The sequence below is a fragment of the Lissotriton helveticus genome, chromosome 1_1 (assembly GCF_964261635.1).
Source record: "Lissotriton helveticus chromosome 1_1, aLisHel1.1, whole genome shotgun sequence".
In the NCBI taxonomy this organism is placed as follows: domain Eukaryota; kingdom Metazoa; phylum Chordata; class Amphibia; order Caudata; family Salamandridae; genus Lissotriton; species Lissotriton helveticus.
The window spans coordinates 14670811-14814989 of NC_136057.1; the positions used below are offsets into that span (position 1 = coordinate 14670811).

Sequence of the window (144179 nt, forward strand, 5' to 3'; positions counted from 1 at the left end):
ATCAGTTGAGCAGAGTGGCCAAATATGCCATCATGCAGAAGCTGCACGCTTCCCCCCATCCAGAGGAAAAAGTGTCCCTAAGATCCACTGTAGGCATTCCAAGTCCAGGGATTGACTTTGCCAACACTGTGACAAACACCATACATTGTCCTGTTATACAGCACAGGCAAACCCAAAGCGAGCCAGCCGCAACTCAAACTGATTGCGTCACAGCCAGTGAATAATCGTCTCAGAGGCTCCTGCCTCTATGTGCTAGCCCCATCCGGAGATCCACCTTGTAGGAACTGGGGTCACCAGTTCCCCGGGGGGGTGTGGGGTAGCTTGGCGCAAGCAGGTAGTCACCCGAAAGGTTAGGTTTAAAGTGACTATACAGCACACACATCCACTGAGACAGGAAACGCACACAATGACTGGCACCGCACCAGTTAGTTTGATGAAAATCAATAAACTTTATCTAGATCAGAGTTCAGACTTGGCAAGTCATGCAGGGCAATTACTAATCAAGGGAGCAAGGGAAACATTTCATTGTATACAAAAGCATTTCAGGGAACACTGCACTAGGCAGGAGTAAAACAGTTCATGGTAGATCAGGCAACATCTCATTCAGTAAAGCAACCATGACATCATAAAACTGTAGGTATTTAGTTAATCTTTCCTTATGCAGGAACAAGCAGTGCATTACCCCTATTAATCAAGCATAACCATTTCATTAGGTAGAGGTAAAACATTTCCTTGGGCATATGAAACTTGGCTTAGGCGTAGAACACTTCTCTTCAGGCATATAAAACTTGGCTTAGGTATGGAACACTTCTCTCTAGGCATATAAAACTGTGGGCCTTAGGACCAATAAATCAGCCCAATACCAGTGCTACCTTATAAGTGCTGCCTATGGGCAGGTAAGAACAACTAGACCCCCAACGGGGGGTTAAGTCTCTGATAGGCTCAGTTCCAGTTCCAGTACATTAACAGGCCAATTGGGGCCAACGGGCCCAACGACAGTCTTCCCCAGGGGAGGGGTGAACTCGGGCCTCCTCCGGCCTTTCGCCCTCCTCCCCGGGGGTTACCTTGGTCTTTGGGCCACTCCGGGGCCCTTGCGACGGCGTCTCGTGGTGGGGAGGGCTCTCGGTCTTCCCTGAGCCCTCGGGTGATGTGGTGTCCTGTTCCCGGGCCCGTGATGACGTGGGCGATCCGGGAACCAATCAGGTGCGAGGCGCGAAAAGGGGCTCGGCCACAGCGGCCAATTAGCGGACAGTTCTGGTGGGCGCGGCAGCTTCAGCCAATGGCTGCGCGTTGCCGGTTGGGGGCGTGGCCGGGGACGCCGTGTCCCTCGTCACGTGATGCGGGCAAGGCTTCGGCAGCCTAGCGAGGCCTAGTGGGGCCTACCCGGGATTCCGGCGGCCCTCTCCTGACACCGGGGGCCGCCGCGGGGCTTCAAGCAGCAGCCGGGCCCACTCGGGCCCACCTGGCACCTGGGTGAAAGTCACAGCGCTAGCAAGGGCATCACGGTGCTGGGGCCAACAGCGCTTCTCTAGGCACAGTAGGAGGGCGCTGGGTAGGCAGGGCAGGCAGTTCAAGCAGGATAGGCCACTTGACTGTGGCAGATCAGCAAAGAGGACCCAGGTGGAGTCAAGGAGCGCAGGGGGTGACACAGCGCTAATACCTGGTTGATCCTCAGTGGTTCTGGTGGCACAAGAAAGTGGTCTTCTCTGTGCTTGGTGGTTCTAGCGCCCTTGGTAGGTGGTTTCTTGAAGGGGGGTTGAGTTGGCAGTGCGGCCTGCGGGGGCGCGTCACAACGGGCCAATGAGGGCGCGGCGGGGGCGGAGTCAAAGACGCGCCCCGTCACGTGATGCTGGCTTCAGGCTTCGTCGGCCTACTGGGGCCTTGTTCGTCCTTCCGGCGCAGCAGCGGCCCTCTCCTGGCTCCGAGGGCCGCTGGGGTGAGGCGGTGAGGCACAGGGATCTCCGCGAGGGGCGCTGGGGCCGCGGCGGTAAAGACCGGCCTCCAGGCGCCCTGGGGATGATGTGGACAGCGTTGGGCCACGGCGGTGAGTTTACCGGCCAGCGCTTCTCTTCCCACAGTGCTTCACAGGGGGGCTCACACCTGGGGACAGCGGCACTTCGGCTCCAGCAGTCTTGGGCGCTACAGCGTTTCACGGGGCATACATCGCTTCAGAAGCGGTGAGCAGTCCATCGCCAGGGGCGGAAGATAGCACTTGTAAGGGCAATACAGTTCTTGGGGCCACAACGCTTGGTAGAGATAGCGCTTGGGGCAGTCAGCAGGTCGGCAGGTTACAGCGCTTCTCAGGGCACAGTAGGAGAGCGCTGGGTAGGTAGGGCAGGCAGTTCGAACAGGACAGGTCAGTGTTCCAGCCCTAAGAAGGGAGAGCGCTTATCAGGCCGTCCAGGCAGTTAGGCAAGGGGGATGAGGCAGGACAGCACAGAGGCACAAGTGAAGACAGAGGGGGCAGAGATGGCACAGCCCAGTACCTGGTTGATCCCCAGCAGTCCTTGTTAGCACATGTAGGTAGTTTCTGTGCTAGATGGCTCCTGTGCCCTTGATAGGCAGTTTCTTGAAGGGGGGGGGGTTTGAGTTGAAGGCTGCTGACAGGATTCCTCAGCAGGTCACTGCAGGTGGTCCCTGGGTTCCCCTCCCGCCAAGCCAGATCAGTGGGTTAGTTCAGTGTTCCTCATTCAGCTTGGAAGGCAGCACCTAAGCCCTGTCACTCCCAGTGGCATAGGTCCCTGACTAGGCCCTCCCGCCTATGTCTCCTGCGTAGGTTCCCCCAGGTCAGTGATGCCCCAAGTGACTAAAAAGTTTCCCTCCTTTCCTTAAATAGGTCCAGGTCAGGTAACCACACTCTAAGGCAGCAAAAGCAGACCCCTCCCCTGTTCTGGAAGGTTCCAAGAGCTTCCCTACTCTAGCTATGGGAGAAAAAGGCGGGCTGGTGTTGCAACAATGTTTAAGGGTCCCAGCCAGCTCCTGGCAACTAGGGTGCTACTAAAAAGACCACTCTGTCAGTATATCACATGGGCAGTGGGTCCGCCCACTACAGTATATCACATGGGCCAGTGGGTCCGCCCACTACAGTATATCACATGGGCCAGTGGGTCCGCCCACTACAGTATATCACATGGGCCAGTGGGTCAGCCCACTACAGTATATCACATGGGCAGTGGGTCCGCCCACTACAGTATATCACATGGGCCAGTGGGTCAGCCCACTACAGTATATCACATGGGCAGTGGGTCCGCCCACTACAGTATATCACATGGGCCAGTGGGTCCGCCCTCTACAGTATATCACATGGGCAGTGGGTCCGCCCACTACAGTATATCACATGGGCCAGTGGGTCCGCCCACTACAGTATATCACATGGGCCAGTGGGTCAGCCCACTACAGTATATCACATGGGCAGTGGGTCCGCCCACTACAGTATATCACATGGGCCAGTGGGTCAGCCCACTACAGTATATCACATGGGCAGTGGGTCCGCCCACTACAGTATATCACATGGGCAGTGGGTCCGCCCACTACAGTATATCACATGGGCCAGTTGGTCTGTCCACTACTGTATATCACATGGGTAGTGGGTCCTCCCTCTACAGTATATCACATGGGTGGTGGGTCCACCCACTACAGTATATCACATGGGCAGTGGGTCCGCCCACTACAGTATATCACATGGGCAGTGGGTCCGCCCACTACAGTATATCACATGGGCAGTGGGTCCGCCCACTACAGTATATCACATGGGCAGTGTATCCGCCCACTACAGTATATCACATGGGCCAGTGGGTCCGCCCTCTACAGTATATCACATGGGCAGTGGGTCCGCCCACTACAGTATATCACATGGGCAGTGGGTCAGCCCACTACAGTATATCACATGGGCCAGTGGGTCCGCCCTCTACAGTATATCACATGGGCAGCGGGTCCGCCCACTACAGTATATCACATGGGCAGTGGGTCCGCCCACTACAGTATATCACATGGGCAGTGTATCCGCCCACTACAGTATATCACATGGGCCAGTGGGTCCGCCCTCTACAGTATATCACATGGGCAGTGGGTCCGCCCACTACAGTATATCACATGGGCAGTGGGTCAGCCCACTACAGTATATCACATGGGCCAGTGGGTCCGCCCTCTACAGTATATCACATGGGCAGTGGGTCCGCCCACTACAGTATATCACATGGGCCAGTGGGTCAGCCCACTACAGTATATCACATGGGCAGTGGGTCCGCCCACTACAGTATATCACATGGGCCAGTGGGTCAGCCCACTACAGTATATCACATGGGCAGTGGGTCCGCCCACTACAGTATATCACATGGGCAGTGGGTCCGCCCACTACAGTATATCACATGGGCCAGTTGGTCTGTCTACTACTGTATATCACATGGGTAGTGGGTCCTCCCTCTACAGTATATCACATGGGTGGTGGGTCCACCCACTACAGTATATCACATGGGCAGTGGGTCCGCCCACTACAGTATATCACATGGGCAGTGGGTCCGCCCACTACAGTATATCACATGGGCAGTGGGTCCGCCCACTACAGTATATCACATGGGCAGTGTATCCGCCCACTACAGTATATCACATGGGCCAGTGGGTCCGCCCTCTACAGTATATCACATGGGCAGTGGGTCCGCCCACTACAGTATATCACATGGGCAGTGGGTCAGCCCACTACAGTATATCACATGGGCCAGTGGGTCCGCCCTCTACAGTATATCACATGGGCAGTGGGTCCGCCCACTACAGTATATCACATGGGCAGTGGGTCCGCCCACTACAGTATATCACATGGGCAGTGTATCCGCCCACTACAGTATATCACATGGGCCAGTGGGTCCGCCCTCTACAGTATATCACATGGGCAGTGGGTCCGCCCACTACAGTATATCACATGGGCAGTGGGTCAGCCCACTACAGTATATCACATGGGCCAGTGGGTCCGCCCTCTACAGTATATCACATGGGCAGTGGGTCCGCCCACTACAGTATATCACATGGGCAGTGGGTCCGCCCACTACAGTATATCACATGGGCAGTGGGTCCGCCCTCTACAGAATATATCACATAGGCAGTGGGTCCGCCCACTACAGTATATCACATGGGCAGTGGGTCCGCCCACTACAGTATATCACATGGGCAGTGGGTCCGCCCACTACAGTATATTACATGGGCAGTGGGTCCGTACACTACAGTATATCACATGGGCAGTGGGTCCGCCGACTACAGTATATCACATGGGCAGTGGGTCCGTACACTACAGTATATCACACGGGCCAGTGAGTTCGCCCACTACAGTATATCACATGGGCAGTGGGTCTGCCCACTACAGTATATCACATGGGCAGTGGGTCCACCCACTACTGTATATCACATGGGCAGTGGGTCCGCCCACTACAGTATATCACATGGGCAGTGTAGGAAGGGCGATCCCCGAGGGTCAGGTTGTGCTCACCCGACCACACCTGGACCCACCTCTCCCACAGAACTTGCCGAGTCTTGATTGTGAGGTCCTCACCGGGGAGGACTTCGGGTCTAGGATCGTACACACGGAGCTCACACCACACTACGAACAGACACCACACCGGTGGGTTTTAGTAACAAGTTCTTTATATAAGCAAATAGCGAGGTAGCACTCTTATGTACACAGGGGTCAAGGGACCACAAAGTCTTGGAGGATTCGGAAAGGGGGAAGCGGGACAGTCTTTTAGTCTCTGGGACAGTACGCGGCGTACCCTACGCACAGCTCTCAATCCTCGAGCCGGGGGGTACGGGATGATGGTCGTACAGGCTGCTTCACCTCCGTCGAGTCGGCTCGGTCGTGATAGTGCTCTCGATGGTCCGGCCGGACCAGAGTACTCCTCGAGCCACGACGAGGTCAGCAGGACTCGATCTGGAGAAGTTCGTGAAGAGCCGCGACAGCGTCAGCAGGGCTCCGATGGTCTTAGTTCAGCTTGAGCCGCGACAGCGTCAGCAGGGCTCCGATGGTTCAGTTCAGCTTGAGCCGCGACAGCGTCAGCAGGGCTCAGATGGTTCAGTTCAGCTTGAGCCGCGACAGCGTCAGCAGGGCTCGGATGGTTCAGTTCAGCTTGAGCCGCGACAGCGTCAGCAGGGCTCGGATGGTTCAGTTCAGCTTGAGCCGCGACAGTGTCAGCAGGGCTCCGATGGTTCAGTTCAGCTTGAGCCGTGACCGCGTCAGCAGGGCTCCGATGGTTACTAGTTCAGCTCGGGCCGCGACAGCGTCAGCAGGGCTCCGATGTTCAGGATGAGTCTTCTTAGGGTCAGCCGCGATCAGATCAGCAGGGCTTTAGGTCCAAGATACAACTGCCCGCTAGTTGTCGGGCGGGCCCAGTTATAGTCCTTCAGCTCTTTGATCTCCGGACCCTCGCAGGCGGAGGTCTCAAGCCCAGGGGGCTGGTCGTTGGCGAGGTCCGGCGGTGGGCTCTTTGATCCCTTTGAAAGATGGGTCCGGGAATTCCCGGACGCCCAGCGGGTCTGGAGCCCGCCCTCGGGGAGGCCAGAGGGGGGATCGAAATTGGGCCACAGGGGAGGGCCAAAGGTGTGACAGATACCAGCCCCTCAGGGGAGGCCGGAGGTGCCCTCGAAACTCCCTGGCTTATCTCACTCGGGAGCCCTTTACCCCCCAGCCGGGACTGGCGCGCCTTTGGAGGCTGGGTTTCACTGGGGCCGGGGTCCCGCTAGGCCCAGGGAGACAGGGATGTCGGGAAGGGAAGATGGCGTCCGGGCCTTGTGGGGCATGCAATGTTAGGCGCTCGGAGCCGGGAGCGGGACGGGGACATGCGGCCTGGTTGTGGTTTTACGGGGGTTCGAGCTCATCGGGGGTGAGGCGACCAGGCTGCTGGGTGCAGGCTATTCTTGCGGGGACGCTGCGCAGGGGCTCAGGGTGCAGGCCTACGCTCGCAGGGTTCTGAGGGACAGAGACAGGCCACGCCACGAGGCCGGGTCCAACACGCGTCCCCCCCAGCTGAAGGCGGGGAGAACTACCCATCCTCTTGGGGGTTCTCTTCGCTGAGGCGGAAGAATCGGGACAGGCCGTCTGCGTTGGCGTGGTCAACACCAGGCCGGTGCTCAACAGTGAAGTCCATCCCCTGGAGTGAGATGGACCAGGGCAGCAATTTGGGATTCTCCCCTCTCATCTGCATTAGCCACCGGAGGGGTCGGTGGTCGGTCTGGACCCAGAAGTGAGTACCGAACAGGTAGGGCCTCAGCTTCTTCAGGGCCCAAACCACCGCGAAGGCCTCCCGCTCGATGGTGCTCCACCTTTGTTCTCGAGGGAGTAGCCTCCGGCTAATGAATGCTACGGGTTGGTCTAGGCCGCTCTCGTTCACCTGGGACAGGACCGCTCCGATGCCATGCTCGGACGCGTCCGTCTGGACTACAAACTCTCGTGAGTAGTCGGGGGCCTGTAGGATGGGGGCGGTGCACATGGCGTCCTTCAGCGTTTCGAACGCCTCCTGGCAGGCGGAGGTCCAGCTGACTTTCTTCGGCTGGTTCTTGGAGGTTAGCTCCGTGAGGGGGGCTACGATGCTGCCGTATCTCTTGATGAACCGGCGGTAGTACCCCGTGAGCCCTAGAAACGCCCGCACTTCCGTCTGGGTTGTGGGGGCCTCCCAGGCCACGATGGCATCGATCTTGGGCTGGAGGGGGGCTACGAGGCCGCTTCCGACCTGGTGCCCAAGGTAGATTACGGACCCTTGTCCGATCTGGCACTTGCTTGCCTTAATGGTGAGACCTGCCCCCCTCAGGGCGGTCAGCACCGCCCGGAGGTGCCGGAGGTGCTCGGGCCAGTGGGAACTGTACACCGCGATATCGTCCAGATACGCAGCGCTGAACTCTTCCAACCCCGCCAGGACCTGGTTCACCAGCCTCTGGAAGGTGGCGGGGGCGTTCTTCATCCCGAAGGGCATCACCCGGAAATGGTAGTGACCATCCGGGGTGGAAAAAGCGGACCTTTCCTTAGCTCCCTCGGTGAGGGCGATCTGCCAGTATCCACTGGTCAGGTCGAATGTGCTGAGGAAGCGAGCAGCCCCGAGGCGATCGATAAGCTCGTCGGCTCGGGGGATGGGATGAGCATCGGTTTGGGTGACTGCGTTGAGCCCGCGGTAGTCAACGCAGAACCTCAGCTCAGGAACAGCACTGGGGGCGGCTGCCTTTGGAACCAGGACCACGGGGCTAGCCCATGGGCTGTCAGAGGCTTCGACCACCCCGAGGGCCAACATCTTCGATACCTCGGCCTTGATACAGGCCCGGACTCGGTCAGGGACGCGGTAGGCTCTGTGCCGTACCGGAGGGCTGTCCCCGGTGTCCACGTCGTGGACGCACCAGTTGGTGACGCCGGGGGTGAGGGAGAAGAGGTCTGAGAACTGTCCCAACAACTGGCGACAGTCCCCACGCTGCTCTGGAGAGAGGGAGGGGGAGAGATTCACTCCCTCTACGGAGCCATCTTTCTCTTTCGTGGACAGGAGATCGGGGAGAGGCTCCGTTTCTTCTTCTTCCCCATCGTCCGTGGCGAGGAGCAAACTCAACTCGGACCGGGCAAAGTGGGGCTTGAGGCGGTTCACGTGAAGGACCCGCAAGGGGTTCCTGGGGGACTCTACATCGATGAGGTAGGTCACTTGACTCTTGTGTTCGATCACCTTGAAGGGCCCTGTCCACTTGTCTTGCAGGGCACAGGGCTCTACGGGGGCCATCACCCAGACCTGTTGTCCGGGCTGAAACTCGACCAGAGTGGCATTCTGGTCATACCACCGTTTCATTTCTTCTTGACTGGCCTCGAGGTTTGCCTCGGCCAGCTCTTGGAACTTCCTCGTCTGGTTCCGGAGGGCCAAGATGTATCGAAACACATCGGGAGGGGGCTCTGGGGCCGCCGCCTCCCACCCCTCCTTGACCAGGGTGAGGGGTCCCCGGACGGGGTGCCCGTAGAGCAGCTCGAAGGGGCTGAACCCCAGGGACTTCTGGGGGACTTCGCGGTACGCGAAGAGGAGACAGGGGAGGAGGACGTCCCACTTACGTCTCAGGGGCTCTTCGAGACCTATGATCATCCCTTTGAGGGTCCGGTTGAAGCGTTCCACCAGACCGTTCCCCTGGGGGTGATATGGGGTGGTGAATTTGTACGTCACCCCACATTGCTGCCAGAGGGACTTCATGTATTTTGAGATGAAGTTTGTCCCTCGGTCGCTGACGACTTCCCGGGGGAATCCCACCCGGGAGAGGATGGCCATGAGGGCCCGCCCCACCACGGGGGCCGTCACCGTCCGGAGGGGAATGGCTTCGGGGTAGCGGGTGGCATGGTCCACCAGCACTAGGATAAAGCGGTGCCCCAAGGAGGTCTGGGGGTCGAGGGGGCCCATGATGTCGATTCCCACCCTCTCAAAGGGGGTACTGACCACGGGGAAGGGTTGGAGAGGAGCCTTGCGCTTCCCTCCGCTCTTTCCGCTGGACTGACACGTGGGGCAGGACTTGCAGTGGCCTTCTACATCGGAGCGCATGCCCGGCCAATAGAAGTGGGTGACCAGGCGATGGTACGTTTTGTCTTGTCCCAAGTGTCCCGCCAAGGGTACGTCATGGGCCAGGTTCAGGAGAAAGCCGCGGAAGCGTAGGGGGACCACCAGCACTCGGCCGGACCCTAGTTCGGCGGACTTTTGTTCGCTATACAATAGGCCGTTTTCCCAATAGACAAAGTGGGAGCCGGACTGGTCACCGGCGGCCTGGACGGCGGCCTGCTGCCGCGGCCCAACCAAGGAGGGACAGGAGGTCTGCTCTAGGCAGAATTCTTCACGGGACGGTCCCCCTTCCTGGCGCCACTGGGCCAGCTCAGGAAGGTCGTCCAGACTCGGGGTCGACTCGACGCTAGGGCCGAGGGGACCTGCGCCGGAGGGGAAGCTCTCCCCGGGGAACAGTTCAGGGGCTTCGGAGGGTTCAGAGACCTCGGGGTCCGCAGGGGTCGTTGGGGCCGCCTCTAAGGTCGCCCCTGCGGGTGTGATTCTTCGGGCGGTCATCGACCGGGTACTCACACAGGCCCATTCGGGCAGGCCCACCATCTCCAGGTGGGTCCTCTTCTCAACTCGCTGCCATGGGGAGCTCTCTAGGTCGTTGCCGAGCAGGCAGTCCACGGGCATGTCAGAGCGGACTGCCACTCGTAACTCCCCAGAGATGCCCCCCCACTCGAACGGGACTTGAGCTATCCGGCAGGTGCGGACGGAGTTATCGGCTGCGATCACCCTGCAGGAGATGTGGGGGACAATCTGGGCTTCGGTTACTAGATGCCGTTTCACCACAGTGATACTGGCCCCCGTGTCTCGGAGCGCCCCTATGTGATGGCCATTGACAGTCACCTGCTGTCGATACTTCTCGGTATTGTCGGGTAGGGGGGCTCCTGGGACCATCTCTCTATCACCCAGGGATACTAACATCATGGCTGCGGGGTCAGCTCCCCCGAACTCCTCTTCTCCCTCCTCTTCTTCTAGGGCTACTGAGGTGATGTGGCGCGCTGGGGGGCCTGCAGCGGCAGGCTTTTTGAACAACGGGCAGCGGGGGTCATTGGCATAGTGCCCTGGTTGCTGGCAATGGTAGCAGGCTTAGCTGGGGGAAACCCTGCGGGCGCTGTGGGAGGCGAGGTGCCGGGCTGGTTTCTGGGGGGACTACGCGGGGACCCTACCTGGGAACCCCTCTGTCTATTCTGGTTCCCTCCTCCCCTCTGGCGGGAGGACCCCTGTTCATTTCGGCCAGAGTCTCCCCCGGGCCCCCGGGGTACTCTGGTGCTTACCCAGCGATCGGCCTCGACGGCCAGCTTCCGGGGGTCAGCCAACTTGCTGTCCAGGAGGTGCTGCCGGAGTTCCACAAAGCAATTCAGGGACAAATGTTCGTAGGCAATGAGGACGACGAGCCCCTCGAAGGTGGATACTTTGCTGCCCTTGATCCACCCTTCCAGGGCCCGGCTGTAGAAATTGACATATTCTACCCAGGTGGTGCCGGGGATCTTCTTGCAGTCTCGGAAGCGTTGGCGGTACATTTCTGGGGTGAGCCCGTACCTTGTGAGGAGGGCCTCTTTCATGTGGCTGTAGGAGGTCTGTTCGGCAGACGGTAGGTCGAGTAGGGTGTCTCTCCCCTCACTCAGGAATCGACCCCACAGCCCGGCTCCCCAATCTTTCTGCGGAACTCGGTGGGAGGTCATGGCGACCTCGTAGGCCTTGAACCATTGCTGGATGTCATCGTTTTTATAATATTCTTTGACCACGTCCTTGGGGATGTGGACCTTGGGTTCCACCGGGGGAATGGCCTCTCGGGTCGCTGCTGTTTTGCTGCCTTCGTTCCGGGCTTTTAGTTCTATTTCCAATAGGCTGCGCTCGTGCTCCAGCTGGAGCTTCTTTCCGTCATGTTCTCGTTGGAGCTTCTTCTCCTCCAGTTCTCCTTGCAGCCGCAACTGCTCGATGGCTAGCTTTTTCTCGGCCAGCTTGAGTTCTCCCTCCATCTTCAAACGGGCTAGTTCTAGCTCGTGGCTTCGGTTGCGTTCTCGGTCGGCCATCTCTTCTGGAGATAGACCTCTCTCCGTGCTGGGAGTCCGCGTCGGGGACTCTGTTCTTTCTTGCTCTGGAGCGTGGGTTTCGGTCAGAGGGGCTCCCCCCCCATCGGCTTCTGTCGGTGCTGGAGGTTGTGCTCCGGCCTCCACCCAGGCTGTTAGAGCTTGTTGGAAGTCCTCTTTGGTATTTAATCCCGTTGACGGGATACGGAGATCCTTGCAGAATTGCTTGAGCTCACGGTGCGAATAGTCTCCCAGAAGCTCCATCTGGAAGGTGGTCTTGTCGGCTGTGACGCTCATGGCTGCTTCTTCGTTCGGGTAGTGTGTCAGTACTGTACGATCCCTAGACGTAGGTTTTTATCGCGACGCTGCCACCAATGTAGGAAGGGCGATCCCGAGGGTCAGGTTGTGCTCACCCGACCACACCCGGACCCACCTCTCCCACAGAACTTGCCGAGTCTTGATTGTGAGGTCCTCACCGGGGTGGACTTCGGGTCTAGGATCGTACACACGGAGCTCACACCACACTACGAACAGACACCACACCAGTGGGTTTTAGTAACAAGATCTTTATATAAGCAAATAGCGAGGTAGCACTCTTATGTACACAGGGGTCAAGGGACCACAAAGTCTTGGAGGATTCGGAAAGGGGGAAGCGGGACAGTCTTTTAGTCTCTGGGACAGTACGCGGCGTACCCTACGCACAGCTCTCAATCCTCGAGCCGGGGGGTACGGGATGATGGTCGTACGGGCTGCTTCACCTCCGTCGAGTCGGCTCGGTCGTGATAGTGCTCTCGATGGTCCGGCCGGACCAGAGTACTCCTCGAGCCGCGACGAGGTCAGCAGGACTCGATCTGGAGAAGTTCGTGAAGAGCCGCGACAGCTTCAGCAGGGCTCCGATGGTCTTAGTTCAGCTTGAGCCGCGACAGCGTCAGCAGGGCTCCGATGGTTCAGTTCAGCTTGAGCCGCGACAGCGTCAGCAGGGCTCGGACGGTTCAGTTCAGCTTGAGCCGCGACAGCGTCAGCAGGGCTCGGATGGTTCAGTTCAGCTTGAGCCGCGACAGCGTCAGCAGGGCTCGGATGGTTCAGTTCAGCTTGAGCCGCGACAGCGTCAGCAGGGCTCCGATGGTTCAGTTCAGCTTGAGCCGCGACCGCGTCAGCAGGGCTCCGATGGTTACTAGTTCAGCTCGGGCCGCGACAGCGTCAGCAGGGCTCCGATGTTCAGGATGAGTCTTCTTAGGGTCAGCCGCGATCAGATCAGCAGGGCTTTAGGTCCAAGATACAACTGCCCGCTAGTTGTCGGGCGGGCCCAGTTATAGTCCTTCTGCGCTTTGATCTCCGGACCCTCGCAGGCGGAGGTCTCAGGCCCTGGGGGCTGGTCGTTGGCGAGGTCCGGCGGTGGGCTCTTTGATCCCTTTGAAAGATGGGTCCGGGAATTCCCAGACGCCCAGCGGGTCTGGAGCCCGCCCTCGGGGAGGCCAGAGGGGGGATCGAAATTGGGCCACAGGGGAGGGCCAAAGGTGTGACAGATACCAGCCCCTCAGGGGAGGCCGGAGGTGCCCTCGAAACTCCCTGGCTTATCTCACTCGGGAGCCCTTTACCCCCCAGCCGGGACTGGCGCGCCTTTGGAGGCTGGGTTTCACTGGGGCCGGGGTCCCGCTAGGCCCAGGGAGACAGGGATGTCGGGAAGGGAAGATGGCGCCCGGGCCTTGTGGGGCATGCAATGTTAGGCGCTCGGAGCCGGGAGCGGGACGGGGACATGCGGCCTGGTTGTGGTTTTACAGGGGTTCGAGCTCATCGGGGGTGAGGCGACCAGGCTGCTGGGTGCAGGCTATTCTTGCGGGGACGCTGCGCAGGGGCTCAGGGTGCAGGCCTACGCTCGCAGGGTTCTGAGGGACGGAGACGGGCCACACCACGAGGCCGGGTCCAACACGCATTGTATCCGCCCACTACAGTATATCACATGGGCAGTGGCTTTGTACACTACAGTATATTACCTGGGTTGTGGGTCCATACACTACAGTATATCACATGGGCAGTGGGTCCGCTCACTACAGTATATCACATGGGCAGTGGGTCCGCTCACTACAGTATATCACATGGGCAGTGGGTCCGCTCACTACAGTATATCACATGGGCAGTGGGTCCGCCCACTACAGTATATCACATGGGCAGTGGGTCCGTACACTACAGTATATCACATGGGCAGTGGGTCTGCTCACTACAGTATATCACATGGGCAGTGGGTCCGCTCACTACAGTATATCACATGGGCAGTGGGTCCGCTCACTACAGTATGCCGTATATCACATGGGCAGTGGGTCCGCCCATTACAGTATATCACATGGGCAGTGGGTCCGCTCACTACAGTATATCACATGGGCAGTGGGTCCGCCCACTACAGTATATCACATGGGCAGTGGGTCCGCCCACTACAGTATATCACATGGGCAGTGGGTCCGCTCACTACAGTATATCACATGGGCAGTGGGTCCGCCCACTACAGTATATCACATGGGCAGTGGGTCCGCTCACTACAGTATATCACATGGGCAGTGGGTCCGCTCACTACAGTATATCACATGGGCAGTGGGTCCGCTCACTACAGTATATCACATGGGCAGTGGGTCCGCTCACTACAGTATATCACATGGGCAGTGGGTCCGCCCACTACAGTATATCACATGGGCAGTGGGTCCGCTCACTACAGTATATCACATGGGCAGTGGGTCCGCTCACTACAGTATATCACATGGGCAGTGGGTCCACCCTCTACAGTATATCACATGGGCAGTGGGTCCGCCCACTACAGTATATCACATGGGCAGTGGGTCCGCCCACTACAGTATATCACATGGGCAGTGGGTCCGCCCACTACAGTATATCACATGGGCAGTGGGTCCGCCCACTACAGTATATCACATGGGCCAGTGGGTCCGCCCACTACAGTATATCACATGGGCAGTGGGTCCGCTCACTACAGTATATCACATGGGCAGTGGGTCCGCTCACTACAGTATATCACATGGGCAGTGGGTCCACCCTCTACAGTATATCACATGGGCAGTGGGACCACCCTCTACAGTATATCACATGGGCAGTGGGTCCGCCCACTACAGTATATCACATGGGCAGTGGGTCCGCCCACTACAGTATATCACATGGGCAGTGGGTCCGCCCACTACAGTATATCACATGGGCAGTGGGTCCGCCCACTACAGTATATCACATGGGCAGTGGGTCCGCCCACTACAGTATATCACACGGGCAGTGGGTCCGCCCACTACAGTATATCACATGGGCAGTGGGTCCGCCCACTACAGTATATCACATGGGCAGTGGGTCCGCCCACTACAGTATATCACATGGGCCAGTGGGTCCGCCCACTACAGTATATCACATGGGCAGTGGGTCCGCCCACTACAGTATATCACATGGGCAGTGGGTCCGCCCACTACAGTATATCACACGGGCAGTGGGTCCGCCGACTACAGTATATCACACGGGCAGTGGGTCCGTACACTACAGTATATCACACGGGTGGTGGGTTCACCCTCTACAGTATATCACATGGGCAGTGGGTCCGCCCACTACAGTATATCACACGGGCAGCGGGTCCGCCGACTACAGTATATCACACGGGCAGTGGGTCCATACACTACAGTATATCACATGGGTGGTGGGTTCACCCTCTACAGTATATCACATGGGCAGTGGGTCCACCGACTACTGTATATCACATGGGCAGTGGGTCCGCCCACTACAGTATATCACATGGGCAGTGTATCCGCCCACTACAGTATATCACATGGGCAGTGTATCCGCCCACTACAGTATATCACATGGGCAGTGGGTCCGCCCTCTACTGTATATCACATGGGCAGTGGGTCCGCTCACTACAGTATATCACATGGGCAGTGGGTCCGCCCACTACAGTATATCACATGGGCAGTGTATCCGCCCACTACAGTATATCACATGGGCAGTGGGTCCGCCCTCTACTGTATATCACATGGGCAGTGGGTCCGCTCACTACAGTATATCACATGGGCAGTGGGTCCGCCCACTACTGTATATCACATGGGCAGTGGGTCCGCCCTCTACTGTATATCACACGGGCAGTGGGTCCGCCCACTACAGTATATCACATGGGCAGTGGGTCCGCCCACTACAGTATATCACACGGGCAGTGGGTCCGCCGACTACAGTATATCACACGGGCAGTGGGTCCGTACACTACAGTATATCACATGGGTGGTGGGTTCACCCTCTACAGTATATCACATGGGCAGTGGGTCCACCCACTACTGTATATCACATGGGCAGTGGGTCCGCCCACTACAGTATATCACATGGGCAGTGTATCCGCCCACTACAGTATATCACATGGGCAGTGTATCCGCCCACTACAGTATATCACATGGGCAGTGGGTCCGTACACTACAGTATATCACATGGGCAGTGGGTCCGCCCTCTACAGTATATCACATGGGCAGTGGGTTCGCCGACTTAGGCCACTGGATAACTTCACTTTGAGTGACTGCATTTTGCTGTCTCACAAGAAACACATCCGCACACAGGCTAGTTCTCATCACTGCCAGGGTTTTTGCGGTTTGTGTTTTATAATTATTGTAGTGCTGAGTTTGTGTTTAGAGTCTAATGTGAGAGCAGGACGCTTCTGGTGCACTCTTCATCTTCACCAGATCCCATCTCCTGCCATCCCTGCTCTGACTTCCTTTGAGTGTTTTGCTTTTCAGACTGATGCTATTTCATAGTGTACCAGATTTTATTATTGTTGTGCATTGTTATCCTCTTTTTACTTTTTTCTTTCTAGCCTTCTCTTTCTTTCCTACTTTCTTTCTTTCCTTCCTTTTCTTTCTTTCTCTTCCTTCCTTCTTTCTTTCTTTTTTCTCACTTTCTTTCTTTGTTTCCCTTTCTTTCTTTCTTTCCTCTCTTTCCCTCTTTTTTCTTTTGCATTTTCTTTCTTTCTATCTAGATTTCTATGTCTTTCTTTCCTTTGCTTTCTTTGATTCTTCATTCTTTTTTCTCTCTTACTTTCTTTTCTTTCTTTCTCTTTTCTTTCTTTCTTTCATGCTTTCTTTCTTTCTTTCTTTCTTTCTTTCTTTCTTTCTTTCTCTCTTTCTTTCTTACCTTCTTCCCTTGTTTCATTGCTTTCTCCTTTTTTTATTTATTCCCTTCCTTCCCTCTTGCCTTTGTTTCTTGCCAGCGACCCGCCTTACAAGGCGCCCCCCCTCTCTCTAATTGACTATCTGTGTATTATTAAACCTCTCCCTCCAAGTCTCTACCGTTGACCCTGTTTCTCTATCCTGCCTCGTTTTAAGGAAGTTGTTGGACCCGGTAACATTTTCCAACTGTTTCCTGTGACCCTGGTAAAGTTTAACCCATAGTTTAGTCCTGTTTGGCATCAGGTGGGCTTGAGTTAACAAGAAATGGGTAATAAAATCACACGGAGCTGGTTGCTTGCTAGTAAGTGGACCTTGAGGTGTGGCGAGGCGGCAAGCACATACTTGCAAACACGCACACACCTGCGTGGACATTCACCCTGCCCCCCAGTGACCCCCCCGGGGGGGGCTGGTTCAACCGGTCCGGCAGCGCTGAGAGGCCGCCTCCAGGCGCTACCCACGCCCCACACCTGGGCGCCGGGAGGGGGTGTGAGTGGGAGGAGTGTGCGGGGGCTGATGAAGGTGGGCGTCCCGAGCACCTGGGGGCGCTCCCACTCCGCCCACGGCCCCCACCGGCGCAGCGCAGTCCAAAGGCCCAGTGCTGCGCAGCGCTGAGCGCTGGGACTCGAGGCGCTGCAGCGCAGTCAGCAGCAGGGGGACACGCGGCTGCAAGAGGGAGGAGGGGGGAGGGGGCGTGGGAAACTCTCACAGGGGGGGGGTTGAAGACAGGTGAACTCAGGAGGGGCGGAGCTAAGAGGGGGTGGGGTGTGAGGACAGGCGAACTCACACAGGGCAGGGTGTGGGTGCCCTGACAGGAGGGGAGGGGTTTGTATAAATACAAAAAACGGAAAACAAACAGTGAAATAGGAAAGCGAAACACAAGCAGGAGCAGGAGAGGAGACCCGGAAGAGAGGGAGAGAGAGAGAGAGAGGGAGAGAGAGGGGGGGGAGCCCTTAGATGGACTAGAAGAGGAGGGAGGGGTCAGAGAGGGAGGGGGTGAGAGGAGAGAGGGAGGTAGTGTGGGGAGAAGGGTGTAGAGGTGAGAGTACAGTGTGAAGTGCGAAGAATAAGGAAAGTGGGGGGGGGGGTAAAAAGGGCAGTAAAAGTTCTGGTAGAGGGGTGAGTTCGAAGGACCCCATAAAGCTCTCAGGGTCAGGGGTCACTGAGCCAGGGGTCACTGATCCAGGGGTCACTGATCCAGGGGTCACTGAGCCTGGAGTGAGGGGGTGTCCTCTTGTAACAGGCTCCGTGAGGCAGGGGTCGCAGGGACGCTCTTGTAGGCCCCCCCCCTGGATAATGTCCCCCCTCTCGGGGCTCCCCCTGCTCCTCCTCGCTCAGGGGGGGCTGTGTCTACCAAACATTCTGCTGCTTTTTGCTGATGATTTGGGGTACGGCGACCTGGGGTGCTTTGGCCACCCAACCTCAGGGACGCCCAACTTGGACAAGTTGGCCAACGGGGGCCTCCGGTTCACCGACTTCTACTCCAGCTGTCCCGCCTGCAGCCCCTCCAGGTGAGTGCATGTGTCCAGGGCCCCTCCAGGTGAGTGCACGTGTCCGCCCCTCCAGGTGAGTGCACATGTCCGCCCCTCCAGGTGACCGCACGTGTCCCGCCTGCAGCCCCTCCAGGTGAGTGCACGTGTCTGGCCCCTCCAGGTGAGTGCACGTGTCTGCCCCTCCAGGTGACCGCACGTGTCCTGCCTGCAGCCCCTCCAGGTGACCGCACGTGTCCCGCCTGCAGCCCCTCCAGGTGACCGCACGTGTCCCGCCTGCAGCCCCTCCAGGTGAGTGCACGTGTCCGCCCCTCCAGGTGAGTGCACGTGTCCAGCCTGCAGCCCCTCCAGGTGACCGCATGTGTCCCGCCTGCAGCCCCTCCAGGTGAGCGCACGTGTCCGGCCTGCAGCCCCTCCAGGTGAGCGCACGTGTCCCACCTACAGCCCCTCCAGGTGAGTGCACGTGTCCGCCCCTCTAGGTGAGTGCACGTGTCCAGCCTGCAGTCCCTCCAGGTGAGTGCACGTGTCTGGCCCCTCCAGGTGAGTGCACGTGTCCGGCCCCTCCAGGTGAGTGCACGTGTCCAGCCCCTCCAGGTGAGTGCACGTGTCCAGCCCCTCCAGGTGAGTGCACGTGTCCGGCCCCTTCAGGTGTGCGCACGTGTCAAGCCCTCGGCCCATCCAGGTGAGTGCACGTGTCCAGCCCCTCCAGGTGAGTGCACGTGTCCGGCACCTCCAGGTGACTGCACGTGTCCAGCCCCTCCAGGTGAGTGCACGTGTCCGGCACCTCCAGGTGACTGCACGTGTCCAGCCCCTCCAGGTGAGTGCACGTGTCCGGCCCCTCCAGGTGAGTGCACGTGTCCGGCCCCTCCAGGTGAGTGCACGTGTCCAGCCCCTCCAGGTGAGTGCACGTGTCCGGCCCCTCCAAGTGAGTGCACGTGTCCGGCCCCTCCAGGTGAGTGCACGTGTCCAGCCCCTCCAGGTGAGTGCACGTGTCTGCCCCTCCATGTGACCGCACGAGTCCCGCCTACAGCCCCTCCAGGCGGGCACACGTGTCCCGCCTGCAGCCCCTCCAGGCGAGCACACGTGTCCCGCCTACAGCCCCTCCAGGTGAGTGCACGTGTCCCACCTGAAGCCCCTCCAGGCGAGCACACGTGTCCCACCTACAGCCCCTCCAGGTGAGTGCACGTGTCCCGCCTGCAGCCCCTCCAGGCGAGCACACGTGTCCCGCCTGCAGCCCCTCCAGGTGAGTGCACGTGTCCCGCCTGCCGCCCCTCCAGGCGAGCACACGTGTCCCGCCTGCAGCCCCTCCAGGCGAGCACACGTGTCCCACCTACAGCCCCTCCAGGTGAGCGCACGTGTCCGCCCCTCCAGGTGACCGCACATGTCCCACCTGCAGCCCCTCCAGTTGAGCACACGTGTCCTGCCTACAGCCCCTCCAGATGAGCGCACGTGTCCAGCCAGCAGCCCCTCCAGGTGAGCGCACGTGTCCCGCCTGCAGCCCCTCCAGGTGAGCGCACGTTTCCAGCCTGCAGCCCCTCCAGGTGAGTGCACGTGTCCAGCTCACAGCCCTTCCAGGTGAGTGCACATGTCCAGCTCACAGCCCCTCCAGGTGAGCGCACGTGTCCAGCTAACAGCCCTTCCAGGTGAGTGCACGTATCCAGCTCACAGCCCTTCCAGGTGAGTGCACGTGTCCAGCTCACAGCCCTTCCAGGTGAGTGCACGTGTCCAGCTCACAGCCCTTCCAGGTGAGTGCACATGTCCAGCTCACAGCCCTTCCAGGTGAGTGCACATGTCCAGCTCACAGCCCTTCCAGGTGAGTGCACGTGTCCAGCTCACAGCCCTTCCAGGTGAGTGCACGTGTCCAGCTCACAGCCCTTCCAGGTGAGTGCACGTGTCCAGCTCACAGCCCTTACAGGTGAGTGCACGTGTGCGACTCATGACCCCTCCAGGTGAATGCACGTGTGCGACTCATGGCCCCTCTAGGTGACTGCACGTGTCCCGCCTTCAGCCCCTCCAGGTGAGCGCACGTGTCCAACGTGCAGCCCCTCCAGGTGAGTGCACGTGTCCAGCTCACAGCCCTTCCAGGTGAGTGCACGTGTGCGACACATGGCCCATCTAGATGACTGCACGTGTCCCGCCTGCAGCCCCTCCAGGTGAGCGCACGTGTCCAGCTCACAGCCCTTCCAGGCGGGTGCACGTGTCCAGCTGACAGCCCTTCCAGGTGAGTGCACGTATGCAACTCATGGCCCCTCCAGGTGAGTGCACGTGTCCAGCTCACAGCCCTTCCAGGTGAGTGCACGTGTGCAGCCTGCAGCCCCTCCAGGTGAGTGCACGTGTGCAACCTACAGCCCCTCCAGGTGAGTGCACGTGTGCAGCCTGCAGCCCCTCCAGGTGAGTGCACGTGTCTGGCCCACAGCCCCACCAGGTGAGTGCGTGTGTCCAGACCGCAGCCCCTCCATGTGAGTGCGCGTGTCCGGCCCTCAGCCCCTCCAGGTGAGTGCACGTGTCCCGCCTGCAGCCCTTCCAGGTGAGTGAACGTGTGCAGCCCCTCCAGGTGAGTGCACGTGTGCAACCTACAGCCCCTCCAGGTGAGTGCACGTGTGCAGCCTGCAGCCCCTCCAGGTGAGTGCACGTGTCTGGCCCACAGCCCCACCAGGTGAGTGCGTGTGTCCAGACCGCAGCCCCTCCATGTGAGTGCGCGTTTCCGGCCCTCAGCCCCTCCAGATGAGTGCACATGTCCATCTCACAGCCCTTCCAGGTGAGTGCACATGTGCAACTCAGGGACCCTCAAGGTGATTGCACGTGTGCAGCCTGCAGCCCCTCCAGGTGAGTGCACATGTGCAACCTACAGCCCCTCCAGGTGAGTGCACGTGTGCAGCCTGCAGGCCCTCCAGGTGAGTGCACGTGTCTGGCCCACAGCCCCACCAGGTGAGTGCATGTGTCCAGACCACAGCCCCTCCAGGTGAGCGCGCATGTCCGGCCCTCAGCCTCTCCAGGTGAGTGCACATGTCCAGCACTCGGCCCTTAAAGGTGAGTGCACGTTTCCAGCCTGCAGACCCTCAAGATGAGTGCATGAGTCCGGCCAACAACCCACCCAGGTGAGTGCTTGTGTCCAGACTGCATCCCCTCCAGGTGAGCGCACTTGTTGCCCACAGCCCCTCCAGGTGAGTGCACGTGTCCGGCCCACAGCCCCTCCAGGTGAGTGCACATGTCCGGCCCACAGCCCCTCCAGGTGAGCGCACATGTCCAGACTACAGCCACTCCAGGTGAGTGCACGTGTCCAGCCATTGGCCCTTCCAGGTGAGTGCACGTGTCCGGCCCACAGCCCCACCAGGTGAGTGCATGTGTCCAGACCACAGCCCCTCCAGGTGAGCGCGCATGTCCGGCCCTCAGCCTCTCCAGGTGAGTGCACATGTCCAGCACTCGGCCCTTAAAGGTGAGTGCACGTTTCCAGCCTGCAGCCCCTCCAGATGAGTGCATGTGTCCGGCCCACAACCCACCCAGGTGAGTGCTTGTGTCCAGACTGCATCCCCTCCAGGTGAGCGCACTTGTTGCCCACAGCCCCTCCAGGTGAGTGCACGTGTCTGGCCCACAGCCCCTCCAGGTGAGTGCACGTGTCCGGCCCACAGCCCCTCCAGGTGAGCGCACGTGTCCAGACTACAGCCACTCCAGGTGAGTGCACGTGTACAGCCTTCGGCCCTTCCAGGTGAGTGCACGTGTCCAGCCTTCGGCCCTTCCAGGTGAGTGCACGTGTCCGGCCTACGGCCCCTCTTTCTAATTGCACATGCTTAGTGGCCTGCAGCCCTTCCAGGTGAGTGCACGTGTCCAGCCTGCAGCCTCTCCAGGTGAATGCACATGTCCGTCTCTCAGCCCCTCCAGGTGAGTACACGTGTCTAGCTTGCAGCCCCTCCAGGTGAGCGCATGCGTCCAGCCTGCAGCCTCTCTAGGTGAGGTGAGTGCACATCTCCAGCCTGAAGCCTGTCCCTCCAGGTGAGTTGAGTGCACATGTTTAGCCTGCAGCCCCTCCCGGTGAGCGTATCATTCCATCCTGTATCCCCTCAAGGTGAGTGTACATATCTGGCCCACGGCCTCCCTTCAGGTGAGTGCATGTGTCCAGCCTTCAGCCCTTCCAGGTGAGTACACATGTCTAGCCCTAAACACCTTCAGGTGAGTGCACATGTTCAGCCTAAATACAGCACCCCAGAAGAGTGCATGTGTCCGGCCTATGGCCCCTCTTTCTTAATGCATGTGTCCAGTGGCCTGCAGCCCTTCCATGTCAGTGCACATATCCGACCTACAGCTACTGCAGGTGAGTGCACGTGTCCAGACCGCAGCCCCTCCATGTGAGTGCGCGTGTCCGGCCCTCAGCCCCTCCAGATGAGTGCACATGTCCATCTCACAGCCCTTCCAGGTGAGTGCACGTGTGCAACTCAGGGACCCTCAAGGTGATTGCACGTGTGCAGCCTGCAGCCCCTCCAGGTGAGTGCACATGTGCAACCTACAGCCCCTCCAGGTGAGTGCACGTGTGCAGCCTGCAGCCCCTCCAGGTGAGTGCACGTGTCCGGCCCACAGCCCCACCAGGTGAGTGCATGTGTCCAGACCACAGCCCCTCCAGGTGAGCGCGCATGTCCGGCCCTCAGCCTCTCCAGGTGAGTGCACATGTCCAGCACTCGGCCCTTACAGGTGAGTGCACGTTTCCAGCCTGCAGCCCCTCCAGATGAGTGCATGTGTCCGGCCCACAACCCACCCAGGTGAGTGCTTGTGTCCAGACTGCATCCCCTCCAGGTGAGCGCACTTGTTGCCCACAGCCCCTCCAGGTGAGTGCACGTGTCCGGCCCACAGCCCCTCCAGGTGAGTGCACGTGTCCGGCCCACAGCCCCTCCAGGTGAGCGCACGTGTCCAGACTACAGCCACTCCAGGTGAGTGCACGTGTCCAGCCTTCGGCCCTTCCAGGTGAGTGCACGTGTCCGGCCTACGGCCCCTCTTTCTAATTGCACATGCTTAGTGGCCTGCAGCCCTTCCAGGTGAGTGCACCTGTCCAGCCTGCAGCCTCTCCAGGTGAATGCACATGTCCGTCTCTCAGCCCCTCCAGGTGAGTACACGTGTCCAGCCTGCAGCCTCTCTAGGTGAGGTGAGTGCACATCCCCAAGACTGAAGCCTGTCCCTCCAGGTGAGTTGAGTGCACATGTTTAGCCTGCAGCCCCTCCCGGTGAGCGTATCATTCCAGCCTGGATCCCCTCAAGGTGAGTGTACATATCTGGCCCACGGCCTCCCTTCAGGTGAGTGCATGTGTCCAGCCTTCAGCCCTTCCAGGTGAGTACACATGTCTAGCCCTAAACACCTTCAGGTGAGTGCACATGTTCAGCCTGAATACAGCACCCCAGATGAGTGCATGTGTCTGGCCTATGGCCCCTCTTTCTTAATGCATGTGTCCAGTGGCCTGCAGCCCTTCCATGTCAGTGCACATATCCGACCTACAGCTACTGCAGGTGAGTGCACGTGTCGAGCCCCTCCAGGTGAGTGCAGGTGTCCTGCTGCTCCCCCAGGTGTGTGCACTTGTCCAGCCTGCAGCCACCCCAGGATAGATGAGCGCACTTATCAGGCCTACAGTCCATACAGGTGAGTGCACCTGCCTGGCCTATGGCTCCTCCATGTTAGTGCACATCTTTGGCCTACCGGTGAGTGGACTTGTCCAGCCCGCAGCCCCTCCCAGTGAGAGCAGGTGTTCGGCCTAAGGCCTCTCCAGGTGAGCGCACGTGTCCAGCCTTCGGCCCTTCCAGGTGAGTGCACGTGTCCGGCCTACGGCCCCTCCAGGTGAGTTCAAGTGTCTAGGCTGCAGCATCCCAAGTGAGTACATGTGCATAGCATTCAGCCCCTCATGGTGAGTGCACGTGTCCAGCCCACAGCCCCTCCAGGTGAGTGCAAGAATTCCGTTAGTCCAGCCTGCAGCTCCTGTTCATAATAAATCAGAATTTTAATAACCATTTCCTGCTAAAATCAAGCCTGAAAGTAGCCAAACAATAATATGTTATAGTTAAACTTTAACATGGTCACATACAAAAGTTGAAATGTATCTTGCTCAGGACCCCAAAAATCCATACAATGATAGAAGGTAGAGAAACTGAATGAAAGATAGAGGTAGGCAGAGAGAGAGAGGGGTTTAGATGGAGTAATAGGATAGACAGAGGTCAAACTGAGAAAATAAGGGAAAACTCACTTCCCAGAGGATCCTTGAAGGGTGATGGCCACGGGCTATTGCCCACTTTGCACAGTCCTTAAAACATCTCTGGCTAAAAGTATACAAAGAAAAACAAATCAAAACAAGGAAAAGATAACAAACAGAGACAAAGACTCTGAAGAACCGCAGAGATTGATAAATTACAGGTTAAAAGGTGTCTGTGAAATGAGAGAATATAGACAGGTGCAAAGAAATGCAGCCAGTTTCAAACAATATCCTGTACATTTAATCAACTGAAACTTCAGCCCGTACTTGGCCGCAGAGGTGATTGTGAACAATTAAATGAGGAGTTCATCTCTCAGTAGTTTCTTGAAACCTGGATTTGAGGAAATGGTCTGGATATAAGGGGTGCAAAGGAGTTACAAAGTCTAGGGTCACAGCCTGAGAGGGAATTATTTAGCGTGCCAATTTTGTCAAATTTGGGGACTTCAAGGTGAAGGGCAGTGTTCTGAAGTGGACGAGTGCAATCACAGAGCTTCAGTTCGTTGGCAAAGTAATGAGATGGATCGGCGTGTAAAATCTTATGAAGAATGCAGGACAGTTTGTACATGAACCTGCCTTTGTTAGGAAGTCGCATGGATCTGTCTTTGTTTGGAAGTCGCATGGATCATGCCTTTGTTAGGAAGTCGCATGGACCTGTCTTTGTTTGGAAGTCGCATGGATCTGTCTTTGTTAGGAAGTCGCATGGATCTGCCTTCGTTAGGAAGTCGCATGGATCTGCCTTTGTTAGGAAGTCGCATGGATCTGCCTTTGTTAAGATGTGTCATGGATCATGCCTTTGTTAGGAAGTCGCATGGATCTGCCTTCGTTAGGAAGTCGCATGGATCTGTCTTTGTTAGGAAGTCGCATGGATCTGCCTTCGTTAGGAAGTCGCATGGATCTGCCTTTGTTAGGAAGTCGCATGGATCTGCCTTTGTTAAGATGTGTCATGGATCATGCCTTTGTTAGGAAGTCGCATGGATCTGCCTTCGTTAGGAAGTCGCATGGATCTGTCTTTGTTAGGAAGTCGCATGGATCTGCCTTCGTTAGGAAGTCGCATGGATCTGCCTTCGTTAGGAAGTCGCATGGATCTGTCTTTGTTAGGAAGTCGCATGGATCTGCCTTCGTTAGGAAGTCGCATGGATCTGCCTTTGTTAGGAAGTCGCATGGATCTGCCTTTGTTAAGAAGTCGCATGGATCTGCCTTTGTTAAGATGTGTCATGGATCATGCCTTTGTTAGGAAGTCGCATGGATCTGCCTTCGTTAGGAAGTCGCATGGATCTGCCTTTGTTAGGAAGTCGCATGGATCTGCCTTTGTTAAGATGTGTCATGGATCTGCCTTCGTTAGGAAGTCGCATGGATCTGCCTTCGTTAGGAAGTCACATGGATCTGCCTTTGTTAGGAAGTCGCATGGATCTGCCTTTGTTAGGAAGTCGCATGGATCATGCCTTTGTTAGGAAGTCGCATGGATCTGCCTTCGTTAGGAAGTCGCATGGACCTGTCTTTGTTAGGAAGTCGCATGGATCTGTCTTTGTTAGGAAGTCGCATGGATCTGCCATGGTTAGGAAGCCGCATGGATCTGCCTTTGTTAAGATGTGTCATGGATCATGCCTTTGTTAGGAAGTCGCATGGATCTGCATTTCTTAGAAAGTCACATGGATCTGCCTTTGTTAGGAAGTCGCATGGATCTGCCATGGTTAGGAAGCCGCATGGATCTGCCATGGTGAGGAAGCCGCATGGATCTGCCATGGTGAGGAAGCCGCATGGATCTGCCTTTGTTAAGATGTGTCATGGATCTGCCTTCGTTAGGAAGTCGCATGGATCTGCCTTCGTTAGGAAGTCGCATGGATCTGCCTTTGTTAGGAAGTCGCATGGATCTGCCTTTGTTAAGATGTGTCATGGATCTGCCTTCGTTAGGAAGTCGCATGGATCTGTCTTTGTTAGGAAGTCGCATGGATCTGTCTTTGTTAGGAAGTCGCATGGATCTGCCATGGTTAGGAAGCCGCATGGATCTGCCTTTGTTAAGATGTGTCATGGATCATGCCTTTGTTAGGAAGTCGCATGGATCTGCATTTCTTAGAAAGTCGCATGGATCTGCCTTTGTTAGGAAGTCGCATGGATCTGCCATGGTTAGGAAGCCGCATGGATCTGCCATGGTGAGGAAGCCGCATGGATCTGCCATGGTGAGGAAGCCGCATGGATCTGCCTTTGTTAAGATGTGTCATGGATCATGCCTTTGTTTGGAAGTCGCATGGATCTGTCTTTGTTAGGAAGTCGCATGGATCTGCCATGGTTAGGAAGCCACATGGATCTGCCTTTGTTAGGAAGTCGCATGGATCTGCCATGGTTAGGAAGCCGCATGGATCTGTCTTTGTTAGGAAGTCGCATGGATCTGTCTTTGTTAGGAAGTCGCATGAATCTGCCATGGTTAGGAAGCTGCATGGATCTGCCATGGTTACGAAGCCGCATGGATCTGCCATGGTTAGGAAGCCGCATGGATCTGCCTTTGTTAAGATGTGTCATGGATCATGCCTTTGTTAGGAAGTCGCATGGATCTGCCAGGGTTAGGAAGCCGCATTGATCTGCCTTTGTTAAGATGTGTCATGGATCATGCCTTTGTTAGGAAGTCGCATGGATCTGCCAGGGTTAGGAAGCCGCATGGATCTGCCATGGTGAGGAAGCTGCATGGGTCTGCCTTTGTTAGAAAGTTGCATGGATCTGCATTTGTTAGGAAGCTGCATGGATCTGCCATGGTTAGGAAGCCATATGGGTCTGCCTTTGTTAGGAAGTCACATGGATCTGCCTTTGATAAGATGAGTCATGGATCATGCCTTTGTTAGGAAGTGGCATGGATCTGCATTTGTTAGGAGGCTGCATGGATCTGCCACGGTTAGGAAGCCATATGGATCTGCCTTTGTTAGGAAGCCACATTGATCTGCCATGGTTAGGAAGCCGCATGGATCTGCCATGGTTAGGAATCCGCATGGATCTGCCTTTGATAAGATGAGTCATGGATCATGCCTTTGTTAGGAAGTCGCATGGATCTGCATTTGTTAGGAGGCTGCATGGATCTGCCACGGTTAGGAAGCCATATGGATCTGCCTTTGTTAGGAAGCCACATTGATCTGCCATGGTTAGGAAGCCGCATGGATCTGCCATTGTTAGGTAGCTACATACATCTGCCTTTGTTAGGAAGCTGAATACATCTGCTTTTGTTAGGAAGCCAGCCTAGAGATGACAGGTCAGGGAAGATGTGGTAGATGCAACCAGATTGTGAGGCCAGGCTAGCAGCAGCACTCAGAACAGATTTGAAGGGGACTAGATGAGTGTTAGGGATGCCGGGAAGAGTGTCTTTCCCATAATCAAGCCTGGAAAGGATCCACGCTTGGATGTCTCCTTTAAGGTCTTGCTCAGGAAGGAAGAGTTTAATCGCATAAAAGAGTTTTTACTGTAAGTGTTGCCCCTGAGTGATGTGGTGGTGTCCCTGAGTGATGTGGTGGTGTTCCTGAGTGATGTGATGGTGCCCCTGAGTGATTTGGTGGTGTTCCTGAGTGATGTGGTGGTGTTCCGGAGTGATGTGCTGGTGTTCCTGAGTGATGTGGTGGTGTCCCAGAGTGATGTGGTGGTGCCCCTGAGTGTTGTGGTGGTGTTCCTGAGTGATGTGGTGGTGTCCCTGAGTGATGTGGTGGTGTCCCTGAGTGATGTGGTGTTGTCACAGAGTGATGTGGTGGTGCCCCTGAGTGATGTGGTGGTGTCCCCGAGTGATGTGGTGGTGTCTCAGAGTGATGTGGTGGTGTCCCTGAGTGATGTGGTGGTGTTCCTGAGTAATGTGGTGGTGTCCCTGAGTGATGTGTTGGTGTTCCTGAGTGATGTGGCGGTGTTCCTGAGTGATGTGGGGGTGTCTGTGAGTGATGTGGTGGTGTCTGTGAGTGATGTGGTGGTGTCACTGAGTGATGTGGTGGTGTCCCAGAGTGATGTGGTGGTGCCCCTGAGTGATGTGGCAGTGTCCTCGAGTGATGTTGTGGTGTCCCTGAGTGATGTGGTGGTGTTCCAGGGTGATGTGGTGGTGTCCCTGAGTGATGTGGTGGTGCCCCTGAGTGATGTGGGGGTGTCCCCCAGTGATGTGGTGGTGTCCCAGAGTGATGTGGTGGTTCCCCTGAGTGATGTGGTGGTGTCCCTGAGTGATGTGATGATGTTCCTGAGTGATGTGGTGGTGCCCCTGAGTGATGTGATGGTGTCCCTGAGTGAGGTGGTGGTGTCCCTGAGTGATGTGGCGGTGCCCCTGAGTGATGTGGCGGTGTCCCTGAGTGATGTGGTGGTGTTCCTGAGTGATGTGGTGGTGCCCCTGAGTGATGTGGTGGTGTCCCTGAGTGATGTGGTGGTGTCCCTGAGTGATGTGGTGGTGCCCCTGAGCGATGTGGTGGTGTCCCTGAGTGATGTGGTGGTGTCCCTGAGTGATGTGGTGGTGTCCCTGAGTGATGTGGTGGTGCCCCTGAGTGATGTGATGGTGTCCCTGAGTGATGTGGTGGTGTTCCTGAGTGATGTGGTGGTGTGCCTGAGTGATGTGGTGTTGTCACAGAGTGATGTGGTGGTGCCCCTGAGTGATGTGGTGGTGTCCCCGAGTGATGTGGTGGTGTACCTGAGTAATGTGGTGGTGTCCCTGAGTGATGTGGTGGTGTCTGTGGGTGATGTGGTGGTGTCTGTGAGTGATGTTGTGGTGTCCCTGAGTGATGTGGTGGTAACCCTGAGTGATGTGGTGGTGTCCCTGAGTGATGTGGTGGTGTCCCTGAGTGATGTGGTGGTTGTTCCTGAGTGATGTGGTGGTGTCCCAGAGTGATGTGGTGGTGTCCCTGAGTGATGTGGTGGTGTCCCAGAGTGATGTGGTGGTGCCCCTGAGTGATGTTGCGGTGTCCCCGAGTGATGTGGTGGTGTCCCTGAGTGATGTGGTGGTGTCCCAGAGTGATATGGTGGGGCCCCTGACTGATGTGGCGGTGTCCCCGAGTGATGTGGTTGTGTCCCTGAGTGATGTGGTGGTGTCCCAGAGTGATGTGGTGGTGTTCCTGAGTGATGTGGTGGTGTCCCAGAGTGATGTGGTGGTGCCCCCGAGTGATGTGGTGGTGTCCCTGAGTGATGTGGTGGTGTTCCTGAATGATGTGGTGGTGTTCCTGAGTCAATCAATCAGTCAACAAATTTGTATAGCGCGCTACTCACCCGCTAGGGTCTCAAGGCGCTGGGAGGAGGGGGAGTGGCTACTGCTCGAACAGCCAGGTCTTGAGTTGTTTCTTGAAGGAGAGATGGTCCTGGGTCGGCCGTAGGTGGGTGGGGAGGGAGTTCCATGTCTTGGCCGCCAGGTAGGAGAAGGATCTTCCTCCGGCGGTGGTTTTGCGAATTTGTGGGACGTGGCGAGGGCGAGGCTGGCGGATCAGAGCTGGCGGGTGGGTGTGTAGAATGTGAGGCAGCTGTTGAGGTACTTGGCGCCCATGTCGTGGAGAGCCTTGTGTGTGTGGGTGAGGAGTCTGAACGTGATCCTCTTGCTGACGGGGAGCCAGTGCAGGTCTTTCAGATGGGCAGAGATGTTGCTGTGACGGGGGTTGTCCAGAATGAGTCGTGCAGAAGCGTTGTGTATGCGCTGGAGTCTTTTCTGGAGTTTGGCTGTGGTTCCGGCATAGAGGGTGTTCCCATAGTCCAGTTGGCTGGTGACGAGGGCCTGGGTGACCGTCTTCCTGGTTTCGGTGTGGATCCACCGGAAGATCTTTCGGAGCATGCGCAGGGTGTTGAAACAGAATGATGAGACGGCATTGACTTGCTTGGTCATCGTGAGGGAGGAGTCCAGGATGAAGCCCAGGTTGCGTGCATGGTCCGTTGGCTTGGGGGCGGTGCCCAGGGCAGGGGGCCACCAGGAGTCGTCGGAGGCAGAGAGGGATGGTCCCAGGATGAGGACTTCCGTCTTGTCTGAGTTCAGTTTCAGACGGCTGAGCCTCATCCATTCCGCGACGTCTTTCATTCCTTCCTGGAGGCTGGCTCTGGCTGGGTCATTGGAGAGGGAGAGGATCAGCTGGGTGTTGTCAGCGTAGGAGATGATGTTTAGGATGTGTTGGCGTGCGATGGCTGCAAGGGGGCTCATGTAGACGTTGAAGAGGGTGGGGCTGAGCGAGGATCCTTGCGGAACGCCGAAGATGACTTCGATGGCCGCGGATCAGAACGGGGGGAGGCGGACTCTCTGGGTTCTTCGGGCGAGGAACGAGATGATCCATTCCAAGGCCGTTCCTTGGATTCCGGTGTTGCTGAGGCGCTGTATCAGGGTGCGGTGGCATACGGTGTCGAAGGTTGCTGAGAGGTCCAGGAGGATGAGGGCAGCTGTTTCCCCATTGTCGAGCAGGGACCTGATGTCGTCGGTGGCTGCGATGAGGGCGGTCTCGGTGCTGTGGTTTGCTTGGAAACCGGACTGCGAGGGGTCGAGGGATCCGTTTTTCTCGAGGAAGGCGGAGAGTTGTTTGTTGACCGTCTTCTTGATGACTTTGGCAGGAAAAGGGAGGAGTGAGATGGGGCGGAAGTTCTTGAGGTCTGTGGGGTCCGCGGTGGGTTTCTTCAGGAGGGCGCTGAGCTTGGCGTGTTTTCAGCTCTCCGGGAAGGTGGCGGATGCAAAGGAGCTGTTAATGATGTCCCGGAGTTGGGGTGCGATGATGGAGTCGGCTTTGTTGAAGATGTGGTGTGGAAAGGGGTCAGTTGGGGAGCCAGAGTGGATGGTGTTCATCGTGCGGGTGGTGTCTTCGGTGCTGACCGGGGTCCAGGTGCAGATGGTGGTGGTGGGGAGTGCTGATTCGGTGGTTGGGTGCGTGGTCTGTGCGCCGAAGCTGTTGTGTATGTCAGCGATCTTGCAGTGAAAGAACGAGGCAAGTGAGTCGCAGAGGTCTTGCGAGGGTGTGATGTCGTTGTTGCAGGCGCTGGGGTTGGAGAGCTCTTTAATGATGCTGAAGAGTTCCTGAGTTCCTGAGTTCTGAGTGATGTGGTGGTGTCCCCGAGTGAGGTGGATGCCCTTGAGCGCCTGGGACCGAAGGATTCTGTAAGAGCTTCCGGTGCCTTTTTCAACAAGGTTTTTTGGCCTGTTTTCTTCAAGGTTTACCTCTTCCGCAGTTTCAGCCACTTGAATCGGTTGACTTGATTTATTGACACAGAAGTGTTTTTTTCTGATAGCAATCTGTATGTAGTGTAGAGTGGGGGAATTGGGTGATACACTTTAAGTGTCCCCTTTCATTTTTTTTTCCAAATAAAGTGGCGCTTTGTCCCAGTACTTTTTAGGTTGAGCCCAAAGTCAGTGCACAAGCGCTGCTCTGGGGTTGATCTGGGGTAGTTGAGTATGTGAGAGAAGCCACGCCCACTGCCACACCCATCTTTTTCATAGGCTTGTGTCTTTGTTCTTTACTAAATGCTGCCTTCCATTGGTTTATAGGTCTGTTAGTCCCTCCCTATGACGGCCATGTCGTCATTTACATCCTTCCATGGCTACTAGCCCCTGAGAAGTGTGGCTCAGGGGTTAGAGGCAGCAGACCTGGAAGCTGAGATCGGTCCTGGACCAGGGTTCAATTCCCCGCCTCGGCGGGTCTTGGGCTAAAAATTCCACGGACTCGATAATTCTAGCTCCGGTGCCTCCTCGACTCACGGGTTCACACTCTGCGACTCTGGGCAATAGCTTGCTTAATCTCCACAACGGCCCCTCGTGGCGGGATGCCTGACTTTCACCTTGTGGATACCCTGCTATCTCACAGGGGAAAACCAGGAAGGGTTCCCTAAGCAAGCGCCGGGACACCCACTGCGGGTAGCTGTGCGCTATATAAGCTCAACTACATTTACATTTACATTTACTTCCAGTACTATTCTCTACCCGTGCCTTCTTGCCCCTCCTGCAGTCCGTGCCTTCTCGCCCCTAACCAGCACCCCTGTTGTTCGTGACTTTACGCCCCCCAACCTGCCCATTTGTAAATGCGAGTCCTATTGCATTGCAAATGCTTGTTCTGGGAGGTGAGTGGGTTATAGAATGGGGAATATTGTACCAAATGGTGACATTTAAAACATACGGGCTAGTAGGTTTCACCACATACTTGTTGAGTTCACGCCCCTTTTTCAGAGAGGTTTGATTGATCAACCAAAATGAGTGGAAGGAGCGTATTCAGACGGGTCAGACGGGTGTAACCAGAGCCCCGCGGGAGTAAGTGGGCATCACCTGATCCCCCGGATATTGGGGAATCCCTATAGAGGTCTAAGGCTGGACACAGGCACCGGTCCAGAGTCGCCCCTAGCTCCCACCCCACCGGTGACAGGGAGTGGGGGCCCGTGGTTAGGGCTGCGGGCAGAGGGGAGGGTCGTCCGGGTGTTTAATGCCAAGAATGTGTAGGCAGCCAATGTCCTGTTTTTTAACATTGCAGAATTGAATGCAGCTGAGTTGACCCCACCCAACCCCCACCCCCATGCCCCCCCTCTCACCAACTGGCCTTTCCCTGGAAAACCTTTCCACCAATAGAACTGTGGAAACCTGTCAAATTGCTACACTGTTTGACATCTTTAGTTGAGCTATCGACCTTGGAAGGATAGAGGGCTGAGCGGGCCACTCTGGTACAGGGCTCTTCACCTGCGCAGCCGCAGAAGTATCTCGACCCACCGAGCTACCGGCCGAAGAGACGTGCACCAGCCGTGCCAATAGGTGCCACCTTGTGCCCTCCAGACCCCCGGCCCCACGTACAGCGAGGCCTCCATGTTTGTGTCCGCTCTCTGCAGCCACCCTTCCCTTGTGGGTGTGTGTGCACAGGGTGCAGTAGCACCGGGCAGGCCGGCTGCTGAGAAGGCTCGTGCATTCACACACTGCAAGTATCAGACGTGTGTTTGCAGTCCATGTTGGTTTGTGTGTGTAGGGGGCGGGGGTGGCAGAGAAAGGAGCTTGGAAAGACGCAGTTGTAAGCACACACCTTTAGGGTGTGTTTATCAAAAGAAGAAAGTGTTTGCTAAAGGGCGCGGTGTTCTTGGAAACGTAGGCAGGGAGGCGCTTTCTGTTACTCAAGAACGGTGGGATTTTTGTTTTATCCACATGGAGTTTATGCAGTTTGTCAAGTTAAAAATAACACCCACCGAGATACATTTTTCTCTAAAAGCATATTTGCGGGAGACCTCCCCCCCCCACACACACACACACAAAAAAGACTTAGAGCAGGACTTTCACAAACGTTCTCTAACTGGGGGGCATATTAGCAAGAACCTCGTTAAAATTATCGCTGTTTTAGCGACAGGAAACTGCCGCTAAAACGGCGATAATGGGCTTGCTAATGCATTATGTGAAGGACATCTAACCTGGGCTTCTATTGGAATTCTATAACGCATATTAGCAAGCCCATTATCGCCATTTTAGCGGCAGTTTCCTGACGCTAAAACAGCGATCCTTTTAACGAGGTTCTGAGCCAAGTATTGGCTTGCTAATATGCCCCAACAAGTTTTGTTTGTGCTGAAACCTGACTGCCTTTTCAAAGAGCCTTGGAGGGAAGTTTACTGACGTTCACCAACCCAGATGGAAACATCTCTAACAAGCATTGGCTGTGCCAATAGATCTCCCATGTGCGAGAGTTGGAGCTATTGGTGTTGTGAATGTTAATGTGTGTTATTTATGTGGTATGTAGTGTAGTGGATGTATGTATGTGGTACGGAGTAGTATTAGGCGAGTTGTATTGCAATTGTTAGTTGTTGAAATGTGTGGTGTGTAATGGAATTATGCAGATAGTAAATATGTTGCTTTTACTGTATTGGAATTGTGTAGTGAGATTGTGTGTTATGAACTGTGAATATGTGTAGTGGTTGTAGTTTAATTATGTGTTGTGTTTATTTTTGTGGTATTATTTGGTATTTTGTGGTGTATATAGAATGTATGTAGTGTTTTGTGTAATTATGGTGTTTATTTTATTTATGTGGTTTGTTCCAAAAATATTGTATTTTAGAATGTAAGTATAAGCATTTCTAATAGTGTGGTATGGAATTGTGTGGCATTTAGTGAAATGCTGCTGTTTAGAATTGTGTGATGACGAGGAGTGTATTTATGTGTAATGTTGCTGTGTGGTAGTTGATGGTGTTTTAGAATGTAGTGGGAAGAGTATAGTGTTGTATATTGTAGTTGTAATAGTATAGTGTTAGGATTATAATGTGGTGGTGCTGAGTAAGGCTGACGTGGTGCTTAGCAATGCTAAGGTGGTGGTGCTGAGTAATGCCGACGTGGTGGTGCTGATTAATGTTGACGTGGTGTTGAGTAATGCTGATGTGGTGCTAAATAATGCTGATGTGGTGGTGGTGCTGAGTAATGCTGACATGGTGCTGACTAATGCTGACGTGGTGGTGCTGCTGAGTATTACTGACTTGGTGCTGAGTAATGCTGACGTATGTGGTGTTGGTGCTGAGTAATGCTGACATGGTGCTGAATGATGCTGACGTGGTGCTGAGCAATGCTGAGGTGGTGGTGGTGCTGAGAAATGCTGAGGTGGTGGTGCTGAGCAATGCTGACATCGTGGTGGTGCTGAGTAATGCTGATGTTGTGCTGAGCAATGCTGAGGTGGTGGTGCTAAGTAATGCTGATGTGGTGATGGTGCTGAGCAATGCTGAGGTGGTGGTGGTACAGAGCAATGCTGAGGTGCTGGTGCTGAGCAATGCTGAGTTGATGGTGCTGAGTAATGCTGATGTGGTGCTGAGCAATGCTGAGGTGGTAGTGCCGAGTAATGCTAACGATGTGCTGAGTAATGCTGATGTGGTGCTGAGTAATGGTGACCTGGTAGTAGTACTGAATAATGCTGACGTGGTGGTGGTGCTGAGTAATAATAATAATAATAATAATCCACATTTGTATAGCGCACAATCACCCGTTAGGGTCTCTAGGCGCTGGGGGCCGTCGGGAAGATTAAGCAAGCTATTGCCCAGAGTCGCATGGTGCTGGGCTAACCTGCCACCGGACCCGGGGATCGAACCCTGATCCCCAGATTCCAGCGTCAGTCGCCCTGGCCGCGGCGCCACACCTCTCCCCTAAGTAATACCGATGTGGTGATGGTGCTGAGTAATGCTGACGTGGTGCTGAGTAATGCTGATGTGGTGGTGGTGCTGAGTAATGCTGACGTGATGGTGGTGCTGAGCGATGCAGCGGTGGTGGTGCTGAGTAATGCTGAAGTGGTGCTGAGCAATGCTGTTGTGGTGGTGCCGAGTATTGCTGATTTGGTGCTGAACAATGCTGAGGTGGTGGTGGTGCTGAGCAATGCTGAGGTGGTGGTGCTGAGTAATGCTGATGTGGTGCTGAGTAATGCTGACATGGTAGTGGTGCCGAGTAATGCTGACATGGTGGTGGTGCTGAGTAATTCTGACGTGGTGGTGGTGCTGAGTAATGCCGGCGTGGTGGTGGTGCTGAGTAATTCTGACGTGGTGCTGAGTAATGCTGACGTGATGGTGGTGCTGAGTATTGCTGACTTGGTGGTGGTGTTGAGTAATGCTGATGTGGTGGTGCTGAGTAATGCTGAGTTGGTGATGGTGCTGAGCAATGCTGAGGTGGTGGTGCTGAGTAATGCTGATGTGGTGCAGAGTAATGCTGACGTGGTAGTGGTGCTGAGTAATTCTGATGTGGTGCTGAGTAATGCTGACGTGGTGGTGGTGCTGAGTAATGCTGAATTGGTGGAGGTGTTGAGTAATGCTGACGTGGTGCTGAGCAATGCTGAGGTGGTGATGGTGCTGAGTAATGCCGGCGTGGTGGTGGTGCTGAGTAATTCTGACGTGGTGCTGAGTAATGCTGACGTGGTGGTGGTGCTGAGTAATGCTGAATTGGTGGTGGTGTTGAGTAATGCTGACGTGGTGCTGAGCAATGCTGAGGTGGTGCTAAGCAATGCTGAGGTAGTGGTGCTGAGTAATGCTGATGTGGTGCAGAGCAATGCTGAGGTGGTGCTGGTGCTGAGCAATGCTGAGGTGGTGGTGCTGAGTAATGCTGATGTGGTGCTGAGTAATGCTGACGTGGTGGTGGTGCTGAGTAATGCTGACATGGTGGTGGTGCTGAGTAATTCTGACGTAATGCTGAGTAATGCTGATGTGGTGGTGGTGCTGAGTAATGCCGACATGGAGGTGGTGCTGAGTAATTCTGACGTGGTGCTGAGTAATGCTGACGTGGTGGTGGTGCTGTGTAATGTTGACGTGATGGTGGTGCTGAGCAATGCTGACTTGGTGGTGGTGTTGAGTAATGCTGATGTGGTGGTGCTGAGTAATGCTGCTGTGGTGGTGGTGTTGAGTAATGCTGACGTGGTGGTGCTGAGTAATGCTGATGTGGCACTTGTGCTGAATAATGCTGACGTGGTAATGAGTAATGCTGAGGTGGTGCTGAGCAATGCTGAGGCGGTGCTGAGCAATGCTGAGGTGGGAGTGCTGAGTAATGCTGACGTGGTGCTGAGTAATGCTGACGTGGTGCTGAGCAATGCTGAGGGAGTGGTGCTGAGTAATGCTGAGGTGGTGCTGAATAATGCTGAGGTGGTGGTGCTGAGCTGGTTCTTCGTGGTGTTGGCTTGATATGCTTTAGAAGTGCGTGGTTGTTGCTGAGGTGGTGCTTGTGGAGCGCGCCTCTAACAATCTTTAAAACGCCGGATCACTCCTAACTGGCAAGGGTTATTATTTTTTAAAGTGGGGGTATTTAGGTAGCATTTATAACTGTTTACTTTGCATTACATAAACCAGCTAAGCTGGGCTGGGGAAAGGTCAGATTGCACCCGCTCTGTAACCCTGTACCAACAGTGTTTATGTATGTCTGTAAGAAGCTGGGAGCGACCGTTGGGGGGAGAAATGTGAGGTATTTTGCAGATTGCATCTTATTAAGGCTCCAGAGTGGTTAGATGGGCTGGGGAGAGGTCACCTTGCAGCCATGATGTAACCCTGTAACACCGTTTTTTAGGTCTTCCCTGGGCGGTGCATGCTCTGCGAGACATGCTTTGTTCAGGTAGGGCCTTGATGCTCCGCCCATAGTTTTCATTGGCTAGTGTCGTTGGCATTGCAAACTCTGGCTGTTCATTGGTCAATAGGGTTAGTCTCGCATTTGCCAGAGTTTAAGCTATTGGCATTGTAAATGGCAATGCCTTTTATGTATCTGTTTTAAAAAAAAAACACATAAATAAAAGGCTTGTCATTTACAATGCCAAAAGCTCAAACTCTAGTACATGCGAGACCTATTGCATTGCAAATGCTTGTTTAACCAAGGTTCCACCTTCATTTCACTGTTCTCAGGATATTGCATTCCCAGAATTTCTTCCTGAGCCCTCCTCTGTAGAGGAGGAGATGCCTCGCAGTCAGGACTTGCTTAGAGCTTCTTCTGCGTAATTTGATCAGAACGGCTTCGTTACGCAAAGTGGATGCGTTATTGATCACTCTTAGCAGGCAGATTTAGGGCTCTCGACTCTATTCAGTTATTTTATTTATGCATTTATTTAAAAGGTTTTATATAGCGCTGGCTGGCCCCTAGGGAATCAGAGCGCTTTACAAGGTAACATCAAGATGAGCATTATATTACAATCCAGCTGGATTGAGTGCACTGCTATCATGTGTCGTGACTTCGCCCAGTCTCCAGTTCCTTGAGTTCTTGGGGGTGGATCCACTAGAGGGTTGTCAGCCTCTGGGGCGTCCTTCAGGAAAGAGCTGGATCTTCATTCTATTCTCATGGGGTGGAATATTCTAATAGCCTTATAGCCCGCCGCGGAGGGTCGCGGCCATTAAAGGCCCACTCTCCTGTTATACCACCTTCAGCGCGTTCCTACAGCACAGGAGTGTGCCTTTAACGGTGGGTACTCTACTGTCCTAGCCTATAAGGCTGTAGAAGGTCAAAGGACACACACATTTGGGTAGGAGTTGAAAATGACTCTCTTTTTGAAAATAAATCAAATAAGGGAAGCCGGTCTTGGAGAGGATGTTAGGTCATAATCACTCATTTTTGTTTTGCACAGAGTTTATGCAATATAGTGGTAGAAGTTTGTAGGCGTTCACGCGCTCTTGAGCGGATGGTTGTAGTAAACAAGTGTACTCTATGACATTAATACAGGGACCGGGCAAGTGCTAGAACTGTTGGCCAATAAGATTCAACGCGATCTTCGTGGTGTATTGACCGGCTGGTCAGAGCTGCTGTTTGTGGGCAGAGCAGGCACTTTATTATTTTTATGTGTCCCAGTTTTGAGATAAAATCTTGTCAGGGAGTCCAGGGTGGTCTGCACTAAGAAAGACATACTGCTGACCGTTCGTAAGGTGGAATGATTAATGATTGCTCTAATCTTTTAAGTCAACTCCTTAATTGGACATATTGGTTAATTTTCATCCGGGGAATTTGCAACCTTTTTTACACAGATAATTTTTAACATTCTCCTACGTTTTTGGGCCTGACACATAAGGCTAACTTATACTTTTGAGTAATTTAAACTTTTGAGTGTGTTTTCACATTTATTCTTGTTCAGAAAATCAGAGTAGCAATGACTAAACTCCGGCATGACACATACCAACCAGTGGTACTGCAACATCCGCCCATACAAAATATTAGCAATAGGGAATTAAAAGAAAATACATAGAAAAAGATAGTAAGTTAAATTATTTAACATAGTTAAAAAAATTTAGATACATTTAATTTATTATATTTATAAATATATAATATATATTTGTATATATATTATATATATAAAAATAGCACTAAGTGATTGCTTAATTTTAACATTGTTGAATATCTAGCTTGAATTTAAAAATATTGTAAAACTATTTTCTGATTAAATTATAATTGCATTACTTTTAATTAATTGTGTATATCAATTGGAATAATTATTCATGCATAAAATGTTTTCTGTTTAGATGGAAATGATTTTTTTAAATATAACTTCAGAAAAGTATTTTACATAAATTTAATACATATCTATTAAATACAGATGTTTTTCAAATTTATATTGATAGTGCTTAGCATTTTTATTTTGTTGTACAATTTGTACAACCATATACAATTAATGTACTTTCAAATGTGTTATAAAACTATTTTTTAATATTTATTTTGGAGTTAAATAATTGTTTTACATTTTCTCTATACTTTACCATAGGGAGACGCTTAAGTAATTTACACATGTAATTTACTCTTACACTTTTGAGTAGCTTCAGACTTGTATTTTGTGAATAGCCAAAAGTTATAAACGAACTCAAAAGTGTAAAAGTATTTTACACATGTAAATTACTCAAAGCTGTAAGTTACCTTTGTGGATTGCCCTTGCAGTTTGTCAATGAACCCAAGGCCCTTCAGTCTGGTGGAGACTTGTAAATTACACTGTTGGAGTAAATTTAAACATGTTGGGCCCGATTCACAAAAGTAATCTGAGACAAAATCCTAACTTTACGACTTTTGGGATTCATAATAACTTTACTACTACTACTAAATGCCTTTTCTGAATACCAAAAGTCGTAAAGTTAGGATTTTGTCTGATTACTTTTGTGAATCGGTCCCTTTGTGAGTAGCCAAAAAATAGTTACTTTACTAAAAAGTGTAAATTACTTAAAAGTGAAAGTTACGTTTGTGAACCAGGACCTAATTGTTCATTTAATAAAATGGGGTAGAGGACATGCGTCATGTGAGTAGGGTTCTGTGCAGTTTATTGAGTAGCAAAGATTGCTTAACTGTTGTGAATATGAATTTGAGATTATTTGAAGGCAACTGTGAAATGACACTTGTGAAATAACATGTGAAGAGACCAAGCAAATAATGTACCCACAATTCAGGGGTAATGATGTCTCTCTTCTCCTTGCAGGGCAGCGCTGCTCACTGGCCGCTATCAGACCCGCTCCGGGGTCTATCCGAGTGTGTTTGACCCGGGATCCATCGGTGGCCTCCCGCTCAAGGAGATCACCATCGCGGAACTTCTGAAGACACGTGGGTATGCCACCGCCATGGTAGGGAAGTGGCACCTTGGCCTCGGTGCCAACGGGACCTTCTTGCCCATCCACCAAGGCTTCGACCAGTTCCTGGGAGTCCCGTACTCCCATGACCAGGTAGGCAGGAAATTCATATCAGAAGGTTCTGGGGAATGGGGGGGAGAGAGGGATGGAGGAAGAAACAGAAAAACAAGAAACACCTGCATCACACTTTACACACCAGGGCCAGATTTATCAAGATTTGACGCAGCCCAATGCAGCAAGGGAACATGTTGCACTGCGTCAAATGGAGCGGGCAGGAATTCGCCATTTTTACTGACCTATGACACATTCCCGTTTCCTCTCTGCACTGTGGCACTGGTAGCTGCCACGCACTAATGCCCACAGTGCTCAGTGCTGACCCCATTGGCTAGTTTACTTCATGTTATACAGACAGTAGTTAGGTGATAACAGTACCCTGTGCAGACCCCATTGGCTGGTTTATTTCATGTAATACAGACATGGTTGGGTGATAACAGTGCTCTGTGCTGACCCCATTGGCTGGTTTATTTCATGTAATACAGACATGGTTGGGTGATAACAGTGCTCTGTGCAGACCCCATTGGCTGGTTTATTTCATGTAATACAGACATGGTTGGGTGATAACAGTGCTCTGTGCTGACCCCATTGGCTGGTTTATTTCATGTAATACAGACATGGTTGGGTGATAACAGTGCTCTGTGCTGACCCCATTGGCTGGTTTATTTCATGTAATACAGACATGGTTGGGTGATAACAGTGCTCTGTGCTGACCCCATTGGCTGGTTTGCTTCATGCTCTACAGAGAGAGGTTGGGTGATAATAGTGCTCGGTGCAGACTTCATTGATGGGTTTACGTCATCTTCTAAAGTTTGTGGATGGGTATTATCAGTGGTTGGCTAGATTGCTTCATGTTCTACAGACAGGTGTTGGGTGATAAAAGTGCTCTGTGCAGTCCAAATATGTGGGTTTACATCATGTTCTAAAGATAGGGGTTGGATGATAACAGTGCTCTATGAATACCCCATTAGCTAGCTTATTTCATGTTCTAAAGTCAAAGGTTGGGTGGTAACAATGCTCTGTGCAGACCCCAATTTCTGGTTTACTTCATGTTCTACAGACAGGTGTTGGGTGATAACAGTGCTCTGTGGAGACCCCATTGGCTTGTTCATTTCATGTTCTATAGACAGGGGTTGGGTGTTAACAATGCTCTCTCCAGACCCCATTGGCTGGTTCATTTCATGTTCTACAGATTTGGTTTGGGTGAAAGCGGTTCTCTGTGCGGACCCCAGTGGCTGGTTTATTTCATGTCTTGCCGACAAGGGATGATTAATAATTGTGTTCTTTGCAGATCCCATTGGCTGGTTTCTTTCATTTTCTACAGTCAGGGGTTGGGTGATAACAGTTCTCTGTGCAGACCCCATTGGCTGGTTCACTTCATGTTCTATAGACAGGGGTTGGGTGTGAACAATGCTCTCTCCATGCCCCATTGGCTGGATTATTTCATGTAATACAGACAAGGGGTGGGTGATAACAGTGCTCCATGCAGACTCTATTGGCTGCTTTATTTCATGTTCTTCAGATTGGAGTTGGGTAAAAACAGTTCTCTGTGTGGACCCCATTGGCTGGTTTAGTTCAAGTCTTACATACAAGGGTTGGATGATAACAATGCTCTATGCCGACCCCATTGGATGATTTACTTCATGGTCTACAGACAGGTGTCGGGTGTGAACAATGCTCTGTGCAGACCCCCTTGGCTGGTTTATTTCATATAATACAGACAAGAACTATTTGATAACAGTGTTCTGCGCAGATCCCATTTATTCTTCAGACATAGATTGGGTGGTAACAGTGCTCTGCGCAGACCCAATTTGCTGCTGGGTGATAACAGAGCTCTATGAAGACCGTATCCCCTTGCATGCTTCGGATGCCCCACCCCAGGCTGTCCGACGTCATGGTGGGCGTGTGAGGAGGACGGCCAGGGGCCGTCCGAATCCCACCCACTATTCAAATCACCCGCACAGCGTGAAATTGTGCGCCGCATGCAAGGGGCTATTGGCTAGTTTATTTCATGTTCTAAAGACAAGTGGAGTGGAGAAGTGTGGCTCAATGGTTAGAGCGGCAGACCCTGATGCAGTAGTCTGGCCTGGACCAGGGTTCAATTCCCACCTCGGCGGGTCTTGGGCTCAATTTCCCCGGACCTGATCATTCTCGCCTCGGTGCCTATTCTAATCATGGAGTCCCACTCTGCAACTCTGGGCAATAGCTTGCTTAATCTCCACAACGGCCCCAACAGTGCTGGGATGCCTGGCTTTACCTTGGGGGTGCCCAGGAGTGGGCACTTCACAGGGAAAGGCCAGGAAGGGTTCCACAGCAGTATGTGTACAGCGCCTTGAGACCCCTTTGGGGGTGATATGTGCGCTATATAAGCACTACATTTACATTTTACATTTACATTTACAAGGGGCTCTGAGCAGATCCCATTGGCTGTTTTTTGCATGTTCTACAAACAGGGGTTGGGCGATAACAGTTTTCTGTGAAGACCACATTGACTGGTTTGCTTCATGTTCTATACACAAGGGTTGGGTGAAAACAATGCTATGTGCAGACCCCATTGGCCACAGAAAAGGGTTGGATAATAACAGTGTTCTGTGTGGAACCCATTGGCTGTTTTACTTCATATTCTACAGACAGGGGTTGGGTGAAAGCAGTGCTCTGTGCGTACCCCATTGAATGGTTTACTTCATGTCCCTGAGACAAGAGTTGGGTGATAACATAGCTCTGTGCAGACTCTGTTAGCTGATTTACTCAATGTTCTACAGAGAAGAGTTATTGGATAGCAGTGCTCTGTGCAGACCCCCCTTTGTTCCACAGACAATGGTTGGGTGGTATAAGTTCTCTTTTCAGACCCAATTTGCTGGTTAACGTCATGTTCTAAAGATAGGGGTTGGGCAATAACAGTGTTCTATGAAGACCCCAAGGGCTGGATCATTTCATACTATACCTTCAGGGGTTGGATGGTAACAGGCTCTGGTAAGACCCCATTGGCTTGTTTACTTCTTGTTCTACAGACAGGTGTTGGGTGATAACAGTGCTCTGCACAGACCCGATTTGCTGGTTTACATCATGTTCTAAAGATAGGGGTTGGGTGCTAACAGTGTTCTATGAAGCCCCATTGGCGAGTTTATTTAATGTTCTACAGACAACGGGTAGGTGGTAACAGGGTTTTGTGCAGACACCATTGGCTGGTTTAGTTCAAGTCTTACAGACAAGGGTTGGATAATAACAATATTCTGTGCAGACCCCATTGCCTGATTTACTTCCGGTTCTACAGGGGGGGGGGGGGTGAAAACAGTGCTCTGTGCAGACCCCATTGGCTGAAATATTTCATCTAATACAGACCAGAATTATTTGATAACAGTGCTCTGTGCAGACCCCATTTATTCTTTAGACAGGGATTGGATGGTAACCGTTCTCTAGGCAGACCCATTTTATTCTTTACACAGGGATTGGGTGGTAACAGGGCTTTGTGCAGACCCCATTGGCTGGTTCACTTCATGTTCTACAGACAGGTGTTGGGTGGTGACAGTGCTCTGTGCTGATCCCATTGGCTGGTTCATTTCATGGTCTACAGACAGGGGTTGGGTGGTGACAGTGCTCTGTGCAGATCCCATTGGCTGGTTCATTTCATGGTCTACAGACAGGGGTTGGGTGGTGACAGTGCTCTGTGCAGATCCCATTGGCTGGTTCATTTCATGTTCTACAGAGAGGGGTTGGACAGTGCCTAATCCTTAAAGAATGGATGCCAGTGCCTAAAGCACTGCTCAGCTCTCAGCTATTAAATGTCATGCGCCGAAAACCAATGCTGCATAGACTCAAATCCACCTCATGCCACTTGCATCTAAAAGATACTCTTGCCAGTTCTTACTTACTTCCTTCGTGATGGTTTTTCCATCACTCTCTTCCTCTGTCCTTCTCCTTTGTGTGTTTTTCCTTCTTTTGCTCTTAGGAAATGTCTGATGTTTCCCAAGAATTTGTGACCGTGCTCCCCCACTGGCAGCCTCCGGCTCAAAATAAGCAGTGGCAGTGGGTAATAACAGAGCTATGTGGAGACCCCATCAGCTGGTGTCTGATCCTTGGAGTTCAATCACTGATCACACAGCAGCTACTTCCCTTTGCGACTGAGCATGGTGCTGATCCAATGAACCTCATAGTATGAGTGACCATCGAGGCATGTTGAGTGCAGGGCTGGTCCATGACCTGAGCAGCAGACGCTGACAGGAAGATAACAGTCTCAACATTTCTCTCATTGGAGCAGATGATCTTTCGGCCTGCCCACATTCAGTTTTGGTTGGCTGTGGTGAAAGGCGGGATTTTAGTTCCCACTTCCTGCTACGCTCACCCCTCCTTCATTGGATCTACATGTTCTTTGAGGATATTCTTATTCAAACAAGCAAATATATTGATCTTTAAACGCGCCCACATAACCACGTTAATGGGGTTTGAACACGTACTAATATCCTTGTGAAGACCGACACCATAATTGTCATTAGTGGTCGAATACAGTCAAAGGCACATGGTTAAAAGTTTATTTTTATAAGTAATATACAGAAATATCATAATCAGTTTTTATATGAAGTGCCGCACATATCCTAGGGGTACGAAAATATGGATAATGCTCATAATGTGTCAGAAAACACCATATATCATGGGTACGGAAAGATCATTTAAACTGCAGGTCACCCATCTCTCAGTGCCAAAAATTATAGGCAATAACAATACAAAGAGAAATCAACAGATGGTATCAAATCATGTGATCAACTGGAACGCAGAGTTTATATAGTTACTTATATGTTGTCAAACTAGCTGTTAGATAACATCTTCCATGGAATAGCAGGTAATGTTAATGCCTGAACAGGGATGGTGTGTGATGATACCAAGAGGTGATTGTGATCACTGCATGTGTATGGTGTGTGATGATACCAAGAGGTGATTGTGATCACTGCATGTGTATGGTGTGTGATGATACCAAGAGGTGATTGTGATCACTGCATGTGTATGGTGTGTGATGATACCAAGAGGTGATTGTGATCACTGCATGTGTATGGTGTGTGATAATACCAAGAGGTGAATGTGATCACTGCATGTGTATGGTGTGTGATGATACCAAGAGGTGATTGTGATCACTGCATGTGTATGGTGTGTGATGATACCAAGAGGTGATTGTGATCACTGCATGTGTATGGTGTGTGATGATACCAAGAGGTGATTGTGATCACTGCATGTGTATGGTGTGTGATGATACCAAGAGGTGATTGTGATCACTGCATGTGTATGGTGTGTGATGATACCAAGAGGTGATTGTGATCACTGCATGTGTATGGTGTGTGATGATACCAAGAGGTGATTGTGATCACTGCATGTGTATGGTGTGTGATAATACCAAGAGGTGAATGTGATCACTGCATGTGTATGGTGTGTGATAATACCAAGAGGTGAATGTGATCACTGCATGTGTATGGTGTGTGATGATACCAAGAGGTGATTGTGATCACTGCATATGTATGGTGTGTGATGATATCAAGAGGTGATTGTGATCACTGCATGTGTATGGTGTGTGATGATACCAAGAGGTGATTGTGATCACTGCATATGTATGGTGTGTGATGATATCAAGAGGTGAATGTGATCACTGCATGTGCATGGTGTGTGATGGTGCCCACAGAGGTGGTGTAGCACCATTGTCTCTACAAAGATTATGTCTCCAGCCTTGATGAAATTACCCGCAGAAGTAGAGTGTGAAGATAATGATACTTAAATCCCCACAGAGTTAGTGTGTGGTTATAGTGATGTTCAAGTCCTCTCAGAAATGGTGGTTCATGTGGTTATTTGATGTTCAAGTCCCCACAGATATAAGGACAAAGCAAAGGCATAGTAAATCTGGGTCCATAGCTTATGTAAGTTCATAGTTATCTCAAGTCCCCACAGAGACAGTGTGTGATTATAGTGATGTTCAATTCCTCGCAGAGACAGTGTGTGATTATAGTGATGTTCAAGTCCTCACAGAGATAGTGTGTGATTATAGTGATGTTCAAGTACTCACAGAGATAGTGTGTGAATATGGTAATGGTCAAGTCCTCGCAGAGATAGTGTGTTATTATAGTGATGTTCAAGTCCTCGCGGAAATAGTGTGTGATTATAGTGATGTTCAAGTCCTCGCAGAGATAGTGTGTGATTATTTGATGTTCAAGTCCCCACAGATATAAGGACAAAGCAAAGACATAGTAAATCTGGGTCCATAGCTTTTGTGAGTTCATACTTATCTCAAGTCCCCACAAAGATAGTGTCCAGTTAGTGATGTTCATGTCCCCACGGAGACAGTGTGTGATTATATTGTTGTTCAAGTCCCCACAAAGACGGTGTGTGCTTACAGTAATTCTCAAGCATCCACTGAGATAATATATGATTATTGTAAATTTTAAGTCCCCATAGAGATAATGTGTAACAAAAATTGTGTTCACATTTCGACTGAAATAATGTGCAAAGACAATGTTCATCTCCACACACAAATACTGTGCTAAGATCATCTTGTTCAAATACTGCCTGAATGAGTGATAATACACAATGTTCAAGTCTCCAAACAGTTGAAATCTGAGGCTAAGGATGTTAGATAGATTATGTGTGATTATAGGAATGTTCGAGTCCCCATAAAGACAGTGTGCGGTTACAGTAATGCTCAAGTCCCCACAGAAACAGTGTGCAATTATAGTGATGTTCAAGTCTCCACATAGTATGTGATTATAGTGATTGTCAAGCACCCACAGAGGATAATGTGTGGTTAACTTGATTTTTAAATTTCCATCAAGAAAGTGTGTGAAGAAATTGAGTTCAAGTCCCACCTCAAATAATGTAAGAACACAATGTTCAAGTGTCCAAACAGAAAAAATGTGAGTCTCGAGTTGTTCAAGACCACACATAAATTATGTGTGATTACAGGAGTGTTCAATTCCCCATAGAGATAGTGTTTGATTATAGTGGGGACCTTGGTTCAAGTCCCCTCAATGCACTCAAGTAAGTCCCCAGAGCATGACTGTGTGTTCACCCAAGTCCCCTCAAGGATAGTAACACAAACCCACACATGCAGTCTGTGCATGCATTTGTCCTTGCTGCAGGCAATGGATTTGGCAGTTTCTGGGAAGTCAACGATAAACAAACTGCCTACTAGACAATAAAAGAGGCCCCAAACAGCCCACACATTGACTTCAATCTCAGTCTGTACACGTGTGTAATGTGCGTTCTGGCATCTTCTTGAATCTCATCTCTCTGTGTTCTGTCCAAGGGCCCCTGCCAGAACCTCACGTGCTTCCCACCAGACACCAAATGCTTTGGGACCTGTGACCAGGATGTAGTCCTTCTGCCCGTCTTCCAGAACGACAAGGTTATCCAACAGCCGGTGGACTTCACCACACTGGTGCCACGCTACAACGCCTTCTCCAAGCAGTTCATCGTGGACGCCGTCCAGCAGCAGAAGCCTTTCTTCCTCTACTACGCGTCTCATGTGGGTCTTGTGAAGCATCAATATGGCTGATCTGGTCTTTGGAACTATTGACTGGTGTAAGGTACACCTGGTAATCTTATCATTTATCTCTTTCTCCACCCAGCACACCCACTATCCCCAGTTTGCCAGCAAAGAGTACACCGGGCAGTCTCTGCGCGGCCCCTTTGGTGATGCCCTGATGGAGCTTGATGGCTCTGTGGGTGGATTAGTGGCGACCATCCAGCAACTTGGAGTGGAAAACAACACTCTTGTGTTCTTCACATCTGACAATGGGTGAGTCTGGTGTCTGTGGAAAAGCAGTTCACCTTTTGTTCTTCCCTTTTAGTACTGCTCCTGCTTGAACCAACAAAAACTATTTTTGTAATGAGTATAGAGAAGCATTATAACATAGAGGAAGATTAGTCCACCCTAGAGATGAATCAGAAATAACTTTAAATACTGAAAAGATGCGAGAAAAAGAGCAATTTTAGGCTGTTTTTAAATGTGTTTATTAAGAATATGTATTTGTAAAATGATCAATTTAGATGCTAATGGTATGATGACATTTTAGTTCCATTTAATTGTGTTATATTTATTTGTGCCATGTTTGTGCACCTTTTTAGGCCTCCATCAAACAATCTGCTAAACTAGAACTTTGAAAAATTAACAACAGATAAAATTAGAATCTTTATCACAAAACTTTGTGTGAAGTACAGTGGAAAATAGATATAAAACATATTTTTTGACAAAGGTAGGAATGCTAATAAAACAGTTGAATAGTGGTGGCGTTCTTGTGTCTGGTCATTTCTAACCCTGAACTGTACATTACAGATGTTTACAACATGTAGCTACTAAGACACAAAATCAACATCTTTCAGCCTAAATGGGATTTTCTTCTGTGTAAGGTCTTCATCAGGACATAAATGTGCATTCCAATAATGTAGATCATAGGTGTTTGATGGCAAATATCAGAGACAGAAATCTAAAGGCGAACTAAAAGAACTACATTTTAAAACTCCAGTAAATTTCATAGAATTACAATAAAACACATGGTTAGGTCATATGTAATGAAGCAATATTGTGGGTGGTGTAAGAAGGGAGCAGGGAAAGGAAAAAGAAACGTAGCAGAATGCAGAGACTGCTCTGGTCGCAGCTTCGGAAGAGCTTTGATATCTAATGGATAAAGGAGGGGAGGCCACCCTGATCCTGTTGCATCTGTTGACTGCATCTGTCGGCGGCTTTCGATACAGTCAGTCACAACATTTTAACTGACCGACTCTTTGAGCTTGGAATAAAAGGCAGAGCTGGGATCCTTCTCCTTGGATCAATTCATGCTGACTTATGGGGAGCCACAGGGTTCCTCATTGAGCCCTACTCTCTTCAATCTATATGTGACCCCACTGGCCAGGATTATCAAACCTTGTGGTGTCTCAGAAGTATCCTATGCTGATGATACCCAGATTATTGTTTCAATAGCTAGCAACCCAACTGAAACTACAGAGCGTTTTAACAGCTGTATGTCTCAGGTCAATGGGTGGATGAGGTTAAAACTTAACTGTGTAAAAACTGAGGTTTTTATTTTTGGAAACAATACCTCATACGGACATCTAACTGGTGGCCGACTGACCTAGGCACGCTCCCTTCTTCACTGACAAAGGTGAGGAATCTAGGAGTCTTTTTTGACGATAGATTAACCTTCAAAGAGCAGACTAACGCCTCAGTATTGTCAGTGTTCTTTTTCTTAAAAATGATCAGGTAGATCTGCCTGTTTCTTCCTCCAGAACTCCAGAAGACAGTAGTCACAGATCTAGCCCTATCCAAATTGGATCACGGGAATGCCCTATTCCTTAATATCCAAAAATAAAATCCCTGCAGAGATTGCAGATGCTGCAAAATGGAGCAGTACGGCTAATTGGGGGTATTCTCGAATACCAATCTGTGTCTCAACAGCTGGTGAAGCTACATCGGCTCCCAACTTGTAAAAGGATTGAATTGAAAGCTTTATGTATAGCCTTTAAGGCTCTGCACAATATTGGCCCGGGCTACCTGAAAAAATGTTTTCTCTGGTACTCTCCATCCTGATACCTACGACGAGCTAACGCAAAGCTTCTGGGGGTCCCTATGACCAAAAGATCCAGGTGGGGCGGCAAAAGCTTCATTTCAGGAACAGTCAAACTCTGGTACTCTCTTCACTTCACATTAAGAGACACTTCCAATCTTATGTCTTTTAGGAAAGCATGAAAACTCGACTCTTTATAAACTAGTTTTCCGGTATGGATGTAGCATATTGATCTCCTGCCTGAAAGCAGCGCCAAGACGCCTCTGGGCATTCAAGCGCTATTTAAACCATAAATCAAATCATCATGCTCACCATAGAGCATATCTGTGGGCGTATTAGTCTCATAGTTCAATAACAAGACTAATACCAGGAGAAAGGTCCCATGGTGCTTTGGGATATAATGCAACATGAGTCATCTGAAACCCCAAGCACATCTCTCAAGCTGCCCAACTGTGAGTAGGGAGCCGGACATCTTAAGAAGATTCAGAGACATCATAGACAGTTTCCTCATCCCCCTGAATGTGTTCAGATCTTCCTCATCAGGACAGCCTGTGAATTATCCTTCAATTTCTTCAACGTATAACCAAGAAAGCCATTAGATGAGCCTTTGACAAGACAACGCCTTGCCATAGGCTGCTCAGATTCCTAGCTAGGGAACACGTGGATCCACCCAGTCCATTTCATTGCTGATGATTTGTTTCTCTCTTGAACAGGACTTCCTCCCTGATGCATTTAAAGTTGGATGCAATTGTAAAAAACAAATCATTGACCCAAAGTCCTGAAGAATCTTAGGCCCAACAAAGGTCTTCCTGCTCTGAGCATTGATCAATGATAGATTGATCATCTCTGGATTAAAAAAAAAACCACCAACTGGGACATTTCCAGTCTAATTACTGACCTGGGCTCACCATGGAAACATCTGTCCTCAAAGCAGTTGTTGACAATGATCTAATCTCAAAAGAACATCTTCTGGCAGCAGAGTTCTGAGAATCAGAACAGGACTGCTCCACCCTTCAACATCTGCAATTCAATTTTTTTATGTTTGCTTATTTTATTAGCATTTATGTATGTCTATTGACACCACCTCTATATGCTTTGCCACACCATTTGGTTCAAAGTAAAAAAAATAAATCTAAATCATAAGCCTACTTGTAATGCCACTGTCTGAGTTCTTGTTAGGCTTTCCTCGTGTGAACCTTTCCATCTCTTCTGCTTTATGTTACAGACCCGAGACCATGCGCCACTCCCGCGGAGGGAACTCGGGTCTTCTGAAATGTGGAAAAGCCACAACCTATGAAGGCGGCGTCAGAGAGCCCGCCATAGCCTACTGGCCTGGCCGAATCACACAAGGTATGTAAAGTGCTTGATGATGCATGAGTCTGCCCACCATGATGCTGTGATAACCTGGGAACACAGTTCAGTGGATGCAAGCGGGGCTCGGTTGCTGATCATGTATATGCCACACACCACACATGGGCTCTTGCAACTTAAATGGCAATTATTTCTATATGCCAGCTGCTCTACAGCCAACTTCTCTTGATCTTAAAAGGATGTATGGACGTTGCTGGAGTCTTCCCTGTGGCCTGCAGTTGACGCACAGTTCTCTTGACTGATGTCAGGTGGGATCCAGGATGGACTCAGGTTAGTTGACATGATCTGGATAAGGAGGATGTGGCATCCCCTTTGAACTGAGATACTGGGGATGAGGGAGAAATCCCACTTAAAAGGCTGACAGGCACCAACATCTAGTCACCAAGATGCCAGCAAGACCCTATCGCATGGGCTAAGAACATCACAGAAATTGTCATGTTCTGACAGGTAATAAGAAGGAGCATAATTTGGGTTAAACACTTTGGATAAATAAATAAACACATGCAATGGGGGCCTGGCTGACAGTGCCTGTCTCAGACCAGCCCACGGCCCTTCATGAACTCAGCCCCTTCTATAACATGCTTCTGTTATAATTGATCACTGTGGAGCTGCCTGACTATGCCTTAACCTGACTCTACCATGTCATTTAGAATATCATTGTCAGTTTGTGCCACTGCTGGAACTGTAGTTCATACTTGGTTAAAAAAGCAATCTGTTCAACTACAATATCAAATAAATTCTAACCATGTTGTGGTAATGTGTATTATTATATTTCTTTTGTGAATTATTTGTCAGTGGTTTGGGCCTATTGCTTCAGTTTTCTCTGAAGCGTCCTTTAGTGGTTCTTTCCTCTTAGAGTGCTCCATGTAGGATGTTTGTTGTCAAACCAGAAACAGTGAAGGTCCCTTGACTGGAGCATTCCTGGGACAGCTGCGGCTGGAGTTTCTTCCACTTCATCCTCATACATCTTCTTGATGATTACCCCTCTACGTTTGGATTTTTTTGATTACTCTTTGACTGCCACTCATGGAGAGCGCTACCTTGCATATCATAGACAGTCTTTCTTACAGCAAATGAAGATGTCCCCTGCTTCCAGATATTGCTGACCCTCTCAGCTGCCTCAGGCACAGTTGATCATCCCACCCTCATGGGCACCCCAGAGTCTTAAATCGGATTCCCCAGTAATGGCCTTCTCTGGTTCTCCTACTTTTCCAAAAAACACCAGTCTGTTCACATTTCACAAAAGATCCCTATCACAAGTAGAGTTCCTCATTATGTCCCCACTCATCTTTAACCTACACATACGGCCCTTTGATGCTCTGTTCACAGATAACAGCATCAAGGTTCACCAATATGCCGTAGATTCTCAACTATTCTTGAAATTCTCCTCTACTTCAGACATCCAATGCTTCAAACACTGCTTGCACCTTGTGCAGACCTGGATGTACTCTGTCCACCTGAAGCTTAACCAACCGAGGCAGAATGTCTATTATTTGTCAAGAACAACAAAACAAGAAACTGCACAGACCTGCATCAATGACATTTCTGACAGCATCAAACCCCAGCTTTCATCCAAACCCAAGACACTTGGATTCCTCGTGGACACCGACCTTACCCTCATGAACATATTTCTCAAAAAACAAGATGCCCTGGTACCAGTTATCTCTTCTAAAGAAGGTCTGTTTCTTCCTGAAAGCATCTTCAGAACTGCTGTTCAAGCCTTGGTACTCTCACATCTGGATGGAGGTAACATCCTTGTCCATTTTCTGCCAGACTGGACACTGAAACCCCTTAGGCACACCCTACATCACTTCCCATCAAAGGCCTGAAGAAATATAATGACATCACTCCCATCCTGATCGAACTCCATTGGCTGCTCTTGCCGAGCTGCACCATCCTCCAAAGCAGTTGCATCATTTACAAAGTCAATATGAGCAGCACAATTGCTTATCTTTCTGAGAAGCCCACCATCTCTGGTGGTTCTTGGCACACCCTCAGCCTGGACCCCATTAGACTGCAGACTGATAAGTGTAAAAAAGAAGGGAAAAAACAAGGCAGCAGGACTTTTTCATCTATGTACCCAGGATCTGGAACAACATCCCCGTAGGGAAACGGCCTTTACTGCTCAACCGTTACAATGCATGCCATTACATTGCATGTTGCTGCAACAAAAAAGCTGTGCAGCAGTGGGTAGAAGGTGTTGGATTTAACTCCAACACCTTCCCTACTGTTGCTCACACTGGAGTTGGAATAGAAAAGTATTCTATTTCAACTTCCAGCGACCCCCTCGACAGAAAGTCGGGGAAAGGTTGGAGTTGCAACGGCATGCCATGTAATGTCATGCGTTGGAATGTCACATATTCATCCCCATGTCCATCAGCATTGCCCTCACACTGCTCCAATGTAGGAAAGGGTTGAAGACTCACCTCTTGAGAGAAACACAGCCCAGCTTCACCGCCTAGTAATTGTTGCCTTGATGCTCGTCTTTGACACTGTAGAGAGGTCTGCTGCCTTTTGGCTAGGTCCGTGGTATAGAAATACCACATATATACGTCAATAGATGACATGGCTTATATGACATATATACGTCAATAGATGACATGCTTTGGATTCTGGTATGCCTTATATCATGATGGTTGATGGGTGCTCTTTATAAATCTTGTAATAGGACCCCTTTCTTCCTCATCCTAGTACTTACGAGGGGTGAGGTTTCATTTGCGATCTTGGTGATCCAGACTCTTTGCAAAGATCACACGAAGCACGTTAAGGGAAGGTGGGTAAACCCCCTTTGTAAGGGATTGTTTCTAAAGGAGAGTTTTTGTTTGGGCTGTCGGTGGAGGAGAGATGGGCCTCTTGTCATCAAGTAAGGAATGGGACCATAAGGGAGAAAAAGCGGTAATCACTTTTCACAGAGCAAACTCTTTTGTCACTCATTGAATGTGTGCTTCTCTTTGACCAAGTATAGGGCTTTGTTGCATTATGTCTCGGTGTTTGCAATAGAAATACCATGTGCATACACACATGCATACATACACCCATACATTCATGCACACATACATACATGCACCCATACATGTATGAAGTCATAGATACATACATACACCCATACATACATGCATACATACATGCACCCATACATACATGTATACATACATGAATACATACATACATACATGATAGTATACATACATGCATACAACAAAAATCTTAATATATTACCTTCCATCATCATTTTTACTTTCCATGTACTTGGATATATATCGATCTATTACTTTACTCCTAGTGTTATAACAACACATGTGCATCTCTCCAATGCACTACCCTGTGTTTCACCCTATAGCTCTCACAGTATATCCTGTACCTCAACTCTCTGACTCATCCCAAACCACATTCTACTACTATGAGCTCCAAAATTACTCTTTCTGGGCTCTTTCATTCTCTATCCCTCCTTGCCTCACCCCACACCTCAATATTCTACTAGGATCTCCCCAACAACCCTTTCTAAATTCTCCCCTCATGTGTCCCTCCTTAGACTCATCTGAGACCTCATTTCACTACTAGGATCTGCCTACTAATATTATTTCCCAATAAACACTTACTAGACTCTCCCTTCTACTATCCCGCCATCATCCTTTTCAACCCAACTAACAAACTCAGGTGTCCACCACTCAAATTAATTCATGTTTTCCCTATACTAATTCACCACTAATCCTTTTTGGGTTCCACATACTACTTGCCTAAAAGCACTTCAATACCCCGTCAGGGGTAGTAAGCGCTACATAAATACAGTTACATACATTCATGCATGCTTACATACATGCATGGATACATAAATACATACATGCATACATACATTCATGTCTACATAACACACGAGTACATACATGGATACATATATAAATATATATTTATGCATACATGTATACATGTATAAATACATATGCATACATACATGCTTATATGCATACATGCATATACACTTACATGCATACATGCCTACATCCATTTGTACATACATACATACATACATGCACAGACATACACCCATACATACATACTTACATATAAAATGCTAACATACAAATTTCCATTGCCACAGAGAAAGTACACTTGGTGGTGCTTGATTCTTGAACTTCAAAAGCAGGAGAACAGATGTCACAGGACCCAGGCCAGCACCCACTTCCTTGATCCCCAGCCAGATGGGAACTCCCCTAATTTAATTAGGAGAGGGGCAGGAAGGGGAGTGTAGTGAATTGTAAGCCACATCTGTGGATTGGGTTAGCCATGCACACACCCCAAGGGGAGAACTTCTCCATTTTAATTATTTGGAGAACAGTGCATTCTGCGTCAAAAATATACCACACTTTGCAGGAAGTGGTCATAGCCGAGAAGGCAACTTTGCCCATATTGGTTGGGTAGACCCCCCCTTTTGCCAGCCTAGCATGGAGGATAAATAAGGCAGAGCTGCAGGAGCTCCTGAGATCACTGCTTGGAACATCCGAAGAAGTACTGCCCTGCCGGACCCTTGAACTGCAACACAGAAGATTTTGCACTCAAAAGAACTGCACTTGCTGCACTCTACAGTCCCCACAAATGAAGGACGGTGCCTAATTCAAGGAAAAGGAGTGGGCTCCTGAACAGCAACAGGTAGAAAACTGCTGGAAGAAGCCACTTGTAAAAGCCAGTTGCAGAGGACTACTCCAGCTGACCATCTACAAATATATTTTCCTGGACTGACCAGGTGCATTGTGGGAGATTGACTCTCAGACCCCCAGTGGCAATCCAGAATTCGTAATCCTTGGCTGGTGCTCCTGGGAACGTTTTGCAAAGTTTTGGTAAAAAGCATCAGAAGCAGGCTGGCTCAACGTCAAGAGTCAAGCCCGTGTCGTTGACTCTAGAATTGGCCTGACCATGCTGGTTTGTCTTGCTGAAAGCTCCAAAGCTACTCGGCTTCAACACCAAGGACAAAGACTTACTGTGGCTCACTGTTTCTGCGTGCTGCAGCAGGACTCCATCATCGAATCCAACTCAGGATTCAAGGAACTTGAGGGGTTGCCTCTGAGAGAAAAGCTCAAAAAAAGTGACTACGTGCTAAGGTAAAATCATGAAAGGGACCTAGCGCTCCACCTATCTGACCAGATGTCAATTGTAGTAGGCATTAAACTTTGACTTTGTCCCGGCCCAGCTCAACCAGATAGCCGCAAGTGGCGTTTAAAGCTTTTTCATGCTAGTATGCACAATTTTTTATTTAATCTTTAAAAACTAATATCTCTGGTTCCTTACATTACAGTTTTTTTGTTTCGGTGTCATGTTAAAGATACAACTATTCTCTATTTTTATAAATTGCTGTTGATTTTTATTGTGTTGTGTCTTTTACGTATGAACTGTTTGGTGATATTACATGCTTTCCTAAGGTAAGCCTGAATGCTTGTTGCCAAGCTACTAAGGGTGGAGCAAGAATTAATTTATTGAAACCTTGCTGGACCTTGATATTGATTGTGGTATTTTTACTAGCTGAAGGTGAAAAACCCCACTTACTAATAATAAGCCTTCCTATAATGGGCTCTCTTCAATTGAGATTCTGAAAATGGTGTTTGCAGAATGCCAGGGTATGACAAGGCAAACACTAGGATTAGTTGGAATTTTTCCCTTCGGCCAAAGGCCATCTCTTTTGCGCCGGAGAGTGAGTTTGGCAGCATTTTCCAGATCCATAAGTGAGGTAAGAGTACCCCAGATGTGTTAAGACAAAAGCTGTTTCAAACATGAAGGTCTACTAACCTGTGTCCTGAAAGCACATGAGATGGGTCAGGCAACAGAGAAATCCACAAAGGATTGTGGTCCACAGAGGATTTAGATCCATAAAGGGTAGATACCCCCTATGGGACCCACAGTCGGATCATATGGGACCAATCGCTGGTTGGGATCCCTTGGAGGTAAAAACCTACTGGGGTACAGCATTTGTTGGACTGATATCTAAACTCATCCTTGGTGCAAATCCACTATGTCCTACACACTACCTAAAAACAGTCTGTGTACTGCAAACTAGGATTTTATGGACTTACATGGAGAAAGCTGATGAAAGCAAAGATGATTGTCCAACCATATTAAAGCAGTTGGTGTTGGTCATTAATTTAATCAGCCTATTAAAAGAGTTTGTGTCTTCAACAAATGTTTCATTTAAAAAGCAAATGTAAATGGTGACATATATTGAAAAGAACATGTCTTCTTCTCTCTTCTAAGTTATAAACCTCTTTTCTGCTGTCAGGAGTGACCCACGAGCTAGCCAGCACCTTAGACATCCTGCCGACCCTGGCGGCTTTGGCTGGCGTGCCTTTGCCGAGTGTGACTCTGGATGGCTATAGCATGATCGATCTTCTCTTCAGAGGTGGCAAGGTTAGTGCTCAGTCTATGATACTTGATCCTTCTGTGTGGTGGTGATTTGCCGTATGTGTCAGTGCACAGTGTGATTTCTCTCTTGAATCAATACACAGAAAGTTCAGCCAGCATTGATTAGTAGCGCAGGATGCACGGTGGAATACCACGGGGACTAGAATTTGGCTTAAATATAACAGCATCATTCATTACATGCTTATCCAGTCCCCTAATGGGCATCAAAGTATCTCCGTGCCAGCCTCAAACCCCCTTGTGCAAATTTCTGTTCCAGGCCTTAATCAACCTTGAATGCACTCTGTTGAAACTCCCCGAGCACTGAAGGGCATGGCCTTCTATAGAATCACACCACACAGTCATGTGTTAGCCAAGGTGAGAATGGATGAAGGGATGGATGGCTTATAGATAGGGGACTGCATTGTTCATAAATTGATGGATAAATGGATGACTATGCAGGTCGGTTGAAGTGTAAATGGGTGGATGAGTGAATTAGGGCCTGATTAAGACTGTGACGGACGGTTACTCAGTCGCAAACATGACAGATATCCCATCCGCTGTATTACAAGTGCATTATATTCAATGGCACTTATACTACAGTGGGCAGGTTATATATGATTGAGTAACCCGTCTAATGAACTAAAAATCTGGCCTTTAGTCTTTAAATGAGTTGGTGATTAAGTTGGGTGAATGCATGAACAGGTGATAAACTCAGCAGTGACTGAAAGTGGGGATATACCTAGGAGTGAATAAGTGAGGGATGATTACAGCCCTTGAGGAGATATAAAAACGTATCACAAAACAAGACAAAGGCCTTGGGTGTGGGTCGGTGTCTGTTGCTCTGGCAGAATGTCTATTTGAGCTGCACCCAGGAACTTGATTAACTTCAAAGAGTCATCACCTGTCAGAGGCAAATGTGAGCAGATATTGGGCAGGGCCTTTCTTTGGTCCCCCAGCCAGGCAGGCTCCAAACCCAGAGGGAGAGTAGCTTCCCCCAGAACCGGTTTGAAGTGACCTCAGAATAACTACAAGGCCACAAAGTTTTGATTGGAAGCCTACCATCGGCTCCATAGAAGATCAGGTGCCGACACCAAGCCTGCATAGTCCTGATTTCACCTCATGCATGTTTTCTTCACCACTTGTCACTCCTTGTCTCCTTATCTTACCCTTGTAGATTATCTTTCATCATTTTGTTCTTCCTGGCTTTGGAATACTAGGGAGCCAGGTCAGAAGAGAAGGATGTAGTCAACTCTAAGATGACACTGTGGGACATAACACTGCCAGGCTCACTGCCACAAGAACAACCTTCTTTATACATGAGGAATATGGGATGGACACATTGTGACATAAACACAGTTTTCCCCAGAATCTTCTTGTCACCAGAAATAAATGCAATACAGATGTGTGATCATGCTTGCTGTGAATAATTATTGCAATCTTAAGAAAAGTACTGAAAAGTGATGTTTAAATGTGGTCTCTTGCAACATTTTAGAGTAAAAGAAATACAATGTTCTACTATCCAGTTTCCCCAGATGAGATCCGCGGAACGTACGCTGTTCGATATGGGAAATACAAGGCCCACTTTTTTACAAAAGGTGTGTCTCTTGTTCTTTTATGTTTGTATACATTCATGCGTTTGTTTTTATAAATGGTTATTTTGTGTAGAACCTACACTAGACCTTTATAGGCATCAGAGCTCTGTAAAATCAAACCCATTGTGCTGCACATGCAAATCAGCCTACAATGTGATGCACCGATATTGTAGGGGTCAGTATTTAGTGTGCTTCACTATTGGATTCCAATGCTACTCTCGGATCTGGGAGTTCTGAGCTCTATTGTAAACACATCACGTCAAACATAGAACACTCTGTATGAGCAGTATAAGGTAAGGCCTTTTAAGTCATACATACACAGTAGCAGGAGAGTCAACTATTTACTAAGAGTATACGAGTTATAAGTCTGACTCACAGACGGTTTTAGGGAATTACATGATGGCTAATGCCTAGTGCTCAGGTGAAAAAAATCCTACCTTTAAGACTTTTGGTATTCACAGAAGGCATTTAGGAGTCCTAAATTTAGGAGTCCTAACTTCTGTGAATACTGAAATGAGTAAGTGCCTTCTGTGAATACTAAAATGAGTAAGAGCCTTCAGTGAATACCAAAATGTTAGTAAGTTTAGGATTTTGTCTTAAGTTAGTTCTGTGATTCGGGACCTCAGTATTTCATGCTTCATCACCCTCCCTTGGTAGCCACACTCAGCATTCCACGTGTTCTCACACTCATCAGTATCCAAACACACTAGTCAATGCATCATCACACTCCTTCAGTATCTGCACTCAGCATTCCATGCATCATCACACTCCCTCAGTATCCACAGTCAACATTCCATGCATCATCACACTCCCTCAGTATCCACAGTCAACATTCCATGCATCATCACACTCCCTCAGTATCCACAGTCAACATTCCATGCATCATCACACTCCCTCAGTATCCACAGTCAACATTCCATGCATCATCACACTCCCTCAGTATCCACAGTCAACATTCCATGCATCATCACACTCCCTCAGTATCCACAGTCAGCATTCAATGCATCATCACACTCCCTCAGTATCCACAGTCAACATTCCATGCATCATCACACTCCCTCAGTATCCACAGTCAGCATTCAATGCATCATCACACTCCCTCAGTATCCACAGTCAACATTCCATGCATCATCACACTCCCTCAGTATCCACAGTCAACATTCCATGCATCATCACACTCCCTCAGTATCCACAGTCAACATTCCATGCATCATCACACTCCCTCAGTATCCACAGTCAGCATTCCATGCATCATCACACTCCCTCAGTATCTACACTCAGCATTCCATGCATCACACTCCCTCAGTATCCACAGTCAACATTCCATGCATCATCACACTCCCTCAGGGTCTGATTCACAAAGGTCCTACACACTGGCCAGTGGTTCAAGAATATTAACCATTAACAATAGTTCCTAATTAGTACTTCGATCAAGTGGTGAAGGGGGTAGGTAGAGTTTTGTTATCAGAATGGAAATGTCTCCATCGTATTATACTTAACTTCATCTTGAACCTGATAAAATTTCCTTTCATTTTTGGTGCCAAATACGTAACCTAGGTTGAGTCTGAGACCCCAAAATGCTACAGGAGAATTAAGGGTTTGCAAATCTATTACCCCATGTGCATTATAGGGCTGCAGATCTATAGTAAATTGTGGATAGATGCAGTTGGATTGAGTGATATTGATCAAAAAAATCTTTAATCGGTTTCAAAACTGTCACCACTTGCTCCCTGCATTCTCGTGCCCACCACCAGGGGGCTGAATTGTAGGGCTCTCCAGTGTTCTAATAATCTCCCAGACCCTCCCCTTCATGCATATACTGACTTCCAGTGATTTGGATTCTACATGCGCATTGCCATCCATTCCCAATCCATGCCGGGTTTTGTGGAAGCCATCCTGCTCATGTTTGACACTTTTACCTAGAATTCTCTATTCACTGCTTCGGCTCCACCCTTGCAGGCCAAGGATGGGTGGAGGAATTCAGCTCTCCTGTGGCTGGCTGCTCCTAGCCTGCTCACACCTGATGCATGTGATTACTGTGAGCTCTTTTAAGCCCAAGTTCTCTTCAGTCCAGCATTGGTCATTGTAGCTGTTTTCCGGTGGGACTGACCCTTGTTTCCCGAGGTTTTGATATCCTTTTTTTCAGTGTTTCCTTTTCCTTTTTTGTTTTCATTTATTAGAGATAAGGCAGTTACAGTTACAGATCAATACATATCCGGAAAAAAATAATTATATATATATATATATATATATATCTTACCTACTGGCGGTCGCCAGTAGGTATACATAGTTAGGATTTTTTCTCTATGGGTTTTTTGAAAATTCTATGTCTAATAACTTTGGCGTTTGTGGACGGAATTGGCTGAAATTTTCAGGAATATGGCACATTTTGTTTCTGAGCAGCCCTTGAAAATTTGGGGGGGGTTCGTCCAGTGGGGGCCGAGAAAAAAGGGGGGTCCCAAAACGTGTTTTTAACATTGAGTTTTCCATAGGGCGGTTGGCCTCACTTTTAGCCCGAACGGCTGAATGGATTTGCACGAAACTTGGCAAAATTGTAGGGACTGGTAGCCCGATGTGCCTTTTGTAGGTCTCAATATATGTGCTACAGTGGATTTTGAGAAATTAACGTTTAAAAAAAGATATATATCTGTAACAGCGGACCGGGCAGCGCTCTGGTTCGCGGACTTTTCGCGCAACGGAGCTTTGTGAAGCGAAGCTGATTGGTTCTCCGGCGTCTGTCAACATTCCAAACAGTCCGTAGCGGCCGCCATCTTGTCTCTCGGTAGGATCGAGAGACAAGAGGAGGCCGAAGCGAAGGGGCAAATGACCATAAGGGGGCATAGTACATTGTCGCTCACCCCCTAGGTTTGATGTGGAGGTTTTAAAAGGGCCCCGCGGGGCAAAAAAAAATAAAAATAATAATAATCGAACAGCTGAATGGATTTGCACGAAACTTGGCAAAATTGTAGGGACTGGTAGCCCGATGTGCCTTTGCTAGATCTCAATATATGTGCTCCAGTGGATTTTGAGAAATTAACGTTCAAAAAAAGGTATATATCTGTAACAGCGCACCGCTTCGCGTACTTTTCGCGTTACGGAGCTTTGCGAAGCGAAGCTGATTGGCTCTCCGGTGTCTGTAAACATTCCAAACAGTCCGTAGCGGCCGCCATCTTGTCTCTCGGTAGGATCGAACAGCTGAATGGATTTGCACGAAACTTGGCAAAATTGTAGGGACTGGTAGCCCGATGTGCCTTTGCTAGGTCTCAATATATGTGCTTCAGTGCATTTTGAGAAATTAACGTTCAGAAACAAGATATATATCTGTAACAGCGCTCCGCTTCGCGGAGATAAAATTATATGTGTATTACCTAGCTGTTGCTAACACCAGTTAGCGACGGCTAGTAGAAGATAGCGACCATCTTGGGCCCCACTTTGCATGTGAGTGATATTTATCACTAATGACAATCAAAGTGGGCATGCCAAGATGTTAGCGACTGGAAACAGTCGCTAACATCGCTATCTCCTATTATCAACTTTTGGAAATATTCGAGATAAGGGCGAATATCTCTAAAAGCTACCACCTGCCCTGAGCAGTTCTTAGCCATGTTATCCAATGGGAGGTGGATAACATGGCTAAGAGCATTAGCTCGGTAATGCATGAATATCGCTGAGTTTTCAGCGATATTAATGCATTGCGGTCGTTTTTTATCGTATTTCCGATAAACCTTGATAATAGCAAGGTTTATCTGCGATAATTTCTGACGGTAAAAAAATCGTTGCTAAGCATCGTTAGGGATAAATATCGCTTAACTTTGGTAATATGCCCCAACGTCTGTTAACGTTCGATTCGAAGGAAATCAGGAAGTGTTGAAAAACATTGTCTGCGCCATCTTGTCTTTTTTCAAATGCCACACTTTTGTCGTGCACGGCAGCCATTTTAGATGCCTTGACCAGACCCACTCTGTGCACGCTGTCGATCCTTAGCATGGCTCCCCACCCTCGCAAACATCTCCCCCAGGCAGTGGTCACCCCCGCTCTCTGTCTTATGCATGGGTAATAAACCTCCCCCATCTGCGCTGCTGTTCCCTGAGAATCACACCCTGTGCCCGCCCGACACCTCCCTTTCGCCCTATTCACTACCGCACCCTCTGACACTCCTTTTCCTCTGTGTCCGATTGTCCAGGCTGGTCCTAGGGTATCAGCTAGCCCTGCAGATGTAGTTTATGGCCACAGCTGTAAAGAATCACCCCTCTTCAAAGGAGTTATAGTAGATCAAGGCCCACACTCGATGAGATTCGTCACAGCAGAAGCGTTGCTATTATCTGAAAACCATCCTGTATTGTGATTGGGGAGGGGACCGAGCCTGAAGCGGAAGATTCCAGGGATGACTGTTTGTACATCAAAGTTTTTACAATTATGTGTCACATTAAAAATATATAGCACTCCGACAAAGTAGTAAGATTATAAAACTTTAATAATTTATAAATATATACAAGAAAACAAAAATAGTAATAACATATAAACATTTTTAGGGAAAAACAACGAAGTAGCGGTCGGCTGTGCGAATAGTCCCAACGCAGCACAACGTCCAGATTTCCGGCGTGGGGCGTCGCGGGGGGTGGGTCATCAGTAGCAAACTGTTGTGCGAATAGTTCCAAGGCAGCAGAACGCGTTGAAATCTAGATGACACGAAAGTGATGTCTAGTAAGTTGCCACCCAGCAAATAACGGCATGGGGCGTCGCGGGGGGTGGGTCATCAGTAGCAAACTGTTGCGCGAATAGTTCCAAGGCAGCAGAACGATGGCACCAAGGTGATGTCCAGTAAGTTGCCGCACTGGTTTTGGTATCCTACAATGCTGCTCCGAATAACGGCGTGGAGCGCCCCGGGGGAGGCGGCGTGAACGGGCCTCTCCAGGTGGAGTGTCATCTGTTGTAGTGGGGCGCCCCTTTACCGTTTCAGTTGCCATTCCGTCCGTTTTTGGTCCACTGTGTCAAAAGCCGCAATTCAGCTGAGTTGCGCCCACTCTTGCGGTGCAGCGATAGGCGGCTGTCACAGGACTCTCAAAATGGCGGCAGGCTGTTTCCTTTTTGGGCCTGGTCCACTGAAATGGCCCTGGGACACCTTGGAAATCGGACGCTTGTCTGCTAGGTCTTGGACCTCATTCTCGAAAGCGTCCCCTCCGCCTTGAGAATTCATCAAAAGTTTTGGGGGCTCCGACTCCTGCAGGCTTCTGGTGGGGAGCGGCTGCCATGATTGCTCGCGGAATGACCACGACTGAGCTACGAGATGGTGGTGCTTTCATGCTGACGCCAGCTTCAGTCTGAAACATCCAGAAACAAGGAGGGGCTTTCATCGTTTGGGGAAAAAAAAGTTTTCATCCTATGAAAAGTGTTGTTTTTAGGTCACATGATCAAGCCTTCCATCATTAGGAAACCAAAAGTAAAATGAACCAATGAAAAGTTTTATAAACAAGTCACATGACCTGTTATGCGGCATAGGGTGTAAAATTAGGAGAAAATACGTTGGCACGTGAGGCGGCGTCAGTAGCGGACCGATGTGCGAATAGGCCGAAGGCAACACAACGCGCCAAGATCTGGATGGCACCGAGGTGGTGTCCAGCAAGTTGCAGCACTGGTGTGGCCATCCTACAATGCTGAAAGTCGGCGTGGGGCGCCCCGTTGGCCTGTGAGTTTGCGTCAGTAGCGGACCGATGTGCGAATAGGCCGAAGGCAGCACAACGCGCCAAGATCCGGATGGCACCGAGGTGGTGTCTAGTAAGTTGTCGCACTGGTGTGGCCATCCAACAATGCTGAAAGTCGGCGTGGGGCGCCCCGTTGGCCTGTGAGTTTGCGTCAGTAGCGGACCGATGTGCGAATAGGCCGAAGGCAGCACAACGCGCCAAGATCCGGATGGCACCGAGGTGGTGTCTAGTAAGTTGCCGCACTGGTGTGGCCATCCAACAATGCTGAAAGTCGGCGTGGGGCGCCCCGTTGGCCTGTGAGTTTGCGTCAGTAGCGGACCGATGTGCGAATAGGTCGAAGGCAGCACAACGCGCCAAGATCCGGATGGCACCGAGGTGGTGTCTAGTAAGTTGTCGCACTTCTGTGGCCATCCTACAATGTTGAAAGTCGGCGTGGGGCGCCCCGTTGGCCTGTGAGATGGCGTCAGTAGCGGACCGATGTGCGAATGGGGCCAAAGGCAGCGCAACAATATTTTCTGATTTGAAGACACCACAAGGCGCTGAGATGCCAAGATCCGGATGGCACCGAGGTGGTGTCTAGCAAGTTGTGGCACTGGTGTGGCCATCGTACAATGGTAAAAGTCGGCGTGGGGCGCCCTGTTGGCCTGTGAGATGGTGTCAGTAGCGGACTGATGTGTGAATGGGGCCAAAGGCAGCGCAACAATATTTTCTACTATATTTTCGGAGTAGAAGACACCACAAGGCGCTGAGATGCCAAGATCCGGATGGCACCGAGGTGATGTGTAAGTTGCTGACGGATGTGCGAATGGGGCCAAAGGCAGCTCAACAATATTTTCTGAAGAGAATACACCACAAGGCGCTGAGATGCCAAGATCCGGATGGCACCGAGGTGATGTCTAAGTTGCGGACCGATGTGCGAATGGGGCCAAAGGTAGCGTAACAAGATTTTCTGTATGGAAGATACCACTAGGCGTTGAGATGCCAAGATTCGGATGGCACCGAGGTGATGTCTAGGAAGTTGTGCCACTGGTGTGGCCATCGTACAATGGTAAAAGTCGGCGTGGGGCGCCCTATTGGCCTGTGAGATGGTGTCAGTAGCGGACTGATGTGCGAATGGGGCCAAAGGCAGCGCAACAATATTTTCGGACTGACACCACAAGGCGCTGAGATGCCAAGATCCGGATGGCATCGAGGTGATGTCTAAGTTGCGGACTGATGTGCGAATGGGGCCAAAGGCAGCGTAACAATATTTTCTGTATGGAAGATACCACTAGGCGTTGAGATGCCAAGATTCGGATGGCACCGAGGTGATGTCTAGCAAGTTGGTGTGGTCATCCTACAATGCTGAAACTCGGCGTGGGTCACCCCATTAGCCTGTGAGATGGCGTCAGTAGCGGACCGATGTGCGAATAGGCCGAAGGCAGCACAACGCGCCAAGATCCGGATGTCACCGTGGTGGTTTCATAGTTGAGAGGCACTTCATCTGCAGTGGGGCGCCGAGATCCGGATGGCACCGAGGTGATGTCTAGCAAGTTGCTGTACTTGTGTGGTCATCCTACAATGCTGAAACTCGGCGTGGGTCGCCCCATTAGCCTGTGAGATAGCTGTTCTTTGGATTTGGGCCTGGTCCACTAAAATGGCCCTGGGACACCTAAGAACTCGAACGCTCGATTTTTTTTTCCTTTCCTGTACATGCAAAAAAAGGTAAATGCCCGGTATGTTACACGCTTCATCTGCCACGATGAACTCTCCAGAGGAACCGAAAAAATATATAGTTGTGGTAACTATACCATGCATCGTCATATGGAGAGGTGGCACCAATTAATTATAGTGCTGCATAAAAGAGAGATTTGGAGGAGAACCCCTGACCTGCTAGTACATTCATCAAAGAAGTGGCACTGAGAGCTTCAGAGGCAAGGGAAACGGTCCCAAATATTTAGAAGAACTTTGGAAAGATTAAAATGACATGTTTAGATTGTGGTAAATTAATTTCATGTGGGCAGATGAGTGTTACTCTAATAAATACAGCATATGAACATCATCATAGTCGATGGTTGGTAGAGACATTTTGACTATATCCTGGACCTGCCCGTCCTCGCCCAAAATGGCGCCGGAATAAATGGGACTCGTAACTCCTTGTTGTGTACTGGTTGCAGAACCTTGAAATCACGAGATACGTATGCAGTTTTGAAGCACATGGCGGGCGGGGACGAGAATTGATTGAATATTTCGACATCCCTATTGATATTAAGTTCTGATGTGTTATTGATTACTGTACTGTTGAAAATTCGAATTAACGTCACCCATGGTACTTGCCCGCAAATGTATATCTAGATAATTTTATTGTAACTGGCCCTGTCGTATTTTAATTATAAAATGTACGTCCACTGATTCCGTAACTGTTAGACACCTTAGTTTTTGCAACCTAATGGCCCGCCCGTTACGTTCCTCTACAGTGTAAATGTCTATTCATCATATACGATTACAGTTTGCTCCGTGGCAGGCCCACGTGGTTATAGGCTCGTATTTGTATAATGAAATTTTCACAATAAAGGTTTTTAAAAGAAAACATGGTAGTAGTGTATACATTGGTAAAGTTTTTAATAATAGTCACTGTTTTAGAATCATTAAAAGGCAAGTGAAATAAAGCAGACCAATTACATGAAGGGTAAAAGGTATAATACGAAGGAACGCAGTAAAGATAAATGGTCAAGGGCTGTTGTGTTTTCTATTCCTGCAACATAAAGTGATCGATAAGAATCTCATATTCAGGCGTATCGGCGACTAAGACAGCAGGTCGACCCTCTTTTGCTCAACGGCTCCGTCATGGGACGAAGAAACGCTCTTTTTCTCGAAAAAAGAATATATTTTACTTGCAGGACAGTTGTAAAATTTCCGGGAAAGTACATTAGCCTGGAACATTATAACATATATTTAAGAGAAAATAATGTTCGGAAGTAATTAAAAGCGTAATTTTTAGGTGATATGACCAAGGCTTTCATCATTAGAATAAGAAAAGTAAAATGAACCAATGAAAAGTTTTATTAACAAGTCACATGACTTGTTATGCTTACGTTACGCGCTGCGCGCCCCGGATGACTTCCGGATGCGCTAACGCGGCGCGTCATATGACGCATTACGCGACAACGCAGGTCCAGAATATAGTCAAAATGTCTCCACCAACCAGCGGTCGAAACACAACCCCTTTCAGCAGGCTAAATAGTTCTGTTAAATGACAACAGAAAGGACAGGCAACAAGAACCATCAGTCAAAGAGGGGAGGGCTAGTTCTTCTCTACCGGGTTACATTGGGGCGCTACCGGAACTGATCGAATTGGTAGTCTACAGTGTTTCTGGATGTTTCAGACCGAAGCTGGGGTTAGCATGAGAGCAGCACCATTTCGTAGCTCCGTTGTGGCCATTCCGCAACCAATCATGGCAGCCGCTCTTTATCGTTATTTTGGGCGGGGTGGGTGGCGGAGCCGAGCTGTTTTGCAGCCATCATTGTGTGGAGTTCAGTTCATCTCACTAGTTTTGTATTTGTCATGAGGGGTTGTTCCTAATGTTTCTATTTTAGCGAGGTCAAAAAGAGATCCCATTAGTGGCCTACTGATTTTGCTCGATTCCTTTTCTTTTTTTTTACACGATTTTTCGTTATCTGCAAAGACTAAACAGAGTATTGCGACTCTGTGTTTGTTTGTAAATAGAGAATGAACCAAAGAGAACTAATTCTAAAACAGTAAATACTTGGATAACAATCAATCAAATGGAGAGAGAAGCAGGCACGACGGATTACAACGGGGGCAAAGGCCTGCGTTAACTACCTTTCACTATCTGCAAAGAGAGAGTACTCCTAATAGAAATGAGGGGGGGGGGGCACCATTCAAAGCAGATCAGTGTGCATAAACACGAAAATGTTTTCACTTACCACGTACTTGACATTCGACAGCTTATGATATTTGCTATTAAAAAACCATTGAAATTCACTGAAAAAACCATAGGTTATAGACCATATATAGTTAGGAATTAGCATTTACAAAACCTTGAAAATTCACTGAAAAAACCATAGGTTATAGACCATATATAGTTAGGAATTAGCATTTAAAAAACCTTGAAAATTCACTGAAAAAACCATAGGTTATAGACCATATATAGTTAGGAATTAGCATTTACAAAACCTTGAAAATTCACTGAAAAAACCATAGGTTATAGACCATATATAGTTAGGAATTAGCATTTACAAAACCTTGAAAATTCACTGAAAAAACCATAGGTTATAGACCATATATAGTTAGGAATTAGCATTTACAAAACCTTGAAAATTCACTGAAAAAACCATAGGTTATAGACCATATATAGTTAGGAATTAGCATTTACAAAACCTTGAAAATTCACTGAAAAAACCATAGGTTATAGACCATATATAGTTAGGAATTAGCATTTACAAAACCTTGAAAATTCACTGAAAAAACCATAGGTTATAGACCATATATAGTTAGGAATTAGCATTTACAAAACCTTGAAAATTCACTGAAAAAACCATAGGTTATAGACCATATATAGTTAGGAATTAGCATTTACAAAACCTTGAAAATTCACTGAAAAAACCATAGGTTATAGACCATATATAGTTAGGAATTAGCATTTAAAAAACCTTATTTTACTCACACAAAACCATTGAAATTCCATATATAGTTAGTTGCACTAACTATATATCGCGCACCCGCAATCCACTGCTGATCATGTCACATATTACATCATTCATGACATGGTCAGTGACATCACTGATGACATCACTGATGACATCTCAAATGACATCACTGATGACATCACTGATGACATCTCATTTGACATCAATGACCACATCACTGATGATATCATTCATGTGACAATACAATGCATCTCCTCACATTTTAATATAACCTCTGTTTCACCCAGTGTTAAATACAGAGTATAATTTTTGAAACCATTGACACACCAATACTAGTTACTACATACGTACTCACTGATTCCTACGTCTACACACACATTCACTCATTCACCCATACAATCATTCATACATACAATCACTCATCTTTACAACACTATCATATGCACTCATACACCTATACAGACACTCACACTCTGCCACTCATCCATGGAGTTACTCACACACCTAGTCAGTCCTGTAAAGAATCAATCACACTTCCATTTTCTTGTCTATACAGTTAAACATAGAGCACCTTACATTTTCAAACATATAGTAATACATACTTACTTTCTTATACAATCATTGATACAAGTACACATTGATCTGCACAGAGTCACACACCTCCCAGCCAGCCACTAACACACTCAGTCTCCCATACAAATACTTGGACAATCAATCAATAACCCATATAGTTAATCATATAGCTACTGATCAACACATGCAGTAGTTTACAGAACAACAGACATAATGATGCACAAATTAAGACAGTTTAGTCACTAACCCATGCACTCAGTGAGACACATTTAATCACTCACTCATACATTCAGTCATGCACCTACTAAATCCTTCGTCCAGACAGTTATACATCTACTCATTCTTCAATATCTAAAACATATTTAAACTTTACAGAAACACACAGTCACTGGATGATGTCATCAGTGATGTCATTTGAGATGTCATCAGTGATGTCATCAGTGATGTCATTTGAGATGTCATCAGTGATGTCATCAGTGATGTCACTGACCATGTCATGAATGATGTAATATGTGACATGATCAGCAGTGGATTGCGGGTGCGCGATATATAGTTAGTGCAACTAACTATATATGGAATTTCAATGGTTTTGTGTGAGTAAAATAAGGTTTTTTAAATGCTAATTCCTAACTATATATGGTCTATAACTTATGGTTTTTTCAGTGAATATATATATATATATATATATATATATATATATATATATATATATATATAAATACAACTTTCATCATCATATTCAATAATTTAGTTGACATAATTCAAAGATGATACGATACATATTGAAAAATATAAATATAGAAATGCATAGTATGTAGTAAAATTAATCTGAGCTGTACAAAAGTTAATAACATACAATCAAGGTTCCTAAAAAAGACTTCATCCCGGCATGACTCATGAATCTAAATTCCTCCAGATCTTCACCGGTGCCCATATATTCCTACCAAACTCCTGCTTTTTCCTTCCCTTAAATTCATATAGGCAGGCTTCCAGATTGTGAATACCCAGCAGCCTAGACAACCACATCTGAAATGTGGGGGCATTAGATTCTTTCCACCCAGCAGAGATCAGCATTCTGAGTACTGCAACTGCAATAAATAACAATGCTTGTGTGTGTTTTCCAACCTTAAGTTTGGAGTCCGACCCTAAAAGAACCAAGGTGGGGGATAGGTTGATGTTATTACCTAGCAGCCCCCTCAGAAACGTTGTTATCTCACCACAGATTGGGGCCAGACTGGGACAACCATGAAACATATGCACCAAGTCTGCTGGACCTGTGATACATCTTGGGCACTTATCGTCTTCCCTTAACCCCCACCCATACAATTTCGCGGGAGTATAATAAAGGTTAAACACCATCTTATAGTGTTGGGCCCTTAAGTTTGATGCTCGAAATACTTTACTACTTAAGAGTAAGGCCAGGTCTATATCTACGTCCGAGTCCCCCAGCTTATGCGACCAAGCCACCTCAGTTTTTTCCAGGTCGTCTGGGAGCCCGGACGTCAGAAAGTTATAAGCAGTACCAATATTCCTTCCCCCTCTTTTTAAATACTCTATCAGTTGCCTGTCTGGTGTCAACACTAGTTTTGGTCTTATTGCAGATATAGTTTGGGCGACTTGCCAATATAACAACCAGTGATTTCCAGGGATCCCAAACCTCCGCTGTATTTCATTAAAACTGAATATATCCTCTCCCAACATAATATCGCCCACACATCTTATCCCCTGTGCCCTCCAAATTAAACTATTCTCATTCTTGCCAAGATGGGCAAATAAGCTCGATTTCCACAGACTATTGTTAGCATTTGTTTTAGGGATTCCCAGGGTTTTGCATATGGATGTACACGTCTACCAGACCCCTTCAATAATCTTATATCTTGCCCTGCTGTAAAATCACCGATCCACTTCCACTTCTACCCAGCAATAGCTCAAACATGGAAGGAGGATCTTGATTCTCATTAGATCCTACTGCTTGCAGGGGTTCGGATTGAATCAATATGTTCATTTGTGTAAGAAGGCAAGCCAGATGGTAAAATTTTAGGTTCGACAACGACAAACCGCCCCTATCTGCCGGCAGTGATAGATAATTAATAGAGCGTCTGATTTTGCCGTACTGCCACACAAACCTGACAAACGTGGATTCAATTTTCTTGATCATTGTTTCCCCTATAAATAGAGGAATGGCCCTGAAAAGGTATATTATTTTAGGAAACATAGTCATCTTTAGGGCATTCACCCTACCTATCAGGGATAGGTGCAACACATCAATTCTTCTCAGCTCTGTTTCAATTGAGCCCAGCAGTGGAAGATAGTTCTCTTCAACCATCTTCTCGACTGATGAATTAATTTTGACCCCGAGGTATATGGCACACTCTACAAACCTATGATCACTCTTCCTAATATTCTTTGTGCAGATGATCTGGGTTTTCCCCTCATTCAGCTTATACCCAGAACAGCTGCCAAATTCATTGGCCAATTGTACTATTTCCGGCATTGCTTGGTGGGGGTCCACAGTTGTTATTGCCAGATCATCTGCGTAGGCTAACAGTTTAGTGGTGAATCCATTGACCACCACCGGACTTATCTGTCTTGAAGCCAGGATTCTTTGTATAAAGGGGTCTATGTACATAGAAAATAGAATCGGAGAACAGGGGCACCCCTGACGTGTCCCCCGCTTAATTATTATTTTATCAGATTGATGCCCCATAACTGAAACCCTAGCCACCGGATTAAGGTACATGGCTTTAATAGCCCTCAAAAAATTGCTGCCAACCCCTCTGCCTACCAAGATGCCCCAGAGATAGTCCCAGACCACGCGGTCAAAGACTTTCTCCGCGTCGAGGAGGATCATGGCCATCTCCCCCCCGCGGCACCCTGAGCGTCGAACAATGCTGTTGCCCTTCTAATATGGTCCGTGGTGCCCCTCCCTGGCACGAACCCATGCTGCCACGGGGACACGAGCTGGCCAATAATCCCCCCCAACCTACTCACCCACATCTTTGAATATAGCTTTGTGTCTGCGTTTATGAGTGATATCGGGCGGTATGATCCTGGTAATTCCTTGGGTTTCCCCTTTTTATGGAAGATAATGATTTCCGTCTCTTTCCATGATTCTGGTACTCTCCCTGTGTGTAGAATCCCATTAAATAGGTCAAGCAGAATAGGGGCAATCTGTTTTTCTAAACACGCATATACCTCGAGGGGTATCCCATCGGGACCTGTAGCCTTGCCTGCGGCTAGCTCGTTGTGGTAAATCATTCAAATAATCCAAGTTAAAGTTGGTACTGGTTTAATGAAAACAGCACAGTACTCATCACATCAATTCCCAGCAGCATCTGCCAGTACAGGACATTCACATATAAACAATCCTAAATGGAATCTACAGATGTGCATGTGCACAGAACTAAGGAGCATAGATTAAAAGAGAAATATAATAGGTTAACTTAAAAGGGAAATGAAAGAAACATTATACAAAATATAACACATTTTCCCCCTCAAGAAAAATCTTCAGTATAAGGGCATGCATTTGGATACACGTCTGACATTCCAAACCTTTCCATCTTGTGTGACCACACTGTTGCGATTCACTTTAACAACTTTGATGGGTTTACCAAACTTTACTTCACCTTTGGCAATAAAACCAGGTTTTCGAATTCTTACCCAATCACCACATTTGAACTCAGGTGTTTTAACCTTCATACGTACATCATAATCACATTTGCTCTTATGTTGTTTAATTTCAATTTTTTGCCCAACCTTAGAAATATCAGGTGCAGTTTTGTGAGAGTCACAATTCTTTTTGAACCACCAAGGGCATAATTTAGAAATGGGATCTCTGCCTCTTAATAAGCGGAAGGGTGAAATTTCGGTAGTCGAATGAGGTGTGATGCGATATAACCAAAGTCTCTCCCTCAATTTCTCCCTCCATAAATTACCAAAGGTTCGAGCCCAAATAATATCTTGTTTAAGAACCCTGTTGTACCTCTCAACTTGTCCATTCCCTTGAGGTTCGTACAAGGCAGTTGTGATATGTTTGACACCACAATCTTTAAAGAATTCCTGAATTTCAGATGATTTAAATTGTACTCCATTATCTGAAATTATCATTTCAGGAGCACCTTCCCGAGCAAATAATTCTTTTAAAAACAAAATCACACTACTAGTATTAGGATGAGGAATAAGCTTGACCTCAGGCCACTTTGAATGATAGTCGACCACGACAATAGCAAACCTGCACTCTAAGGGTAAAAAATTGAACGGACCAGATATGTCAACACCCAACTTTTGCCATGGATGTTCAGGCCATTTAACCGGAATCAAAGGAGCTGGACTACATTTGCAAGACTTGTCGCTTTCTATGCATTCTGGACATTCCCTCACAAACCTGTCAACAAACTTATCTATACCTGGCCACCAGAAATTGGACCTTATCAATCTCTTCATGGATGACATACCCATATGACATTCATGACTGAGCTTCAAAATAAACTCACGAATCTCCAAAGGAGGTATACATTTTTCAGCTCTAAAAACTAAATCTCCGTCAGTAACTAATTCATCTTTTATATTTAGAAAAGGTAAAAGATCTCCAGATATCTCCCCTTTACTAGGCCATCCTTTATTAATGAAATCTCTCACTTGACAAAGTAAGATATCCTTATCCATACTACTCTTCCACACTTCTTCAGAAATAGTCTTAAAATTTTCTGATACAGACTCTGTAATACTGACTACTACTTCCTCCTCACTAGGTTCATCAACATGGTAACATGGTAACCTGGATAAACAGTCTGCAGTGACATTCAATTTGCCTGGAACGTATTCAATATCAAAACTATACTCTTGGAGACGTGACATGAGTCTGGCTATGCGAGCAGTAGCACTTAATCCCCCTCCAGGAGATAAAATATTCACCAAAGGTTTATGGTCTGTCCTTAACATAAACCTTGCACCCCAGATATAATTACGAAAATGCTCCACAGCCCATACACAACCTAAAAGTTCCTTCTCAATGACAGCATATCCTCTCTCAGTGGTAGTGAGCGTGCGAGATGCAAACGCAACATTCCACTCCTCTTTCCCCGATCGTTGTGATAAAACACACCCTAATCCATAAAGACTAGCATCCACTGTCAAGAGGCATAGCTTGTTCAGACAAAAAGGCCTGAGAGTAGGAGCATTCACCATGTCAGCTTTTATAGATTCAAAAGCATCTTGCTGTCTGCTGCCCCATACAAAGTCTACATTTTTTCTAGCAAGTTCTCTTATGGGTTCCATCTTTGAAGCAAAATCTTTGATAAATTTACTGTAGTACTCACAAAGACCAGAGAAAGACAAGAGTTTGTCCTTACAATCTGGTGCAGGTGCTTTTAAAATCGCATCAACCAATGACTTTTTAGGAGATACTCCATCCTTAGAGATTGTGTGTCCTAAGTATTCTATAGTTTCTTGAAACAATTTACATTTACTGTCTTTGATAGTTAAACCAGAATCACTTAGAATCTTACATACATTTCTTAAATGCACATTGTGAACTGCAACATCTTTAGAGAAAACAAGAATGTCATCTTGAAAGCATTTAACGTAACTCCCCATTTCCTTAAACAAATGAAACATGGATCTTTGGAAAACAGAAGCCGCAGAGGCTAACCCAAAAGGCATGCGTTTAAATTGGTACAACCCTTGAGGGGTAATAAAGGCTGTTAAGTGTCTGGACTCTTTCGTCAATTCTATCTGGTGATATGCCGATCTAAGATCGAGAGTTGAAAAAACTGTGGCACCCTCTAGCATGCTCACCACCTCATTGATATTAGGTAGAGGGTGGCAATCAATCACAATATTAGCATTTAATGCTCTTAAATCTATGCAGAGCCTCAAACTTTTATCCGGTTTGCGAGCAAGAACAACTGGGGAAACCCACTCAGATGATTCAATTTCTTCAATTACACCATTATCCAACATTTCTTTAATAGCATTGCTCAATTCTTCCCTGACATTGAGTGGTACATTTCTAAGTTTCTGTATTATAGGCACAGCTCCTTGTTTGAGTTTGATCCCATGACTGAAACCCTTCAATTTTCCTAACTTCTTAGAAAATACAGTAGGGAATTCACTTGTTAATTTTTCTCTCTTATCGTCACCCTTTATTGTAACAACAGAACCAGTTTCCAAAAATACCCCATCACATAATGAGACTGGATCCCTAGATCGTGGGTTTAACATTATCCCTAACTTCCACTGATCTTTCCATCCGAGTACATCAATACCCTTCTTAGCAACATACAAGTTAATAACAGCGGACCTCCCTTTAAAACTAATGGTAGACTGTAGATATCCAATGAAATCGATGCTGGATTTATTAAAACACAGGGCACTGATATCTGGGGGAATCAGTTTTTTTTCTGATATCCTTGAACCAAATTTCTCATAAAAATAATCTTTCGTAATTATAGTCCAAGGAGAACCAGAATCTGCCATCAATTCTAGATCTACTCCAAGAAAATTCACAAGACACTTTGGTGAATTGAGTACTTCCCCATCAACTACCCCAATGTTCATCAGAGAAACTACCATTCCACAATTCACAATCGCTTCATCACTTTTAGAATGAATGCATTGAACGCAGGCAACATCGGAAGAAGGATGAGGTCTTACATACGAAACCTCATTCCTCTTAAAATGATTGACATTATGATCATTGTTTCCTTTTTTCAAATCCCTACATGCTTTGGAGAAATGACCAATCCTGCCGCACTTGCTGCATTCTTTTCCAATGGCAGGACAGAATTTGAAAGAAGCAACATGGCTATTGCTTCCACATCTGTAGCAAATGATTTGATTTTTTTCAACATTCTTATTGGGATGAAAACTGTTCTTAACATTGCTAATAGCCCCTATCTCGTTACTTGCTTTATCACTCTTTGAACCCTTAGAATTATCTTCAATGGTTTTCATCCATTTATTGGATTGTTCAAACGCTTTTGCTGTAGAAATGCTTTCTTTTAGCGTAGGATTTCCTAAAATCCATAGTTGCTCTTGTGTCTTCTTACACTTAACATTCACTATTATCTGGTCTCTTATCATCTCATCGGTAATTTCTCCATAATTACATGAAACTACTAATGACCTCAAAGCAGTTAGGAAATCATCAAAACTTTCTGAATCCTTTTGCGCCCTAGTATAAAACTTGTATCAATTGAGGGCAATACTGGTCGTGGGCTTGAATCTTGTCTCAACACGTAACATTGCTTCATCAAAATTTCCCAAGTCCCCAGGAACAGGAGGTAAAGTTCTAAAAATAGCTTGTCCCTCTGATCCGAGGCAGTGCAGGAAAATATTCTTTTTCCTTTCATTCCCCATCCTTTCTCCATCTATGGCTTTTAGATAAGTCAAAAATTCCTCTTTCCACCTGTTCCAAGGTATAGGGGGGTCTCCTTTACTCTGAAGAAATTTAGTGGGTGGGTCAAATTGCATGGCTTTGTATAAATATTGATGTACACACTACTTCACTGGTATATAAATACACACAAGCAATGTATAATTGTAATACAATACCTCAATGAATTGTATATAACATTTCACAATTTAAAATAAATTAAAATAAAAGTAAGCAAACTTGTTATAAATTATTCGAATCACCCAGGTGTATATTTTAAATAATGTCACCAGTATTAGCAGATATCGTATTAAATTGCTTTTCTGGCAGAGAAATCCTTTCCGCCGAGAGCTCCGGACTGTTCTCCGTGTTGTTGTGTTACTATGGTAACTTAAAATGGCCGCCCGTCACGCGATGACGCAAATACGTCTTACGCGTGATGATGTCACCCGTTGCAGCTCCGCGCGTTGTAAACAAAGGTTAGCGCGGCTTGTGGTTGACGGAAAGACAGTTCTAACAGCAGACAGGCTGCTCGCGCTGGCTAAATGAACATTCAACTGAACTCCGATTCATTTTCAAAAGATGCCCAGATGTCCAAATTCAGACGAAATTCACCAGATCAACCGGGAAAAAGGTAGAAAATTCCTTTTTTCGAGTATAAATATCACCAGGCAAAGGTACTCGATGCAATGTAGATGGCAGCGGAGCTTGATTTAAAATTCCTTTCAGCAAGTTGATAAACGATGAAAATAGTAAAATGTTCGTATTCAGGATATAAAATAGTAATGTTGACTCTTCATGTTAGCTTGCCCATGTAGCAGGAACATTAAATCCAATATCCAAGAACAAAGATAGTAATAGTTTGTCAAAAATAGAAATAAAAATGAAAGTTGTACCACTCCTGTGCTGTAGTTAGTTGAGTAGTAGGTACTGGTCACCCTCGTCGCCAAATTTGTGGTAAATCATTCAAATAATCCAAGTTAAAGTTGGTACTGGTTTAATGAAAACAGCACAGTACTCATCACATCAATTTCCAGCAGCATCTGCCAGTACAGGACATTCACATATAAACAATCCTAAATGGAATCTACAGATGTGCATGTGCACAGAACTAAGGAGCATAGATTAAAAGGGAAATATAATAGGTTAACTTAAAAGGGAAATGAAAGAAACATTATACAAAATATAACACTCGTGTATGGCTTTTGTTACCTCACTAATCTGTAGATCTTTTTCCAGTTCTTCCCGACCCTGCACATTTAATCTGGGACCACTGTCTGCATAGCCCGGACTTAGCTCCCTGGTCTGCTCTTCTTCGTCATATAATTTTTGGTAGAAATCATGAATATCAATATCTCTTTGGGCTCTGTAAACTCGATGCCCTCTTCTTGTATACACGAAATTTGGTTTTTAGTCCTTTCCTGTCCTATCTGCAGGGCCAGAGCTCTTCCTGCTTGCTCCCCTGTTTCGTACTGTCTTGCCCTTGATACTTGATAGCTTCTAGCCTCCTTCTCCATAACTATTTTCTGTAGGTTCGCTTTGATATTTGTGATATTTGTAAGGCTTCCATGACCCTCCTGCCCTAAACTGATTTCTCTAATATGCTGTTTTTCTGCTGTTGCGAGCCCATCCATCAGCTTTTCAACCTCTCTTCTATCCTCCCTCCTAAGCCTAGCTGAACAGCTAATTGTTTCTCCCCTCAGAGAGGACTTGAAGGCTTCTCATACCAGATTCCTAGATGTGATATAACGATTGGCATCAAAAAACTCTTCAGCCCACTTTCTAAGATGTTCTACAAATCTGGTATCTAACAGTAACTTCCGCTCAAACGACCAGCTGGTTTGTTTCCTCTCCATGCTTGAAATTTTACAGGTCATGATCAGAGGGTTGTGGTCTGAAAGTGATTTAGGGAGTTTCCTGATGCCAACCTTATTCATTTCCGAGGAGGAGATCAAGAAATAATCTAGCTTGGTGTATTTCACGTTAGGGAAAGAGAAATAGGTGTAGCCTGGGTCAAGAGGCTCCTTTTCCCCCCAGACGTCCTTAAGCCCATGGGAATTCTTGGGGGAATCCAGGGCTCAGAATACCCTTGATTTCCGCCCTGAATAACCCGCAGGATCGTTCCAATCCACCGATATATTAAAATCCCCACAGATTATTATGGGTGTTGGCCAGTTTGCTAACTCTCCCTCCAGAAAATCAAAGACGTCCGGGTCATCTTGGTTTGACCCATAGACCACACAAAGAGTGTACCCTAGGCTGAGTTCTGCTATCGCCCATCTACCACCACTATCAGCTTTATGGCGCTTGGCCCCCCCAGATAAGGTTTAGCCAATATGGCGACCCCCTAATATTTGACGTTTGTGTGAAGCAAGATAGAATTTCATACCCCCTCATTTTCATCATATTTTGTTTAGCCCAGGGGAGATGGGTCTCCTGCATACAGAGGATATCAATATTGTTAAACTTTGCAAAATACTCCACAATATGTCGTTTCTTCAGGTCGTTCAGGCTGCCTACATTAGCTGTACAAATATTAATGCTTGCCATACTTGCCATGTTTGCCATGCTTTTGATCTAATATTCCCTGTCGAAACTGGATTGTGATTATATTCTGCGAAAAACTGCTAGCTCTGACAATTTTTTCCTCAAAACTCCTTATCTCAATTTTTTTTGTTTTCACCCCTCCCGACCATCCCCCTCCCCCTCCACCCCTACCCCTCCCCCACACCCCCCTTCCCCAACACTCCCCCACCCCGACTCGTGAGGCGCTCAGACCTGGTCTGTGCGTGTGATGGACGCAGTGTAAACAGTGAAGCCCTTTCAAAACAAACCTTTTGCCAATTCTAATTCCCCATACCGCCCTCTACATTGCTATCCCCTACCGACCCATGATCCTTTGCTTATATTTATACTTATACTTATACTTCAAGGTTCGGCCATTCTTTAGACCCTAAATCTACTACTTTACTTCCCGTGAGAGTCCAGAAACTCTTTGGCTTTTATTTCGGATGAGAAATAAATCATTCTCCCGTCATTGATGACTTTTAATTGCGCTGGGTTTATCAGGTAGGCCTGCATCTTCTTATCGATGAACGTTTTTATCAATTGTCTAAGTCGCCAGCGTCTCTCCACTGTTGCGTGGCAGAAATCAGGACGAACGAAGAAGGATACCCCATCCACGTTCCTCCTAGCGTCTGGTCTTGCTTTCTCCGAAATCGCCTGCCTAAGTAAAAAGTTGCTCACAAAAATAAGAATTGCTCTTGGTTTATCATCCTCCTTTGCCCCCCTTTTGATCTTAAAAGGAAAGCGATGCGCTCGTTGAATTTCTGCAACCCAGTCCCAGATTGAAAGCTCAGGGAATGCTTGCTCGAATAGTTTAATGACGTAAGCCCTTGTATCGGACCCTTCCCTTCCCTCGGGTATCGCCAGAATCCGGAGGTTGTTTTGCCTGAGCCAATTTTCCATGTCCTCCAGCTTCCACTGGATGTTTGTTATTTGTGAGCTTTGGGCTTCGACTTTTATGGTTGCTGCTGCGGTCTCCACCTCTGTCGAGATCACTCTATCTTCGAGATTGGTCACTCGATCCCCCAGATTGATGCAGGCCTTGGATAGCTTCCTTACAACGCCCTGCATCTTTCTCACTGCCGCTCTGGACTTTCGACTGTCCTGCCAGGCTTCCTCCCTATGTGCCAAGATCTCTTTATGAATAGTCTCCAGAAGCGACATCTGGGCTGCCGCTCCCCCTGGACTACCCTGCAAGGGCATTGCCGACGAATGGTCCCAGCTCAGCTCGCCTTCCAACAACACCTTTTTTTCAAAAATCGAACAATGTAAAAATCTCCTGCGAACATTTTTTCTTCCCCAAAAATAGTGAAAAATGTTGAGTTTTAGTGTAAACAAGTGAGTGTTTGAGATTTTTTCACCAGATAAAGTTTTTTATGATCATAGTACACTTAGGCTTCGGGTCCATATGTTTTCAATTATTTTGGCGCCCCAGAATTTTTTTTTCATTTTTCCAAAAGCTGCACTGGTGTAGCTCTCTGAAAAAGGGCGTGGCGAAATATTTTTTTGCGCACAAAGGGGGGTGCATATGAAAGAAGGCGTCGAAATATTATGATTGAGCACGTTTTTTTTTTTCGACATGGGCGCGAGTGAAGCTGTTAGCTTGACTACTGTTACACCAGTGTAGCTTCGACTACACCAGTGTAGCTTTTGCTCCACTGGTGCAGCTTCTCAGACTTGAGCCGTTGCACCAGTGGACCACAAAAGAAAAACTTTTTAATAAAGGGATTTAAAATTAATTGAAGATATACATAATCTAAGGAATATTATAAAGCCTCGGAAATGATGATTTTTTTTCATTTTCCATCATTTTTGAGCGTTTTGGACTACTTTGAAGCACTGGTGGAGCTTTAGGAATTTAATGATTAATATGATCAGAGATACTCCTAATGTGTTTACAATTCATGTGGGATGTCTCCAAGACACTGCAATCACACCTATATAGTTTTTAAATCATTTTGATGAATTTAAAATTTTGACCTCCGTAAAGGGGGAAAGGTTGAACTTTTACCCCGCTCGGAGTTCCATGACTTTCGTGACCTTGTCCCCCTGAAATTTAAAATGGATTTTTCCAAGTAATTTGTAAAACTATCATTCTGTGTCATTCATTGTGTGTTTAGCTTGCTATTGGGCCACTGTAGCACTTTGTTTTTTTTCATTTTTATGCATTTTTGACCGTTTTTGAACACTTTGATGCTCCAAATGGTCTTTGGACTTAGTCACTTTTTGCTTCATGGAGACTTCAAAAGTGTTAGAAAGTCATTTTGGAGGTACACAGAACAGTGCAAATGCACCTATATAGCATTCAGGACACTCCAATCACACCTATATCATTTTTAAATGGGGGGCAAGGTTTGAACTTTTACCCCACTCGGAGTTCCATGATTTCCGTGACCTTGTCCCCCTGAAATTTAAAATAGCATTTTCCAAGTAATTTTAAATATATTCATTCTGGGTCATTCATTATGTGTTTAGCAGGCTATTGGGCCACTGTAGCACTTGTTTTTTTCCATTTGTATGCATTTTGGAGCATTTTTGAACACTTTGATGCACCAATGATGTCTTTGGACTTAGTCATTTTTCACTTCATGGAGACTTCAAAAGTGTTAGAAATTCATTTTGGAGGCACACAGAACAGTGCAAATGCAGTTACATAGCATTCAGGACACTGCAATTACACCTATACAGTTTTTAAATGATTTTGATTTAATACAATTTTTTACCTCCATGAGGAGGGCCCTTAAGCTGAACTTTTACACAGCTCGGAGTTCAATGACTTCCATGACCTTGTCCCCCTGAAATTGAAAATCGAATTTTCAAAGTATTTTGTAAAACTATTCATTCTGTGTCATTCATTATGTCTTTAGCATGCTATTGGGCCACTGTGGCACTATGGTTTGTTAATTTTAACCAAATTTTGACCTTTTTTGAACACTTTGCTGCACCAGTGAAGTTTTTGGACTTGGTCATTTTTCACTTCATGGAGACTTCAAAAGTGTTAGAAATTCATTTATTTTGGAAATACCCAGAACAGTGCAAATGCAGTCATATAGCATTCAGGACACTGCAATTACACCTATATAGTTTTTAAATGATTTTGATGCAATAAAATGTTTGACCTCCATGGGGAGGGCACGCAAGCTAAATATTTTACCCAGCTCTGAGTTCCACGACTTCGGACAAAAAAGTGACCATGTCCCCTTGACTTTATTTTTATTTTTTCACTCTGTTTCATTCATTGTGTGTTTATAATGCAAGTAAGCCACTGTAACACTCAATTGTTTTTATTTCAAACAATTTTTGTGCATTTTTTCACACTTTGATGCATCTTGGGACACAGCCATTTTTTGCTCCAGGTGCACTTCAAAGGTTTTAGAAATTCATTTTGGAGGTACACAGAACAGTGCAAATTCACCTATATAGCATTCAGGACACTCCAATCACACCTATATCGTTTTAAAATGATTTTGATGAATTGAAAATTTTGACGTCCATAAGGGGGGCAAAGTTTGAACTTTTACCCCACTCGGAGTTCCATGACTTTCGTGACCTTGTCCCCCTGAAATTTAAAATAGCATTTTCCAAGTAATTTGTAAATATATTCATTCTGGGTCATTCATTATGTGTTTAGCATGCTATTGGGCCACTGTAGCACTTGTTTTTTTCCCATTTTTATGCATTTTTGAACACTTTGATGAACCAATGATGTCTTTGGACTTAATCATTTTTCACTTCATGGAGACTTTAAAAGTGTTAGAAATTCATTTTGGAGGCACACAGAACAGTGCAAATGCAGTTACATAGCATTCAGGACACTGCAATTACACCTATATAGTTTTTAAATGATTTTGATGCAATAAAATTTTTGATCTCCATGCGGAGGGCACTCAAGCTAAACTTTTACCCAGCTCTGAGTTCCACGACATCGGACACAAATGTGACCATGTCCCACTGACTTTATTTTTATTTTTTCACTCTATTTCATTCATTGTGTGTTTATAATGCAAGTAAGCCACTGTAACACTCAATTGTTTTTATTTTAAAAAAAATTTGTGCATTTTTTCACACTTTGATGCATCTTGGGACATAGCCATTTTTTGCTACAGGTGCACTTCAAAGGTGTTAGAAATTCATTTTGGAGGTACACAGGACACTTCAATTGCACATTTATAGCATTCCAAACACTGCAGTTGCATCCATACACTTTTTAAATTATTTTGTGTTATATATTTTTTTGACCTCTTGGAGCACATGAAGCACCATAGCCTTCTGCAGAAGAAGTGACTCTGTACCCTGAACAACTAAAATGTGACAAATATAACTAAAACAGGTGGATGGATGCTAGAATTGTGTCTCAGACATTGCTGCTATATCACCTGAGGTATATTTTGGGTTCCTGATGTCCACAAGGACCCACAAACAGTCAAGAGAGTCGTTACTGAAAATTAGCAAAAAATGTCAAAAAAAGTTTTTTTGACAAGATTTGCTAATTTGTCAAATAACTCAGACTGGATATCAGAGACACCTTTTGAGTGTTCAAGACATAAATACACTTGTTAGAAAGGTCAGATCTGATGCTTTCATTAGATCTGTCTACCTTTGGTATTATCTGAAGTTTTTTTTCCAGCTTCCAGCCAAGGGAAAAACATGAGATTGTACCCGATTTTGAGCACGTTGGGCTGGGTGGAAGAAGTGACTTTGCCCCCTTAAACACAAAAACTTCAAAAAGTCACCCCTGGAGGGCAGAAAAGGGTCTTAGACACTCCTGGTATGTCATCTGAGGTATACTAGGGGGTCCTTGGGTCCAGAACTGGAAATGTGATGTGACTCAGAGCTCTATGGTCTATAATGGAAAAAATGAGTTTGACACCAAACACCTCGAAATGTCACAAATAGGAGTCTGACATATACTTGGAGGCTGGAAATGAGCCCTAGCCACTCTTGCTACATCACCTTGTAGAAACTAAATGGGGGGCACTACCAACCAGAATATAAGATCCTTAAGTATTGCCCGGCGGTGTCGCCTCTTGAACCCACAAAGAAGTTAAACTATTGAAGAGGCAGGCGCTGGAGACTGGAAGGCAGGAAACAAGGTTTTTATTCTCTCCGGAGGAGAACACAACGAAACGGACAGAAGGTATCGTTCTGAGGTGCTCTAACTGCATCCCTGAGGCCTGGCCTCTTATACACAAGTTTATGACTTTATTGTACATTACACATTCATGTTAAAGCTTTGATGTATGAAAAAGACATTCCCGGAACTCCCTTTGAGCCCGTTCCCACACACATTTACAGTCGAAGTCCCCACCCTAGTCACAACAGGTGATGAGTATCACGCAGCTGGATATTCCGCCGATTCACGGAATGTGGGGGTTTGATCGGATCTCATGGAGTGGGGGCTTTGATCAACCCGGGGATCCTTTGATGGGGGAAGCTTTCTATTGTACGGGGAGGGGCAAGGGATGGTATCGGCAGAGCTGGGTGTCGGCCTGGGAACGGGGAAGACAAAACGGGCACACGGGGAAAAAGGGGGTTTGCATCTAAGGGCCGGAGATCATGAAAGGGAAGCAGGGAGGTGTCGCGCTGGGAACAGGATGAGGGCCTGGGGCAGAGCAGCGCCGAAGAGGGGTTTATGACTCAAGGCAGGTGCAAGCAGGGGGTGGTCAGCGTGCAGGCTTAGTGAAGGCGAAAGGCTATGTCAGGGGCCAGCGGCATGCAAAAGGGTTCGTTCTGATCGGGGCATCTAACAAAATGGCGGGCGCGCACGACAAAAGTGTGGCATCAGGGGGAGAGGCAAGATGGCGCAGATAATGTTCACCGAAACGTACTAATTTTCAACAGTCCTCCCTTTAACATATTCAAGACATCTTGCTGGTTCATTTTCTACTCGGTTCTATTGTGGTGGGCATGAGAAAGAAAACGGTAGGAACCCTAGATGAAAAGAGTCGTAAACAATACATTTTAACATTTCTAGTTTTTAGGAGGTGGGCCTATTTGATAAACTTTGATCAATTTGTCTAGCAGGAAAGTCATAGAAATGCAATACAAAAACGATTCTGTAGCGTGAGCAGCAAGTACCTTTCATACTGGCAGGTGATTACATATATATCAGGTTCGGATTGGAGCATGATCAATACAAGGGCGGCTGGGAGAGAAATGAGGTCTAGCAGAAACGGCGATTGGGGATGTCAAATGTTCTTTGCTGCCTTTCGTTGGCGCTGTTGAGCACCGGCGGTGGAGCTACGAGTCCAGCTCGGTTCTAAGTTCTGCGTTGCAGGGCACAACCCTTTCCTCGCGTTCCTGGTCGGAAAGGTCCTTTTCGCCCTGTGTCCTTTGAGGTGATTGTCAGAAAGTTCAGATGGAAGAAGAGCGTTCAAAACAGTCCATAGGGTAGGTCAGAGGAAAAGGGGGATGGAGCAAGGCCAAATTAGGAACAAACTAGGGGAACGAGAGACTTCAAATAGGCGAGCGTGTGACCGAATTCAGAGAGCGGGGACTTGTCGACAGACACTGGACATCGAGCAGGGGCATCAGGTCGACCCTTTCTTCTCATGTTGTCGAAAACAGTGCCTCGTCCTGCAGCTCTTTTCTGTCGTGGTCTCGCCTTGGCTAATGTCGCAGGTGTTCCTTAGTCTGCAGTCAGGCCTCGTGCTCCCACATCCGGTCCTTCTCTCCTCCAACAGCAGTACCCTTAAACAAGTTTGAAAAGACAGTCTTTAGAGAATTTGCAGATGAAGATAATCAAAAAGTCTATTTCTCTCCCAGCTCCAGGCAAAGAATGAAAATGCCCGTTATATTGGTGTTCACAACTGGCATATGAATGACCGGAGACGGGCTTGTTGGATTTACTATGACTTTCCTTTACAATTATTTACTACGCAGGTATTTTGCCGGGAGACGAACATGGCTAAACATTTCCTTTCTATTGATGCATCCTGCTTTTCAACTACTACGGGGTTCATTTTGATGATTTCTTTACCTTGGACTAGTCTGTTAACCTTGTAAAACATCATTCTGGATCCTACGTAACCTTTTACAGCCCGATTACTTAATTAGGAAGGACAGGGGTTTTATGGGAAACAACCAGGGACATAGGAAACTTGTGGTAAGGCCATAAATCGACCCATCTCTCACAACCGGAAATGAGGGGTAGTTTCATAATTCCAGTTTTTGGGCGGCTGATACAGGGGAGGTAACAGGGGTGATCATTTTTCCGGTTTTGGGTATTGCGACATTTCGGGGAGGGGACGGTCGCGTATTCTGAGGTCCTTGTTTTATACCATAGGAGCCGTTGACCTGTAGTTCCCTTATTTCGGGCCAGATTAGGGAACCTCTGTCGCCTTACCTGTCCTTTCCCTTACGGCCCAACCTCGGTTCATTGGCTTCTAGCGGAAAAGGAGAGGTAATGACGCGGTCTCAGGGTGATTGTATTAAAGACAAGTTTTTGTGCAAATACTGACGGTATTTGAAGCCAATTAGGTGGTGTGCTAGGGGTGGCAGTCTGCCAATTTCGGGGCTAATCACTCGGAAGAGTGGGAGTAAAAAAATAGAGGGAGAGAGAGAGAGAGAGAGAGAGAGAGAGAGAGCGAGAGAGAGAGAGCGTAACGGCAGGCTAAATAGTACACGTGCAACAGAGAGGGTGGCAGTGTATTCAAGAAAGGCTATTTAGTGCATTACGCAGTAAAGGGCATTCACGGGTCTGCGTTAGGATCTTGTAATCGTGCAGTTTGAGCATTAGACAGGGTAGAGGGGACGTGCTTTGAGAAAAAGGAAAGAAGAAAGGAGGTACCATGTTGTCGCACTTCTCGCATTCTCGGTCCTTCGACCAGTTGGGTCGACGCCTCAGTCACACACACACATTCCCTCATAGTTTCGCATCATACGTGACATGGGTTCATTCGTCCAGTCTGGTTTAAGGGTGATCACTTTTTATCAGGTTGTGCTAATTTTTCGGGTTTGTTCGATACGTGAGTAGTTTGCAGGCGTGCTTAGACACCACCTTGCGGCGCTAGTCCGCTTCGTGTATTAGACATGGCAAGGCTTCGGATCTTCGCCACACCTCGGCTGTAATTTCTGATGTAACCTGCAGAGGGAGGAAAAAAGGGGGTGGGGGAGACAGCGTTCGCGCACATTCAAATACATGGATTCATAAGTCCTTTACTTACCTCTTACTCGTCTTTCCTCCTCGGGGCAGGGTCCCCGGGGATAGGGTTTCTGGAGTCGGGGGGGGGGGTAGTGTGTCCATATAGGTCGTGGGCGGGGAAACGTAAAAAAGGAAACCAGAGGTGCTTAGTGCGAGGTATCTAGTCAAAGGATGTATCTCACTATCGGGATCCTTAAACCTCTTTCAACGCTGTGGCGTTCTAAGGTTCTTCGGTTCTTGGGTCAGCTCCGTTCCCTGGTACTTTGGAACATTGTACTTTATAACATTTACATTATTTCATTTCACCCTCCCTTTACATTCCTTCATTTACACCGTTCGTTTTACCCATCCTTGGAAGTCAAGGTCTTCCCCTACGCGAGAGTTCATGGGTCAGTCGCGTACTTTGAGGGCGGAGTGTCGTGTTGTCGATCCGATCCGTCCTCCAGGGCTGGGCAACCATCTTCTTTTAACCTTAAAGAGAGAGCAGAGTAGGGTGCACAGAAAAGAACTTTCCCACCGATCCCACATTTTTAAAATAAAGCATGCAATACCCGTCCATAGTTTCAAAAACTTTATTTTGCAAAATCATTTCAGCATGTGGATTATGAGGGTGCGGTCGTATTTGGCCGGTCGTGGCAATGGCTAAAGTGCGTACAGTGGGGGGTGTCGTTTGCGGCAATAAACTCATTCATTTGTAAGAAACTAAAACGTCTATTAATTGGCTGGGGGTTCGGGGGCATTTATTTTCATAATTTAGAAGCATAATCATAATGGTTGTAATCAGATTTCCTATATGCATACCGTACGTGTACGTCGTAAATGAGGTTTACATCAGTTATAAAAAATATAATACATTTGTACATTTGTAATCAACATTTGTAACGGGGATCCTTTCATACTGTTCGTCGAGTGAGTTCTCCTTGTCTTTTCTAGCCAAGTGTACAAAGGATCATATAAAATCTCAGAACATCAAGTTTATATCAGTGCGAAGGAACACCACGAGGTGTTCGTAAGTTCCGATTGATACCAGCGCCATTTTGGGCGGGGCCGGCTCAGTCCGGAAGCAGCATCAGGGGGAAATGTTTCCCATTACTGGCAGTTTGGACCAGAGTCCTTTTCGGCAGTTCTAGAATTCATGCTAACAGAAGGAGTGACAATGTCATGTTTGTTTCGTTGGCGATCAAGGCAGCCGTCCCTTACCGGAAGCCTGCAAAGGCCGAAGGTTCCGCCGGGGACCTTTGTAGGATCTTCAAGGCTGTGGAGATGCTGTCGGAGATGGGGGCTCGTGCTCCAGGGGGCAAATGTTCGAGTTATGTTGCTGGTCAAACTTACTCTAGTGGCCGGGGCCCGCCTTCCAGCGGACCCAGACGCCATTTTGAGGCCCTACAGGGGCCACTCTCGTCGAGTTTGCAAGAGTGGGAGAGATCCTTCGGAGTGAAAGGAAGAGGTCTCTGTTTTGTGAAAGCGGGACGTTCGGCTGGGGTGCAGCTGTGATGCCCCCACCTGGGGGGCGAGGGAGACTGGTTTGCATCGTCTCCTTCTCCCGGTGCACTCCAGGCCGCTCCTTTTCATCGCCCCGCATGAAGGTTTCTCCACATCCGGTGTTCCCCAAGACCTGTGCTCGGTGCTGTGGGAGTATGGCCACAATTGCACGTTCGGTGCTGCGCAAGTACTGGGGTGCCACCATGGTGTGTTCGGTGCTGTGGAAGTATTGGCACCATCGCCTGACTGGGGGTGTTTGGCGTCGGGCCGGGGGCTGGGAAACCTCCTATCGGTGGAGGTGGGAGAGGCTCGTCCGCGTCGCCTCTCCCTCCCAGCCCAACTTGGACAAATTGTTGTGGAGGTACGTGCAGGACATCCCGTCGTCCAGGGCTGCTGCGGCTGTGACGGAAGAGAAAAGGAAGAGGTGCCTCGTTCTTCTCTGGACATGTGGCGGGACTGCTTAAGTCTATCCAGGCCCGTTGCGGCTGGCCGAGGAGACATGTGGCGGAACTACCTACAACTGCCCAGGCTGCTGGCTCCTGCCTCTCCTCCGGCTCCCCCATACGTTAAGATCTCCTGACCAAGAGTTGGCGGCCGGGCCCGCCTTATATGGGTTGCCGTTGGTTGGGCGTAGCCGTAACCCTGCCCTACTTTGGAAGGTTCCAGAATGGGGGGGGCGAATGTTCTGTTTGACTTTCATTTTCTACAGTTTACCGTTATTATTCCTTGTTTGTTGTGTTAAATTAAAAGTTCAAGTTCATTAATGGTCTACGGATTTTGTTTTACCATTTCTTTCTTTTCAGGTTGCTTTTATGCTAAGTTTCTGCTAACAGAGGTTGAGTAACACGGAAACACGTGTAGAGGGATGACGCAGATTTGTACATTACATACACACAAACTCAGACGGGGGACAGTACAAGTACGACATACAAAGACCCAATACGAATATAAAACAGTTATTGGTCATAATTATCTCTTTCCGTCTGTGAATTTGAAACGAGGCTGGGTTCCCGTCTTGACGTTGCCCGACCTAGGAGAACTTGAGCATGCCGCTGAAATTGTCCTGGCGAAATCTGTGCCATCGGGCATAATCAAACGTGGTGGTTCTGTCTGGTCTGTCTATGTAAGTCGGGTTCTTCTTTGTCTCGCGCTTTTTCTCGTACTGCCGGTCTGTCGTTCTTGTCGGCCCTTTGCCTTTACTCACGCTCAGTAGAGTCGGGCATTGGGCTTTCCAGTGTCCGACATACCTACAAAAAGCGCATTGGTTTTGCCCTAAGTCTGGTCGTCTTTTGCATAGTGTCGGGGGATAAGTTGTGGGTAGCGGTGTCCTGGGGTTGTCCTGTCGGTATATTTCTCTACTTGGTTTGTCCTCGTCTTTTCTCTGTCGTTGCATAGCCTCTCTGCGCCACATACCGAGACTGTCGAGCATAATCGGCGTTGTTTTATTATTTCGAAGGGCTATTTCTAACGTTTCTATTTTATCAAGGTCAAAGGATCCTGCCAGTGGCCACTGTTTGTCTTGACTATCTTCGGTATACCTGTGCCACAATTTATTATAGGCTATGGTGACTAATCCATAGTTTATGAACATGTCCTTATTAGGGGTGCCTTCTAGTGGAGCTATATGGTCCACCTCTAATACACGGTCCGGGCTAAACAGGCTATTAATCAGTGGGGAGAAGACAGGCATGACGGCTCGTAACGAGGGACTAAAAAGTCAGCACTGCCTATCTTATCACTAGGTGCAAAGACTAGACAGAATATTTCTATTCTACGTTGTTTGCAGGCAGTGAATACCTCATGGATCAAAATAACAAAAGACCAATAAATAACAATGGGGAGAATGAGTAGGTCCGCAAAGATCTGCGTTACCTACCCTTTTCACTATCTGCAAAAAGGGTGGTCTCTTCCCTGTTTGCAGACAGGGAATCTCCAGGAAACAATAGTTTGCGAACAACAGTTCAGTTTCAAGTGATTATTGAGTGGGGGAGAAAAAATAAGCACGGCTGCTGCCCTACCTATCCTCCACTGTTTGCAAAGAGAGAGCCCGTTGTTTCTCCGTTTGCAGACAGTGAATCTCCAAATAAATAAAAAGAGCAATAATAGTATTTTTTAAACAAACAAGCAATCAAGCAATTATTTCGCGACTTGTCGTGGTTACACGACCTTACCCGGACCGCATGGACAGTTTCCTGTCTTCCGAATCCAGCGCCCGATCGTCCTCTCTTCTTCGTTATCCTCGCGGCACTCCTGATGGTTCCCAGTCAGGACCGTAGATCACTCGAGAGAGGTCTGTTCGGAACCAGTGAAGTTCGGATGATCGGCTGTCAGACGAGGGTCTATCGGACAGACGCGTTCCCGATCGTTGCAGTCGTTCACTTTGTCGTCAGGACCTCTCCCACTGGATCCATGGGTCGCTGATGGGCCCCACGTGGGCGCCAATTGTAGAAACTAAATGGGGGGCACTACCAACCAGAATATAAGATCCTTAAGTATTGCCCGGCGGTGTCGCCTCTTGAACCCACAAAGAAGTTAAACTATTGAAGAGGCAGGCGCTGGAGACTGGAAGGCAGGAAACAAGGTTTTTATTCTCTCCGGAGGAGAACACAACGAAACGGACAGAAGGTATCGTTCTGAGGTGCTCTAACTGCATCCCTGAGGCCTGGCCTCTTATACACAAGTTTATGACTTTATTGTACATTACACATTCATGTTAAAGCTTTGATGTATGAAAAAGACATTCCCGGAACTCCCTTTGAGCCCGTTCCCACACACATTTACAGTCGAAGTCCCCACCCTAGTCACAACAGGTGATGAGTATCACGCAGCTGGATATTCCGCCGATTCACGGAATGTGGGGGTTTGATCGGATCTCATGGAGTGGGGGCTTTGATCAACCCGGGGATCCTTTGATGGGGGAAGCTTTCTATTGTACGGGGAGGGGCAAGGGATGGTATCGGCAGAGCTGGGTGTCAGCCTGGGAACGGGGAAGACAAAACGGGCACACGGGGAAAAAGGGGGTTTGCATCTAAGGGCCGGAGATCATGAAAGGGAAGCAGGGAGGTGTCGCGCTGGGAACAGGATGAGGGCCTGGGGCAGAGCAGCGCCGAAGAGGGGTTTATGACTCAAGGCAGGTGCAAGCAGGGGGTGGTCAGCGTGCAGGCTTAGTGAAGGCGAAAGGCTATGTCAGGGGCCAGCGGCATGCAAAAGGGTTCGTTCTGATCGGGGCATCTAACAAAATGGCGGGCGCGCACGACAAAACTGTGGCATCAGGGGGAGAGGCAAGATGGCGCAGATAATGTTCACCGAAACGTACTAATTTTCAACAACCTGAGATATATTACGGGGTCCTGGTGGCTACAGGGACCCACAAACAGTCATGAGGGTTGATACTGAAAATTAGCAAAAATTGTCAAAAACATTTTTGGGACAAGATTTGCTAATTTGTCAAATAGCTCAGACTGGATATCAGAGACGCTGTTTGAGTGTTCAAGACATACATACACTTGTTAGAAAGGTCAGATCTGATGCTTTCATGTGATCTATATACCTTTGGTCTTATATAAAGTTTTATTTCCACCTTCCAGCCAAGGGAAAAACCTGAGATCGTACCCGATTTTGAGCACTTTGGGCTGGGTGGAAGAAGTGACTTTGACTCCTTAAACACAAAAACTTCAAAAAGTCTTCCCTGGAGGCCAGAAAAGGGTCTTAGACACTCCTGGTATGTCATCTGAGGTATACTATGGGTCCTTGGGTCCAAAATGGAAAAAATGAGTTTGACACCAGACACCTCGAAATGTCACAAATAGGAGTCAGACATGTACCTAGAGCCTGGAAATGACACCTACCCACTCTTTTCATATCACCAGAGTTATATAATGGGGTCCTGGTGGCTACAGGGACCTGAAAACAGTGATCCTACTAACCCATGTGAATTACCATGTATGTGGCACATTGTAAAGTAGTCTAAATGTGAAGTTGAATGCATGATGTTTTTCAATTACGTCACATGTTCCAAAAAGTATGCCTTACATTTTGTCCCATAGTTCTAAAACCATACAACCTGGAAATATAATTCAAAGTGTAGCATAAAGCAAACATTATGCCCCTGTTCTGTTTCCATTTTCATGCTTGTGCCATGCTTAGAAGTGGTGAGAATCTTTCAGTGATTAAATGCATGTTTTCAATAAAAAAATCTCAATTATTTTCAAATATGTCCCGTATATTGTGCCATAATTCATGATCCATACTAGATAGAGCTTCATTTGCACATGCAACACATTCTATGGAATGTCCCACTGCAGGATGCCAAATTACATGCCTCTAGGATGTAGAGAAAGTACATAAAAGTAACATTGACTCCAACTTGGGCGATTTTACATCTCCGGCCATCTGGTCACCCAATTTAAAGTATTTTTGTTTATAATCAAGTGATTTTTTATGCTATTGTGCTCATAATGCATCACATTAATCCTTAGCATGTCTATAATACGCTACAATTGAAAAATAGATGAAAAAACATTTTAAACCATGTCTTATTTTTATTTTTAAAATCCTCATTGAAATAGACTTGTTACACCTATTCAGCTTTTACCGTACGCGTAATAAGAAAATGTGCCATAAAAAAGTGAGAATGACACATAGAGGTGTTTTTTCTTTTGTTTATGCAGCCTAATGTGAAAACAAGTCAAACTAATGCTTTACTTTACAAAAAATAAATTCCCAAATGTGTGCGTTTTACCACTTCTATAAAACACCTCCAGAGAAAGTTGCATATAAATGAGTGAGGGTACATTTTTTTTAAAAACTTTTTCCGGCTTGAGAATCAACATAACAAAAGGCTTAATTTGACATATAACACAACCTAAAAAAAATTCACAAAATTGATTTTTTTGCATTTTTCCCAAGCTCAATGTTAAACATCCGCTACACTGGTGCAACGAAAGGTGAAGTCTAAAAACGGAAACAGCTATAAAAAAAAATCTGAAATATATTTTTTAAAAATTCCTTTTGTTTCTGTGGCCTAAAGCCAAAAGGCTTCCAACAACACCTTTTTTTCAAAAATCGAACAATGTAAAAATCTCCTGCGAACATTTTTTCTTCCCCAAAAATAGTGAAAAATGTTGAGTTTTAGTGTAAACAAGTGAGCGTTTGAGATTTTTTCACCAGATAAAGTTTTTTATGATCATAGTACACTTAGGCTTCGGGTCCATATGTTTTCAATTATTTTGGCGCCCCAGAATTTTTTTTTCATTTTTCCAAAAGCTGCACTGGTGTAGCTCTCTGAAAAAGGGCTTGGCGAAATATTTTTTTGCGCACAAAGGGGGGTGCATATGAAAGAAGGCGTCGAAATATTATGATTGAGCACGTTTTTTTTTTTCGACATGGGCGCGAGTGAAGCTCAAGTGTATTTATATCTTGTGCACTCAAACAGTGTATCTGATATCCATTCTGAGCTATTTGGAAAATTAGCAAATCTTGTCAAAAAAACTTTCTAGTTCTGGAGCCAAGGACCCCATAGTGTACCTCAGATGACATTGCAGGAGTGTCTATGACCCATTTCTAGACTCCAGGGGTGACTTTTTGAAGTTTTTGGGTTTAAGGGGCAAAGTCACTTCTTCCACCCAGCCCAAGGTGCTCAGAATCGGGTACGATATCAGGTTTTTCCCTTGGCTGGAAGCTTGAAAAAAACTTCAGATAATACCAAAGGTACATAGATCACATGAAAACATCAGATCTGAGCTTTCTAACAAGTATATTTAGGTCCTGGGCACTCACAAAGTTACTGTGATATCCATTCTGAGCTATTTGGAAAATTAGCAAATCTTGTCAAAAAACATATTTTTTGACGATTTTTGCTAATTTTCAGTATCAACCCTAATGACTGTTTTCAGGTCCCTGTAGCCACCAGGACCCCATTATATAGCTCAGGTGATATAGCAAGAGTGTCTAGGGCTCATTTCCAGCCTCCAGGTACATGTTTGACTCCTATTTCTGACATTTCGAGGTGTTTGGTGTCAAACTCATTTTTTCCATTATAGGCCATAGAGCCCAGAGTCACATCACATTTTTAGTTCTGGAGCCAAGGACCCCATAGTGTACCTCAGATGACATTGCAGGAGTGTCTATGACCCATTTCTAGACTCCAGGGGTGACTTTTTGAAGTTTTTGGGTTTAAGGGGGAAAAGTCACTTCTTCCACCCAGCCCAAGGTGCTCAGAATCGGGTACGATATCAGGTTTTTCCCTTGGCTGGAAGCTTGAAAAAAACTTCAGATAATACCAAAGGTACATAGATCACATGAAAACATCAGATCTGAGCTTTCTAACAAGTATATTTAGGTCCTGGGCACTCACAAAGTTACTGTGATATCCATTCTGAGCTATTTAAAAAATTAGCAAATCTTGTCAAAAAACATATTTTTTGACGATTTTTGCTAATTTTCAGTATCAACCCTAATGACTGTTTTCAGGTCCCTGTAGCCACCAGGACCCCCTTATATAGCTCAAGTGATATAGCAAGAGTGTCTAGGGCTCATTTCCAGCCTCCAGGTACATGTTTGACTCCTATTTCTGACATTTCGAGGTGTTTGGTGTCAAACTCATTTTTTCCATTATAGGCCATAGAGCCCAGAGTCACATCACATTTCTAGTTCTGGAGCCAAGGACCCCATAGTGTACCTCAGATGACATTGCAGGAGTGTCTATGACCCTTTTTTAGACTCCAGGGGTAACTTTTTGAAGTTTTAGGGTTTAAGGGGGCAAAGTCACTTCTTCCACCCAGCCCAAGGTGCTCAAAATCGGGTACGATATTAGGTTTTTCCCTTGGCTGGAAGCTGGAAAAAAAACTTCAAATAATACCAGAGTTAGACAGATCAAATGAAAGCATCAGATCTGACCTTTCTAAAAAGTGCATTTATATCTCGAACACAAAACGGTGTCTCTGATATCCAGTCTGAGCTATTTGACAAATTAGCAAATCTTGTCAAAAAAAGTTTTTTTGACGATTTTTGCTAATTTTCGGTATCGACTCTCATGACAGTTTGTGGGTCCTTGTGGACATCAGGAACCCAAATTATACCTCAGGTGATATATCAGCAATGTATGAGACCCAATTCAAGCATCCATCCACCTGTTGTAGTGATATTTGTCACATTTTAGCTGTTCAGGGTACAGAGTCACTTCTTCTACAGAAGGCTATGGTGCTTCATGTGCTCCAAGAGGTCAAAAAAATATATAACACAAAATCATTTAAAAAGTGTACAGGTGCAACTGCAGTGTTTGGAATGCTATAAATGTGCAATTGTAGTGTCCTGTGCACCTCCAAAATGAATTTCTATCACCTTTGAAGTGTACCTGAAGCAAAAAATGGCTTTGTCTCAAGATGCATCAAAGTGTGAAAAAATGCAAAAAAATTGATTAAATTAAAAATAATTGTGGCTTACTTGCATTATAAACACACAATGAATGAAACAGAGTCAAAAAATAAAAATAAAGTTGAAAATTTGCATTTTCAGTTTCAGGGGGACATGGTCACTTCTGTGTCCGAGGTCGTGGAACTCTGAGTGCTATATGACTTCATTTGAAGTGTTCTGTGTCCCTCCAAAATGAATTTATAACACTTTTGAAGTCTGCTGAAGCAAAAAATGACTAAGTCCAAAAACATCATAAAGTGTTACAAAACGGTCAAAATTGGGTTAAAATGAAAAAAACAAAGTGCTACAGTGGCCCAATAGCATGCTGAACATATAATGAATGATATAGAATGAATAGTTTTACAAAAACATTAAAAGAAATGTATTTTTAATTTCAGGGGGACAAGGTCACCGAAGTCATGGAACTACGAGCGGGGTAGAATTTCAGCTTTCCCCCTTATGGAGGTCAAAACTTTTAGCGCATCAAAATCATGTAAAAACTATATAGGTGTAATTGCAGTGTCCTGAATACTGTATAACTGTATTTGCAGTGTTCTGTGCCCCTCCAAAATGAATTTATAACACTTTTGAAGTCTGCTGAAGCAAAAAATGACTAAGTCCAAAAACATCATAAAGTGTTAAAAAACGGTCAAAATTGGGTTAAAATGAAAAAAAACAAAGTGCTACAGTGGCCCAATAGCATGCTGAACATATATTGAATGATATAGAATGACTAGTTTTACAAAAACATTAAAAATTGTTATTTTAAATTTCAGGGGGACAAGGTCACGGAAGTCATGGAACTCCGAGCAGGGTAAAATTTCAGCTTTCCCCCTTATGGAGGTCAAATATTTTAGTGCATCAAAATCATTAATAAACTATATAGGTGTAATTGCAGTGTCATGAATGCTATATAACTGCATTTGCACTGTTCTGTGTACCTCCAAAATGAATTTCAAACACTTTTGAAGTCCCCTGAAGCAAAAAATGACTAAGTCCAAAAACATCAATGGTGCATCAAAGTGTTAAAAAATGGATTGAAATGAAAACAAATGAGTGTTAAAGTGGCATTAGAGCATTATAAACACACAATGAATGAAACAGAATGAATAGCTTTACAAATAAACATGAAAATTAGCATTTTAAATTTCAGGGGGACAAGGTCACTTTTGTGTCCGAGGTCATGGAACTCCGAGTGGGGTAAAATTTCAGCTTGCCTCCCTTATGATGTTTAAAATTTTTAATACTTCAAAATCATTTAAAAACTATATAGGTGTGATTGCAATGTCCTGAATAGTTCCCAAATGTATTTTCAGCACTTTTGAATCATCCCTCATCACAATTTTCATCAATTTCCCAATCATCACCAGCGCTTCAAAGTGACATAAAACGGTCAAAAATGGTGGAAAATGAAAAAAACAGCAAGGAACATGTGCCTAATAACATGCTAAACACCTGGATACACTCATGGGTGGTTTGCCGTGCTTGAAACAAATACAGATTGATTGATTGACTGCACAGCATGCCACTTTCTAACTAAGTGGTTCACTAACAGAGGTACTTTCAGGGACATGTTTATGAAAGCGTTGCATCGCACTTGCACCAAGCAAAAGGGGGCACAGGGCGACACAACACTAAAGTACGATTGCATGGCCCTGTGTGGCTTGATGAATCTAGAGTAATGCAATGAACCATAAATTGTTGTGTTGCATTATTCTACTCCAGGGAGGTGTTCCATGGAAGGAGCGTGGGTGTTCCAGAAGGTGAGAGACCCGAAGGGGAAGAAGGGCAGACGGCACACCACCAGACTGCGGCCTTGGATCTGAGCAGGGGTAGAGTGCTGGGCTGCATGGAGCCTCAAGCGGTCCACACTTGCGGGGCCTGCGCTGACTTGGACTTGGCCCACCTTTCCTGCAATAGATTTCCAGCACCTTCTGAGAGAGCAGGAGTGAGGTTGCCAGGCACCACACACATCTGAAGCTTTCTCCCCTCCGCTTCAGTCTGGCAAGCAGGCCAAGCTGAAGCCTCTCTACAGTCCCCCAGGACAAATGCCTTTCAAGACGCCACCCCGATAGCCCACCTTACTATTCAGGACCTGAGGAGGATGTGTCTTGCCACTGGCATAACTCTCTCTGATCCCACTTTCTAGCCATGAGGCATGACGTCCCGCCTTGCTGAATGTGGGGAAGAAAGTTCTATTGTTGGCTACTCATGTTGCCCCCAGTAGTGTGGGCAAGTGGGCAAATTGGGGGGCATTAATGCACTAACAAATTGCACTGAGTGACCCCACAGACCTGTGGTGCACTATGTTTAAGGATAAGGGGAGAGCACAGACTCTGACTAAAATAGCTACATTTATGATAAGCTCCATTGGAGGGCCAGGGTAGCGCGGTGTAGCTCAAACAGCCCCCTGAACTATAGAGCTGACTGATTTCCAAAACATACTACAGGCTATCCAGGCGTCCTGAGAATCGGCTGAAATTAAAATTGGGGAGGTCAGAATGGATGTCTCATTACAACGTCAGGACCTTTGCAACATTACACACAGAGTCACCAGGCAGAAGACAGGATTTTCATGGCGACATCCCCTCCCTGACGAAAAAGGTGTCTATACTACTCACCCCTCTGCCTACCTCGAATGGAGAGCTGAAGATGCAGAAAACAGATCGCGATGCAACAACCTCCAGTTTCTAGACTTCCCAGAGGGGATGGAGGCCTCATATCTTGCATACTTTCTGCAGGCATGGCTGCATCGTTATGGAAATAGCTCAAAGATCCTTGACTCCCATTGGTGCTCTCCTGTGCCCAATATTTGCCTGGTACCTAAATTACTGGGGCATAGACTCGGGCCTCTGGGAAGCCTGAAAAAGGGCACACTTGTTTAGCAATCCTCTCGCATTATGATATTCCCGGAGTATCCCCAAGAGACACAACAGAAACGGCCCTCCTTCGATGAAGTCAAACAAAAATTCAGGGCTCCTAAATTGCAATATATATGAATTTTCCCAGCAAAAACTTAAAGTGCTCCATAAGGGCCGATTCTACTTCTTTGAGGCACCGGAGGTGGCTTCGGAATGGGCAACTGAGAAACCGTTGAAAAGGTGGGCCATTGAGGAATGTCCTGCCCCTTCTTTTGTCTCACTGCCCTCCCTGGTCACAAAATACCATCCGCGGCGGCGTACCAGATCTCAAAGAGCACACGGGGAGCCTCCAACTCCCTTAGAACATCTGGATCAGAATGGGTGAGCCACCATGGAGGGCTAAATCGGCAGATGAAGACGACTCAACTGGATAGAAACCCTGGCTCTGGAGGCAACCTGCCTGACAGGGCCACTGCAATACAGGATGAGGCTGCCTCATGACCCCTGTAAGGCAGAGTGGAACTGTGACAGCAGCAGATCAGAGCTATTCATACTCACAAGATTCACAAATACTATATTTTTGTTTCTTTTCATATTTTTTATTCAAGTAGTTTGAGTTGATAGATGCTTCAGTGGAGCTTTAGATATGGGGTAGTTGGGAGGGTTGTGTTGTTTACTAAATGTTTGCATTGTTATTTGGTTTGACTACCTGCACACTATTGCCATCAAGCCCCATGTTGCACAAACAAGACCCAGGGTTAGGCACACTGTCTTCACCACTCACACACCCACCCACCGGGACCACCCGCTAAGATAAAAGGCCCCATCCTATATGACTAATGATCTCACTGAGGTACATCTGGTCCTAACTTGGAATGTGAACGGGCTCCTAGACCGTATAACGGGAACGACTGCGCTTAGGTACACCAGACACATCATGTACTCTGTACTCTTGCTGCAAGAAACTCAGCTGTGGGCTCCAGCTGCACATTCCGTCAAAGCTTTGGGCTTGACACTGGCTTCGTGAAGGGCTCTAGGGGAGCAGCCATCCTACTGCATATTTCCTTCCCACTCACATTTCTCCACACCGTCGCGAGGATCCAAGGGAAGAAACGTGTGTTCTGAAAGCCTCCTGGAGCTCAAACACTATAACATTCTGAGCATGTACAACACCCCCTCACCTAGCATCCTAGACTCTTGCATTTCTCCCTCCCATAATCATAAAACTCACCCGCTGGCTGGATGATTATAGGGGGAGATTTTAACGCCACTGTGGATCTGACCATAGACACCTCCTGCAGCCCCACGTCTCATCGACTAATGAGGACTAGACAATCAAAGAATGGGACAGACTCCCTGGAGCTCATCGATATTGGACAGACCTGGCACCTGAGGCAAAACATCTAACCATACCTCAGCGGCCCACAAAACACGGGCACAAATGTACCTTTTACTGGCCAATGGCTTCTGTGTGTTAATCACCTAGACCTTCTCCCTCAAGGTATATCCGACCATTCACAAGTTGGGGGTCGATCTTGGAGCCCTGGTGACCACCACAGGACCTCTCTGGAGAACCAACCCAACGCCTGGTTTCTCCAAGATGATCAATGCGTGGATCTCTTGACCTCCGAGTTGCGGAGTTACTTCAATATTAACAGTGGGACCGCAGCCTTGGCTGGCACTGTGTGGGATGCGGGGAAGGCAACCATGTGTGGGGTAGCCAAAGGCTACGTGCAACGTTTAGAGATTGACTGCTTGCTAGAAACGACATACCTTCAGGACCAAGTCCTCCACCTGGGATGGCAGAGCGTTCATAGCTCTTCCAAGAGGCGGTGGAGGACACTGGCAATCGACAGAGCTGTGCTCAATCAAACCTCTAGGATGAAGCACGCCAATGTTGGAGAGCCTCCATGGAAAGTGTATATGAGCACAGAGACAAGGCCAGCAAACAGCTTTATAGGCTAGCCGCGAGGGATATAGCTACTAGAAAAATCCCCCAAATACTTTATATTACTGGCTCCCTAAGACACAACTTTGTGAGATTGCAATGGTATTTGAGAAGTATTATCGCAGGCTATACACAAGGCATTACCGATCCCTCCGTGAACAACAAAATCCCATTTTGGACGATATTCCACTTCCATGGATATCCCCACTGTATCGTAGCGCTCTTGACGAACCTATCTCTAGAGATGAAATCCATACTGCAAAGTCAGTACTGAAGGCCAGGAAGATGCCCGGGCAGGATGGCTGCCCACTAACACACTGCGAGAAATTTCAGAAGATTCTCTCCTATCGCCTAAACTTGTTCTTAGAGGCCGCTCCACAGTGCCACTATCCCCCAGAGCTGGATGTGGTGTCTATAGTGGTCCTTCCCAAGGCTGGTGACCCCCACATCACTGTAACTCATATGGAACTATGTTCATCATCAATGAGGAGGGAAACATTTTCATTAGGCATGAGCGGTAAATTCCGTTGCGCTCGCGGAATTTGCAGAATTTGGGTAATTTTGCGTTCAGCGGAGAACGCGGAATTGCCAAAAATGTCACGATCCACAACTTTGCTGAATTCTTTGCTTGTTTCCGCTTTCAAAATGCGTCTTCGCAAGATATTTCTCCCCGAGCACGCAAACAGCATTCGCGAACAGGAAAAAAGCACCGCGAACGGCTGGAACAAGCAATTTTGCGTGTTCACTGAACTTCTGCGCGCTCGCAGAGATTTTTTACCATTTTGCAGAGCTTTGGGTAGCGCAATACGCAAATTCCGCCCACCCCTAATTTTCATAAACGTTCTTGCCAACCAGATTGCAAGAGTATACCTGAATTGTTACACCCAGACCAATTCGGTTTCACATCTAATGGTAGGACCCATCACTTAATTAGGCGACTGCACGTGGCACTATCGCGAGTTCATGAACTGACAGAACCTTGGGGCATATTATCAAGCCCTTTATCGCCGCGTGATCAGCACTTTTCTGCCGATAATGCAGTGATATTTGCATCGCCCTATTATCAAGGCAGCGTTAAGTCAATTAACGTGGCTTAAAGCCACGTTAATTGCCACGTTTATTGACATAAAGCTGCCTTGGTAATAGGGCCCCTTTCACGATAAACTCATCGTGGAAGGGAGTGTGCAGTGGGTGTTGCGGTGGGCGTTCCACCGCAACACCCATTCACTTCGACGCTGCCACCTATTATCAAGAGAGGCGATAATAGGTGGCAGCGCTGAATTTAAGAACAGGAAAGACCTGTTCTTAAGGTGGCGAAACGAGGAGAAATGCTTCATTTCTCCTCATTTTTGCTTCTTCCATGTGTGCAGCACACATGGAAAAAGCAAAATGCCAAGGTTTGTTTATGTACAGGAAGGTGTCCCTTGGTAATATGGTGTAGCCTAGCGTTTCCGAAGTGGAGAAGAAGGCGGCTGACGCCTCTCTTCGCCACTTTGTTGGTAATATGCCCCCTTGCGCTCTCCTTCCCTCATATTTTGAGACAGCTTTTGATTCTGTAGAATGGGACTTCCTGGGGGCGGTTCTGGAGAAAATGGGATTTGGCCCCCACATGCGTGGAAGCATCGATTTACTTTACTACAGACTACACGCTCAAGTCTTGGCTAACAGGGTATTATCTTACCCCTTCCCCTTCCAGCGAGGTAGAGCAGACAGGGTGGTTTCTATCCCTGCTTCTTTTTGCCGTTGCAATAAAACCCCTAGGTCGGCCCGTGCACTGCGATACCCAAATGTAGGGACGGAAATGAGAAAGGCCTTCGGAGGAAAGTATTGTTTTGTATGCAGACGATAGACTTCTGTACTTACTTTCCTCCGAAGGCCTTTCTCATTTCCGTCCCTACATTTGGGTATCGCAGTGCACGGGCCTAGCTAGAAACCACCCTGTCTGTTCTGCCAACACTTGAGCCTGTAGTCTGTAGTGAAGTAAATCGATGCTTCCACGCAGAATCAAAAGCTGTCTCAAAATAATTAAATATGTAATTCAAATACGTTACTAATGCTGTAATTTTGTTATTTTGTTCTGCATTAAAAAATGCAATTTACAATAATTTACATCAATATTAAACATTAAAATGTGTGCTATTTATTTTTAAATGTAATACACGTTTAATCTTTAATTGCACTTTGCATGCTTCATGTAGTGTATTAAAATGATGAATGGTCATGTAGATTCTTGAAGCTCTTTATTTCAAGTAAGATGAATAAGAGTAAATCAAGAAAACCCCACCAGGAACAGGATGTTCACTGCTCAGCCCTCTCTCTTCAACTGTCATTCCACATCCACACCAGGCACACTAACATTCTATTCACTCTGTCATCCAACACTCAACATTCCATACAGACATTACATACATACTGGCTGAGCAGCAAGCAAGGAGATAACATAAGGCACAACATATCCCCTTTTCTTCAACGGAAATAAACACAATAATATAATACATAGCAATACGAAAGGAAACAACAGATAGAACTAGCAATACATATGTATATACAAATTAAGACCAGAATAAATTAGACTAAGCAAATATAGTTAAACACATCCCCTTCCTTTGGGAACATTAAAATTGTAAAATGCAATAGTACCAATGTATGTATAGAATAATTGTAAAGAAGGCACTGCTGAAGTTAAGTAATAGGATTACGTAGGGTAAAAACAGTAGGAAGGGCGTGCGCACACCCCACACTGAATAAGTATAGAGACCAGCTCTGAATAACCCTACGAAGAAAATAACCTCTAAACTTAAAGTATCAGCAAAATAAGAAGCATCAAACACGAAGCTAAAATTTGCAGCACTAAATTCGTAATATGTAAATAACAACAATCAATTAAATCATAAAAGCAATACAGACTAACTGCTGTATCAAGCATTGAAAGTAATACAGATTCATTCGAATTGCTGTACCAAGCATTGAAAGTAAAACCGGCTTGAAGCACTGTACAAAGCATATAACGAAACATAGGCATACCTGAATTGTTGTATGAAGCATAAACATATAACAGACTTATATGAATTAGTGTAAAAAGCATTGAAAGTAACACATATTCGAAATACTGTATGAAGCATAAAACGTAATACGGACTATTGGATTACTGAATTAGCATTGGAAGCAATACAGACTTATAAGAATAGCTGTAAAAACACCTTGCATAACATTTTGTAAAATAATAATGAATGCAGAACAGCAGACCTACTAGATGGTTGGAAGAATTATTTTAAATAAAGCACCAACGTAAATAGCAGTATAAATTATTTAAACATAGCTGTATAAATTATTTAAACATCACTGCAACCCTATTAACAGAAAAGCAGCTTAAAAAGAATTGGTGTATGAATCATAAACATTGCATTCTTAGTGATATAACTGTATCAGTTACTATAGCCTTACAGTGTTATGTAAATTGCTGAAATATGCTGAAATACCTATAACATAACCTTTAAGTAGTAAGCAAATGAGCCCCCATGTATAAATTAGAGCTCTATGAAGCAACGACAAGTAGAGTACCGATTTTATCCAGCAGATGGTAGTAAGATGATGACTAAAGTAACTGAAAACCAAGTAGAAAGAATGAAGAATGAATATTACTCTGTCAGTATTTCATCTGCTGCGACACCTCAAGGCTTGACAGGTCCACGTAAAAAGAAAAGGACAGAATGACAATATTTGAAGACTTCCGATAGCACTTCTCTCACTAAGTCCCAAATGTATCTGTTCTTCCTTATTTACCTCGCTCTGTCACAGCAAAGTATTAGTTGAACTGGGAAATTAAATACGGCGTCAGCGTTCGTTCTCTCCACTTGCCTCCCCCTGTGTCAGCAAAATTGTAATTGAAATGGAGAGTCAAACTTGACCTCGTGTGTGAAGACGAGTTGATATGCACAAGGAGAAAGGCGCTGTGACTTATGAAATACCAGCGCGGGCAGAGTGTCAGAGGAATGCGCTCCGCAAGATGGATGGCGTAGCATTGTTTCCGGTTACCACGGAAACGAATATGCAGATGGCTGGGAAAGATCGTCATGACGTGACACGCACTCTTGCAAAGATTCTCAAACGTCATCATAAGCAGGATGGTTTCACCGTGGAAGGAGCTCTCTGTGCGCAGAGATCGTGGCAGTTGGCAGTTGGAGTAAAGTAAGATTGCTCATTTATTGTTACCAAATTAACTTCAGACTTCCTCTCGATTGAATTTTTAATGGAAATCACCCGTTTTTCTAATGGAAAGTTGCAGCAAACTGTATTTTCCTTATAGGACACTCTTTTTTTAATTTCTTCCTCCCAGACTTCCTCAAAACTGAATTTTAAATGAAAACCACTCGTTTTTTCCCTTCTTCTTGGTAGCAAGTAAGCGAGTGTCAGAGTAGTACTTGACATTTAATAGTCTTTTACTCGTTAGGCATTCTTCTTAACAGTATTTTTAATTTAAAGGTCAAACAATTCTCATTGGGTTTGTGACCTTGAGCTAGATCTGGCACTTGAGAGTTTAGGGCGACCGATTGCGGGGTCACTGGTGGGGTTTCGAAGTGCCAGGTAGCATAACAAAATTTTAGAAGTGTAAAAGTCCTTTACCTTAATTGAATTCTTCTCTTTAGGGTAGTATTGCTTGAAGGTACCTTGTAAATAGGATGTAGCACGCTGTGAGTTCTTCAATCGTCGCCAAAATGTAGTGTATTAAAATGATGAATGGTCATGTAGATTCTTGAAGCTCTTTATTTCAAGTAAGATGAATAGGAGTAAATCAAGAAAACCCCACCAGGAACAGGATGTTCACTGCTCAGCCCTCTCTCTTCAACTGTCATTCCACATCCACACCAGGCACACTAACATTCTATTCACTCTGTCATCCAACACTCAACATTCCATACAGACATTACATACATACTGGCTGAGCAGCAAGCAAGGAGATAACATAAGGCACAACACTTCACCCCCTGAGTTCAGGGGCTGGGGGTCTGTACTGGTGAGTAACTTTACACTTGTGGATGGTGGCTACCAAAGTAGTAAATTTACTTTAGACAAATATAATTACAATGCCACCTAATTTGGACATTTATATTCATGGATAATGTTTTAAACATTATTTACACTACGTATACAATTTATTTAAATTCATATAATTAGAATATTTTTTGTTTACAGTATTACTAAAGTTTAAACAAAAAACGTTAGTAAGTTTAATATATGTACAATGTTGTTTTAGTAAATTACATGTACATGCACTTAAAGGTTAAAATAAGTTTATTTAGTTGACCATGAGTTGCTCCGGGGTTTTCCTTGACGTCGCTGCCTCCATTGGTTTCAATGTTGGGTGCTGCAGTGCCAGTGGGGGCCGGGTGTGGACCGGACTTCCTCCCACCCTGAGTGAAGTACATATACGAGTCTTTGGGGTGTTTTTGGCTGCAGTGTGTGTAGAAGTGCAGCTGGTGAGGTGGACGGGCTCTCTCTTTTGTTGGAGGGTCTGTGCCTGTGCAAACCGCCCCTTCACCCCCACAAACCCTCTTCTCTCTGCTCCCAGGGGCCCCCCCACACTTACACCTGGCAGGTGTCTACCTGTGAGTGCACCCCCTCTGTCGGGGCGGAGTGTCCAGACTCAAGTGTCAGGGGGGGTCACATGGGTCACTGAGAGCCTTTGAATGAAGCTGTAAAATCTTCAAAATGCACTGTGTGAATAGACTCCCTCGTTGTGTAGAGTTGGAGGCATTTACTGCACCCCCAAGGACGCAGGCCAGGTCTGATTAGAAATACTACATTACCGTTAAAGTTCCCCGCACTTTCTGACGTCCGATCCAAGGCCGGGGACTATGATAGCGCCTAGGAGGACCGGCGAGGCGCTAGAAGCATCGCGCACGGGGCCGCGGGGCAAATGCAGCCCTGAGAGCAACGGACGGAAGTGCTGTTGTTATCTGCAGGAAAGCGGAGGAGGCGGGGGCGGGGGGTGGGGGGGAGGGATGGATGTGTGCAACACTCGGCGGACATGTGACGGTCGCATGACCAGGGGTGAGACTGCTGTCAGGAGGGAGGGCGGGGAGAGGTCACCATGTATGAGGGGGACACAGGAGCCCCAGGGGCATCTGAGGGGCCCCTCTGCAGGCAGCTGAGCCTCTGAGCTCCCCCTGGGGCTGGAGCCTGTCAGAACCTCACACTATGGGGAGACATGCGTGCACATGTGTGCAGAGCCACACACCACAATACGCTGCAGGCAGGAGGGCGGGCGGGGAGAAAGGTCACCATGTATGAGGGGGATACAGGAGCCCCAGGGGCATCTGAGGGGCCCCTCTGCAGGCAGCTGAGCCTCTGAGCTCCCCCTGGGGCTGGAGCCTGTCAGAACCTCACACTATGGGGACACATGCGTGCACATGTGTGCAGAGCCACACACCACAATACGCTGCAGGCAGGAGGGCGGGCGGGGAGAAAGGTCACCATGTATGAGGGGGACACAGGAGCCCCAGTGTGGAAAATTAGTGCGTTTTGGTGAACATTATCTGCGCCATCTTGCCTCTTCCCCGATGCCACACTTTTGTCGTGCGCGCCCGCCATTTTAAGATGCCCCGATCAGAGCAAACCCTTTTGCATGCCGCTGGCCCCTGACATAGCCCTTTGCCTTCGCTAAGCCCGCACGCTGACCACCCCCTGCTTGCACCTGCCTTGAGTCATAAACCCCTCTTCGGCGCTGCTCTGCCCCAGGCTCTCATCCTGTTCCCAGCGCGACGCCTCCCTGCTTTCCTTTCATGATCTCCGGCCCTTAGATGCAAACCCCCTTTTTCCCCTGTGTGCCCGTTTTGTCTTCCCCGTCCCCAGGCCGACACCCAGCTCTGCCGATACCATTCCTTGCCCCTCCCCGTACAATAGGAAGCCTCCCCCATCAAAGGATCCCCGGGTTGATCAAAGCCCCCCACTCCATGAGATCCGATCAAACCCCCCACATTCCGTGAATTGGCGGAATATCCAGCTGCGTGATACTCATCACCTGTTATGACTAGGGTGGGGATTTCAACTGTAAATGTGTGTGGGAACGGGCCCCAAAGGGGGGATTCCGGGTATGTCTTCCGTATATCAAAGCTTTGTCACATATATGTAAACTGTAATAAAAACCATAAACACTGTATATAAGGGGCCAGGCCCCAAACGTAAGTTAGAGCACCTCAGAACGATACCTTCTGTCCGTTTCGTTGTGTTCTCCTCCGGAGAGAATAAAAAAACCTTGTTTCCTGCTTTCCAGTCTCCAGCGCCTGCCTCTTCATTGATTTAAATAACTAGGGGGTCACAGAGGCAATACCGCCGGGCAAATATCGATTGTCCCCGACCCGATTGAACTTTTTACAATTGGCGTCCCAAGCGTGGGGCCCATCAGCGACTCGTGGATCCAGTGGGAGAGGTCCCGACGACAGAGTGAACGACTGCAACGATCGGGAGAGCTCTTGCCCAATAGACCCTCGTCTGGCAGCCGATCATCCGAACTTCACTAGTTCCGAGCAGACCTCTCTCGAGTGATCTACGGTCCTGACTGGGAACCATCAGGAGTGCCGTGAGAAATACGAGAAAAAGAGGACGATCGGGCGCTGGATTCGGAAGACAAGAAACTGTCCACATGGTCCGGGTAAGGTGGTGTTGCCACGACAAATTGCGAAAGAATTTGTTTTGATTGCTTGATTGTTCAAAAATACTAGTATTGCCTTGTTTATTTTTATTTAGAGATTCACTGTCTGCAAACGGAGAAACAACAGGCTCCCTCTCCCTTTGCAAGCAGTGGAGGATAAGTAGGGTAGCAGCCGTGCTTGTTCTTTTTCTCCCCCACTCAATAATTGCTTGAAACTGAACTGTTGTTCGCAAACTATTGTTTCCTGGAGATTCCCTGTCTGCAAGTAGGGAAGAGACCACCCTTTTTGCAGATAGTGAAAAGGGTAGGTGACGCAGATCTTTGCGGACCTACTCATTCTCCCCATTGTTATTTTGTTGGTCTTTTGGTTTTTTTGGATCCATGAGGTATTCACTACCTGCAAACAACGTAGAATAGAAATATTCTGTCTAGTCTTTGCACCTAGTGATAAGATAGGCAGTGCTGACTTTTTAGTCCCTCGTTACGAGCCGTCATGTCTGTCTTCTCCCCATTGATAAATAGCCTGTTTTGCCCGGACCGGGTGTTAGAGGTGGACCATATAGCTCCACTGGAAGGCACCCCTAATAAGGACATGTTCATAAACTATGGGTTAGTCACCATAGCTTATAATAAATTATGGCACAGGTATACCGAAGATAGCCAAGACAAACAGTGGCCACTGGCAGGATCCTTTGACCTTGATAAAATAGAAACGTTAGAAATAGCCCTTCGAAATAATAAGACGACGCCAATTATGCTCGACAGTCTCGGTATGTGGCGCAGAGAGGCTACGAAACGACAGAGAAAAGACGAGGATAAACCAAGTAGGGAAATATACCGACAGGACAACCCCAGGACACCGCTACCCACAACTTATCCCCCGACACTACGCAAAGGACGACCAGACTTAGGGTCAGACCAATGCGCTTTTTGTAGGTATGTCGGACACTGGAAAGCCCAATGCCCGACTCTACTGAGCGTGAGTAAAGGCAAAGGGCCGACAAGAACGACAGACCGACAGTACGAGAAAAGGCGCGAGACTGAGAAGAACCCGACTTACATAGACAGACCAGACAGAACCACCACGTTTGATTATGCCCGATGGCACAGATTTCGCCAGGAAAATCTCAGCGGCACGATCAAGTTCTCCTAGGTCGGACAATGTCAAGACAGGAACCCAGCCTCGTTTAAAATTCACAGACGGAAAGAGATAATTATGACCAATAACTGTTTTTATATTTGTCTTGGGTCTTTGTATGTCGTACTTGTACTGTCCCCCGTCTGAGTTTGTGTGTATGTAATGTGCGAATCTGCGTCATCCCCCTGCACGTGTTTCTGTGTTACTCAACCTCTGTTAGCAGAAACCTAGCATAAAAACAACCTGAAAAGAAAGAAATGGTAAAAGCAACATCCGTAGACCATTAATAAACTTGAACTTTTAATTTAACACAACAAACAAGGAATAATAACGATAAACTGTAGAAAATGAAAGTCAAACAGAACATCCCCCCCCCTTCTGGAACCTTCCAAAGTAGGGCAGGGTTACGGCTACGCCCAACCAACGGCAACCCATATAAGGCGAGCCCCGCCGCCAACTCTTGGTCAGGAAATCTTAACGTATGGGGGAGCCGGAGGAGAGGCAGGAACCCGCAGCCTGGGCATTTGCAGGTAGTCCCGCCACATGTCTCCTTGGCCGGCCGCAACGGGCCTGGAAAGACTAAGGTAGTCCCGCCACATGTCCAGAGGAGAACGAGGCACCTCTTCCTTCACAGCCGCAGCAGTCCTGGACGGCGGGATGTCCTGCACGTACCTCCACAACAATCTGTCCAAGTTGGGCTGGGAGGGAGAGGCGACGCGGACGAGCCTCTCCCACCTCCACCGGTAGGAGGTTTCCCAGCCCCCAGCCCGACGCCGAACACCCCCAGTCAGGCGATGGTGCCCATACTTCCACAGCACCGGACACACCATGGTGGCACCCCAGTATTTGCGCAGCACCGAACGTACAATGGTGGCACTTGGGGAACACCGGATGTGGAGAGGCCTTCATGCGGGGCGATGAAAAGCAGCGGCATGGAGTGCACCGGGAGAAGGAGACGATGTGAACGAGTCTCCCTCGCCCCCAGGTGGGGGCATCACAGCTGCACCCCAGCTGAACGTCCCGCTCTCACAAAACAGGGACCTCTTCCTTTCACTCCGAAGGGTCTCTTCCATTCTTGCAAACTCGACGAGAGTGGCCCCTGTAGGGCCTCAAAATGGCGTCTGGATCCGCTGGAAGGCGGGCCCCGGCCACTAGAGTAACTTTGGCCAGCCATACAACTCGAACATTTGTCCCATGGAGCACGAGCCCCCATCTCCGACAGCATCTCCGCAGCCTTGAAGATCATACAAAGGTCCTCGGCGGAACCTTCGGCCTTTGCAGGTTTCCGGTAAGGAACGGCTGCCTCGATCGCCAACGAAACAAACATGACATTGCCACACCTTCTGTTAGCGTGAATTCTAGAACTGCCGAAAAGGACTCTGGTCCAAACTGCCAGTAATGGAAACATTTCCCCCTGATGCTGCTTCCGGACTGAGCCGGCCCCGCCCAAAATGGCGCTGGTATCAATCGGAACTTACGAACACCTCGTGGTGTTCCTTCGCACTAATATAAACTTGATGTTCTGAGATTTTATATGATCCTTTGTACACTTGGCTAGAAAAGACGAAGAGAACTCACTCGACGAATAGTGTGAAAAGATCCCCGTTACACATGTTGATTACGAATGTACAATGTATTGTATTTTTATAACTGATGTAAACCTCATTTACGACGCACACGTACGGTATGCATATAGGAAATCTGATTACAACTGTTATGATTATGCTTCTAAATTATGAAAATATATGCCCCCGAACCCCCAGCCAATTAATAGACGTTTTAGTCTCTTACAAATGAAGAGTAAAACTTTCCGATGTTTTTATTGTTGCAAACGACACCCCCCACTGTACGCACTTTAGCCATTGCCACGACCGACCAAATACGACCACACCCTCCTAATCCATATGCTGAAATGAATTTGCAAAATAAAGTCTTTGAAACTATGGACGGGTATTGCATGCTTTATTTTAAAACAATATGGGATGGGTAGGAAAGTTCTTTTTCTGTGCACCCTACTCTGCTCTCTCTTTAAGGTTAAAGGAAGATGGTTGCCCAGCCCTGGAGGACGGATCGGATCGACAACACGACACTCGGCCTTAAAAGTACGCGACTGACTCATGAACTCTCGCGTAGAGGAAGACCTTGACTTCCAAGGATGGGTAAAACGAATGGTGTAAATGAGGGAAGGTAAAAGGAGGGTGAAATGAAATAATGTAAATATTGTAAAATACAACGTTCCAAAGTAGCAGGGACCCAAGAACCGAAGAACTTTAGAACGCCACGGCGTTGAAAGAGGTTTAAGGATCCCGATAGTGAGATATATCCTTTGACTAGATACCTCGCACTAGGCACCTCTGGTTTCCTTTTTATGTTTTCCCGCACACGCCCTACATGAACACACTACCCCCCCCGACTCCGAAAACTATATCCCCGGGGACCCTGCCCCAAGGAGGAAAGACGAGTAAGAGGTAAGTAAAGGACTTATGAATCCATGTATTTGAATGCGCGCGAATGCTGTCTCCCCCACCCCCCCCCCCCTCTTTTCCTCCCTCTGCAGGTTACGTCAGAAATTACAGCCGAGGTGTGGCGAAGATCTGAGACCTTGCCATGTCTAAATACACGAAACGGACTAGCGCCGCAGGGTGGTGTCTAAGCACGCCTGCAAACTACTCACGTATCGAACAAACCCGAAAAATTAGCACAACCTGATAAAAAGTGACCACCCTTAAACCAGACCGGAAGAATGAACCCATGTCACGTATGATGCGAAACTGTGAGGGAATGTGTGTGTGTGTGTGACCGAGGCGTTGACCCAACTGGTCAAAGGACCGAGAATGCGAGAAAGTGCGACAAAATGGTACCCCCCTTTTTCTTCTTTCCTTTTCTCAAAGCACGTCCCCTCTACCCTGTCTAATGCTCAAACTGCATGATTACAAGATTCTAACGCGGACTCGTGAATACCCTTTACTGTGTAATGCACTAAATAGCCTTCCTTGAATGCACTGTTGCACGTGTACTATTTAGCCTGCCGTTGCACTCTCTCTCTCTCTCTCTCTCTCTCTCTCTCTCTCTCTCTCTCTCTCTCTCTCTCTCTCTCTCTCTCTCTCTCTCTCTCTCTCTCTCTCTCTCTCTCTCTCTCTCTCTCTCTCTCTCTCTCTCTCTCTCTCTCTCTCTATTTTTTGCACTACCACTCTCCCGAGTGGTTAGCCCCGAAATTGGCAGATTGCCACCCCTAGCACACCACCTAATTGGCTTCAAATACCGTCAGTATTTGCACAAACGCTTGTCTTTAATACAATCACCCTGAGGCCACGTCATTACCTCTCCTTTTCCGATTGAAGTCAAATGAACCCAGGTTGGGCCGTAAGGGAAAGGACAGGTAAGACGACAGAGGTTCCCTAATCTGGCCCGAAATGAGGGAACTACATGTCAACGGCTCCTATAGTATAAAACAAGGACCTCAGAATACGCGACCCTCCCCTCCCCGAAACGTCGCAATACCCAAACCAGAAAAACGATCACCCCCGTTACCTCCCCTGTCTATGTCCCTGGTTGTTTCCCATAAAACCCCTGTCCTCCCTAGTTAAGTAACCGGGCTGTAAAAGGTTACGTAGGACCCAGAATGATGTTTTACAAGGTTAACAGACTAGACCAAGGTAAAGAAATCATCAAAATGAACCCCGCAGTAGTTGAAAAACAGGATGCACCGATAGAAAGGAAATGTTTAGCCATGTTCGTCCCTCAGCAAAATATCTGTGTAGTACCATGTTGACGACTCACTGTACCCTTTTGTAAATGTGAAACTCTAGAGAACGGCATATCTTTGCCAGATTTGTCTCCCGAAGGTGGGTTACCATCAGATGAACTGTCATGCCTGTAATAAATGATTATGAAGGAAAGTCATAGTAAATCCAACAGGTCCGCCACCGGTCATTCATACGCCGGTTGTGAACATTAAATGTAACGGACTTTTTCATTCTTTACCTGGAGCTGGGAGAAAAATAGACTTTTTGATTATCTTCATCTGCAAATTTTCTAAAGACTGTCTTTTCAAACTTGTTTAAGGGTACTGCTGTTGGAGGAGAGAAGGACCGGATGTGGGAGCACGAGGCCCGACTGCCGACTAAGGGACACCTGCGACATTAGCCAAGGCGAGACCACGACTGAAAGGAGCTGCAGGACGAGGCACTGTTTTCGACAGCATGAAAAGAAAGGGTCGACCTGATGCCCCTGCTCAACGTCCAGTGCCTTTCGACAAGTCCCCGCTCTCTGAATTCCGTCGCACGCCCGCCCATTTGAAGTCTCTCGTTCCCCTAGTTTGTTCCCAATTTGGCCTTGCTCCATCCCCCTTTTTCCTCTGACCTACCCTATGGACTGTTTTTGAACGCTCTTCTTCCATCGGAACTTTCTGACAATCACCCCAAAGGACACAGGGCGAAAAAGGACCTTTCCGACCAGAAACGCGAGGAAAGGGTCGTGCCCTGCAACGCAGAACTTAGAACAGAGCTGGACTTGTAGCTCCACCGCCGGTGCTCAACAGCGCCAACGAAAGACCACAAAGAACAATGAGAACTCATAAAACTTCGAACATTCGACATCCTCAACCACCGTTTTGCTACGCCTCATTTCTCTCCCAGCCGCCATTGTATTGATCCTGCTCCAATCCGAATCCGAAATATGTAATAACCTGCCAGTTCACGTTATGATATATACTTGCTGCTCTCGCTGCAGAACCGTTTTTTGTATTGCATTCCTATGACTTTCCTGCTGAACAAGTTTATCAAAGTTTATCAAATAGGTGCACCTCCTAAAAACTAGAAACCTAAAAATGTATTATTTACAACTCTTTTCATCTAGGGTTCCTACCGTTTTCTTTCTCATACTCACCACCGTAGCACCGAATAGGAAATGAACCAGCAAGATGTCTTGAATATGTTAAAGGGAGGACTGTGGAAAATTAGTGCGTTTTGGTGAACATTATCTGCGCCATCTTGCCTCTTCCCCGATGCCACACTTTTGTCGTGCGCGCCCGCCATTTTAAGATGCCCCGATCAGAGCAAACCCTTTTGCATGCCGCTGGCCCCTGACATAGCCCTTTGCCTTCGCTAAGCCCGCACGCTGACCACCCCCTGCTTGCACCTGCCTTGAGTCATAAACCCCTCTTCGGCGCTGCTCTGCCCCAGGCTCTCATCCTGTTCCCAGCGCGACGCCTCCCTGCTTTCCTTTCATGATCTCCGGCCCTTAGATGCAAACCCCCTTTTTCCCCTGTGTGCCCGTTTTGTCTTCCCCGTCCCCAGGCCGACACCCAGCTCTGCCGATACCATTCCTTGCCCCTCCCCGTACAATAGGAAGCCTCCCCCATCAAAGGATCCCCGGGTTGATCAAAGCCCCCCACTCCATGAGATCCGATCAAACCCCCCACATTCCGTGAATCGGCGGAATATCCAGCTGCGTGATACTCATCACCTGTTATGACTAGGGTGGGGATTTCAACTGTAAATGTGTGTGGGAACGGGCCCCAAAGGGGGGATTCCGGGTATGTCTTCCGTATATCAAAGCTTTGTCACATATATGTAAACTGTAATAAAAACCATAAACACTGTATATAAGGGGCCAGGCCCCAAACGTAAGTTAGAGCACCTCAGAACGATACCTTCTGTCCGTTTCGTTGTGTTCTCCTCCGGAGAGAATAAAAAAACCTTGTTTCCTGCTTTCCAGTCTCCAGCGCCTGCCTCTTCATTGATTTAAATAACTAGGGGGTCACAGAGGCAATACCGCCGGGCAAATATCGATTGTCCCCGACCCGATTGAACTTTTTACACCAGGGGCATCTGAGGGGCCCCTCTGCAGGCAGCTGAGCCTCTGAGCTCCCCCTGGGGCTGGAGCCTGTCAGAACCTCACACTATGGGGAGACATGCGTGCACATGTGTGCAGAGCCACACACCACAATACGCTGCAGGCAGGAGGGCGGGCGGGGAGAAAGGTCACCATGTATGAGGGGGACACAGGAGCCCCAGGGGCATCTGAGGGGCCCCTCTGCAGGCAGCTGAGCCTCTGAGCTCCCCCTGGGGCTGGAGCCTGTCAGAACCTCACACTATGGGGACACATGCGTGCACATGTGTGCAGAGCCACACACCACAATACGCTGCAGGCAGGAGGGCGGGCGGGGAGAAAGGTCACCATGTATGAGGGGGATACAGGAGCCCCAGGGGCATCTGAGGGGCCCCTCTGCAGGCAGCTGAGCCTCTGAGCTCCCCCTGGGGCTGGAGCCTGTCAGAACCTCACACTATGGGGACACATGCGTGCACATGTGTGCAGAGCCACACACCACAATACACTGCAGGCAGGAGGGCGGGCGGGGAGAAAGGTCACCATGTATGAGGGGGACACAGGAGCCCCAGGGGCATCTGAGGGGCCCCTCTGCAGGCAGCTGAGCCTCTGAGCTCCCCCTGGGGCTGGAGCCTGTCAGAACCTCACACTATGGGGAGACATGCGTGCACATGTGTGCAGAGCCACACACCACAATACGCTGCAGGCAGGAGGGCGGGCGGGGAGAAAGGTCACCATGTATGAGGGGGACACAGGAGCCCCAGGGGCATCTGAGGGGCCCCTCTGCAGGCAGCTGAGCCTCTGAGCTCCCCCTGGGGCTGGAGCCTGTCAGAACCTCACACTATGGGGACACATGCGTGCACATGTGTGCAGAGCCACACACCACAATACGCTGCAGGCAGGAGGGCGGGCGGGGAGAAAGGTCGCCATGTATGAGGGGGACACAGGAGCCCCAGGGGCATCTGAGGGGCCCCTCTGCAGGCAGCTGAGCCTCTGAGCTCCCCCTGGGGCTGGAGCCTGTCAGAACCTCACACTATGGGGACACATGCGTGCACATGTGTGCAGAGCCACACACCACAATACACTGCAGGCAGGAGGGCGGGCGGGGAGAAAGGTCACCATGTATGAGGGGGACACAGGAGCCCCAGGGGCATCTGAGGGGCCCCTCTGCAGGCAGCTGAGCCTCTGAGCTCCCCCTGGGGCTGGAGCCTGTCAGAACCTCACACTATGGGGACACATGCGTGCACATGTGTGCAGAGCCACACACCACAATACACTACAGGCAGGAGGGCGGGCGGGGAGAAAGGTCACCATGTATGAGGGGGACACAGGAGCCCCAGGGGCATCTGAGGGGCCCCTCTGCAGGCAGCTGAGCCTCTGAGCTCCCCCTGGGGCGTGAGCCTGTCAGAACCTCACACTATGGGGACACATGCGTGCACGTGTGTTCAGAGCCACACACCACAGCGCACTGCAGGGACATTAACCGCCTAAGCTAACTGTACCATGACAGGTTATACGCACCCGTGCGTGCACGCATGTACACAGCCACACACCACAGTGCACTGCAGTCAGAAGGGCAGGCGTGAAGAGATGTCACCATCTTCTCAAACACGTACACGTCAAAACAGACGGAAGCTTAAGCCTGCTAGAGTCCATCAGCATACTGGACCAAAGAAATCTTGAACAAGCATTGATAAAGTCATTTCTTTTTGAGTTTGGATAAAGATTTTTGTTACTTGCAACAACATCATTGTATGCGGGGTTCAGTGTCTAACCAGCTTGTTCCTCTCCCGCTGTGGTGACTTGTTAGATGTTCAGCGTAGTAGTGCCTAGTAATAAAATAGCGCCTTTGCCCACAGTGCTTGAAATTGTAGGCTGAGTTGAAGAATATTTGGAATCACAAATGTAACTCCCTTGACTATTGGTCTCCTTGTTGTAACAGCAAAAAAACGAATCTCTGCTCTGAGGAGTTTTACTGTTTCTTTGTTAAAGTTGAAAAACATTCCCCAGAGAAAGAGGCGAAGAGATGGTTGGGGTGGAGAGATGGTTGGGGTGGAGAGATGGGTGAGGTGGAGAGATGGTTGAGGTGAAGAGATGGTTGGGTGGAGGGAAGGTTGAGGTGGAGAGATGGTTGAGGTGAAGAGATGGTTGAGGTGGAGAGATGTTGGGTGGAGGGAAGGTTGAGGTGGAGAGATGGTTGAGGTGAAGAGATGGTTGAGTTGGAGAGATGGTTGAGTTGGAGAGATGGTTGAGGTGGAGAGATGGTTGAGGTGGAGAGATGGTTGAGGTGGAGAGATAGTTGAGGTGAAGAGATGGTTGAGGTGGAGAGATGGTGAAGTGGAGAGATGGTTGAGGTGGAGATATGGTTGGGTGGAGAGATGGTTGAGGTGGAGAGATGGTTGAGGTGAAGAGATGGTTGAGGTGAAGAGATGGTTGAGGTGAAGAGATGGTTGAGGTGGAGAGATGTTTGAGGTGGAGAGATGGTTGAGGTGAAGAGATGGTTGAGGTGAAGAGATGGTTGAGGTGAAGAGAATGGTTGAGGTGGAGGGATGGTTGAGGTGAAGAGATGGTTGAGGTGAAGAGATGGTTGAGGTGGAGAGATGGTTGAGGTGGAGAGATGGTTAAGGTGGAGAGATGGTTGAGGTGGAGGGATGGTTGAGGTGAGGAGATGGTTGAGGTGAAGAGATGGTTGAGGTGGAGAGATGGTTTGAGGTGGAGAGATGGTTTGAGGTGGAGATATGGTTGGGTGGAGAGATGGTTGAGGTGGAGAGATGGTTAAGGTGGAGAGATGGTTGAGGTGGAGAGATGGTTGAGGTGGAGAGATGGTTGGGTGGAGAGATGGTTGAGGTGAAGAGATGGTTGAGGTAGAGAGATGGTTGAGGTGGAGAAATCTTTGAGGTGGAGAGATGGTTGAGGTGAAGAGATGGTAGAATGGTTGAGGTGGAGAGATGTTTGAGGTGGAGAGATGGTTGAGGTGGAGAGATGGTTGAGGTGGAGGAGATGGTTGGGTGAAGAGATGGTAGAATGGTTGAGGTGGAGAGATGTTTGAGGTGGAGAGATGGTAGAGGTGAAGAGATGGTTGAGGTGAAGAGATGGTGAGGTGAAGAGATGGTTGAGGTGGAGAGATGGTTGAGGTGAGAGATGGTTGAGGTGGAGAGATGGTTGAGGTGGAGAGATGGTTGGGTGAAGAGATGGTAGAATGGTTGAGGTGGAGAGATGTTTGAGGTGGAGAGATGGTTGAGGTGGAGAGATGGTTGGGTGGGGAGATGGTTGAGGTGGAGAGATGGTTGAGGTGGAGAGATGGTTGAGGTGGAGAGATGGTTGAGGGGAGAGATGGTTGAGGTGGAGAGATGGCTTGAGGTGGAGGATGGTTGAGGTGGAGAGATGGTTGAGGTGGAGAGATGGTTGAGGTGGAGGGATGGTTGAGGTGAAGAGAGGTTGAGGTGGAGGATGGTTGAGTGAAGGATGGTGAGGTGGAGAGATGGTTGAGGTGCGAGAGATGGTTGAGGTGGAGAGATGGTGAAGTGGAGAGATGGTTGAGGTGGGAGATGGTTGGGTGAAGAGATGGTAGAATGGTGAGGTGGAGAGATGTTAGAGGTGGAGAAATGTTGAGGTGGAGAGATGGTTGAGGAGGAGAGATGGTTGAGGTGAAGAGATGGTTGAGGTGGAGAGATGGTTGAGGTGGAGAGATGGTTGGGTGAAGAGATGGTAGAATGGTTGAGGTGGAGAGATGTTTGAGGTGGAGAAATGTTTGAGGTGGAGAGATGGTTGGGTGGGGAGATGGTTGAGGTGGAGAGATGGTTGAGGTGGAGAGATGGTTGAGGTGGAGAGATGGTTGAGGTGGAGAGATGGTTGAGGTGGAGAGATGGTTGAGGTGGAGAGATGGTTGAGGTGGAGAGATGGTTGAGGTGGAGAGATGGTTGAGGTGGAGGGATGGTTGAGGTGAAGAGATGGTTGAGGTGGAGGGATGGTTGAGGTGAAGAGATGGTTGAGGTGGAGAGATGGTTGAGGTGGAGAGATGGTTGAGGTGGAGAGATGGTTGAGGTGGAGATATGGTTGGGTGGAGAGATGGTTGAGGTGGAGAGATGGTTAAGGTGGAGAGATGGTTGAGGTGGAGAGATGGTTGAGGTGGAGAGATGGTTGGGTGGAGAGATGGTTGAGGTGGAGAGATGGTTGAGGTGGAGAGATGGTTGAGGTGGAGAAATGTTTGAGGTGGAGAGATGGTTGGGTGGGGAGATGGTTGAGGTGGAGAGATGGTTGAGGTGGAGAGATGGTTGAGGTGGAGAGATGGTTGAGGTGGAGAGAGTGGGCTGAAATGGAAAAGAAGGTTTAGAGAGAGATATGTGTTTGTGTGAAACAAAAAAAGATAGAGGCAAATAAGCTGATGATAAGGGAAAAGGAATAGGGCAGAGGAACAGAGGTAAGATATTTAGAGAGGTGAAGAAAAGGGATCAGGGTTAGAAAAAGAGAAAGGAGAGGTGGAGAGGTGTGGGAGTGAAACTAAAAGAGGACTACACAAACCCAGCGAGCATCTTTGATCAGGCAACCTCATCTCCACTGTTTTTAACCCTTTACGTCACCTGTCTACTGCACTAACTCTATGAATCTAATATACCAGCCCTCTCATAGGAGAAATCGGAAGAAATAAAATAAACTTGATATGCTTATGAAGGGGTCCCCTGACTTTCTGTCAGCTCCCATTACTCTAACACCTAGGTCCGGCAGGCCGCTTCTTGGGGCTTAACGAGTAGTACTCACCCCGCATACACTTGTCCCACTGGTCCTAGCATAATGCCTGTCTCCACAGCAACCCCTACCCAACGTCATTACACATTATACCACTTGCCCCGAACTCCTTCTACATTTTGTTTTTTTATAACGTTTTATATCGCGTGAACATGACCCTAGAGGGTACCAGAGCACTTCATATTATAGGGTAGGTAGGACACAGACGTAAGAAAAGACATTCATTACCTATATGGGAATATCATGGCAAAGCTGGAGTTCCTGGTTGCACATCAATGTAGTGGTCTTCCAAGGAATCCAAATAGTGGGCAGGTAAGTAAAGAATAGGACCTAAGGTATCTTAGGGCAGAAACTTGTTCATTAGAAATGTTTCCACTCCCCCTGAACCTCTCAGCTGCCGCTCCCAAACCATTCAAACATAATCTGATCAAACAACATCATGAAACACTCATAACAGATCTTTACTACATCGCCTCCAATGGTCAAGAGAAAACAGATCGCATCTTCTACCCTACCCGACCTGTGAAATGGAGTACATCCTTACAAACCACCTAAACATAATCAAAACCTCCAACTTGTACGGCTCTACGGACTGTGTTTCCGATTGATGTATTGCGATGTCGGATTCGGACAGCCTTTCTGACTCGGTTTGTCTGACACAGAATAGCTGTCGAAAACCAGCTTTGGGGGCCCGTAGTAGGCCCACCTTCACCCAGAGGGCTCCAGTTGAGGCATGTGGGGATACCCAAGGGACCCCTCTTCCCAACCATGCACAGTGTGGCTGGCTCCATTGCGTGCCTGCGACAGGGTGCAAGATTTTCTGCAACCCCCGTTTTTGTCAGTGGGAGCCAATGTTGCCGGTCGGAACACGTGCTCCCACTGAAGTCAATGGGAGTCCGATCGAACAGTGTTTGGAAACATCGCAATCGGTCCGTCTGTTCCCCGAATCTGAGTCGGTCGGAAACCATTTCGACAATGAGTCGGTCACTGGTATTGACAGAAACTTCATACCACCTAGGAAAACAGTCAGACCACCAGCACACCACATGGATATCTCCAGGGCACCCACTCTCAGAAGCACAACAACCCTAGAAATATCAACTGCTTCCCCACAAACTGTAGATCCGCCTCCAAAAATGCAACTGAACTGGCAACCTTGACATCGATATTGCATTCATCGAAGAAACTTGACTTAATGAATCTGTTGGCAGCTTTTTGAAGGGCATTTTAGCAAAGAGAAGGAGTATGCTTTTTTAATTGTAATGTATTTGATCACTTTCTGTATGGAATGCATTGGTATTGCTGCTAAAAATGTTTACCTGATTTGGTAACTCCTTTTTAGACCCGATTTCAATATTTGTGTATTTTTTGATAATAATTGCTGCTGTTGATGACTGCGGTTGTCTCTCTTTGTTCCACAACTAGATGATCATTGCTGCTATTTACGAACCTAAGCATTTTGCACTGTCACTTTAGTTCACATCTCATAAATTTGCTGCTACTTACAAACCCAAGGGTTTTGCACTGCCACTTTAGTTTCGAGAAAACGTACTGTATTTGTGAGCTGTTGCATTCGTTTTAAATGGAAAATGAGTTTGTGTTTGCTGTGACAAGATTTATGTTATATGACGTTTATATCTATGTGTATCTTTTATATCCTGTCTCTGGAAGGACGAATAAAGAAAGAATTGAATTGAATCGACTTAATGAATCATCCTACCTATCTAGGATAGGGAATAGATTTAATTTACTATCCCTAGTGTCCACGGGGACTGGAGTTGGAATAGTAAATTAAACTATTCACTATCCAGCACCCCAAAGCACTATGCGTTGTAAAGGTTTGCGTTGTAATACTTGCGTTGTAACAGCATGCGTGGTAAAAGCATGCGTTGTAACGTCATACATCCTGACCTACTAGTCCATCTTGGGTTCTAAATCATCAAGAAAGACAGAAAGGATCAACAAGGCGGTGACCTAGCCATAAACCACAAGAGTACCATTACAATAATGGAAACGGTCACCTCAACCTAAAACACATTTGAATATCATAGCACTACTATAACGATGAAGAACAATAAAACAACACATTGTCACCTCCTCTACGACCCTCCGGCAACACACTCTCCTTCCACGAACACCTATCAGACCTGGTGACTCACTGCTCACTCTTCAATGCCAATAACATAATCCTAGGTGACTTCAACCTCCATTGGAATGATGAGAAAAACTCACTATTGCAATCCTTGAACAAAATCTTACTCCATAACAACCATACCCAACACTGCAAAGAACAAACCTATAACAGCCTCAACCCTTGATGCCATTATTGTTCAGGAGAAGGTGATGACCATTAATAACTTCCTCCCAGTCGACTGGTCAGACCTCCGCATCATTCAGTTCCACTTAAACCTGGAAGAACCATTCATATTAAAAAAGCTCACCTGTGGACTAGAAACATAAGCCAAATTCCCTTAGCTGCTCTGGAAGAAAGAATGATTTCTCTTCTTCCCACAAAAACAGATAACCTCTCGACGAATGAACTCACAACCCACTTTAACTCTACGATGTCAGCCGTCCTAGACCAAGGAGCCCCTCTGAAACTAAAAAGGATTTGAGACACTCCCTCGAGGTCCTGGTTTAACAGAGACCCTAATACAAAAAGAAGGCAAATTAAAGCTGCAGAAAGACTCTGGCAAGCAAACCCATCCTTAATTCACCTTCACCAACTCAGAGCGGAATGCAGGAAATCACATCCTGAAAGAAAAGGCCGTCTTTTTCCACGGTGCTCTAAGCAATGCAATAAATCGCCTGAAACACATTTTTAGCATCACAAAAAAACAGACTTCCAAACCACCCAAAAAGCCCCACAGTTATACAAATTCTTTGATGAGGAAATCAGGATGATCGAGTCCTCTCTGGAATGCCACAATCAAGCATCTACTGAAATCACCCGCCGCTGATGAAGGAAACCCCACCCTGCTTTTCTCTGACTCCCAAGTAGGGATCTCCCCTACTGAGACCGATGAGTGCAACCAAATCCTAGGATCCCCTTCTACCCCCAAATGTTGGTAAGTATTCAACTCAATCAAGGAGATAGACATATCTAAATTAATTGTGAATTCAAAGCCCACCACCCACTTCGCAGACTCCCTCCCAGCCTCCCTGGTAAAAAAACGTAATCACATCATTACCGCCTCTGGACCATGATAATAAACAGCTCCCTAAGTACTGAGGTTATGCCAGACGGCCTACAACTAGTCCAAGTCACTCCACTGCTAAAAAAACAGAATCAGACCCTGATGAACACAACAAATGCAGGCCTGTCTCAAACCTTACCTGGCTAAATTCCTTGAGAAATGTGTCCTACTCCAACTCAACCAGCACATTGATACCAACAATCTCCTGGATTCTCACCAATCAGGCTTTAGAAAGGGCTGTAGCAGAGAAACATCTGTACTAAAGACAGCGGATGCCATCCACATATGTATGGATGCTGTCACTCTCCCAGGGATGCCTTGGACAAGGGAGGGTGCCTGAGCTATGGACAACTTTGCCTGTGCTCTGAGTGAACCTGTCGTGTTGTCTCACCTGGGCTGTTTACAGAGTAAACTCTCTAACTGCAGTGGGACTTGGTTCTGAAGGATACTCACAGGTCTGTCCAGCAAAGGATGGAACCATGAGCTCTCCTGCTGGGACAGGCAGGAACCTGTAACTCACAGGTTACTCACAGGAAGTTCACACTGCCATGGCACAAGCTCAGCTCAGGCTGGACTATGCAGCAGGTGTGTTAACCGACAGAACTACCTCACGACAAAGAGGGGTCAATCGATCAGGATTTCTAAAGTGCACTAATCACCATGGGGGTAAGCATGCCCAGGGGTTCCTTTCATCTCCCTACAGAAATCATTTTTGACAAAATGATTTTAGTAGTATTATTAACCCATGTACCAAGGTTGAGAGCTTTGTATTCACGACAGTATTTACACATTTGTTTATAATTCCTATTTGTAAAGCGCCAACATATCACCCTAAAGGTTTCAAGGCACTGGGGTCCATCGGTGACATTAAGTGAGCTACTGCCCAGAGTCACATGATGCTGAGCTGAGCTGCCACCGGTGCCGGGGATCAAACTGAGAGCCCAATGCTCCAGAGTCAGCCGCTCTGGCCAAAGCGCCACACCCCTCCCTTCAAGACACAAGTCTGTTTGGAGGTGACTTGTAGGACTGCTGTAGGTATCTCACTACTGTGAGACCAGACCATGCTTGGTAGAGGAGCACTGGGTGGGGCCTGTGAAGGCCTCAATATTTGTAAACTTGTGCGTCATGCACATCACGAGGGATGTGCAGAGTAACAGGGTTTGGGGTGTCAGAGTGACGTCACGACAGAGGAGAGGTGTGCTGCAAGAGCTGTGTACATGTCTCAGTGCTGCTGTCCAGAAGCATAACACTGGCAGGAAAGAGAGGCTTTGCAGAGATCTCAATGAGTCTGGCCATCAGATACCAAAATCAAAATTAAACAACCATTGGCAAAGCCAGTAGCTCTGATGTTGGCTGCTAACGTTTGACTTTGCCAATAGTTCTGAGTGGTTCTTGTAACACTGTAAAAGGGAACTCCGTTTGTGTGTAAATGCACTTTGTGCAACATCCTGTATGCTGTGCCGGCGGAACAAACATGTGGATTACACGCTTACAGACCAATGGCGGAAGAGAGCTAGCTGAAAGCCACATCAATAAAAATAATTTTATTAAAATCAGAAGGTCATGGCTAATGCCAGACCTAAAATATATGCCTGCCATGGCACCATGTAGGAGGGTAGGGGCCATGTGCTGTTTGGGCTATTTTGTTCAAGGTTATAGATGCCAGTAAGTAAGACTTGAGTGAGCTAATACAACCCTCGCTGTTATAGCAACCCTGGTTTATCAACCCTGGTGTATCACCTCTGGTGTATCAGACCTGGTGTATCAGCCCTGGTGTATCAGCCCTGGTGTATCAGACCTGGTGTATCAGCTCTGGTGTATCAGCTCTGGTGTATCAGCTCCAGGGTATGAGCCCTGGTGTATCAGCCCTGGTGTATCAGACCTGGTGTATCAGCTCTGGTGTATCAGCTCTGGTGTATCAGCTCTGGTGTATCAGCTCCAGGGTATGAGCCCTGGTGTATCACCTCTGGTGTATCAGCTGCAGGGTATGAGCCCTGGAGTATGAGATACAGTGTATGAGCCCTGGTGTATCAGCCCTGGTGTATCAGCCCTGGTGTATCAGCCCTGGTGTATCACCTCTGGTGTATCAGCCCTGGTGTATCACCTCTGGTGTATCAGCCCTTGTGTATCAGCCCTTGTGTATCAGCCCTGGTGTATCAGCTCTGGTGTATCAGCCCTGGTATATCAGCCCTGGTGTATCACCCCGGGTGTATCAGCCCTGGTGTATCAGCTCTGGTGTATCAGCCCTGGTGTATCAGCTCTGGTGTATCAGCCCTGGAGTATCAGCTCTGGTGTATCCTCCCTGGTGTATCCGCTCTGGTGTATCAGCTCTGGTGTATCAGCCCTGGTGTATCACCTCTGGTGTATCAGCCCTGGTGTATCACCTCTGGTGTATCAGCCCTGGTGTATCACCTCTGGTGTATCAGCTCTGGTGTATCAGCCCTGGTGTATCACCTCTGGTGTATCAGCCCTGGTGTATCACCTCTGGTGTATCAGCCCTTGTGTATCAGCCCTTGTGTATCAGCCCTGGTGTATCAGCTCTGGTGTATCAGCCCTGGTATATCAGCCCTGGTGTATCACCCCGGGTGTATCAGCCCTGGTGTATCAGCTCTGGTGTATCAGCCCTGGTGTATCAGCTCTGGTGTATCAGCCCTGGAGTATCAGCTCTGGTGTATCCTCCCTGGTGTATCCGCTCTGGTGTATCAGCTCTGGTGTATCAGCCCTGGTGTATCACCTCTGGTGTATCAGCCCTGGTGTATCACCTCTGGTGTATCAGCCCTGGTGTATCACCTCTGGTGTATCAGCTCTGGTCTATCAGCCCTGGTGTATCACCTCTGGTGTATCAGCCCTGGTGTATCACCTCTGGTGTATCAGCCCTGGTGTATCAGCTCTGGTGTATCAGCCCTGGAGTATCAGCTCTGGTGTATCCTCCCTGGTGTATCCGCTCTGGTGTATCAGCTCTGGTGTATCAGCCCTGGTGTATCACCTCTGGTGTATCAGCCCTGGTGTATCACCTCTGGTGTATCAGCCCTGGTGTATCACCTCTGGTGTATCAGCCCTGGTGTATCACCTCTGGTGTATCAGCTCTGGTGTATCAGCTCTGGTGTATCAGCTCTGGTGTATCACCTCTGGTGTATCAGCTCTGGTGTATCAGCCTTGGTGTATCAGCTCTGGTGTATCAGCCCTGGTGTATCACCTCTGGTGTATCAGCCCTGGTGTATCACCTCTGGTGTATCAGCCCTGGTGTATCACCTCTGGTGTATCAGCCCTGGTGTATCAGCTCTGGTGTATCAGCTCTGGTGTATCAGCTCTGGTGTATCAGCCCTGGTGTATCACCTCTGGTGTATCAGCCCTGGTGTATCAGCTCTGGTGTATCAGCTCTGGTGTATCAGCCCTGGTGTATCACCTCTGGTGTATCAGCCCTGGTGTATCACCTCTGGTGTATCAGCCCTGGTGTATCACCTCTGGTGTATCAGCTCTGGTGTATCAGCCCTGGTGTATCAGCTCTGGTGTATCAGCCCTGGTGTATCACCTCTGGTGTATCAGCCCTGGTGTATCAGCTCTGGTGTATCAGCTCTGGTGTATCAGCCCTGGTGTATCACCTCTGGTGTATCAGCCCTGGTGTATCACCTCTGGTGTATCAGCCCTGGTGTATCACCTCTGGTGTATCAGCTCTGGTGTATCAGCCCTGGTGTATCAGCTCTGGTGTATCAGCCCTGGTGTATCACCTCTGGTGTATCAGCCCTGGTGTATCACCTCTGGTGCATCAGCCCTGGTGTATCAGCTCTGGTGTATCAGCCCTGGTGTATCACCTCTGGTGTATCAGCCCTGGTGTATCAGCTCTGGTGTATCAGCCCTGGTGTATCACCTCTGGTGTATCAGCCCTGGTGTATCAGCTCTGGTGTATCAGCCTTGGTGTATCACCTCTGGTGTATCAGCCCTGGTGTATCAGCTCTGGTGTATCAGATGTGGTGTATCAGCCTTGGTTTATCAGCTCAGTTGTATCAGCCCTGGTGTATCAAATCTGGCATATCAGCCCTGGGATATCAGCCTGGTGTATCAGCCCTGGTGTATCAGACTTGCTGTATCAGCCCTGGTGTATCAGCCTGGTGTATCTGCTTTGGTGTATCAACCCTGGATTCACAGCTCTGGTGTTTCAAACCTGGTATATCATTCCTGGCGTATCAGTCCTGATATATCAGCCCCGAGAAATCAGCCCTGGTGTATCAGCCTGGTGTACCAACCCAGCTGTGTCAGACCTGGTGTATCAACCCTGGTTCATCAGACCTGGTGTATCAACCCTTGCGTATCAGCCCTGGGATATCAGCCGTGGTTTATCAGCCCTTGTGTATCAGCCCTGGTGTATCCGCCCTGGTGTATCCGCTCTGGTGTAGAAGCTCTGGTGCATCAGCCCCGGTGTATCAGACCTGGTTTATCAGCTCTGGTGTATCAGCTCCAGGGTATGAGTCCTGGTGTATCAGCTCTGGTGTATCAACTCCAGGGTATGAGCCCTGGTGTATCAGCCCTGGTGTATCAGCCCTGGTGTATCAGATGTGGTGTATCAGCCCTGGTGTATCAGCTCTGGTGTATGAGCCCTGGTGTATCAGCCCTGGTGTATCAGCTCCAGGGTATGAGTCCTGGTGTATCATCCCTGGTGTATCAGCTCTTGTGTATCAGCCCTTGTGTATCAGCCCTGGTGTATCAGCCCTGGTGTATCAGCTCTGGTGTATCAGCCCTTGTGTATCAGCCCTTGTGTATCAGCCCTGGTGTATCAGCTCTGGTGTATCAGCCTTGGTGTATCAGCTCTGGTGTATCATCCCTGGTGTATCAGCCTTGGTGTATCAGCCCTGGTGTATCAGCCCTTGTGTATCAGCCCTTGTGTATCAGCCCTGGTGTATCAGCTCTGGTGTATCAGCCCTGGTGTATCAGCCCTGGTGTATCAGCTCTGGTGTATCAGCCCTTGTGTATCAGCCCTTGTGTATCAGCCCTGGTGTATCAGCTCTGGTGTATCAGCCCTGGTATATCAGCCCTGGTGTATCACCCCGGGTGTATCAGCCCTGGTGTATCAGCTCTGGTGTATCAGCCCTGGTGTATCAGCTCTGGTGTATCAGCCCTGGAGTATCAGCTCTGGTGTATCCTCCCTGGTGTATCAGCCCTGGTGTATCAGCCCTGGTATATCAGTCCTGGTGTATCAACCCTGGTGTAGCAGTCCTGATATATCAGCCCTAGGATATCACCCTGGTGTATCAGCCCTTGTGTATCAGACCTGGTGTATCCGCCCTGGTGTATCCGCTCTGGTGTAGAAGCTCTGGTGCATCAGCCCCGGTGTATCAGACCTGGTTTATCAGCTCTGGTGTATCAGCTCCAGGGTATGAGTCCTGGTGTATCAGCTCTGGTGTATCAACTCCAGGGTATGAGCCCTGGTGTATCAGCCCTGGTGTATCAGCCCTGGTGTATCAGATGTGGTGTATCAGCCCTGGTGTATCAGCTCTGGTGTATGAGCCCTGGTGTATCAGCCCTGGTGTATCAGCTCCAGGGTATGAGTCCTGGTGTATCATCCCTGGTGTATCAGCTCTTGTGTATCAGCCCTTGTGTATCAGCCCTGGTGTATCAGCCCTGGTGTATCAGCTCTGGTGTATCAGCCCTTGTGTATCAGCCCTTGTGTATCAGCCCTGGTGTATCAGCTCTGGTGTATCAGCCTTGGTGTATCAGCTCTGGTGTATCATCCCTGGTGTATCAGCCCTGGTGTATCAGCCCTGGTGTATCAGCCCTTGTGTATCAGCCCTTGTGTATCAGCCCTGGTGTATCAGCTCTGGTGTATCAGCCCTGGTGTATCAGCCCTGGTGTATCAGCTCTGGTGTATCAGCCCTTGTGTATCAGCCCTTATGTATCAGCCCTGGTGTATCAGCTCTGGTGTATCAGCCCTGGTATATCAGCCCTGGTGTATCACCCCGGGTGTATCAGCCCTGGTGTATCAGCTCTGGTGTATCAGCCCTGGTGTATCAGCTCTGGTGTATCAGCCCTGGAGTATCAGCTCTGGTGTATCCTCCCTGGTGTATCAGCCCTGGTGTATCAGCCCTGGTATATCAGTCCTGGTGTATCAACCCTGGTGTAGCAGTCCTGATATATCAGCCCTAGGATATCACCCTGGTGTATCAGCCCTTGTGTATCAGACCTGGTGTATCCGCCCTGGTGTATCCGCTCTGGTGTAGAAGCTCTGGTGCATCAGCCCCGGTGTATCAGACCTGGTTTATCAGCTCTGGTGTATCAGCTCCAGGGTATGAGTCCTGGTGTATCAGCTCTGGTGTATCAACTCCAGGGTATGAGCCCTGGTGTATCAGCCCTGGTGTATCAGCCCTGGTGTATCAGATGTGGTGTATCAGCCCTGGTGTATCAGCTCTGGTGTATGAGCCCTGGTGTATCAGCCCTGGTGTATCAGCTCCAGGGTATGAGTCCTGGTGTATCATCCCTGGTGTATCAGCTCTTGTGTATCAGCCCTTGTGTATCAGCCCTGGTGTATCAGCCCTGGTGTATCAGCTCTGGTGTATCAGCCCTTGTGTATCAGCCCTTGTGTATCAGCCCTGGTGTATCAGCTCTGGTGTATCAGCCTTGGTGTATCAGCTCTGGTGTATCATCCCTGGTGTATCAGCCCTGGTGTATCAGCCCTGGTGTATCAGCCCTTGTGTATCAGCCCTTGTGTATCAGCCCTGGTGTATCAGCTCTGGCGTATCAGCCCTGGTGTATCAGCCCTGGTGTATCAGCTCTGGTGTATCAGCCCTTGTGTATCAGCCCTTGTGTATCAGCCCTGGTGTATCAGCTCTGGTGTATCAGCCCTGGTATATCAGCCCTGGTGTATCACCCCGGGTGTATCAGCCCTGGTGTATCAGCTCTGGTGTATCAGCCCTGGTGTATCAGCTCTGGTGTATCAGCCCTGGAGTATCAGCTCTGGTGTATCCTCCCTGGTGTATCAGCCCTGGTGTATCAGCTCTGGTGTATCAGCCCTGGTGTATCAGCTCTGGTGTATCAGCCCTGGAGTATCAGCTCTGGTGTATCCTCCCTGGTGTATCAGCCCTTGTGTATCAGCCCTTGTGTATCAGCCCTGGTGTATCAGCTCTGGTGTATCAGCCCTGGTGTATCAGCCCTGGTGTATCAGCTCTGGTGTATCAGCCCTTGTGTATCAGCCCTTGTGTATCAGCCCTGGTGTATCAGCTCTGGTGTATCAGCCCTGGTATATCAGCCCTGGTGTATCACCCCGGGTGTATCAGCCCTGGTGTATCAGCTCTGGTGTATCAGCCCTGGTGTATCAGCTCTGGTGTATCAGCCCTGGAGTATCAGCTCTGGTGTATCCTCCCTGGTGTATCAGCCCTGGTGTATCAGCTCTGGTGTATCAGCCCTGGTGTATCAGCTCTGGTGTATCAGGCCTGGAGTATCAGCTCTGGTGTATCCTCCCTGGTGTATCAGCCCTGGTATATCAGTCCTGGTGTATCAACCCTGGTGTAGCAGTCCTGATATATCAGCCCTAGGATATCACCCTGGTGTATCAGCCCTTGTGTATCAGCCCTGGGATATCAGCCGTGGTTTATCAGCCCTTGTGTATCAGCCCTGGGATATCACCCTGGTGTATCAGCCGTGGGTTATCAGCCCTGGTGTATCAGCCCTGGTGTATCTGCCCTGTTGTTTCAAATCTGGCGTATCACCATCTTCATTGGCTATTGGTGACTGGAATGAGGCGTGAGTTCGGGAAGCTCTCTGTGCTGTGGAAGAGAGGAAAGCGCAAGGGCATTGGAGGAGTTGACCTGCGTAGGAGGCAGGAGGCATGAGGGATCCTTGAAATGAAAGCCTCTGTGCTTAGGAGCCAGAAATAGTGCAGACCAGGAAGGTGGGATACAGCATTGTCCCTCAGCTCCTAATAAAACTAGCAAAGACAATAGGTCTGGTGTTGGCTTTCAACCGTTTGGCTTTATCAATGCTTGCTTTTATAAAACATTGACTATAAAGAAAAATATATTTTTGACCTTTCAAAACACACTTTCCCATACTGGTCCAAGGCAGAGTAGGGAACTGCTCTTTGTGAAAGGGTAGAAAGGCATCACTCACAGAGAAGTCAGCCAATGGCTGCAGTGGGCGGACTCCCTGCCCCATGCCGTATGTGATAGTGGCTGGAAGAAATATATGAATGACACATGAACAGACCAGTGGATGAAGAGAGCTGGCTGAAAGTCCCTATAAGGAAGGATATAACATATATACTTGCACTATGCCTGCTCGTGCTGAACCCATTATTAGTGTGAGGGAAGCTTGCACTACTACGGCCTGTACTGTAATGTTTCTATGTGTGAGGGAAGCTTACATTACTTTGTATAGTGTGCCCATTATTAGTGTGAGGGAAGCTTGCACTACTACGGCCTGTACTATAATGTCTCTATGTATGAGGGAAGCTTGCACTACTCCTGCGTGTGTCCGTAGAGTGAGAGAAGCTTGCACTACTCCTGCGTGTGTCCGTAGAGTGAGAGAAGCTTGCACTACTCCTGCGTGTGTCCGTAGAGTGAGGGAAGCATGCACTACTACTGCCTGTACTGTAATGTTTCTATGTGTGAGGGAAGCATGCACTACTACTGCCAGTACTGTAATGTTTCTATGTATGAGGGAAGCTTGCACTACTTTGCATAGTGTGCCCATTATTAGTGTGAGGGATGCATGCATAACTGCTGCCTGTACTGTAATGTTTCTATGTATGAGGGAAGCATGCACTACTACGGCCTGTACTGTAATGTTTCTATGTGTGAGGGAAGCTTGCACTGCTCGTGCATGTGTCCACAGAGTGAGGGAAGCATGCACTACTACTTCCTGTACTGTAATGTTTTTACGTGTGAGGGAAGCTTGCACTACTTTGCATAGTGTGCCCATTATTAGTGTGAGGGAAGCATGCACTACTACTGCCAGTACTGTAATGTTTTACGTGTGAGGGAAGCTTGCACTACTTTGCATAGTGTGCCCATTATTAGTGTGAGGGAAGCATGCACTACTACTGCCAGTACTGTAATGTTTCTACGTGTGAGGGAAGCTTGCACTACTCCTGCGTGTGTCCGTAGAGTAAGGGAAGCATGCACTACTACTGCCTGTACTGTAATGTTTCTATGTGTGAGGGAAGCTTGCACTACTCCTGCGTGTGTCCATAGAGTGAGGGAAGCATGCACTACTACTTCCTGTACTGTAATGTTTTTACGTGTGAGGGAAGCTTGCACTACTTTGCATAGTGTGCCCATTATTAGTGTGAGGGAAGCATGCACTACTACTGCCAGTACTGTAATGTTTCTATGTGTGAGGGAAGCTTGCACTACTCCTGTGTGTGTCCGTAGAGTGAGGGAAGCATGCACTACTACTGCCTTTACTGTAATGTTTCTATGTGTGAGGGAAGCATGCACTACTACTGCCTGTACTGTAATGTTTCTATGTATGAGGGAAGCTTGCACTACTTTGCATAGTGTGCCCATTATTAGTGTGAGGGATGCATGCATACTGGTGCCAGTACTGTAATGTTTCTATGTATGAGGGAAGCTTGCACTACTCCTCCATGTGTCCATTGAGCGAGGGAAGCATGCATAACTGCTGCCTGTACAGTAATGTTTCTATGTATGAGGGAAGCATGCACTACTACGGCCTGTACTGTAATGTTTCTATGTGTGAGGGAAGCTTGCACTGCTCGTGCATGTGTCCACAGAGTGAGGGAAGCATGCACTACTACTTCCTGTACTGTAATGTTTTTACGTGTGAGGGAAGCTTGCACTACTTTGCATAGTGTGCCCATTATTAGTGTGAGGGAAGCATGCACTACTACTGCCAGTACTGTAATGTTTTTACGTGTGAGGGAAGCTTGCACTACTTTGCATAGTGTGCCCATTATTAGTGTGAGGGAAGCATGCACTACTACTGCCAGTACTGTAATGTTTCTATGTATGAGGGAAGCTTGCACTACTCCTGCGTGTGTCCATAGAGTGAGGGAACCATGCACTACTACTGCCTGTACTGTAATGTTTCTATGTGTGAGGGAAGCTTGCACTACTACTGCCAGTACTGTAATGTTTATATGTGTGAGGGAAGCTTGCACTACTGCTGCCTGTACTGTAATGTCTCTATGTATGAGGGAAGCTTGCACTGCTCCTGCGTGTGTCCACAGAGTGAGGGAAGCTTGCACTACTACTGCCAGTACTGTAATGTTTTTACGTGTGAGGGAAGCTTGCACTACTTTGCATAGTGTGCCCATTATTAGTGTGAGGGATGCATGCATACTGGTGCCTGTACTGTAGTGTTTCGATGTGTGAGGGAAGCTTGCACTACTCCTGCGTGTGTCCGTAGAGTGAGGGAAGCATGCACTACTACTGCCAGTACTGTAATGTTTTTACGTGTGAGGGAAGCTTGCACTACTTTGCATAGTGTGCCCATTATTAGTGTGAGGGAAGCATGCACTACTACTGCCAGTACTGTAATGTTTCTATGTATGAGGGAAGCTTGCACTACTCCTGCGTGTGTCCATAGAGTGAGGGAACCATGCACTACTACTGCCTGTACTGTAATGTTTCTATGTGTGAGGGAAGCTTGCACTACTACTGCCAGTACTGTAATGTTTTTACGTGTGAGGGAAGCTTGCACTACTTTGCATAGTGTGCCCATTATTAGTGTGAGGGATGCATGCATACTGGTGCCTGTACTGTAGTGTTTCGATGTGTGAGGGAAGCTTGCACTACTCCTGCGTGTGTCCGTAGAGTGAGGGAAGCATGCACTACTACTGCCAGTCCTGTAATGTTTTTACGTGTGAGGGAAGCTTGCACTACTTTGCATAGTGTGCCCATTATTAGTGTGAGGGATGCATGCATACTGGTGCCTGTACTGTAGTGTTTCGATGTGTGAGGGAAGCTTGCACTACTCCTGCGTGTGTCCGTAGAGTGAGGGAAGCATGCACTACTACTGCCAGTACAGTAATGTCTCTATGAATGAGGGAAGCTTGCACTGCTCCTACGTGTGTCCACAGAGTGAGGGAAGCTTGCACTACTACTGCCAGTACTGTAATGTTTTTACGTGTGAGGGAAGCTTGCACTACTTTGCATAGTGTGCCCATTATTAGTGTGAGGGATGCATGCATACTGGTGCCTGTACTGTAATGTTTCTATGTGTGAGGGAAGCTTGCACTGCTCGTGCATGTGTCCACAGAGTGAGGGAAGCATGCACTACTACTTCCTGTACTGTAATGTTTTTACGTGTGAGGGAAGCTTGCACTACTTTGCATAGTGTGCCCATTGTTAGTGTGAAGGAAGCTTGCACTACTACTGCCAGTACTGTAATGCTTTTACGTGTGAGGGAAGCTTGCACTACTTAACATAGTGTGCCCATTGTTAGTGTGAAGGAAGCTTGCACTACTACTGCATGTATTCTCGAGGCAAGACAATTAAACGACGGATTCCGACTGTTTCAGCCCCTGTTGGAAAGAAAAATGCACTAAAATCTAATCAAGTGGAACATAGCTGTAAGCTAATTGACTCTGTTACAGACGCTGTGAGCAATAATGTTGGCAATGGATTATCGGAGGCTAGGGTGACTAATTCTATTTCGACTCAGACCGAACCTCCTTTCGCCACTGGTTCCACAGCAACGCACATGGGTATTGAAATTCTGGACACCTTAATGGAAGGTTTTGAATCCAGATTGGATGATCTAATGGGGGTATTTGCTAAAAAACTTGATGGCTTATGGAAAGAAATGTCCAAAATAAATGCCGCTAACATAAAAAGGGTTGGAGAAAGTATAATTGCGCTACAACCCTCACAGCCTGGCCACACAACTGCTGATAAACCCTTACCCCCTACATGTGTAGCCGCCACCACTATATTACCCTAATTAACGCCAGGGACCATATGCAGTGAGGGGGGTCCCATTGTCTTCTAATAAAGACGCCAATAATACAAGCAAAAGTACTAGGTTACCATCTGGGAGCGCGCAAAATAACACATGTAAAGAACATGTAAACCCATGCATTAAAGAAGGGGCAGAGGGAGACCTGGTTTTACTTACAAAGAACATCTGTGGACCGGCTTCATAAGCATAAGAAATGTGATCCATACGGAAGGGAGGGAATAATTATGACTAGAAGAGTAGGATGGGTAGGCCATTCTAATAAATACATCAAGGGGGACTGTGTTGTCCTAAATTTCAGAAGGCCCCAGATGGTTCGGCATCTTTTGTCCACTAATGATGACACCCTGAACCCTCCCACTAGCATGAGTGCCCTTCCGTTGGGATATTTCTACAAACGACCACCCACCTTTTTGAATGCTACTAAGTCAAAGTCAAAGTCAAAAAGTACTTTATTCGGCTAAAAAAGATATAACCATAAAAGCAACAGACAATCACATTTCATTTACAGTTTTCAGTATTACATCAATGAGGGGGGATATTAATACAATACATAGTATTTACACTATTACATTTCGTTCAGACGAAGCGTCTTCCTAAATTTAAAAACCTGTTTAAAATACTCAATTAACGAAGCCACAGTACCTACTATGCTACTATACACTTGACCAATAATTATCAAGCTCCTAGCAGCCTAGACCACCAAGAGTGACCATCACAGCTCTTAGACCCTGCGATTAATAGTAATATGTCAGAAGAAAACACACTGCAGGCACCAAAATAAATTCTAGGGAAGAAAAAATTGGTTAATAGAGATAAGGAAGCCAGTTTGAGTGTACTCAGCTGGAATGTGGCAGGCCCACCGTCGAAATTAGATAACACCTAATGGGTAAATTTAATAAGGGAATATGATATTCTCATGTTCCAAGAAACCTGGGCCATTGAAGATTTATTTATTGAGGGATACCACTGTTTCAGTGTACCTTCCCAGGATGGGAAGGCCATCGGGTGGTTTATTTATGGGACTTCGGGTGACAGCAGGGGGAAGTTTTACAACAATCCCAACTCATAGTCTGCATTTTCAGGCCGTATTGTTCAAAAGAGGAATCCAATTTTATTTGCTAAATTTTTATAATAATGATTTCCAGTCAGTCCCAAACAAAAGCTTTATAAAGCTTTTCGATTTCATCTCAGATTTAGATAGCCAATCTGGTAAGGGAGTCCCTTTGGGATTTCTAGTAGGAGGTGATTTTAATGCTAGGATTAATAAAATAGGAACAGCGAAGGGCATAGCCCCTTCTGTACAACCTTCAATTAGTAGAGGCAAGGAACTTAATGGGCCGATAAAATCCCATGACCTATCTAATGTTATGGACCTGGCAGCAGGTTCTGACATGATAAATTATCCAACCTATAGGGGAAGGGGGTGTAGTTCTACCATAGATTATATCTTTGTATGCCCCATAATTGTAAAACAGTTGGCAACTACTGAAGTCATACCTTCTAACTTTGGAGATCACAACCCCATTAAAATGTAAATGTAGGTGTACTTATATAGCGCAAACCTGTCACCCAAAGGGCATCCTGGCGCTTGCTTAGGGAACCCGTCCTGGTATTCCCCTGTGAGATACCCCGGCAGGGTATTCACAAGGTGAAAGCCAGGCATCCCGCCGCGAGGGGCCGTTGTGGAGATTAAGCAAGCTATTGCCCAGAGTCGCAGAGTGTGACCCCGTGAGTCGAGTAGGCACCGGAGCGAGAATTGTCGAGTCCGTGGAATTTTTGAGCCCGAGACCCGCCGAGGCGGGGAATCGAACCCTGGTCCACGGTCGATCTCAGCTTCCGGGTCTGCCGCCTCTAACCACTGAGCCACGCTTCTCCATGCAATAATACTACATGCAACCTGCCGACCCAGTTTTCAGGTTGAATGCGGGGCATCCAATTTATCGGTTTCAACTGATAAGTTAAGATTACATTGGAAGGGGGCCGATAATCCAGAAATGTTTAGGACATTGGTAAATAGTAATATGCCAATAATTGACTCTTGCCTTTCTCTCGAAACCCCACCGTTGCAGACGATTGGGGATTTCGGGAAGATTTGCGGGACGGTCAAAACTATTTTATCCAAACCTCTTAAAAAGGTGGCACGTCCCCCTAGATGGTTCAACCATGCTTGCTCTGAGCCGAATAGGAACCTACGCAGGGCACTAACTGCCACTCCAAGATGTCCTATGACAGTTAAACGGGCAAGAGAGGAACATAAGGTGGCCGTCAAAAATAGGAAGAAAGAAGTTTTGACGGAACGCTGGATTAAATTGTCTGATGCGGCCAATCAAAAAAATGGTAATATCTTTTGGGCGGCAGTGAGAGGTGTGCGACGCCAATTAGCTGCAATATAGCTAGTGATACTTGGTGGACCATTTTTCAACTATTTATTCTGCCCCACCCCCAAGTAATTCACTTCCTATCCCGGGCAAGCCAACACCGATAGAGATCAGTATTTCAGAAGTATTTGAAGCAATTAATCAAAGCCTGTGGAATAAGGCGCCAGGCCCTGATGGGCTGTCCATATACTTAATTAAGTGGAAACCGGGTTTTTGGGCGCCCCTGCTTCTGAATATCTTTAATAATTTGACGTTGGCTAAGACTCCTGCTACATGGGCCAGAAGTATAATCGTCCCGATATTTAAAAAGGGGATAGATCCATACCGTGTAATTATCGCCCCATCTCCCTAATAGATAACACATTAAACATTTTAGGTAGAGTTCTCTACAATAAGATCATAGATTGGACAGAAGTTAACAATATCTTAGATCCCTGTCAGCTGGGTTTCAGAGGAAAGGTAGGAACTAAAGAACAATGCCTGAACCTGAACCTAAATATCTGCAAATATGCTATCGCCAAAAAATCCACGGTCTATATGGCTTTTATTGATTTGTCCACAGCCTATCCTTCTGGCAGGGGGCCTTGATGAAACTTTGGTGAATTTTCTGGCTTTTTTGCACAGAGATCTTAAGGCCCAAGTAAGACTCGGGATGGGTGGAGATGCCTCGGGTGTCATTGATATTGGCAGGGGGGTCAGACAAGGGTGCGTGTTGGCCCCCCTGCTTTTTATTATATATATCAATGGCCTGAACGCATCCTTGAAACTGGCCACCCAAGATGTCCCTTATATTAATAAACAACCCATCCCCGTGCTGCTCTATGCAGACGACGCAGTTCTCATTGGCCGTACTGCTAATTCATGCGCCTCCTTGTCCAAAATTTTAATAGCTATAATAGCTATTAGAAGCTATATGAAGAATTTAGACCTGTTGGTAAATTTAAAAAAATCATTTTTAATGAGTAGTGGCCCGGGTAAGCACATTCTCCCACCTATTACAATTGATGGCCACAAGATGACATCTGTAACATCATTTATTTATTTGGGATTGGCCTTTGCTGCAAACAACTCCTGGAGTGAGCACATAGCTCACGCCAGAAGTAAGTTCTCAAAGGCCACCAATTCTATTTTAAGTATACCTCGCCTTAAATCTGAGGGTGCACTTTTAGCTGTGCAGAAAATTTACAGACTTCAGTGCACCCCGGTGTCCTCATATGGTGCTGAGATCTGGGGAACGGCTAATTGCCTACCTATACAGCAAGAAGAGAATAGGTTTTGCAGGAAACTATTGAATGTCCCAATTTCGACCCCCCAATATGCATGTCACAAAGAGCTTAACATCAATTTCATAACTGATTTTATTCGGGCGCGTCCGGCACTTATGTGGGTTGCTGTATGGAAGAATGAAGCAGCCTCCCTGACACAGTCAATAATTAAGGACTGCTTACGCTGCGATAAGTGTCTGGACATCCCATGGCTGAGCGGAGTGTTGGGTAGCTTACGTAGTATAAAGATGGAAAAACATCTTTTGGGATCCCACACTTGCGATCTCAGTCACTAAAAAAGAATTGCAGAATACACTGTACACCCTATATAAGAATGAACGGGAGATTGTAGAGGTCAGGAAGACAACTGTACATAACTATATGGCTATAGAACGGTAAAGCTACCCACTTCACAAATACCTGTCTCTACCTATGAGCCGTTGGGAAACTAGTTTGAGAGCTGGCACTATTAGATTTTTGCTCTGCTTCCCACTCGGCTTTAGTCCAAACTCAAATCTTAATTTGTGCCCATGTGACGGGTGGAGTGAGCAAACCATTAAGCACTTTATATTTTTCTGCACATACTATACCAAATATGTTAAACAGTTTTTAAGACCGTATTTTTATAAAAAAAAGACCAATTAGTTTGGAGGTAGCATATCGATTAATGATAGAATTGGATGACGCTGATCTTAATTTTTGTACAACTACTTTTTAAAAATCTGCAGTAAGGGCGCGAAGATCTATGATGGACCAGTGATGTCGTTACATAGAATAACTTCATTTCTGAATGCACTGATAATTTGTATAGTTTTTCACAAGTCACTTTAGTATTTGTGTACTGGATATTTTAATTGTTTTTCAACTGAATTTTGGTTATCTAATGTGATGTATTTGTTTGTGTGCTTTTATGGGTACTATTGTATCCGAATAAAGTTGAACTGACTGACTGACTGACTTCTGCTTGTGTCAATAGTGTGAGTGAAGCATGCACTACTGCTTCCTGAACCTTAATGTTTCTATGTGTGAGGGAAGCTTGCACTACTACCACCTTTACTGTAGTGTTTCTATGTGTGAGTGAAGCATGCACTACTGCTTCCTGTACCTTAATGTTTCTATGTGTGAGGGAAGCTTGCACTACTCCTGCGTGTGTCCACAGTGTGTGTGAAATATGAAATACTACAGCCTGTAGTATAATTTTTCTATGTGTGAGGGAAGCATGCACTACTACGGCCTTTACTGTAGTGTTTCTATGTGTGAGTGAAGCTTGTGCTACTCCTGCGTGTGTCCACAGAGAGGGGGAAACATGCACTACTACGGCCTGTACTGTAATGTTTCTATGTGTGAGGGAAGCTTGCACTACTCCTGCGTGTGTCCACAGTGTGTGTAAAATATGAAATACTACAGCCTGTAGTGTAATTTTTCTATGTGTGAGGAAATCTTGCACTACTCCTGCGTGTGCGCATAAAGTGAGGGAAGTGTGCCCTACTACTGCTTGTGCTGTAATGTTTCTATGTGTGAGGGAAGCTTGCACTACTCCTGCGTGTGTCCACAGAGAGGGGGAAACATGCACTACTACGGCCTGTACTGTAATGTTTCTGTGTGTGAGGGAAGCTTGCACTACTACTGCCTTTACTGTAGTGTTTCTATGTATGAGGGAAGCTTGCACTACTCCTGCATGTGTCCACAGTGTGTGTGAAATATGAAATACTACTGCATGTGCTGTAATGTTTCTATGTGTGAGGGAAGCTTGCACTACTCCGGCTTGTGTCCGTAGAGTGAGGGAAGCATGCATAACTGCTGCCTGTACTGTAGGGTTTCTATGTGTGAGGGAAGCATGCACTACTACTGCCTTTACTGTAGTGTTTCTATGTATGAGGGAAGCTTGCACTACTCCTGCGTGTGTCCACAGTGTGTGTGAAATATGAAATACTACTGCCTGTACTGTAATGTTTCTATGTATGAGGGAAGCTTGCACTACTCCGGCTTGTGTCCGTAGAGTGAGGGAAGCATGCACTACTGGTGCCTGCACTGTAATGTTTCTATGATTGAGGGAAGCTTGCACTACTTTGCATAGTGTGCCCATTATTAGTGTGATTAGGACACATGCAGATATTAACCATCACTTTACTACACTGCTCTGCACAGTTGTATCTTACAGTGAGTAGCAGATAAACATACCCTTACTACACTGATCAACACATCTGTATCTTACCCTGTATGGAAGGCATGCAGTTATTAAACATAACTTTACTAAACTGATCTGTACAGCTGTGTCATTCAGTGAGTGGGAGACATGCAGATGTGAACATAACTTTACTACACTGCTCTGCATGGCTGCATCTTACTGTGAGTAGGAGACATGAAGATATTAAACATAGCTTTACTATACTGCTCTGCACATCTGTATCCTACAGTCTGTAAAAGGCATTCAGATATTAAACATAGCTTTACTATACTGCTCTGCACATCTGTATCCTACAGTCTGTAGAAGGCATTCAGATATTAAACAGAACTTTACTACACTGATCTTCACACCTCTTTCTTATAGTGAGTAGCAGATATTAAGCATGAGTTTGCTACACTGCTCTGCACAGCTGTATCTTACAGTGAGTAGCAGATAAACATAACTTTACTACACTGATCTACACAACTTTATCAATCAGTAAGTAGCAGTTAATAAAAATAACTTTACTAAACTTCTCTGCATGGCTGTATGTTACAACAAGTGGAAGACACACAGATTTAAATAATAACTTTCCTACACTGCTCTGCACAGCTGTATCTTACAGGGAGTAGCAGATAGTAAATATAACTTTGCTACACTGCTCTGTACAGCTGTATCTTTCATTGAGTAGGAGAGGTGCAGAACATTCCTCTGAAGGAAACTCAGCCTAAAGCTCTGCAAGAACAAAGTGACACATTTTATTATTAAGAGGATGCATTTGGCTTTTTTCCATTAAGTGAAACCTTGTATCTGTTTATAACAATAACCTGCTTTTTATAGAATTCTTGGCACAAGTCTGCTATGTGTCAGGGGTGCAAACTTTACACATTGGATATGTGTCAGGTGAACTAGGAGGCAGACAGGACAGTGTTAATGAAATGATGTCTGTGTCACCTGCTAGAAAAAAACTTTGAGTATTTGTGAATAACATTGTCAGTGATCAGTGAACATGTGTTGTTTTCTTGAAGCCCATCCTTACTCCACAGCATTGTTATGCCTTTTGTATCAACATAAGTTACAAATGTAATCCGGATGTGATGGGGTGAAAAAGTCTACTCTGTACAGCTGATATTTCTGCCACACCATTTGCCACTCCTTTCCAGACAATGCCCCTTTTTTAAATGCCTCAGTCAATCAACCTTTCTGTATCATTTGGCCACCCTACACTTCACTCCCCTCTCCTCCACCATGCCCCTACCCTCTGCTGCCCCAGGGATGCCCACCTCCCCAACTCTGCCCTTCAGTGAAAGTCAGTCTCCTGAGGATGCTGTCCTGTGGAGAGACCTCTGACCTCTGGAGGGTGGAAGAGAGAGAGCTCTAAAAGGAGCCTGGAGTCACCTACCTGCTGCAGAAGGGACGCGGGACCTGGTCGCCCACTCTGTGTCTCTTATGAGGCTTCGCTGTCACCACAAGAGGACGTCTGGCTGGTCTTTCAGTGCCTCTCTGTGTAAGTGCCTCTCTGTGTAAGTGCCTCTCTGTGTAAGTGCCTCTCTGTGTAAGTGCCTCTCTGTGTGAGTGCCTCTCTGTGTAAGTGCCTCTCTGTGTGAGTGCCTCTCTGTGTGAGTCTCTCTGTGTGAGTGTCTCTCTGTGTGAGTCTCTCTGTGTGAGTGCCTCTCTGTGTGAGTGCCTCTCTGTGTGAGTGCCTCTCTGTGTAAGTGTCTCTCTGTGTGAGTGCCTCTCTGTGTGGCTGTTTCCTGGAGTGAAGTGCTGCCCTCAGAAGGAGGGCTGAGGGTGTGTGAAGAAAAAAAGAGGAAGGAAATGAGAGACCGTTTCCAGCAGTTC

At 47.6% G+C, this 144179-nt stretch overlaps 1 protein-coding gene across 1 annotated transcript; it reads left to right on the plus strand.

The window, feature by feature from the left end:
• The first annotated feature begins 18013 nt into the window (after positions 1-18013).
• Positions 18014-116557, plus strand: LOC144766907 (arylsulfatase A-like). Its single transcript, XM_078650612.1, has 8 exons — positions 18014-18254; positions 40257-40497; positions 47738-47956; positions 48060-48229; positions 51220-51344; positions 57631-57758; positions 59245-59347; positions 114911-116557. Exons 1-8 carry the CDS (start codon positions 18040-18042, stop codon positions 114970-114972), a joined length of 1263 nt encoding a protein of 420 aa, XP_078506738.1. The 5' UTR covers positions 18014-18039; the 3' UTR covers positions 114973-116557.
• The last annotated feature ends 27622 nt before the right edge of the window (positions 116558-144179 follow it).

Bases quoted from the DNA above. Each gene is read 5' to 3' on its own strand.
- LOC144766907 (XM_078650612.1), top strand. From the start codon at position 18,040: ATGTCCCCCCTCTCGGGGCTCCCCCTGCTCCTCCTCGCTCAGGGGGGG. The intron at 47,957-48,059 runs GTGGGTCTTGTG...TTCTCCACCCAG, and splicing joins TCCTCTACTACGCGTCTCAT to CACACCCACTATCCCCAGTT. The intron at 48,230-51,219 runs GTGAGTCTGGTG...TTTATGTTACAG, and splicing joins TTCTTCACATCTGACAATGG to ACCCGAGACCATGCGCCACT.